The 144,179-nt window shown below is 47.0% G+C and overlaps 2 protein-coding genes across 2 annotated transcripts in view; one reads left to right on the forward strand and one right to left on the reverse strand.

The window, feature by feature from the left end:
• The first annotated feature begins 3,578 nt into the window (after positions 1 to 3,578).
• Positions 3,579 to 72,346, forward strand: ANKRD33B (ankyrin repeat domain 33B). Its single transcript, XM_004427123.3, has 4 exons — positions 3,579 to 4,337; positions 47,443 to 47,572; positions 63,306 to 63,446; positions 71,035 to 72,346. Exons 1-4 carry the CDS (start codon positions 3,984 to 3,986, stop codon positions 71,865 to 71,867), a joined length of 1,458 nt encoding a protein of 485 aa, XP_004427180.1. The 5' UTR covers positions 3,579 to 3,983; the 3' UTR covers positions 71,868 to 72,346.
• Positions 72,347 to 98,899: 26,553 nt separating this feature from the next.
• The window catches only part of DAP (death associated protein), a 66,340-nt gene continuing 21,060 nt past the window's right edge, over positions 98,900 to 144,179 (reverse strand). Inside the window, exons 3-4 of the mRNA XM_004427122.3 lie at positions 102,344 to 102,386; positions 98,900 to 100,909 (exon numbers count right to left, since the gene is read on the reverse strand). Of these exons, the coding sequence (XP_004427179.1) occupies positions 100,796 to 100,909; positions 102,344 to 102,386 (157 nt within the window). The 3' untranslated portion in view covers positions 98,900 to 100,795. The remainder of the gene's footprint in view (positions 100,910 to 102,343; positions 102,387 to 144,179) is intronic.

Below are 144,179 nucleotides of genomic sequence, written 5' to 3' on the forward strand. Positions count from 1 at the left end.
TGATATCGCAGTCTGTTCTTTACCCCAAGGGTCTGCGTTTCACATTGACCTCACGTGGGCTAGTTCTCTAGGCAAATAGGGCAACAAACTTGGAGAAGCAGCTACTGCAGAGCAGCTTATATCGTCAAGGCGAATGGATACTTTAATTTTCTTCTTTTTTTTTTTGGTGAGGAAGATCGGCCCTGAGCTAACAGCTGCCAATCCTCCTCTTTTTGCTGAGGAAGACCGGCCCTGGGCTAACATCCATGCCCATCTTTCTCCACTTTATATGGGATGCTGCCACAACACGGCTTGACAAGTGGTGCGTCGGTGCGTGCCAGGGATCCGAACCGGTGAACCCCGGGCTGCCCCAGCGGAGCGCACACACTTAACCACTTGGGCCACCAGGCAGGCCCCTACTTTAATTTTAATAATAGTGAAAGTTGATACTTGTTTGCTAAATTCCAGACAATGTGCAAAGGTTTAAGATCATTGTCCCATTCAATCCTCCATGGACCCCCTGGAGGTGGGACTTGGGTTATTTTATGAACAGTGGGATGGGCTTGAGTTTGCTCTACCATTAGGTCCCTCAGCCCCACTTTGCCTTCCAAACAAAGTTTGGGGGGGGGATGTTGCTACAGGTGCATTCAGTTTTTTTTTTTATAATTTTATTTATTTATTTTTTCCACCAAAGCCCCAGTAGATAGTTGTATGTCATAGCTGCACATCCTTCTAGTTGCTGTACGTGGGACGCGGCCTCAGCGTGCCTGGAGAAGTGCTGCGTCCCTGCGCGCCCGGGATCCGAACCCTGGGCCGCCAGCAGCAGAGCACGCGCACTTAACCGCTAAGCCAGGGGCCGGCCCAGGTGCATTCAGTTTTTAGTCTTTAAATACACTGCTTGTAATTTCGAAAGATCTTCCTGTTGTAGGTGTTACACTTACAGTTAGGTAGCCTGTTCCAGAAATATAAACTGAACTAGAGAATTTTTTATAATGGTCCAAAGACAAATTATTCAACTAAATCAACAAATTGTGTAATTGCTATATATATATAAAAAACAATTTTTATATATAAATATATATAATAATATATATAAATATATATATTTAAAACAAAAAAATCACAAATTAAAATAGTTAATTGAAACTGAACAGTCTTGGATAAAACACAATTTCTCAAAATGTTATTGATTTAAAAGTTTTCCTGGGCCGGCCCAGTGGCTTACCGGTTAAGTGCGGTGCTCTGCTACTGGCGGCCCTTGTTCGGATCCTGGTCGTGCACCATAGCACCGCTTCTCCGGCCATGCGGAGGCCCCGGGTCCCACATACAGCAACTAGAAGGATGTGCAGCTATGACATACAACTATCTACTGGGGCTTTGGGGGAAAAAAAAAAAAAGAGGAGGATTGGCATGGATGTTAGCTCAGGGCTGATCTTCCTCAAAAAAAATAAAAATAAAAATAAAAAAATAAAAGTTATCCTGAATGTGTTGGCAGTTTTGATGAACTGCTTTCTCCTCCCTATGTAGATTTTGTGCACATAATATATAATCATTGACTTTACTAAAAATACATATGCCTCATTTCTTTCAGCAACGTTGAGAATCTATTGTCTTTGCGGTACCAAGAGGTGCGTTTCTAAAAGAGGAAAATGGTCATTTTGGGTTTGGGGTCTGATCACCCACAAACGGCTGGTTCTTATTTGGAGCAGACGGTTCCAGAAGTTTATCTGTAAAGGGAAAACCATTCAAGTGCTATTTGGACCCAAATTTCTAAGGAAGGAAAGGAGGAAGTGGTGGCCTCTGAAGATAGAGCCTGCGTTCCGTCGTGACTGGGGATGAGGACCGAGGGGCTGCCCGACTCCAGAAAAGGGCGTGCAGGGCTGCGCTCCACCGCTGTCCCGGCCCGCGGGGTTCTTACTCTAACACCACACAGTGCCGCACCTGGCTGGGAGAGGAGGGCAGCAAACCAAACCCTGCTCCCCGGGGCACTTCAACTTGTAAATCCCCTGACTTCCTTTACAGACCTCTGGACACGCTAAAACAACCGTCAGCCTTGAAAGAGGGAAAATCCTGGTGGGAATTTATGTAAATGTGGCCAGACACAGAAGAAAGTAAAAAGCAAACCATGATTTGGGTTATTTTTGGCTTCGGAAAGAAAGCCCCGAGTACAGAAGGAAACCGGCGCGCTAAGTTCCTTTCTAGCTCAGGGCGCGCTCAGGCATGGCCGTGTCTTCACCAGAAATCACCGTTTTCTCGGCCCCCCACCCTCCCGGTCCCTGCGGCTCCCGCGTTCTGAGCCCACCTGGAGTTCGTCGGGGCCGACCGTGATCACCACGGCCGGTCCGGATCAGCGCGGCGTAATACCAGGGGCTCAAGTGGTCTCCTAGATCAAACCTCGCTCCAGTCCCCACCGCTCGCCCGGGATGTTTTTGACCGTGTTCCCCCACTGTGCCCCTCAATTAGCCCGCCCAGGTCTGGGGTCTCAAGCTTGTCCCCCAGTGGCTGCGTCCGCCCGGTTTGGTTCACCTTTGGGCACCGAGGGCCTCCCATGGGCTGGCACCTGGTGGTCACGCTGTCAAGAGCGGTGGAAAGAAAGGAAAAAGGAGGGAGAGCGGACGGGGGGGGGGGTCTCTGTGGACTCTGATTCTGCCCCTGGACCCACAACCTTCCTGCCAAAGATGCAAAACGCCGGACGCAGGCTCCGGGCCCTCACTACGGCGCCTCCACGCACAGCCTATTCCACGAGGATTTGGCCCACTGTGCATCCTCCTTCCCGAGGTCAGGGCTCCTCACGGCAAATCCTCGTTCGAGGAGAGGCCAAGCTCGGGCCAGGGGGGCGCTGTGACTCGGCCGCGGCGGTGGCCTGCGGCCCTGCTCTCTGCATTTGGCAGCCAGCCTCGGAGTCAGCGCCCGGTCGCGGCCTAGGTTAATCCGTCTCGACACCCCAGATCCAGGCACAGTGACATTGGCTAGGAGTGGGAGAGGAGGGAAACACTCACCGCTCTGGCCTGGAGCTGTCCCTTCCCACCCAAACGTTCCCCCCTGGGGCTCCTGGACTCCTCCCCACTGTCGCTCTTTTAGGAGTACCCTGCAAGCCACAGTTGGCCCGGGTTCTGCGTGACCTGGGGACTCTGGGTCCTCCCTTCTGGGCTGGGACTTCCCCGTGGCAGCCGGGAGCTCCCAGTTCAGAGGGGCACAGTCAGCAGCGCAGCGGGTCCCGGGTCCCTTCAGTGGACTCCACTTCCCCTGCATCCTCTTGTCCTCAGTGGCCGGTGCGCCCCGGGGATTCCCCGGTCTGGAAGCCGGGAGTGGGACTGGCCCCGGAGCCCAGACGCCCGGAGCGGAGAAAAAATAGTCTCGGTGCCTCCGCGGCGGAGAAACTCCCCCCGCCCCGGCCGCGAGGCCTGACGCCCTGGGCGGCGGCCAGCCTCGGGGGGTTGGATGTTCCCGACGCGGGAAACGGGCTCAGCCGCGGCGTCCCTCCACCCCCACCTTCGCCCTTATCCCGGGAGCCGGCGGAGGGGAGGGGCGGGGCGGCTGGCAGCAGGCGACACTGGTGTTCCGGTTCTTTAGTTATTGCTTCTGGTCCCGCCGCGAGTGCACTTCTCAGGTCCGGGGCAAAGCAGCCAGAGGCACTGCCCCCACGGTGCCGAGAAGCCCTTGCTTTGCTCTTAACTTTTGCCAGGAACGGGCGAGGGGCGGGGGACCCTGGAGCACGAGCCTCTCCACATGCGGCGGCCCCGCCCGCCTCCGGTCCTGGTCCCCGCCCGCACCCGTCCTCCGCGCTCGGAAAGCCCCCGTGGCTCCTCCCACCCCCGAGGGGCTTTCTCCAGCCTCCAGTGACTTTAGTCTTCTAGCGCACGCTCCTTTCCTCCGGTCTGGAGCGCGCCGAGCGCAGCTTTTCTGGGGCCGCAGGGGACAAGGGACGGTGACCTCCGAGCGCGCCCGGCAATCTCGTTTCTCGGCCTGCGCCCTGGCCCCCGGCCCGCGCCCCGGCCGCCAGCATGGTGTTGCTGGCCGGGCCCGGGCCGGAGGGCGGCGGGGCGCGCTGTGTGTCTCCGCAGCCGCCCTCCCCGCCCCGGGACACGGAGGTCGGGGAGGACCCCGCTGACTACGAGGAGTACGAAGACTTCTCGCGTCTTCCGGACACCCGCAGCATCGCTTCGGATGACTCGTTCTACCCTCCTGGAGGCGAGGAGGAGTACGGCGCCGTGAGCGCGGAAAGCGTCCCGGAGGGCGTCCCGGAGGCGGCGACCCTCCTGCGCGCCGCCTGCGCCAACGACGTGGGGCTGCTGAAGGCGCTGGTGCGGCGGGGGCCGAGCGCTGAGGAGGTGCAGGAGACCGACCGCAACGGCCGGGTAAGCCGGTGTCCCCTCAGGGTCTGGGTCCCCTCCGCCCTCCCTCTCATTCCCCGCGCCACCTGGATCCCGACTCTGTTCGGGTCCCGCGGTGCCTTTGCCGCTGTTAAGAGCGCCTTTTCCCGGCTCTCTGGGCGCGCGGCGGGTGTGGAGCCCTGAGTGGCCTGCCCATGCCCGGGCAAGTTTACCCTGCCCGAGGGCACCGCGCCGCGGGAGACGCCGCTGATCCCGCGTCCTCACCGCATCCCCTTCTTTTCCGCCCTCGGAGTCCTCTTGTCCCTGAAACCCCCCAGGGGCTCGCGCCCGGATCCAGGTTTGGAGCCACTCGCCGGGTCCTTCAACCCGGCCGCCCGCTGACCATTAACCTTCTCGCCTGCAGGGGAAACCCCTCCTGCCCTCCTCGGCCCTCGCGCCGCCACGGCCCTTTCCACGCCCGAACGTGGATGGGCACCCCTGGGCCACCCTGGTTCGGAGTTTCCTCCGGGACCGCCTGCTTACGCGCCCCGCCCCCCACGCCCCGCTGCGCCTCTTGACCCGCGTGGCGACCCGCCAGGTGATCCCCGACTAGGCTGTCTGCATGGTCACCGCCGCGAGCCAATGCCGCCCGCCCCCCACCCGCGAGGCAGGGCCTGGGGAGGGCAGCGGAGGGGCCGGCACCCGCCTGGTGGAGCAGGCTGGCATGGGGATGGGGAGACGCACGGGGTATCCATTAGTCATGTCAAGACTCAAACAGCAAGAAACCTTTAGAAAAGGAAAGAAAAGTTGGCTTGAGAAGGACTGGCTCGCCGAACACAACCCCCGAAGCACTGGGGGGAAACACAGCAGAGTGACCAGGCGGCCAAGTGACGCTTCTTCTGTGCCGGTGGACCAGCGGCAGCGGTCCCACCTGACTGTCGCGTTCCCTGGGTCCCGCGGGCTCTGCCGCCTCAGTCTAGCACAAATTAGGAATGCGCGTGGTTCTGCTCCGGAGCGCACAGCTGATAGGAAATATGTGCATTTACTTGGGGGCAGGCTGGTTTGTCCCTAACTGTGGTCTGCGCTGGGCTTAGGCGTGTGGGAGCCGGGAGCGTCCCTTTCTGCTCCCACACTTGTGCGTCTGACTTGACACGGCGTTTGGACTTGGGGAAGGGTCTGCGGTTGGTGTCATGTGTCAGGCAACGCTGGCCCGGAGGCCCCTAAGGCTGGGAGAGCTGAGGTGGGCCCTGGGGGCAGCGTCGCTCTACCCCTGTCCTCTCCGTGGGTGGGGCCAGCGATCCGGGCCGTTTTGGCGGCTCTACTTTCGCTTTTACTAAGGTGAATTTTCACACACGCCTGTTTATAGGACACCTCGCTTTCCTGAAGCAGGCAACGGCTTTAGAGGAAGCCCCTGAAGGATCGGGAAGAACACGGGTGGGGGGTCTCTCCTGTGCCCTGGGCGGCCCAGCGGTCTCCAGAGGGCTGGGTTGGGCACGGGCAGGGGCCTGGCTCGCCCAGCCCCCACTGGGCTCAGCTTTATGATGTTTTCTTTGGGGGCAAAAAATACAAGTTTGAAAACAGCTGCGTTGGAGCTGACTGAGAACAACGAAAACCATCCCCAGGGGGCTTGGGCCTGGCTGAGTTTCTGGGCCAGTTTTGAAAGCCCCTCCCTCAGCGCAGAGTTAGGGGAGGGCAATGGAACGGGGAGGCAGGCTCCAGCCCCTCAGCGCCTCTCTGTCTCAGTTTCCTCGGCGTCAAATAGGGCTAATGACAGCTTTGCCTCCTGGGGTTGTGAGCGTGAAAGGCCCTAACGCACACAGCCCTCTGACGCGGGCCTCATTTACCATCCTGGTCTCTCTCTCGCCTGCTGTCTCTCTGCTCCGAAGAGTGCGTCCTCCCGCTGTTGCTTTTTTTTTCTCTTCTGCCAGGCAAAGCTGTTTTTCTCTCTGCTTTCCCTCTTAATGACGGAGTCTCTCTTTGTTTCTCTGCTTTGAGTCTCCTCCCCTCTGCTCCGCACCAAATCGTGATGGAAAAATGGTACATGGTGGACGAGCTGCAGGACCCCTGGGCTCTTTTATCCTCTGATGGGAAGGAGCAAGCCCTGTGTCCTGTACTGTGAGCGGGGAAAGGCGGGAGTGCCTCTTCTGCCCAGCGGCTTCTGGATGCTGTTGATCAAACAGCCTCTGCCTTCCCGAAAAACTTCACTTCCTGTGGCAAGTGGAATAGTGAGTCATTGCACGAGTGTATATTGCAGACCTACTGTGTGCGAGGCACTGGTTAGGTGCGTGGGTGACTCGAAGATGAAACAGTCCCTGCCTTTGAGAGTCTTAACCTTTTAGTCCAGAAGAACTCAGAGAGTAAGAGTACTCGGTGCTTAGAGAGTAACAGTACCCAGTGCTTCGAGAGTAAGGGTACCGGTGCTTCCAGCCAGATGCAGGAGATGAGAAGGCACTAAAGAGATGGGGAGCAAGTGTCTTGAATGCGGAAGCTGGGACAATCTGGAAGCTGAATGAGGGGAGACTTTTGGAAGCAGTGGCTGGAGGATGTTCTAGTCAGGCAGATGGAGCCAAGGGGGTGGCAGCAGGGACAGGGTGGTTGGTGGTGGTGACGCGTGGAGAGGGGACAGTGTGGGAGCTGAAGCCGGAGAGGCCAACCTGGGCCGGGTGATGAGAGGCCGGCCCGGAGTAGCTGCCTAAGAAATAGGAAGTTGGGAAACAAACTGGTTTCAGCATGCCAGTGTCCAAACTTGGGGCTGTGGTGTGCGTTCCCTGATGGTCACATGACCCACTCACTGACTGCCTTCCGGTTCCTGTCGTAGTGCATTTTCTCAGGGAGGCCTTTCCTCCTACCTCTAAGCCCACAGCACCTGGAGCTGAGTCAGGGCAATCCAGGTGGCCAGGGCTTGAGAGCCAAAACTGTAAATAGGGTGGTCCTTTGAGAGAGCAAGTGACATTTGAGTAAAGATGGAGAGAAGATATTTGGGGAAGAGCACTCCAGAAAGAGGGAACAGCAAGTGCAAAGGCCCTGAGGCAGGAGCCCTTTGGGCCTGGTCTATAAGCCGATCTTGATTAGTGGCAGTAAAACCTTACAGAGAGCCCGAGAGCTTTCATGGAGTAGAGGGATAACTGCATTAACTACAGAATGAAGTCCTCGAGGGTACCGCCCGCAGCCAGCTTCCTAGAGGAAAAATGGCTCTAACGGCTTTTTCTGGGGTGTGTTTCACGAGCCGCTGATCTCTGGTCAGTTAAGACGGGAGCTCTGCTGAGCTGACAGATGTTTCCTTCGGTTTGAGTAACTAAGGATCGGTTGTGTTTTGTTTAAAAAAACGTGTTCTTTCCTGGCTCCTGAGATTGGGAGAATCTTGGCTGTGGCTCAGCACACAATTTTCTAAAATATTCTAAAATATTTATTACTCTAAAAAGACTGCATAATTTAATATGCAACATGTAAATATTTGTCAAATAATTCTCCAGTAACATTCAAAGTGTTCTCTCCCTGTCTTTTAGATTTATGGTGCTTTTGTTCCCTCTGACTTGGGGACAGTGAAAGCTGCCATCATTCTTTTTCTGAATTCTTCTCCTCCACTTATTATATGCCGAGGTTCACCTTTAGGGCCGTGATGGCTCTGGAGACAGCACTGAGACCAAAGGAAGTGTTTGTGCTGTTGTCATTGTTGCAGAACGGCGGTTTGAAATGTCAGACAGCTCTTGAACCAAATTAGGCCCAATTATGCTAAATTTAAAATATTGCACTCCTTTCTCTATGTAATGTTTCCCATGCGTGTTTAAATTCTAGGGCTTCTCGGCGAAATTTTCCAAAGGCCCCTCCACCCATTTGCTCTGTTGGCTCAGCAAAGCCCACCCCACACACCCAGCATGGGGGTGGGGGGTGTCTCCCTTTACCCTTGTGGGGCTTAAAGGTTTATAGATTTGTAGTGGGAACTGGGACCTTTATCTTGACATATACATGAGAAATTTTTTTTTTTCCTTTTTGTTGGATTTTTGAATGCCACAGAAAGATGTATAAACTTTGGAATCACTTTTCCCTAAAATGAGAGTTGAGTTGTTTGGAATTCACAGCCAGCCCCTCCTCCTTTACCAGGCCTCAGGGTTCAGGACCTGCACTGGGGCTGGTTAGTATAGAGAGTGAATGCTGGCCCCATCGGCACAGGGGGAGCCTGGCTTGCTGTTTGGGGGTGTCTGTTAGTGTGTTAGTTGCAGAGTCTAAAGCATGGGGAGGGGATGAGAAGGGAGAATGAGCAGGTTAGACTGGGAGCTGAGGGGCTGGAGCAGAGAAGTGGGTGAGCTGAAGTGGGCCTGGAAGACCTGGGCTTCCTCTTCCACTGACCAAGGCAGGGCCTGGGGTGCTCTGGGCCCAGCAACAGTAGAGACGCCCATGTGTTTTGTTTTTCTGTTTAAGGACTTAACTTTTTTTTAGAATAGTTTTAGGTTCACAGCAAAATTGAGAGGAAGGTACAGGGATTTCTCAGGTACCTCCTGCCCCACACCTGCCCAGCCTCCCCCATTGTCAACATCCCCCACCAGGGTGGTACATTTGTTATAACTGATGAACCTACAGTGACACGTCATAACCACCCAAAGTCCATAGTTTACATTAGGGTTCATCCTTGGTGTTGTACATTCTGTGGGTTTGGACAGAGGTATAATGACATGTATCCATCATTATCATATATAGAGTATCCCATGTGTTCTTGATATAAGTGTATCAGTTATTTATGGCCACAACAATGCTGCATAACAAATAACTGTGAAACCTCACAGGTGTATACAACAGTAAACATTCTGCTAAAGGTGGCTCAGCTCAGCTGATCTCGGCTGGAATTGCATTCAGCTGGGATCAGCTGCAGATGGCAGGGCCAAGAAAGTCTTGGTTGAGGGGACTGGCCTTTGCCCCTCTGTGTGGTCTCTCATCTTCCAGCAGGCAGGGCTAGGCTTGTTCTCCATGGCGGGGCAGGTTTCCAAGAGAGCAGGCAGAGCAAATAAGGTTCAGTGTCACTTCTGCAGAAGTAAGTTACAAGGCCAAGCCCAGATTTACCCTCTTAAGTGTGAATTTGCTTTTGTTTGTAAAGGATGTTATTCATTTACCCTAAGCATTTATTTGTTTATTTTAAATATGTTTTGATTGATGAAGATTTCAGATAGATACCCAAGTAGACGGTACCAAGAACCTCCACAGCCTTATCATCCAGGGTCAACAAGCATCAGCTCCCAGAGGCCTGTTTTAGTTTTGCTGGAAAGGGTTATATTTAATGTCGCTTTTTGTCTGTGTGGATGAAGGTTTCAGAAATTTAGAAGGACCATCGCCTGGGGATTTGGGAGTTGGAAGGGATTTTAGAGGTTATTGGGCCCCCTCATTGTGTAGTTGAAGAAAGTGGGGCTCAGAGGAGAGGGCATCTAGATGCATCAGGAGAGCTGGGTTCTAGAATGACCCCAAAGCTGCTCCTGATCCTCCTTTAACCACCCTGGGTCTCTCCAAGGGGCTTCTGATCTTTCCACCTTTGCCTCCTGGCTGCACGGGAGAAATGAGCCAGCTAGAAATTTGGTGAGGTGTTTGGGGTGATTTTGAACATCCAATTTCTTTTCCATCCTATACTTGTAAAGGAAGACTAAGGGAGATGTGTTATAAAAATCTAAAACAATAATAGTGTATATGAACTCTTAGAATATCATTTATTTGTCTAACATTCATATCAATATAATATGCAAGCTCTTATTCAAAACTATTTTGAAGGACAACTTCTGGTAGCTATGGCTACAATATAGGAAAAGCTATGGGTATTATTTAACTAATTGCAAGTTACTAAAATTCAAGCCCTCCTGTCAGACCTTTAGGTCAGTAACTCTTTAATGGTTATAGGATTATTCAGATTTTCTCTTTCTTCCTAAGTCCATTATGGTAACCTATTTTTCTAGGAAACTATCCTATTTTTTCTAAGTTTTAAAGGTTAATAGTATGAAGTTTTTATAGAATTCTCTCTCTCTCTCTTTTTTTTTTTTTTGTGAGGAAGATCAGCCCTGAGCTAACATCCATGCTAATCCTCCTCTTTTTGCTGAGGAAGACGGGCTCTGAGCTAACATCTATTGCCAATCCTCCTCCTTTTTTTTCCCCCAAAGCCCCAGTAGATAGTTGTATGTCATAGTTGCACATCCTTCTAGTTGCTGTATGTGGGACGCGGCCTCAGCATGGCCGGATAAGTGGTGCGTCAGGGCGCGCCCGGGATCCAAACCCAGGCCGCCGGTAGCAGAGCACGCGCACCCAACCGCTAAGCCATGGGGCCGACCCTAGAATTCTCTTTTTAATCTCTGCTGTAACTGTATTATATCCTGTTTTTCTATATTTTTGAATTTGTGCTGTTTCTCTTTTGTGACAAATATTGTCAAAAATATCTATTTAATTCTTTTCAGAGAATCAACTTTTGCTGTGGATCTGTTTTTTTCTTCACTATTTCCTCAATTTCTGCTTTTTATTTTAATATTTCCTTCCTTCAGGTTTATTATACCTATAATTTTCTCTCCAAGTATCACGTTTGCTTTTCCTACAAGTTTTGATGTGTAGTATTTTATTATTGTTCTGTTCTAATTTACATCATGATTTCCTCTCTTTGACCTTGAAGTTATTTAGAATTGTGTTTAAAAATTTTAAAAGATATTTTTAAGCTTTATTAAAATACTTTTTTTAACCTAATTAAAAGAATATGGTTTGTATGATACCTCTTTGAAATTTCGTGAGACTGGCTTACAGCCTATTGGGTCAGTAAAATTCTAGACTGTCTATAACCATGTGACATTCCATGATTTCTTCAAATTAAGTCAAAACATATTTTCATATGTAAAACAATATATAATTCTGTTTAATTAAAAGAAATAAGAAGGAAGTAGAGAAGTTATTAAAAAGATGTGAACAATGAAAACATGTTGCATTTGAGACTATTGGGAAGTAATTCTTCAACAGGCTGGTGGAATGTTGGTGTACGTGTGGCTTGTGTGTGTTCTTATGAGGTCAGATTTTAAGATGAAGTAGGATGTTAAGAATCCTTGATGTCATTTGGCGTGTGTGTACGTAAAAGAATTTGGAAGAGACTATTTTTAAATAGTGTTCCTGAATTTGAAGGACAGTTGAAGGTCGATTTTATTTATTTCTACTAAGTCAGAGACACGGAAATTAAGGTAGAGGTGAAATACCGGGTGACAGTTGGCTTGGTGGCAAATTGGCTTGGAAAGGTGGGATTTGAGAGCAATTCCAAAGTAGTGGAAAAACAAATGTGTGCTTCCGAAGGCATATTTATGTCAGCTCTGAATAATTCAGATCCCAAGTAGGCATGTGTTTGGATGGAGAATCAAGCATTTCTCTCTGGCTTCTGTTTCCGAGATTTAAGTGACTCTTGAAGTAGAGACCACACCTGGTAAGAGACATTCCAGCTGAGAGAGGCATAGGCAGGAGGTATGGGGTGAGGCCTGATGAAGAGGCAGGAGCCCTGCTCATGGGAGGTCCCAGGGAAGGGTGTTAATTAAATTTATAGTAGCACATTTTCAGAGACAAGGCAAGGCACATGAAGTTGGTTTAAAAATAAAGGAAGACTGGGGAACTAGGCTAAGTGAAAGAAGTCTATCACAAGATTATATGATGTATGATTCCATTGATGTAACATTCTTGAAATAATGCAGTTGTAGTGATGGAGAACAAATTAGAAGTTTCTGGGGTTAGGGCTTTGGGGAGAGGAGACGTCGGTGCTCTTCTACCTGGGTAGCAAGAGGGCGCCTTGTGGTCATGGCACAGCCCAGCATCTAGACATGGTGGTGGTTTCAGGGAGCTACACATGGGTTAAAATTGCATAGAACTGCACGCATGCGCCACCCCCCCCCAGACACACACACACACACATATGGGTGCTTGTATAACTGGTGACATCTGAATAAGCTCTGTGAATTGAGGCAATGTCAATTTCTTGGTGTTGCTCTTGTACCGTAATTATGCAAGAAAGATGTTGACACTGGGGAGGAAGGCAGAAAGGAACAACTTCCTGTGGGTCTATCACATTTCAAAGGCAAAAGTTTAATTAAAATGAAGGAAGGCAACCCTTAAAAGTGGTTAAGATGGTAAATTTTATGTTATGCATATTTTACTGCAATAAAAATAATTGGGAAAAAAAACAAAGGAAGGCATGCATTATCTTTTATCTGTAGCCTTACCACTATGAATAGTTCAAATTTTGGAAATTAAAGCAGGATCAGACAAGCTAATATGCGGGAATGGGACAAATTGGGAATCGTGTGTTTGAACCATTGCTACTAGAGTGTGTCCGTGGACAGGCAGCACCTGGGAGCTTTTCCAGTTGCAGGATCCCAGGCCCCTCCTTAGACCTTCTCGACCAGATTCTGCCCTTTAGGTAAGTCTTGAGGTGATTGGCATGTACACTTGTTTGAAGAGCTCTAGATCTTTTCTTAGAGTAGAAAACAAATTTGATGGCCAAAGATGGCAGGCTTAGGTTGGTTACATGATCCTGGACAAGTCACATGATCTTTTGATCCTCAGTTTCCTCTAGATCCTCATCTAGAAAATGAGGACGCTTATGATGAAGCATAGATGTTCTAAGCAGAATAAATTAGTAACATATATACAGCGAATGCCACATCACAGATACTCAGTAAAAGGAACTATTGTTTCTATGGGTGAATTAATCTCAAGATGGTTTTCCAGTACCGCTGTTCGAATTTTAGCCAAGAGTAAAGGTGGAAGCAAATGTTTAACCGAAGAGGAATAGTCAAGAAAATGGCACGTCTGCTTGGTGAGGATCCTTCTGTAACCATAAACATTTGTTAAGAGGATAGATCTCATATTAAGCATTCATACTACAATGAAAGTGGCACTTGGTGCCATGGGTGCAAATGAAGCCAGGTGGGGGGAGATGAGGAGGGAGCAGAGAGGGTGCTGGGGCCCCCTCTTGGGGGCACCTTTGATTATCAGTGGTTGGAGGCCGACATGCTGCCTCAGGAAATGGAATGGAAGCATCTGAGGCTTGGAGGGGAATGAGAAAGGTCCAGATATGTGAACGACAAGGAAGGAGAGCATTTCAAGGAGGGGAAGGATGGCCATTATGCCAGGATTCATCACAAGCCTTTTTCCTTTTCTTCAACATTTTCCGTGACTACAAGTTAGTGCAAAGAGCCCTGGAGTCGCAGCCCTGGTCCATCCTGGGGCCTTCGGGTCCTGACTCTGAGGCGATGTTCTGCTGTAAACAAGCAGCTGTGGTGGGTTCCCCAAATTTCCTTCCTTTTCTACTTCTTGGCATCGTCAAGCTAGGCATCCAAGGTGCCTGGCCCTCCGCACTCAGATCAGAAGGGCCAGTTTCCTATTGCTTCCTTCTAGACCTTCCAGCTTTTGTATTTGAAACATGAGGGGCAACAGTCGTGTGCTAAAAATAGCTGCGGTGACACAGCTCCCGGGTTGGTTTTGCGGGCACTGTGAATTTTTCTGTGGTGTTGGATGATGGGGGTTTCTAGGAAATGAATTCCGTTTACAGCGATGCCCGGCTATGGTTGGACTCAGGAGACTGTGCAGCCAGGTTGCTGCACCGTAGAGTCCTTTTGTTACTGGGAGACGTCTCTCTTTGCTGATTGTTACCCTTCAAAAGAGCCACACCTTCGGGGGACCTGTTTCACCTGCAGTAAAAGGGACATAAGAGGCACCGTGGAGCAGGGGAAGGAGCGATTCTGGTGCATCTTGTCACTTGCACATCCTCCTCTGTTGAAGGGCGGGCTGGAGCAGGCCACCACTGAGGTCCCCAGGCTCATCCTCCATGCGCTGTGATGGGTGGGGAGGCCGCTTTCAGCAGGTGAGTATCGGCCCCTCGGCCTGATTAACTCACTCTCGTCTGCTCAGGACTTTCCTGTTTTGGCCCCAAAGTCCCACAAACTGGGAAACCCCTCTGACCCCGCAAACTGGAAGAAGGCCACTCCTGGGTTGGGGCCACACAGAGAGTGTCACCTTAGAGGAACTGCTGACCACAGAAGTTCTCCTTTAGCAGTATCTGGAAACTCTCCTTTGGAGGAAAGCTGTTGTGTTAAATTATATAATCTGGGGGATTATCTACTGAGGGAAGCCTTTGCCTAAACTTTTGCTTAGACTAGGTTCTTTTATCACACGGGAGAGCTGTCACCCAGGTGGGACACAGGACAGATGTGTCTTCTTGAGGGGCTTTTGGGAGACAGGAGAGCCCTTGATCAGGGAGGGCCCATGGGGGGAAGGCCTGGAGTGGAGGGTTAAGTCTTCACTGCCATACATTAAAAGTAGAGTAAATACATTTCTCTAAAAATTCCAGTTACTTAAAATGCACCAGGGAATCTGTGGTGAATTTGTTTTTAATAGAAATAATCATTTAAAAATTTTCTTTGGTGTAAACAAATCCAAATCCATTGGGTATGTTTAGAATGAGACACAAGTGTATTGAGTTAATTTAAAAAAAAATCAAAATCTTATCTCGGGCCGGCCCCGTGGCTTAGCGGTTAAGTGCGTGTGCTCCGCTACTGGCGGCCCAGGTTCGGATCCCGGGCGCGCACCAACGCACCGCTTCTCCGGCCATGCTGAGGCCGCCTCCCACATACAGCAACTAGAAGGATGTGCAACTATGACATACAACTATCTACTGGGGCTTTGGGGGGGGCGGGAAAGGAGGAGGATTGGCAATAGATGTTAGCTCAGAGCCGCTCTTCCTCAGCAAAAAGAGGAGGATTAGCATGGATGTTAACTCAGGGCTGATCTTCCTCACAAATAAATAAATAAATAAATAAATAAAACTGTTTTAAAAAAATATCTCATTTGTTTAAGGCAGTGACTTACAATGATTCTACTAATAATTTCATTGGGTTCAGAGATACTTATACTATTAACTTATTAAAAAAAAATTTGTGATGTAAATTCAGTGGAGAGACCTTTGAAAATAATTGCATTTGTTTGTTTGCATCTGGCAGGTTCCATCTACCAGTTTGCAAATGGCTTGATTTCTTCTTCTTTTTTTTTTTTTATGTGAGGAAGGTCAGCCCTGAGCTAACATCCATGCTAATCCTCCTCTTTTTGCTGAGGAAGGCTGGCTCTGAGCTAACATCTATTGCCAATCCTCCTTGTTTTTTTTCCCCCCAAAGCCCCAGGAGATAGTTGTATGTCATAGCTGCACATCCTTCTAGTTGCTGTATGTGGGACGCAGCCTCAGCATGGCCGGAGAAGCGGTGCGTCGGTGCGCACCCGGGATCCGAACTTGGGCCGCCAGCAGCGGAGCGCGTGCACTTAATCGCTAAGCCACGGGCCGGCCCTTGATTTCAACATAAGAATTTGAGGATATACACGGAGGCTATGTTTCCTTATGAATAACATGGGTACTTTAGAAAAAAGTCTCTCTACAAAGGAAAAAGGATTTTTTTTTTTTAAAGGAATGGATATCCCTGAATGTTTGCTATTAAAACATGTCCTAGTCCGTTCGGGCTGCTTTCACAGAATACCACAGACTGGTGGCTTATAAACAACAGACATTTGTTTCTCATAGATCTGGAGGCTGAGAAGTCCAAGATCAAGGCGCTGACAGATTTGGTGTCTGGTGAGGACACATCCTGGATCATAGACAGCAGTCTTTTTGCTGTGTCCTCACGTGATGGAAGGAGTGAGGGAGCCCTCTGGCGCCCCTTTTATCAGGGCACTAAGCCTGTTCCTGCAGGCTCCACCCTCATGACCTAGTCACCTCCCAAAGCCCCACCTCCTGATACCATCACACTGGGAGTCACGATGTCAGCATATGAATTTTTGGGGAACACATTCATTCTATAGCAAAACACAGTGTCAAATACTGAAGGAATAATAAAAAAATATCTTTCCATGTAGGAGAGGTATGTATTTTTCCAATATTTGAGTAGAAGTACATGTGCATGACTTTCAACTCAAAAAATCCGAGGGTCTCTACCTGGAAAATTGGATGAGTTTACCCATAGATGATCTCCATCTCTAAAAATATAGAATTCTACTATTCTCTGATTTAAAAAAAAATGTTTAAATGAGTAAAATTAAATAGTCATAGGATGCCCAGGAATAGAAGAAAAATTTTAAAAAGAAAGCTAATTTAAGCCTTTAAAGTTCTAAGTGAGGGGAAATCCCCAATATGTAAAATAAAAGAAAGTAATTTGAAAGGGAAAGTGAAGAAAAATGAATGTTTGAAATACGGCTATATTGATGTATAATTCGTATACCATACAATTCACCCATTTAAAGTGAATTAAAAATCACACAACGGTTTTTAGTATATTCACAGATATGTGCAACCATCAGCACAATCAATTTCAGAACATTTTCATCACCTCAGAAAGAAACCTTGTAACTTTCAGCATCACCCCTCTATCCCCCAATACCCTCCAGCCCTCAGCAACCACTAATCTACTTTCTGTAACTATTTACGTTGTGTATAAAAGGATTTTGATGAAAGGAGAACTAGATCCTTGTAACTTTATGTCGACATACCTTGACAATTTACGCAATAAAAGAACACAACATTCCCTTCACCACAGGAAGTGCCCGCCACGTGTGAGACAATGTGACAAATGTCGGCTCTACCTGTGAGTCTCTTACCATAAATTTCCTGTAAATGACAAAGAATTAAGTATTTACAAAGTATGCCAAGCCCCTAGCTTGACCCATTTCACACTGAGCACTGGGCTGAGCTGTCCTCTTTTTCATCTCTGCTTGGTCTTGCTGACCTGGCGGCCCCTGTCCCGCAGCATCAGTGTCCGCTGGGAACTCATCCCGGACCTCTTGAATTGGAAACTCTGGTGGGGGGTCAGCACCCTGTTCAACAAACCCTCCAGGGGATTCTGAGGCTCATTTTTCTTTTTAAATTGGGCCCTCGTATTTCTTCTTGTTCCCACCTTAGCTGTCTCTGGGGGTGCTACCTTAGAGAAACAGGTGTGGGGTAGACCGCAAGACTCGGGTCTGCTTCCATTTGGGCGAGGGCAGCTGCCAGGTGTGGCAGAGGCGCCCATGGCCTTGGAGTCAGACTGTGAGATGCACCCATCAATGCTCCCCTCATCCCTACATCTTTGCTGACGGCTTCTCCATGCCAGGCCCCCTGCGGGAGACAAGAGGCCCGGAGAAGTACAAGCCCTGGGCTCTGTCCTCAAGGAACCGACAGATGGCAACACAGTCCGTTGGGCTTTGAGACGTCTTCCTATAACAAATGCTGTACTTCCTCTCTGGTCTCCCCCCTGTATCTTGCCACTTTCCAGTCGGTTCTGCTACCGTTTCTGGGTTTATTTTCTTATGTGTGGCTTTTATTACAACAGCACCATCTCCGGAAGCTCTTCCTGCAAGGCCCCCTCCAGCAGTGCTCGAAATGCCTGATTTTCCACAGCATCCTTTGTGTCACAGAAGCTGGGTGACTTGCTGTCCCCCTAGCCATGCACTGTGCCACCCCCATGCCATGGCAGATCCTTACTCTCCCTGGAACACACAGCCTTCTCTCTCTACTCCAAGGCAGTCTCAGCGTCGCCTTCCCCATGAACTTCGCCCAGGCCCCCTCACTGCATGGCTTCTCTCTGACTTTGGACTCTCATCACAATTTGCAACTCGTTTATGAAACCCCTTTCTCACTGCTTTGTTTTATGATGCTTGGTCAGTATTTTCTCTCTAAGTTTGCTAAGCTCCATGAGGGAAGGTCCTCAGCATCATTCAGTTTATGTCCTCCAGTCTAGCAGACTTGCACATAGTAGGTGGTTTGTACCTGCTTGTTCAATAAAATTGGGGTGCTGTGTCTGGCTGCCAGTTACATATCCTTGGTTTTGAAAATACTTAAAAATGCAATTTCAGGTCTTACGTTTAAGTCTTTAATCCAGTTTGACGTTGATTTTTGTGGGTGGTATAAGATAAGGATCCAATTTCGTTCTTTTGCATGTGGATATCTGGTTTTCCCAATACCATTAATTGAAGAGACTATCCTTTCTCCACTGTGCATTCTTGGTGCCCTTGTCGAAAATCAGTTGACCTTACATGCTTGGACTTCTTTCTGGGCTCTATTCTGTTCCATTGATCTTTTTTTGTGCCAGTACTATTCTGCTTTGATTACTGTAGCTTGTAATATAATTTGAAATCAGGAAGTATGATGCCTCTGGCTTTGTTCTTTCTCAAGATTGCTTTGGCTATTCAGGGTCTTTTGGGTTCTATACAAATTGTAGAATTGTTTTTTTCTATTTTTGTGAAAAATGCCATTGGAATTTTGATGGAGATTGCACTGAATCTGTAGATTGCTTTGGGTAGCATGGACATTTTAACAATATTCTTCCAATCCACGAACACAGTATATCTTTCCATTTATTTGTATTTTCTCCAATTTCTTTCATCAATGTTTTATACTTTTCAGTGTACAGATCTTTCACCTCCTTGGTTAAATTTGTTTCTAAGTATTTTATTACTTCTGATGCTATCATAAATGGGATTGTTTTCTTGATTTCCTTTTCAGATACATCTTGATTGGTGCGAAGAAATATAACTGAGTTTTGCATGTTGATTTTGTATCTTGCATGTTTACTGAAAACGTTTATTAGTTCTAACAGTTTTTGATGGAGTCTTGAGGGTTGTTTTCTCTATATAGGATCATCTCATCTGCAAACAGAGGTAATTTTGCTTCTTCCTTTCTGATTTGGATGCCTTTGTGTGTGTGTGTGTGTGTGTGTGTGTGAAGAAGACTGGCCCTGAACTAACATCTGTGCCCATCTTCCTCTATTCTGTATATGGGACGCCACCACAGCATAGCTTGATGAGTGGTGTGTAGGTCCGCGCCTGGGATCTGAACCTGCGAATCCCCAGCTGTTGAAGCAGAGCGTGTGAACTTAACCACAACGCCACTGGGCTGGCCCTATGGATACCTTTTATTTCTTTTTCTTGTCTGATTGCTCTGGCTAGGACTTGCAGTCCTATGTTGAATAGAAGCGGTGAGAGTGGGCATCCTTGTCTTGTACCAGATCTTAAAAGAAAAGCTTTCAGTTTTTCCCCATTGATGGTGATGTTGGCTGTGGGCTTTTTTCATAAATGGCCTTTATTGTGTTGAGGCTTCTCAACCTTGGCATTACTGATGTTTGGGGCCAGACAATTCTTTGTTGTGGGGATCTGTCCTGTGCGTTGTAGGATGTTGAGCAGCATCCCTGGCCTTTACCTGCCAGGCGCCAGTAGCCCCTCTCCCCCCAAGTTGTGACAACACAAATGTCTCCAGCCATTGACAATGTCCCCTCGGGGGGGCAGAATCACTCCCTGGTTGGCAATCACTGAAATAGAGAATAAGGGGAGCAACATTGTTTGAGTTGTGAACTTTTCACATGGAGAAATTCCTGAGGTCGTGGGAGGATCTGTAGTATTTGGCATGCCTGGTTGCTCCTTTCTGCGTCTTCCTCACCAAAAGTTTTGTCAGGTGTTTTTTACGTTAAAGAATTTACATAACTTTGGGGCCAGCCTGGTGGCGCAAGTGGTTAAGTGCGCGCGCTCTGCTGCGGCAGCCCGGGGTTCGCTGGTTCGGATCCCGGGTGTGCATCGACGCACTGCTAGTCAGGCCATGCTGTGTTGGTGTCCCATATAAAGTGGAGGAAGATGGGCATGGATGTTAGCCCAGGGCCAGTCTTCCTCAGCAAAAAGAGGAGGATTGGCAGATGTTAGCTCAGGGCCAATCTTCCTCACGAAAAAAAAAAAAGAATTTACATGACTTAGTAGAAAGATTGTATTTATCAGCTCCTCTGAGATTCTCCTAGTCCATAAAATCAGAAATCCCTACAATTAGAGTCCCAGCACTGCAAACACTTCCCAGTTTCTCAGCTGGAGTATTTGTTGTTGCTAGAATCTTAACATTTGACTCACAATAGGACAAGTTGTGCTTTTAAAAATGTAATACGAGGAGATTCGTCCCAAGAGGCATGAACAAGAGGCATGACGCATCCACTCCGCGTTTCACAGAGATGCCTTCATCCAGTGCCGGGAGGCGCATGCTCCCGGGAAATTTACCTGATAATGAAGCTAATGAAGAGCCAGTGATGACCCATATCATGCTCAGCAAGACTTCGTGATGCGCATTCTTCCAAGAAAACTGTGCATTCGGTTTTGATTTCATAAGGGATTTCTGTCAACTAATAACACTTCCAGCAAACGCTGCTGCAAGTCTTCCTTTAAAAAGAAATACCACAAAAAAGAATGTGCATAAGTATGCTTCTGGATTTTTGAAGTTGCCTTCTTTTCGGTTTAATGCATTCATTTATTCAGCAAATATTTATTGCATGAATGAACCCTGCTCCAGGCACTCTTCTAAGAAACAAAGACGGAAATTCCTACTCCCATGGAGCTCCTGTGCTTTGGGGGGAGAGAAACAATAAACAAGGTGATTAAGTGAAAGGTATAAAATCCTTGGCATATGAAGGAGTGCTGGGTGCTGAGGAGACAAGCAGGGCCTGGGTTGTGCAGGGCTGGGCTGATGCTGAAATTGTCCCTCCTCGTTGAGGCAAGAGCCTTTGAGTAGGGACTCAAAGGAAGTGAAAGTCTCGCTGTGGGGTTGTCTAGGGGAAGAGCAGTCCAGGATGGAGCAGCCCCGATGGAACAGCAAGAACAAAGGACTGGGAGGCGGGAGTGCCTGGAATGTTCTGGAACAGCCAGGAGGCCAGAGGGGCTGGAGCAGAGTGAAGTGAGGGAGCTGGCAGGAGAAGAGGTCAGAAGGGACTAGTGATATCATTTAGAAAGAGAAGGAAAGACTTGGGCAACCGGAGTTAGAGGAAGAAAAGACTCAGTTCTACTCAGAAGTGACAGTTTTAGTAATGTCTGGCTGAAATTTGGGGCTCTTTCAAGTGCACAGGGTGTTCAAGGCCAGAGTCTCTCAAGGACCGGTTGTGGTGAGCTCGTCTCTGATGTTGTACTTAATTGAATGAATGCCTTTTCAATATTCATGTAACCGAATCGCAGGTATTCCTTGGGTGCATATAGCCTTGGAAACTGAGGTCCCCAAATATGTCCTTGCCTTACAAATCTGTATTTGGGTTGCTCCTCCGGTGTCCTTAAACTTTGGCTTTTTAGGTCTGACTTCCAGTCTGGGTGGTCATTTCCGTTTGACACAGGAAGTTTTAGAACGTGATGATGTGAGTCTGTGGTGCATCAGGCTTCACTCTTGTGGAAGGAAACCCCAAGAGAAACCCCTAGAACTAGAAAGCTCTTCCTAGGGTGCTTGTGGCTTCCTCTGTCAGCCGCAGCCTGGCTGCCCAGAGGCCTGCCTGCCTAATAGGTGTGCTGGGCTATGGTGTTTGATGGGTTTCCACGTGGTGTTGAGGGTACCAAATGGCACATGCATGAAGCAGAGCTGTGGTTCTGGGTCAGAGATGGAGGACTGTACCTCTGAGCTTCTCTGATGGCCCCTCCTCTCCTTCCTCACCTGGAACAGATGCTCCCATCCATCCTCCCCCATCCCCAGATCTTCACTGACAGCTTCTCCATGCCAGGCCCTCTGTGGGAGATTGGAGGCCTGGAGAAGTGCAAGCCCGGGGCTCTGTCCTCAAGGAACCGACAGATGGCAACAGTCTGTGGAGACTCTGAATTCTGTGTTAACGTGGGTCTTGAGAGTTTTTTCCTCAGCTACGCTCCGTGCCAGGTTGAGTAGCATTTCTTTCTTCCATCATGTGGTAGTAAGAAATAATGCAGCCCTATATTAAGGAGAAAGAAAAGGCTGGCGTTGGTGCCATGGCCAGCGGCTCTTTACAGGGTTGGAAATCACTGTTTGCATCTGATGCACTGTGAAAATACAGTGTGTGTGGGGTCCCTGTAACTCAGCGTGTGTGTGTGTATGTGTGTGTGTGTGTGTGTGTGTGCGCGTGTGCGTGTGTGTACTACTTTCTTCTATTTTCCCTACAGTTCCTAACAACATTTAGGCCAACAGAATGGTTCTCATCTTCAGTCTTTTTATTCTTTTTTTTTGTGCATTACCTTAATGCATAATTTAGGAAATTGCTATTGGTCTCCTGTAGTCAGAGCAGACTCAAATGGAGAAGGATCTTTCCAGGGCAAATGTGGGCCTTTTCCAATCCATTTACATGTCTCGGGACATTACTCATTTGTTTCCCAGCTTTTAACTGAACAGCAGTGCAAATGTGGGCCTTTTGCAACACATTTACATGTACCCGGACATTATTCATGTGTTTCCTGACTCTCTATAGCAGTCTGTGCTTGGCTGAGAGGTTGGGAGAAGCTTTTGCTTGCTGAATTTCAAGGGGCAATGAAGTTGGGGTCCAAGAAGTTTTCATTGAGGCAATATGTTTCTGATTTTAGTGATTTGTGAAGATCCTTCTGGATAGAGGTTGATTTTCCCCGTGAAGGAGCACATCACCTTACCCCTTACTCTTTTACTCTGACATATAACAATAATATTTATTAGATATTTTTTCTGCTTCCAATAGAAATATTTAGGTGTAGAAAATGAAAAAAAAGAAAAAGAGAAAGAGAAAAGAGCAAAGTACAAAGAAGAAAATAAAAACAAGTGACCTACCAGTGCCTGGAGATAATGAAGTTAACATTTGATCTGACCTGTCAGTCTGTTTATCTCTTAGGTTTATCCTGTAAATACCATTTTGGACTCTGCTTTTTTCACTTATTAAGCTTACTCTGAGCTCATTTCTACATTAAAAGTACTTTAGAATCTTGATATTCAAAACCCATTTCTGCATACATCATCGTTTATTTAATTATTTGTTGGACATTTTGGTTGTTTCTGAAGTTTTGCTATATAAACAATGCTCTGGTGAATGATGTCTTAGTATATCTTTTATTGGTACTCAGAACATTCCCTTTTAGATCAAGTCTTAGAAGGTATATTATTGGGTTTAAGAGCACAAGCCTTTTGGGGCCGGCCGAGTGGCGCAAGCCGTTAAGTGTGCGCGCTCTGCTTTGTCGGCCCGGGGTTCACAGGTTCGGACCCCGGGCACGCACTGACGGACTGCTTGTCAAGCCATGCTGTGGCGGCGTCCCATATAAAGTGGAGGAAGATGGGCATGGATGTTAGCCCAGGGCCGGTCTTCTTCAGCAAAAAAGAGGAGGATTGGCAGATGTTAGCTCAGGGCCGATCTTCCTCACACACACACAAAAGAGCACGAGCCTTTTAAAGGTCATCTTGCTTTCTAGGAAAATTTTACTAATTTCTCCTTCCACCTGCAGCTATGAAGTTGCCTGTTTTGCTGTATCCTCATCGTACTGCTCACTAATTGTTACAAATATTGAAATGACTTTGTTGGTCTTTGAAACATTAAAAGTCATGCAAGCTTATTGTGAAATATTCAGGTAACATAGAAAGGTAAAATGCCAAAGATGAAAATCACAAATCTAGAGATAATTAAATTTTTAGGTATAAATTCAGAGTCATTTAATATAGTGTGATATATGTAGTCTGCTTTTTTCCATAGCAACTTATTGAGAACATCTTTCCATGTCAGCAAATACACATCATTATTTTTAATTACTGTAATATATTCTATTTTCTGGATATTTTCATTTATTTGACTTAGATGTCCTAGTGGACACTGAGGTTATTTCTAGTTTGTCATTTATGAGCAGTACAGTAATTTGCATATATCTTTGCACATTGATCGAATTGTTTTCCTAGGAAATTGTTGGGTCTTGAGTTTGGATCCGCGTGGTGGGTCCTGTTGTTTTCACAAATAATCCTGCCTCTGCCTAGAGCAGGAGTAGGCTTCTGTCTCCATAGCATCACACTTGGCCATGCCACTTGCTCTGGCAAAGTCAGTGTGAGAAGTGATTTGTGTAATTTTGGCCGTAAGTTTTAAGATCCAGCACCCCTCTGTGATGAGACTCACAATATTCCAGGTAGAGGCTTCTCCATCAACCTGACTCCTAGAGTTAAAACAACTTAGAGAAGAGCTGCAGCCCACCTGCAGTGGACATGATCGTGTGAGCAAGTAGATATTTGTCATAAGCCATTGAAATCTGGGGATTGCTTGTTACTGCTGCAAAACCTAACTTATCCTGACTGACATGGTACATAATAACAAATTGCCCTCTGGAAAGAGTGAACCTGCTTATGCTCACCAGCAAGATATGAGAGTGCCTTTCCTTCCATACTTTGCCAGTGCTAGTTATTTTCACTCTTTTTAATCTTTTCTAACTCACAGTAAAAAATGAGACCTCACTTTAATATGCATGTCTTAGATGATTAGTGAGGTTGAAACATGTTTCGTATAAGAAGTTTACTAGCCATTTAGATTTCTTCCTTCTTTGAGTTACTTCCTCATATCCTTTGCCCATTTTTTGGATTAGTCTGTCTTTTCTTCTTGAGTTCTAAGAATTTTTTAAATATGCTAAAGATATTCTTTGTCTAGCATATGTTCCACATTGTTTTTCCAGGTGGCATTTATTTTTTACATCTTGTTTGGGATTTGTAGAATGTCTTGAATTTATGGCTTGATATCTTTTCTCAGTTTGGGAAAATTCTCTGCTGCTATCTTGTCAAATATTGTTTTGTCCCATTCTCTTTTTCTTCCCATTCTGTGACACCAAATTCACATATATTAGACCTTTCCACCATGTTCCATGTGTCTCTTATGTTTTCTTTTTCTATCTTTTCCACTCTTTTTTTCCTGTCTGAGCATTTTTGGTTAACCCATCTTCCAGTTCACTAATTCTCTCTTTAGGTCCACTCTGCTTCTTAACTCCTTTTTAAATTCTTAATTTCAGTTATTATATATTTTATTTCTAAAATTTTTATTTGATTTTTCTTTATAGATTCCTGTTCTCTGCTAAAATTCCCCATTTGTCATTATTTTCTGTTAATATTAATTACAGCTATTGTAAAGTCTAATAACTCCAATCTCCATATCTCCTAGAGATGTTTTCTATTGTCTTTTTTCCTTTTGGTTCTGACTCCTGATATGTCAGGTAATTTTTTTTGAATGCTAGACATTGTGTATGAAAAACCAAACTAGCTCTATTTGGTGTTAGCTTCCTCCAGAAAGGATTTAATTTGCTTCTGGCAGACAGAGTGGGGCAGATGCTTGTAGTCTAGCTTGTATAGTCTAGCGTTACAAAGCCCTCTGGGCTTCCTACAGAAAACATAGCATGTTTAGCAGGCTTGTCCTCCATGGCAGGCTGTGAGCTCCAATGTTGTCTCCTTATCCCCTGAGATGGTGACAGACTCTGCCTAGCGCCTCTGATCTTGAGCTACTCCTCTCGGTTTGGTTTCTCAGCCTCTCAGCCTTATGAATCAGCAAATACCATGAGGGGAAAAGTAATGATAGTGGAAGCACATCTCAGGCTTTTACCTTCTTTCTGGGATATTGGGCCTGCAAGTTCTGGTTGTCTTGCATAAAAAAACATTATTCAGTCTTACGTGTTGTTCTCATTGGAAGAGTGGATCTGATTGAAGCTAGTTTCTGGTAGCTGAAAGTAAGAGTTCCTTTAGTTTGTCTTTTTACTTTGTGTATACTACTATTTTGATGAAAAGATGTAGCTTTTTGTATGGTCAGATTTATTTACCTTTTCCTTTATGGTTTCTGGCTTTGCTATCATGCTTCAAAATGCTTTTTTAAAGCCAAGTTTATACAGATAGTCATCTAAATTTTCTTCCAGTGTTTTATGGTTGTATATTTAATGATTCATTTTGGCATAAGACATGAGATAAAGAGCCAACCTTATTCTTTCCCATATGGCTAGGGGATTTGTCCAACCCCGTTAATTGAGTAATCCATCTTCTGTGAATATCTGAAATATAATCCTTTTTGTTAAGTACAGGGTGTCTCATTAATATTTTAATTTGCACAACTTTGCTTACTAGTGAGATTATATATATTTCACATATATTTATTGACTCTTTACTTTTCTTCTTTGATTTTTCTGTTCTTTATTCATTAAAAAAATTCTAGAGGCCAGCCGGGTGGCGTAGTGGTTAAGTGCGCATGTTCTGCTGTGGTGGCCCGGGGTTCAGATCCCGGGCGCTTACCAACGCCAGGCTTTTCAAGCCGTGCTGTGGCGGCGTTCCAAACATATGTGCCTGTTCCATAGGCACAGATGTTAGCCCAGGGCCAATCTTCCCAGCAAAATGAGGAGGATTGGCGACAGATGTTAGCTCAGGGCTAATCTTCCTCACAAAAAAAAAAAAAAAGAAAGAAAAGAAAAAAATAAAGAAATAAAAAATTGCACTGTACTGTTGGGGTATTTATGCTGATATTTAATATATTTCTGTTGATATTCGAATACTCCTGTGTATGTCATTGATTTTGGTTGCATCGGTCCTTTCCCAGGGATCTGAACCTGCGAACCCCAGGCTGCCGAAGTGGAGTGCGTGAACTTAACTGCTATGCCACCGGGCCGGCCCCTGGGTTGCTGTTTTTCAGTTTCCTTTTTTTTCAGTGAGGAAGATTGGCCCCGAGCTAACATCTGTTGCCAATCCTCCTCTTTTGCTTGAGGAAGATTGTCGCTGAGATAACATCTGTACCAATCTTCCTCTATTTTGTATGTGGGACGCTGCCATAGCATGGGTGTAGGTCCCTGCCCGGGATCCAAACCCGTGAACTCTGGGCCCCCAAAGCAGAGCGCGCGAACTTAACTGCTACGCCACCAGGCCAGCCCCTTTCAGTTTCCTTTAATTTTGCTTATGATTTTTGATGTAGATGAATATTATGCTTTCATGGAGTTAAGTACATGTATATTTTTATTTGTTATTTTATTCATTGTTTTTATGCTTTTGAAGCCCTTCCTTGTCTCATCATCAAGTAACTGATCCTAGTTTAGGATGTAATTATGTATGTACCCTTAATTTTTTAGTCCTTTTGAGTTGTATTTTGATATGTGGGGTGTGTGTATGTGTGTGTGTGTGTGTGTATGTGTGTGTGTGTGTATTTTTCCTGTTTAATAATTGACTTTTCCAACAATGTTGGTTAAATAATCCATCCATTTTCCAGATTGTTCCTTTAACACACATTGGCCTTTAAAGACAAGGGTCTTATTCTGGGCCATCTGCTTTATTTTTTCCCATTGATGTACTTTTTTATTCTTGTGAGTATTCTATGCCTCCTCCCCCCATTTTTGTGAAATTAGCACATTATTGTGATAGGACAGAGAACCTTGCAGCTGGACTTGTAGTGGACAGCAGCAGGTACTGACCCCAGACCTTCTCCTCTCCTGTCTGCTAACCAGAAGTGACCCCTTTAACCATTCCCACGTTCATTTCTTCTGAGGGTCACCTCCCTGATGATGTACAACTTGCTTCTAATGGGTGTCTTGATTATCCACTTGGGACAGTATCAATGACCCCCTGCAAAGACAGATGGAGTTTTTTTTTGCTGACATACACTACTTTTCCCCTCTTTCCTATCAGACACGCCCCCCCATAGTTTTTCATATTTATTGTTCTAACACCTTATTGTTTTGTGTCATTCTCAACCTATCAGTAGTGATGCTATTGGCTAGAAATGCCAGTGGGCACTCACCTGGGCCCATATGCCTGGTGGCAGCCCCCACAGACATTCCCCAACCAGAGCTGATGTTGTGGCTGGACAGGCCCTTGTGGTTCTTATTATGATTGCAGGATGCACCTCAGCAACAACCGTCAGGGAAGATGGTTTGAAGAAACAAGGTTTATTAATTATAGGTCCTGGAGGGTACATGGCATGCCCAGGGCCACAAAGCAAGGTCATGGGGAGAGAGAGAGAGAGAGAGCGCGTGCCAACCTGGGGTTCTGTCTTTATTGGGGTGAAAGGTGCGGTGCCTAGGGTTTCACAGGTTCACTCTTTCTTGGTGAATTTAAAACATAAGATGAGGCATTAAAGTGCAGAAGGGAAAAGCAGGAAGTCAGTCAATCGTCAGTTATCTGGGTCACCCAGGGCTTCCTAAGAGGGGAATTTCACGGGCGGGCGGCCTGGCTGTTTATCTAGTTGAATAGCTGGCAATCACTGTGTTTATTCCAGATGGATGCCTTTTAAGTGGATGTCTCAGCAATCAAAAGCTTACTGTCAGGCACTTACATTACAATCAAAAAAGCTAATTGTCAGGCACACATATATTTTATTTCTATCTGGATTTCTTTGCCATCAGTTCTTGTCACTATTTCTGGACTTCTCCATTAGAGAAGGACATTTCTAACCTTTTTGACTTTGCCTCCCCTCATCCACCTCTCATTTTGTCTTCATTACCTTCCCACTGACAAGATTAATAACCTTGTCTCTAATCTGTAACTGTGCTTATGTACATCTCGACTTTATCTGCCCTTTGATCCTAACATTTGAAAACAATAAACATTTATATGTTGCAACATTGTAACTATTGTCAGTTGAAGAATCAACCAGTGGGCTAGGACTGCCTTTCCTTTTCTAGGCAATAACACATTTTTAATTATTATGGCATATATTTACTCTATATTTTCTTTCCTTTTCTTTTTTTTGTAGAGCTTTAGCTATTAACTCATTATACTCTTAAAAAAAGGACCAGTCTTAACCTTTCTGGCTCCACCGTAGAAATTTGGACAGGTATAGGCTTTGCTTTGCTCTGGACATCATTTCAAATATTAAAACTTGGCAGACCAGGAAATCTCTGTTACCTTCCACTCAATTTTGCTGTGAACCTAAAACTGCTCTAAAAATACAGTCTATTTAAAAAAACAGCAACAATATTTTGCAGGGTGATGTTTGGAGTATTCGATCAACATCCACGCTGCTGATTTTGGAAAGACCAAGAGACATATGTAACTCTAAACAATAGACTTGAAGCCAGAATGAAGTAGAGGCAGTAGGAGAGCAGTGGTAGCTGTTCATCAGTCAGTGACTTAGAGGTGTAGTGTCTACCGTGGTACCGTCCGTCTGTGGCTAAATAACTCTTGGGAATGTAAAATTCTCCTTAATGGGGAATTAGAATGTTGGAGTACACGAGTGGACTGAAAGCTGACGGGCCCTGCTCAGAACCATATTTCAGAGAACTACAAGCTTAGGAGAGTGATGGTCCTCTCTGTTACTGGTGTGGGATGCTCTTTGATGGTATAAGGTGCCAGATGGTTTGTTTCCCTTGCATTTGCATTTAGCCACTTTGAAGGAACAGCATTTATTCTGTTCATTTCCCTAATCAGCCATATTTTTCTGTTTATTAAAAGTTGAGGTTACCGGTGGCAGGAGGAATAAAATAAAAGCTAGGCAAATTACTAGGCATTTTGAGTATTTTAGTTCACAGCACTGTTGAATCTTATTTTTGCAAATGCACGAAACAATGCCTACTACAACCACAACAGATGTCATTGACATGATGCCCACTGAGGCTGGGGACGGGGCAGGGGCCAGCCCCAGGCCTTTGCTCTGAGAGTAACTAGGAAGTTTCGGGAATGGACATTTTTAAGCCTGGAGACACATGCGTGTGGAGGATGGAGGGGAGTCAGGCGAGGAGGCAGGTGATCTGATGGTGACTTTTGCTGCCATTGCAGGTGAGTGAGGGCCAGACCCGAGGGTGGCATCCTGAGAAGGAGAGGAGGGAGGAGGTCAGGTGGAGGAGATGCTCAGAGGACACAGGGCGAGTGTGGTGCTGGAGTGTTGATGTGTGTTTCCTGGGGCTGTTGTTACAAATTGCCGCACGTTAGGCAGCTTAAACAACAGGAATCTATCCTCTCACAGTTCTGAAGACTAGAAATCCGAAATCAAGGTGACAGCAGGGTGGTGCTCCCTCTGAAGCCTCTAGAGCAGGATCCTTCCTCGCCTCTTCCAGCCTCTGGTGGCCCCAGGTGTTCTCGGTTTGTGGCTGCATAACTACAATCTCTGCCTCTGTCTTCACACGGCCTCCCCCTTCTTTGTGTCCGTGTCTCAAATCTCCAGGATGACCTCATCTCAAGATCCTTAATCTCGTTACATCTGCAAAGACTCTATTTCCAAATCAGGTCACATTCACAGGCACAGGGGTTAGGACTTGAGCATATCTTTTTGGGGGGACACAATTCAACCCACCACAGGCGGTTAGTGGGTAGGCAAGCGAGGAGGGTCATGACCCAGATGCCGGAGTGGAGGAGAGCCACCTTCTCAGAAGAGGGCTCTGAGGGGGAGGGTGTGCCAAGGGGAGGCCCTGAGCATCCTTCCAGGGATGAAACGAATCTTCAGAGTTTCATCATTGCCTGTGATGCCATCTTTCTGGGCTCATTGCTGCAACCCAACTGGACATTTTCTCCCATCTTTTCTAGTCTTCACCATCGGGATCACTCTGGAAATTTCTGTCCATTGTCCATTGTCCATTTTTTGCCTTCTTAATGAATGGGCAGGTGTGAACTGAAGGGGGAGGCTGTGAAACATGCCAGGGCAGGAGAGGCCCTTCCCCGAATTCTGTTACTTGGGATAAAAGAGAAACTGTATTCACGACTCATGGAAAAATTTGAAGAGATCTTGTCTTGCCTGTGCCTGGGGGATATGTTGTTTTTGGAATAAGCCAGGCAGACTGTTCCTGCCAGAAAAAAACAAACCAAAACAAAACAACAAAACCACTTAAATATGTACCAGTACCCTTTAAAATTAATTATGTATAAGTAATTAAAATGACTTTTTTTTTTTTTTTAAAGATTTTATTTATTTATTTTTTCCCCCCAAAGCCCCAGTAGATAGTTGTATGTCATAGCTGCACATCCTTCTAGTTGCTGTATGTGGGACTCGGCCTCAGGATGGACGGAGAAGTGGTGCCTCGGTGCGCGCCCGGGATCCGAACCCGGGCCACCAGCATCGGAGCGCGCGCACTTAACCACCAAGCCACGGGGCCGGCCTAAAGTGACTTTCTACTGTGAGCTTCTGATTCTAGTTGAATATATCTTGTGTGTATGTGTGATTCTGCTCTTAATTAGTTTTAGATTTCTGGACCTCCATGTGTTTACCAGGAGTACTGGATTTTCTTGCTGTGTTTCTCTCTTGTCCGATGACTGATACTTTCTTAGGGGCTCAAGTCAGAAGCCAATCACCTTTTCTTACCTCTCCCCCCACATCCACGTGTCTGTTTTCCTGCCTAATCTCTTCTGGGTTCACTTCCCTCGAAGCATCCCTGATTCCACCACCTTATTCAGGGGCATTGTCTCTACCCCGGCGACTGACAGAAGCCTTGTGATTGGTTCCACTTCTGCCCTGCTCTTCCCCCAGCACTATCAATGCCTTGTTGCTTTTTAACCATATTTTATGGTAATAGTAGTTTATTGAGGTGTAATTTACGTATTGTAAACTGCACAAATTCTAAATGAACAGCTGGTGATTTCTGACAAATTCATGCTCTTTTACAGTCAACCCCCAGCTTAAGATAGAGAGCATTTCCACCACCATAGTCAGTTTCCTCTGAACTCCTTTCTGCTCAATCCCCACCCATCAGAGGCAGCCACTGCTGATTCCCAACTCCGTGGATTAGTTTAGCCAGCAGTGGGACTTGGGTGGAATCACATAGCGTGTGCTCTGGTGTCTGACTTCTTTCATGAGACATAATGGTTTTGAGGTCTATTCATGTTGTGTGTATCACTAAGTTGCTTGCCCCCCCCCATTTTTAACAGCTTTATTGAGGTGTAATTCATATGCCATATAATTTTTTTAAGTATTTTTTATAATTTTATTTATTTATTTTTTCCCCCAAAGCCCCAGTAGATAGTTGTATGTCATAGCTGCACATCCTTCTAGTTGCTGTATGTGGGACGCGGCCTCAGCCTGGCCGGAGAAGCGGTGCGTTGGTGCGCGCCCGGGATCCGAACCTGGGCCGCCAGCAGTGGAGCGCATGCACTTAACCGCTAAGCCACGGGGCCATATGCCGTATAATTTGTCATATTTCGTTATGGCATATTTCATTATGAATTTTTTTAATGTGGCGAAATATATATAACATAGTATTTCCCATTTTAACCATTGTAACCAGCTTGCAATTCAGTGGCATGAATTACATTCACAAGGTTCTGCAACCGTCACTGTTACCTATTTCCAAAACTTTTTCATCACTCAAACAGAAATTCTTTAACCATTAAGCAAACACTCTCTATCCCCTCCTGCCCGTAGTTGCGGTAACCTCTAGTGTACTTTCCGTCTCTGAATTTGCCCATTTTAGAAATTTCACATAATGGAATCATACAGTATTTGTCCTTTTGTGTCTGACTTCTTCACTCAGCATAATGTCTTCAGGGTTCATCCATGTTGTAGCATGTATCAGAATTTCACTCCTTAATTTAAAGGAATAATATTCCATTGTATGGATAGACCACATTTTGTTTATCCATTCATCTGTTGATGGACACTGTTTCTGATCAACTGTTGATGGGTTGTATCTACCTTTTGGCTATTGTGAATAATGCTGCTATGAACATGGGTGTACAAATATCTGTTCAAGTCCCTGCTTTAAATTCCTTTGGGTACATACCTACTAGTGGAATTGCTAGATCATATGGTAATTCTATGTTTAGCTGTTTGGGGAACCATCAAACTGTTTTCCACAGTGGCTGCACCATTTTACATTCCCATCAACAGTGTCCAAGGGTTCCAGTTTCTCCACATCCTTGCCAACATGTAATTTTCTAGTTTTTTTCTTCTTTTTCTTATAATAATCATCCTAGTAGGTGTGAAGTGGTTTCTCATTGTGGATTAGATTTGCATTTCCTGCATGACTGATAATGTTGAGCATATTTTCATATGCTTATTGGCCATTTGCATGTCTTTGGCTAAGTTGTTTTTTATGCTATCATTACTTCATTGAGATACAACTTACACGTGATGAAATGCATAACTCTCAAGAGTCCTTCTCAGTGAATTTAGACAAATGAACATACACACATATATGTCACCCAGATCAAGATATATGATGTTTCCATTACCCTAGAAAGTTTTCTCATACCCCTTTCCAGTAATCCCTTTCACTATTTTTTGTCACCATAGATTAATTTTGCCTGTCCTTGGATTTCATTAAATGGAATCAAACAGCATATACTTTTTTGTGTTTGGCTTATTTCGTTAGATGTAATATGTTTGCGATCTATTGGTATTGTTGCATGTATCAAGATTTTGTTCTTTTTGTTGCTGAGTAGTATTCCTAAGTTTGAATATAGCAGAGTTTGCTTATTCAATCTCTTGATAATGAATATTTGGGTTGCTTGCAATTTTTGGCTGTTATGAACAAAGCTGCCCTAAACATTCTTGTACACATCCTTATGTGGATATAGACTTTTATGTATCTCGGGAATATTCCTGTGAGTGGAATTGCTGTGTTATAGGTAGGCATGTGCTGAGTTTCATTAGAAACTGCCAGTTTCCCAATATGGTTGTTCCATTTTACACTCCTACCTGCTGGGAACACGAGAGTTCCACACCCTCACCAGCATTTGCTATTGTCAGTCTTTTTAATTTTAGCCTTTCTGGTGGGTGTATGGTGGTATCTCAGTATGGGTTTAATTTGCATTTCCCTGATGACTAATGATATCAAGAGCCTTCACATTTGGAAAAGGTTATAATTTAAATTTTTGCATTAAAAAAATCAAATTAGAAGACATTACTGAACACCTGGGAGAACAGACATCCCGAAGCCCAGAATGTTACGTTGGAGCCATCTGCCCTGACAGCTATGAGTCAGACAGATGTCAGTTTCAATTACAGCTTCAATCACAAAGGAGTTGCCAAATCAGTTAAAAAAAAAGGCAGGGGTGGGGGCACACATTTAACGAATATTTTGAAAATAGAAAGAAGAAAATGGCAAGGCTCTCCCCTTCCACCTCATCTCCCACCTGAGAGGCAGGTTTTCAGAAGGAAAATCCAATCATGACGCATCCTGCTTAAGACCTTCAGTGATTCTCCACTAGCTTCAGTCACAATTCAGACTCCTTAGCCCTCCACAACAACCCTTCATGATCTCATGACCCGTCCCTTCATTGTGGGCAGCCGGGTGAATACTTGTAACTTCCCAGATTCCCCGTGGGAGAGTTCTCAGCTCCCAGCTTTTGCACATGCTTCTCTGACACTTGGAAGGCCGTCCCCATCCTCCCTGGCACCCTGGGCCTCCTGCCTTTGTTTGGCTAACAAGGCTCAGTCTTGTTGGTGCCAGCCCCTTCCCTCAGCCTGGACCAGTTTCCAGTCCTCTGTCCTCCCGTAGTCCCCTGGGGCAGCGCTCATCATCATTGTTTACTCCCCCGTCTCCTTCCCCAGACTGAATTTCCTAAGGGAAAGGACTGTCTGATTTCAAAGTTCATCTTTGTCTCAACACTCAGCCCAGGGACCTGTAGACCAGCAGTACCAGCTTGTCGGACAGTGGACGATCCTCATGGGTTGATGAAGAAAGTGTTCTGAAAGTGATGTGACCTCCTCCCCCAGGAGCCTGCTTTCCGTTGGATTTGTTTTGTTACACACATTGTAGGGCTAATATTCCTAAATCTGTAAGACAAATACAAACCACAAAATCCTGCATTCACCTTCTTCCTGTGACCACTCCATCCTTGCCTACTACAAGAATCTGCCCTTTGCCCCCGTGGGACCAGGGATTACTTAGTGAAGGATCAGGGAGCCTGGTGGCAGGTGAGACCAATTAGGTGGCATTTGAGGGGGTGTTGTAGGCACCTGGGCTGGGACTACGTAAGAATTTGATACATGTCTGACAGAGACTTGGCATGTAAAGAAAGTGGACATGCATCCCCATTAAAAGAAAAACCAGTCAAAATAAAAATTAACAGGAAAAGCAAGCTGGGCTGTGTTTCTGGCATCTCTGAAGGGGTGACTGAGAAGTCTGGACCCTGGGCTTGCAGGAGCAGTGGCAGCCATCATCACCATCCATCCGAGAGCCCCACCCTGCACACCGGTGCCCCTGACACTTTATATCCTATAGACCGGCTGGGGGCTTGTGAAAATGATTCACTAGGTCTGGGCTGGGGCCCAGGGTTCTGCATTCTTAACAGGCTCCCAGGAGATGCTGCTGCTGCTGGTCCGGGGACCCCACTTTGAGTGGCCAGGGTTGAACCTGAGCCAATCAGAACATAGCAAATAGGTTGTTTGGGGGAATGATTAGCCAGGTTATTTATTCTCCATCGATTGGATTGGATTGTACCAAATTATGCCCCATTCTGTGTGACACAAACCAGTCTTTGTGCATTGCAGACCCAATATTTGTGAAGAAATTGCCTTGAAAATAGTTGTAGAGTTTTATTCATCATGAGTAGAACACACTATCGTCTGAGTGCCCACAGCAGACCCGCTGGGTGGGAGCTTTGGAGTGAGAAACAATTGGCTGACTAAGCTAAACATCCAACAGGGTTTCAATTCTTTGAGTTCGATGTAATGGACAAGTAGGATTCCTTTCTTGAAACTTTATTTATTTGCAAGAAATTAAGCTGATCATAACCTGTAGATCCTGAAAGGTCTAATTCATTTTTCATTCATTGTTTGCTTGCTTGATTACAAATTTATTTCCCCTCTCCCCAACTCTTTCAAAAAAGGATAAGCAAAAGCTCCCTCTTTTTCTACTGTTTCCTCCCGACCTACGAACTTGTGGTCTACTGCTTATGCAGTCGAACATGCAGGAGACTAGGAAGCTTTATCAGAATTTTATCATCCTCAAAAATTTTTAATTTTCTGGTTATTAAATAGAAGTAAGTGTTTATTGTAGGAGAAAATGGGACTTTTTACTACAGAAGAGAAAAAGAAGTCCCCCAGAGTGTCATCATCCAGACTCAATCACTACTGAAACCTTGGTGCATTTTTCTAGTTTTTTTTTTTCAAGCATTGTTGATAATTTTACAGACCTGTTTATAAAAGTATATATTTTTTCATAATTTAAACCTTTCCTCATGACTAATATCCTTCACATACCTCATTTTTACTAATTTTGATAACATAAGATTATACGATAGAAAATTAACTTTTTTTCTAATTTCAAAAGGAGAACATTTTTGAAAAAAGGAAAAAAATAGCATTATTCTCACGTCTTCTGAGAATATAGTGAATCCTGATTTAAGCCCAGAGGGGAAATTTTCTTAGCTGGTTTGTGGCATTAATTATATATCTCTCTGTACCTAGCATAATATCTAGTAGATTTCAGTGGTTGGTTATTAATGAAATCTGAGTACATTTTATTTAATTCTGTATTTCGTTGTATAAACATTTATTCAGCCTTAATCCAAGGATCCACTTCTCAAGACAGAAACATCAATTGTCTGTTAACAGGTGTGGGCTTCAGAAGACTGTGAATGGATGTTGTTAGTAGTCTCTCATATGACTCGTTTGTGTTTGTATTGCTCACCTAATGCTGCATAGATCACCCCAAAATACAGTGGCTTAAAAGAACAATCAGCGTGTATTTTCTCTCACAGTTTCTGTGGCTCCGGAATTCAGGAGCAGCTGGGCGGGCAGTTCTGACTTGGTCTCTCCTGAGGCCGCCGACACACGGCGGCTGGGCTATGTGGTCTGAAGGCTTGAGGGGGCTGGAGGGGCCGCTTCTATGGTGGGAGGATAGGCCCCACGCTCCTTGCTGCTGTGGTTCACCCCCGCCGAGCTCTTTCTCACCTGGCAGAGTGGCTTCTGTTCCATTCGGGCTTCTGTATTTTGTTCCTTCAGTTCTTCTCTCTCTTTAAAGTTCTCTCTTGAGCTTTGTATATCCGTCCTAAAAATTCCGAGCTTAGCTTCAAAAAGATAAGTGATGGGGCCGCTTGGTGGTGTAGTGGTTAAGTTTGCACACTCCTCCTCGGCAGCCTGGGGTTCTTGGGTTCAGATCCCTGGTGCAGACTTTCACACCGCTTATCAAGCCATGCTGTGGCAGGCGTACCACATATAACGTAGAGGAAGATGGCATGGATGTTAGCTCAGGGCCAGTCTTCCTCAGCAAAAAGAGGAGGATTGGCAACAGATGTTAGCTCAGGGCTAATCTTCCTCAACAACAACAACAACAAACAATAAGTGAATAAACAGTGAGAGAATGAACACATTATTATTGACTGTCACTGCCTCAGGTCACCCGTTAGTTAACAGGTGTGGCTTCCTGTCACTGGATCCTTGCCAGATGACTATGTGACTACCATTGCCAGCACTGGGAAAATTAGACCAGCCTCTGAGATATATATAGACACTGGATTAGAAGAGAGACCATAGTTGAAGAAAGTAGTTTCCTAAAATGACTAATAATCTAAAATTATAAATCCAAACCAGAGGTTTTCAGTGTTAATAAAATTCACATTTTATGCAAAATTTAGTCTAAAGGGGAATCGTTTTGAATTAGGACAACTTTGAATTTATCTACTCCTAATCCAAAGGCTACTAGGTGAACCCTGCCTCTGAAAGAGTTTTCCTGGTATACTTTATACATTTTATCTTTAGTAATGTTTGTTTTATTTCTTTATTTAAAACAATTTATTAGGCATCTCTTTATTTGATGCAGAAAAGCATGAATAAAAATATAAACATCACCTATAACCCCATTGGCAAAATAACTTTATTTATATAATTAAAAAATGTGTGCGCCTTGAGAGCACATTGAAACAGATCGAAAATATATAATAAAACTTTAAAGCTTACTCTTTTACAGTACGTGTCTTGAAGGTGGCCAGTTAAATTTCTTGTGCCTCCTTTCAGAAAAATAAAGACTTTTTATGAACATAGCCATTGCAGGAGCCGTGCACACATTTAAAACTTCACACACAAAGAGGTCATATCATATACACTGTTCTGACCTGTGGTTATTATTATCTTTTATGTAATGCTATCCCACCAAGATCTTTCCACATCAGCACCAGCATTCCAACCTCATTCCTGTTGTGACATAGCGTTCCATAGCGAGTGTTTAATTAGCCAGTCACCTCTTGATGTACATTTGGGTTGTTTTCAGGCTTTTGCAGTTACAGATCTCTTGACATACTTTTGATGTCCCTAAAGTGAATTCCTTGGGGTGGAATTCTTTTTTTTTCCCCCGCACTGAGGAAGATTGGCTCTGAACTAACATCTGTTGCCAGTCTTCCTCTTTTTGCTGAGGAAGATTGGCCCTGAGCTAACACCTGTGCTAGTCTTCCTCGATTTTGTATGTGGGTTGCTGCCACAGGATGGCCACCGAGGACAGTGTAGGTCCGAGCCTGGGAACCGAACCCGGGCCACTGAAGTGGAGCACGCTGGAGTCAACCACTAGGCCACAGGGCCGGCCCCAAGGTGGAATTCTTGAGCCTGCTTTCGTTGTCTTTGCACTTGGCTGTTGCTTTCACATCTGTATTATTCACCCCAGATCTGGCCGCACCAGCCTAGAGTGATAATTACGACACTGTCTTCTTTGAGGTTTCCCTGGGACCTCAGGTAATTTCCTTACTTGATGTGGAAGTAAGATAAAAAGCTTGAGGCTCACGTTACCGTGTGTCTGTGCCTCAGTTTAGAGTCAGTTGAGTGCTGTGCGAGGTGGGAGATACTGACACATTCCAGGGGCGTTTCATTCATGCAACAAGTTCTTCTCGAGTGTCTTGTAGATGACAGGCACTGGGGAAACAAAGTGAAAAGGACGTGGTCCTTCTCCACTTGGAGCTCACCGTCTAGGGAGGAGCGGTGTGTGCAGGGCAGCCTACTGAGAACACCAGAAAATGGGTGTAAAGGGACTTGAACCAAGACTAGCAGGGGGATCAGACGTGAGCCAGGCAGACTAGGCAATGGGGGCTGTGGGGTGGGAGGAAAGGCCCTCCAGGTGGATGCCACTACACGTGCAAAGGCCTGGAGGCAGGGCAAACCGAGGCAGGGTAGTGGTGGGCTTCGGCGTGGGGGAGGACCCAGACGTGGAGACTGTGTGTGGCCACGTTAGGGGTGAGGAGCCACGGGCCGCAGTGTGCTCAGGCACTAAATGGTACCGTCTAGGACAGTGGTCCCAGGGTGGTGGACTGGCCTTGCGTGAACGTGTTTGGAATAGCTGGCATGACATAGTTACCAGATTTTTATTTTGTAAGCTAAGAAAGAAATTAAAAAGATAATCATAAACTCTGTCCCCGTCATTTTATAAATGAAAGTACATTTTGTGCTCAATCAAGTAGCAAAGACATAATCTTAAAATAAATGACAGTGCTTCCCAAGGAAAAAGTAAATAGAAGGCAACCTTTGACACATTTATAAATGTACACTACTGTACATGTCATATATAAATGTATATATAGAGAGGTTATACATATATATACACATATGTGTAGGTTATGTTTGGACAGGCTGTGTTTGCTGTGGTAGCAAACAACCCCAAATCTCAGGGGTGTAAAATAACAGAGGTTTGCTTCTTGCTTGTTCGTGCCCCTGTGGGTTGGCTGGAGGTGCAGTGGGCTCTGCTCTCCATGCCCTCACACGGAGACCCAGGCTGAGAGACAGTCCATCTCTGAGCTTTGAGGATAGTCAAAGGCAGAAAAAAAGAGAATGTGGCAGATCATGTGCTGTCTCTTAAAACTTCCGTTTGGAAGTGACACATGCCATTTCGCTTACATTTCATCACCCAAAGCAAATCAGATAGTCAAATCTGACTTCAAAAAGAGTGGGTGAATGCGATTCTGCCACGTGGTGGGGAGACGATGTGGAGCAGCCCCCGTGGCGACCACGACTGGATTGTCCTTGATTTTAAGTTTTGCTGTGTACCTTCCCCACCTCCTTCATGGACCATCACTCTTAACTTGCACGAGTATCTGTCCTATACGTGCCAGTGATGGGGTCAGAGAAAGAGAATGGAGAAAGTCTTTTCATCAAGAAGGATGTTTTTGAGGACCACTAAGGGTTACTTGGGACAACAAGACACACTAGATAATGAGCTTCCAACTACTTGTTTTTCTGCTCGACTCTCTGTGAGTTCATCTTATCATTTAGAGCTCGACATTTTGAGTAAACAACTCTCAACAGCAATTTCCTTTGCCCCTCTCTAGGAGATGCAGCAATTGGCCTATTCCTAGCAGTTTAAGCACAATTTAGGGCATCCTCTCGTGACCTGTTGTCTCGTTAATATTAAATTTTTAAATGTTGATTACACATTAAAATTGTAATATTTTGTACGTGTTGGGTTAAATAAAATATATTATTAAAATAAATTTTACCCATTTCTTTTTGCTGTTCTTAATGTGGCCAGCAGAAAATTTAAAATTAAATCTGTGGCTTACATTTGTGGCTCCCATTAAATTTTATTGGATAGTGCTGACCTCGAATATATAAAGAATTTAGACTGATCGATAAGGAAAAGAAACCGATAGGAAATGGGCCGAGGATGTAAATAAATCATTCACTGAAGAGGAAATATGGATGGCCAATCAACACATTGAAAGATCTTCAATCTGACGGGCGATTGAGGGAAAGCAAGTTAAAAACACAATAACAGTGTGTGCCCATTGATTGGAAAGTTAAAAGTCAGTGTTTAGTCACAGTATTGGATATGGGTGAGAATGGAGAGAACTGTAACTTTCATACACCGATGGCAGCGTTTTAAGTGGTTGCAACAACTTTGGAGAACATTTTGTCACAATTCTGCCCCCAGCTAGTCCACTTATAGGGGTAGTTCTCGCCGGGGGCGGGGGGGCCATTTTGCCCCCCAGGGGACATTTGGCAATGTCTGCAGACATTTTTGGTTGTCATAAATGGAGGATGAGAGATGCTACTGTCATTTAGTGAGTAGAGCCGGGGATCCAGCTGCACATCCCACACCAGGTGGGGCTGCCCCTCACAGTAAAGAGCTCTCGCCCCGAATGTGAATGGTGCTGAGATCGGGGACCCTGACTCAGGGACTCGGAATCTAAGCTCAGGGCCCGGGCCTATCAGGAGATGCAGATCAGGGTTTTATTTCAGTGCTCCATTTACAGTTGTGGGATTTGGAAATGACTTAAATGGCTATCAGCTGGGGGGGGGGGTCCGTGACTAGTGAGGGGCCCGTATGCTAAGATGCTACAGTAGTCACAATGTGCTTGCCTCATATTTGAGTAGATCTCCCGTCCAGCATTGAGTATAAATCAAGTTGCGGGCTCATATGTACATGCAAATACTATTTTTTGTAACTATTTCAAACACAAAATACTACTCTATCTTTAATGTCTTGTTATCATGCGCAGGTGATACAAACTCAAAAGCAAGATGAGGAAGGACACACACCCGTACCTATGGGTGGTCCCCTCTGGGGAGGAAGGGAATAAAAGGGGACGTCAACTCCTGGAATGTTGATTTCTTACAGAAGTTTGAAGCAATTATGACAAAACATTAGCTTTTGTTCATGTAGCCGGCGAGACATGGGTGTTTGTTATGTTACTTAACTTTTATTTTAATTTTCTCAATATTTGGCATTTTTTCGCAATAAACACTCATACACACATACTGAAGGGGGCTGCAGGAACGGCCTGAGCAGGAAAAGATTACCAGGGGCTGTGCAGGCTTCTGTTTGGTTCGCTGCGTCCCCCAGCGTGGAGCTGGGCCCAGCCCAAGCAGACCCTCGGTAAGCGTTTGTGGGAGGAGCCATACATGGATGCTCTGTGGGGCGTGTTACGGTGAGCGGCTTCTGAGAGGTGCCAGGGCCACACCCTCCAGTGGGATGACCTCTGGGGACCTGCCTGCTGGCCAGGTGGTCACCCCCACACCCCACCCCTTTGCACCAGACCTGGACATGCCCATGACCCTCCAGACTTCCAGCAACACATCACAGAAAGTAATCCAGCTCAAGATGCTGAAAACCACACCTAGGGAGCCTCATAAGTGTATGAATTTAAAAGAAAATGGATCTTATATAAATTGCATGCAAATGTGAATTCCTGGGGAGACCCTTCAGAGAGGAAGTCTGCTGCCTGGGCTTTGCGACTGCGTTCGTTCAACAACGTTAAGACTGACTTGGGAAGGGTTTGCCTTGAATGACACCCATTTCCTAGTTTAATGAGGAATTTAAGACTAGCAGTGGCGGTTGATGTGCGCACTTGGGCTTCTCTACAAGGCGCAGGTGTTGAGGAATCCCTACCCTACAGGTGTGCCCCCTCCTACGCTCACTCCATGTTGGACCCAGGGAAAGGACTCCTGCCTGTTGTGCGGGCTGCGAGCTTCATTACTCACCATTTTTCTATCATATGTTGAAATAATGAACTGGTGTTATGGGAAATTAGAATTATTAAGATTTTTATAGAATACCCCTGGGCCGGCCCCGTGGCTTAGCGGTTAAGTGCGCGCGCTCCGCTGCTGGCGGCCTGGGTTCGGATCCCGGGCGCGCACCGACGCACTGCTTCTCCGGCCATGCTGAGGCCGCGTCCCACATACAGCAACTAGAAGGATGTGCAACTATGACGTACAACAATCTACTGGGGCTTTGGAGGGAAAAAAATAAATAAATAAAATCTTTAAAAAAAAAAAAGTATTTATAGAATACCCCTTCCTTTGGAATCTCGTTGGGAGAGAAGATTAATTAGATGGTGAGGAGGTGATTTCAAAAGACTCGCAGCATGGAAAGTCCAAGTCAGTCTTGGCTCATAGGGTCTGTGTGCCCACATCACCGAGTGAGGCTGACCCAGGAAGCCGGTCCGTCACAGGGACCTCATCCCTCTATGTGCCATTGTATTCACTGTCACCAAATGGTATAACATTGTTATCCCAGATTCCCACCTCCACCGCCCAGTGGAATATTCTTTTCTTAGGCCCCTGATTTTAATTTGTATCATCTTAAAAGTCAATGAAGGAAAACTGTTGACATTTTGATTCTAGAAGGCCAGCCTAGTATCTCTTTTATCATGCTGGTCTGACGGACTTCAGGCTCACAAACAATCCTTCTCCTCCGATTATGGACTTGGCAGATCTTCTCCCATCGGTCCCCTGGCCTAATGAGCCATCCCAGTTGTAAACGTGCCTCAAGGGACTGGGAAACATTTCTCAGACGGAGTAAAACACCCGTCACACAAATCTGCAAAGCTTTTATGAGATATATCACACAAAAGCAACATTCACAAAGTGATAGTTTGGGTGAGAATTATTTAAATTCTGCAAGTTCAGGCAATGTTCCTGTAATTGTAGTTGCTGGATATTTTGGCCTTCCCGATGTGCAGGGTTGATGTCCGTAGGCGTATGTGCCAAGCTGGGGGTGGCGGCGGGCTGAGGGTGGACATTGCCTGCTGTCCACGTACCATCTGGGAAGAAACCGATTCCTGAAAATCCTATTCCTCATTCATTTATTGAACAAATACACATCAGCTCTGCATTGTTCTCAGCGCTGGGGATCAGTAGTAACCAACGTAGATCAAATTCCCGTCCTGGAAATTACTTTCTCGTCATGTTGCTGAATCATAGAAGAGATTATTCAAACTATGCCTAACACACTTTACCCGACAAATTATGCCCATGTTAGCAGTAATGCATGGCCACCTTTCAGAAACGTATCTTTAGAGGACCAGTGTTCCTAAATTCTTTCGTAAAGCTGCATAAACTTTTCCCCCTTCCTCTTGGTGCTATTATTATGGAGAAAGGTGTTTTTTGAAATGGATTTTCAAGTAACTGAATTTACTCTCTTGGTTCTGAACTTTAAAAAATTATGCTACGAATGATGGAATTTTTTCTCACTCTTGAACGTGGGTAATATCCCTTTTCTCCTGGACGATCAGGATAATTACTATATCTATTCTTGTACAGATGGCTGCAGAGTTTGGATGTGCTTCTTGTGTCTCAGGCTCTTCCCTTGGCTGTGTGCCAGCTCTCTTTTCTTCCGCTGACTGCCCCTCCTCCCCTCTTCACAGATGGTTCTTTTATTTAGCTGTTTACAATGGTTGTTATAAAACTGTATTTTCTAATGAGAATGTTATTAATGTAAACATCATGTTTGCTTTCTTGTTTTGCATTTTTCATCGTGTGTGTGTATATGTCTATCTAACTGTTTATATTTATAGATATCTATAGAGACACACAGACAGATTTATTTTAAGGAATTGGTTAACGCAACTGTAGAGGCTGGCAAGTCCAAAACTTGCAGGGTGGGCTGGCAGGCTAGAGACCCAGGGAAGAGTTATAGTTCAAGCCCAAAGGCAGTCTGCTGGCAGAATCTTTCTGGCTTGAGGGAGGTCAGTCTTTTTCTATTCAGGCCTTCAACTGATTGGATGAGGCCCACCCACAGCATGGAGGGTTATCTGCTTTACTCAATATCTACTGCTTTAATGTTAATCTCACCAAAGTACCCTCACCGAAACATCGGGAATAATGTTTGACCAACTATGTGGGTACACATAAAATTATCACACATAAAATTAACCACCACACACCCCCTCTTCCCCTTTTTTTCTACAAAGGATACTACTCTTAATATTTTGGTGTAATCCTTCTATATGTTTTCCATGCCTTTTTTGGTTGTTTTTCTGTGTGTGTATTGAGAGCTTTAATCCATTTAGATGATGATCAACTTGCTTCCCTCCTGCCCCATCCCTTTAATCTGTTAACATAATAAATAATGTTATTAGAATCCTGGTGTTAGATCATCCTTTCTTCCTGCAAGGAATGGGGTTTTGGTTTATTCATATTTTTTGATGTGAAAACCTTTACAATTTTTAAACAGAAACATCTCAACTTATTTTCTTCATGGCTCTGTGTGTAGACTTTGAGGGTCTAGAATTTCTAGCTGAGCTGCAAATGGAGGTTTCTACTTTTAGGTAGCTGACTTATTTTTTTCTTAGTCATATTACTTTATTCTCATGAATGCTTTGCTTGTAATTTAAGAAAGAAGCTACCTGTAGCTTCAGGGAAGCGTTGGCAAGTGTTCTGTCGACTCAGCAAGTGGACCGTATTTGCTTTTGTGACAAATCTTTTGTTCTGGTTTGTCTTGGGAGACAACGGTCAGAGATTGCCAAGGATTGTACCTCTCCTCCCACCTTCCTGTGGGGGGCTGCTCCAGCTACAACAGAGAGCGCATACTATAGTTAAACACTACTTTTACACGTGGAAATGTCAGACTTTTGGAACAGACCCATGGAAGGTAGGGGATAACAGTAATTGTTTTCAACAGAAATGTAAGTCTCTGTGTGGGAATGCTAGAATTACTACTTCTGTGTCTGATACCAGTTAACCGTGAGCCCTCAAATTTAGTAATCTATTTTTTTTTTCCGATAAGCTTCATTTCTGACCTAAGGTTATGCTAAGATTTCCCCGGCTGCTATCAGCAGAGGCCTGCTGCACATCGAGAAAGTCTTACCTTAAGTGGTCAGAGGAGCGTGAGAGGAACGGGAAGGGGCTGTGGTTCCAGAACAGACCCTTCAGTGGCTGGGAAGGAAGGAGTGGAGGTGAGGGAGATCCCTAAAGAGAGAGCTGAATCAAGAGCCTGGTACTTTGGGAGATCTGGAGAGCATCCCTCTGTTATCCACCGATGGAAATTCCTCCTTTTAACCCTGGTCCTTAAATGTAGGTTGGGTGGCAGGACTGGCAAAGTGGATGCTCTTGTGATGTTTCTGCAGGGCAGGTTTGCAATATGTGTCAAAAGATTTCAAAATAACTCTTTCCTTTAATCCAGAAATACTCCTTCTAAGAATGTCTCCTGAGGAAATAAGGAATGATATGCACAAAGCCTTAGCTTTAGGGGTTTTCATTGCAGGTTCTACTCATAATAGAGAAAAGTAGGGAACAATCTCAGTGTCCAAGAGTAGGGACTCCTTAAATAACTAGGATTCTGCCATATGTAGACTATGATACCCAACATCTGCTGGAAATGTTGACGCAGAAGTATTTTTATGGATGTGAAAAGATGTTGCTGATATATTTCTCAGTGAAATATATAGCAAATAATCCTATTTTTGTTTAAAGAAAAATGTCTTTGTGTGTGTGTGTGTGTGTGTGTGTGTGTGTGTGTTGGGGGGGGTCATGCCCGGACGTTTTGCCTGTGCAATCTCAAATGACAGGATGGGGTCCCCGCTCTTCTCTTCTACCACCAACTTGATTGAACTGATGAAAGTAAGCTGAGGTTCTGTTATTCCTCAGACCCAGCTGTATTTCAGACCCTTGGGGGTGTGCTGCAGATTTCCAAAGGGACAGAGCCTGTACCTCGGGGGCAGCAGATGGGAAAGCCTGCTAGGGCCCAGCACAGACCCAAGCATGCATCTGACACCCAAGGGGATTTTTAGTGATGTCCAGTTACTATGGCTTGTGAATACGTTAGGAGCCTCTGCATTGCAAGTGGCACAAAACCCAATTCAAATTAGCTTAAGCCACATCCCCCCTCAAAACAACCAAAAAACAATGGGTGTGGCGAGGGGTTATTGGCTCACATCATTGAAAAATCCAGAACCATTCAGGTCAGGTGGAGCTTGCTCCAGCTGCTCACACGGTGTCCCCAGGACTGCTTTCTCCGTCTCTCCACTCTGTCTTCCTCAGTGTGAGCTCCATCCTCAGGCTTTAGGTGGCCTCCTGGGCAGCATCACTCCCTTCCACCCCGAGGGCACAATGTCCACAGGAGCAAAGCTCCCGCCCTCCTCCCTTCTAACCACCCTGAGCCTGGGCGGCCCCCACAGGGCGCCTGCGCAAGCTCCTTGTCTCTCATTGGCCCCGTTAGGTCACATGCCTCTCCCCGACCAATCGCTGTGCCCAAGGGATGGGAGAGGTGATTGGCTTGGAACCTTGGAACCGGGATGAGGTCCCTCCCGCTGGGACTGCCTGGCTGTTGTGTGAAGCCACCGACTTTGTGTTACTTTGTTGTGGCAGCCGCAGGAAACGAATACAATTTCTGAGGCCCCAAAAAAGTGTTAAACTGAACTGGGAACCACAATGTGTTCAACCCACACATGCGCTTGTTCCGCTTTAAATTCCTGTCTCCTTCCCCGTGGTCCCAACTCCAGTGCCCGCTGTGAGACTGAGCCACACGCCCCTGGTCTCACCACCTCCCGTGCCCTCGTCTGCTTTCTGACACACTCCGTCACTTCCTTCTGTGTTGGGTCTATAGCTCGTGCGTTTCCCTGGTTGGAAGGCAAGGCCCATGAGGGTGGGGATCCTGGTGTTTGCCAAGCCCAGCGCCTCACTCGCAGTCCAAGCTCAATGAACATCTGAGAAGGCGCAGATGGCCGGCTCGCTGGAGACTGCCGCTAAGAATCGGGCCTCGAGGTCCTCCGCGTCCTCACCGCTGCTGGGGCAGCCCCCCGGGAGGGCAGTGGGTGCCCGGGGATCTGCAGTGGTGATGCTCGGGCTCTGCCCCTCTGACCCGCTTCCCTCTTCATTTCTAGACCGGCCTTATTGTCGCCTGCTACCATGGCTTTGTGGATACCGTGGTGGTCTTAGCAGAGTGCCCCCACGTTGACGTCAACTGGCAGGACAGCGAGGGGAACACGGCCCTCATCACGGCTGCGCAGGCAGGTAAGACCCGGCTTCTCTTTCCCTCCCGGAGCCGAGGCCCCACAGCAGCTTCCAGGAGGTGGGGGTGGGGGGGTGGGCTGTGCACGAACTCAGCTTGTGAGATGAATGTAGATTAATTGATCAGAATCTTGTTCTGCTACTAAGAGACACAAGAAAAGAGCTGATCAGAGCATGCACGTTCTCCTTGTGCATTTGGGACAGCGCAGAGTTTACCCGTTTTTACAGGACTCAGTATGGGGCAGATCTAGCTCTGAAACTGCCCGAAGTCTTTGAATATGAAGCTGCAACGGGAACCCAACCTGGTCATCACTTCCCCTAGAGCATCAAGCCCCATCCAGCACTCGGAGACTGGTCAACAGAAAGATGCTGGCGAGCTCACTGGTGGAAGAGACATGATCCTGTGTTAGTGGTAGTTGAAGTATAAAAGTAGACGTATTTGCAAGGTCACCTTGCACTTTAGATGGAAAGCAAAGCCAGGCGCTACTTGCTGAGAGCAACAAGTGGGACCATTAGTGAGAGAGCTGTAGAGATGTGTATCGGAGTAAGTGTCCTTCAGCCCAGGATGGTCGTCTCAGGCAGCTGTACTTATGCCAACCTTGCCAAGTGAATTGTGGCGCTCCTCTTCTAGAACTGTATTCACACATTTTTTGAGACAAACAGGAAAGCTGTGCTTATCACTTCAGAACCATACTTCACTTGTAACCATGGTGTTAACTGGGTTCGTAGCTGACCACTTTAGAAATTCTTGACTTCCGGGATTTTGTATATTGCATCATTCAGTTCTCAGTTGCAAGCCAAGAAGCTGCTTCCGGCTGAGTTAGGAAGAAAATTCGTTTGTTTATTAAAGGAATGTAGGGCACATGTCATTGTTGTTGAGTTGTTGAGAATCGGACTCAGGGCCAGGAAGCTGGAGAAAACGCCCCAAACCACACTGCATGTTCATTCTGAAAAGGGAACGCCTGCCGCTGCCACCAAAAATAGACCTCCCTGTCCCATCTTGCATCATAAGCCAGCATGGGTGACTCTGGTCCGGGCAGCTGAAGGAGCCTAGAAAAGCCAGCATCTGGCATTTCATCCCCCGTGACGGGAAGTAGTCTGTGCACACCACTTTTCCATCGACACATAAGGTAGACAACTCCCCAACTTAGAAAGCGCTCAGCGGCTGTGCTAACACATGTTCACCTCGTCACATTTCAGGGAGTGAAGCTTTGCCTCTGCAGAGACACTCCAGGCTTTGAAAGCCCAGGCGCCCCACTTCCCGATCAGCACAAGTGTAAAAGGATACTGTGAGGCGTTCAGTCATCGTGGGCTCATCACTCATTACCTCCCGCTGGCCAGGAACCGGGTCAGGGACCAGGGACGCTGAAGTGAAGGGCGGTTCTGCTCTTGAGTCATTCTCCAGCTGAATAGCTGTCTGGTGGAGCTCTGATGGAGGGTGCGTGGAGCAAGAGCACCCCGTCTAGCCTGGTGGGTTAGGACAGGGGTGGTGGAAGAAGGGGCCTTGAGCGGAGTGACAAAGAAGTCAGAGGCAGGCGGTTGCAGCTGATGTGTCACAAAGCCAGGGGGCCACGAGGGAGCTCGGCGTGTCTTAGGAGCAGCATAGGTTCGTGTGGCTGCAGGATTGTGGCCATCTTGGAGAGGCGAGAGGTGGCCCCAGGAGGAGGCAGGGACCAGATCATTGAGGGTCCAGATGCAATGCAAGGGAATGCATTTGAGTAGCGCGAGGCTGGGTGTGTGGTGACGGGGCCAGATGATCCCGGTGGGTCCAGAGGCGGCTTCGGAGAGCAGAGAAGGAGCAAGAGCTGCGAGACAGAGAGCTCAGGTCTCCGTGGTTGTGATGTGCGCGATGGAGGAGAGGTGGGGCCCGGGACGGCGTTCAGCCTTCTGTGTGGGGGATGACGGTAACTGCAAAGGGGCATATGTAAAAGGATAGGTGGAGAAACTTCGGCTCCATTTGGAGCTCAGGCCTTTGAAATGCTGAGACATCTAACTAAGTTAGAGGTCTCCAGGGCCGGTGGAGACTGTGGAGCCCTAAGCTCCAGTCCCTGCTGAGTGCAGATGGGGGCTCTCAGGAGTTCCTGGGGAGCAGGGCCATGGACACGGGCCAGAGCACGGACAGTAGGAGGATGTAGAGTAAGAGGAGATGTCTTTTCTGATTGATTTGCCAGAGCTCTTCGTGTTAGGAATATTAGCTGTAGTTTAATACCCATAAGGGACTTGAATTCTTGCCTATTTGAAAATGTTTTTATTTTCTATTCACACAGGAATAACAACTTGTCTTTTGCCTTTTTTTTTTCATTTAATGTTGCAGAGGAATAGTCTGAGTCCAGCCTGCCTCTTGTGTCTTTGTTGATACCCTGATATTTCTTAGACTTGGAAATATCTCCCACCCCATCATTGACATTGAAAACAAACAAACAAAAAACCCCCAAAGCCCTCACCATGGTATATCTCACTTCCTTCTCTCTGTGCTTGTTTGTCTTGGATTAGGTATATTTTTGCTTTAGGAGACATTTTTCTGCGATCTCTTTGCACACTGTGTCTGCCTTGTCTTGTTCTTCCCGGGATTCCTTCTGAGGTGTGGTTGAGGTCACCTGGTTTCACTTCATAACTTTCTCTCATTTTTTTCCTTTCCTCTCCTTTTACTCCGTGATCTGGGGTAATGCATCATATTCCCTCATTGATTTGTTTTTTTGCTGTTCGTTGGATTACATTTGCTTTTTTCTTCATGAGCATGCCTAGTGTCTTAGCCCATCCAGGCTGCTGTAACAAAATACCATAGACTGGGGGGCTTAGACAACAGATATTTATTCCTCACAGTTCTGGAGGCTGGAAGTCCAAGATCAAGGTGCCAGGCAATTTGGTCCCTGGTGAGAGCCCTCTTCCTGGCTTGTACCGGATCAGGGCCCCACCCTTACGACGTTGTTTAACCCTAACTCCCTCCATAAGGCCCTGTCTCCAAGTACGGTCACAGTGGGGGTTGGGGCTTCAACATGAATTTGGAGGGATAGAAAATTTATTGAGTATACTCATCTTCCTGCAGGGGCTGTGCTTGCCCTGAACTGGTGTGTTTTAAGTCAAAGATGACATAGTTCCTCGCAGGGTTAGAGAGAGGCCCAGCACAGGGAGAAGGAAAGGGTGCATGTGCTCTCTGGCCTCGGTGTGTGGCCTGGAGTGCAGAGGAGAAATTCAGGGCCAAGTGCAGTCACAGCAGCTGCCTCATCACTCTGCTGCATAGTTTCATCTCCAATTGCGTGTGGCGGGGCAGCAGCCTGTGTTAGCCAAGGGTGAGCGCCTCACCCTTGCCTGGTGTCGGCTGCCAAGCACGAGCTGGGAGTGAGGGCACCATGGGCTTCCTGCTTGGCCTCCTGGGGCCTTGGAAATGGCATGGGTGGGTCTCGGTGCATCCCTGCAGCCTGCCTTCTTCCCTGGCCCCGCCCTTCTCATTTTGGGGCATTCCTGGAGTTTCCCATGATCTATTTAAACAGATGTAATGCCTGATTCTCCCCTGCCACTTGCACCTGTCTCCACTCTCTCCAACAGAAATTCTTTACATTTCTGGCAAGTAGATGGTGTCCTTCTGTGGTTTCTAGCACCACTACTGGCTTCTCCCTATTCCTTCGGTTATGGGTGGGAAGCTGGGACAGGGGACAAGACTCCTGTGTTCACGGCCCCCCACTCTGACCTCAGGAGAGCTGGGGGTCCCCGGTGGAGCCTCTCCTCCAGCTAGACTTAGATTGTGGGGCAGTTGGCAGGCCTGGAATGGCTGGGATGTATTTAATTCTGTGGTTACCAGAGGCAAGGGTGTTGTGGGGAGTTGTCGGGCTGAGACCCAGACTGGGTGGTGCAGGGGGAGGTGGCAGACGTGGCGGCTGGCCTGGGTGCTTTCTCTACTTGGCCCTGTTGATGCTCTTGTAAGTTGACTGTAAAACATAATACACAGTCTTTGGAAGAAGAACACATAAGGAGTTAAACACATAGAGCAATTAAAATTAAGGGCAAAAATCCCTTAGCTCCTCAACCCCAGGCCTCTCTCATTTTACTTTCTACAGGTAACCGTTGTTAACAGTTTGATGCGTAGATGGGTTCTCTTCCATCTTCTTTTTTTAAAAAAATTGTAATGTTTTTTCTCGTCTTGTTTTTAAGTTTTCTCTTTTTCCTGGCTTCCGTGATCCTTAGCCTGTTACTGATCTGCTCAAGCTCTGTGTGCAGCGTCTCGGTCTCTGGGCCCACCCCCTTCCCTGCATGGCGCCTGCTCCTTTCTCTTGGTCTCTGACCCCGGGACACCCACCCCAGGCCTTCGGAGGGCTGCCTGGCTCTGCCCAGCGAGGCTTTAGGATTGCATTGTTTAGGAGAAGGAGAGGAGAGGAGGCGTATGGTTCTTGCGCTACTTTTTAAAAATCTGATTAAAAAGCATTTCCTAGTTTGCCTTCATTGCCTCCAAGCGAGGAAGCGATTTTTCCCTAATATGTTTCCGAAGGTGGAGGTGACTGGGACTCCTGGGGCTGCCCCTCTTCTGTGAGCACTGTGACCTTAGAGCATGGCCTTGTTCTCAACCTTGAGCTGAGTCAGATCTGGTTAAACACAAATTGCCAGGCTTGGCTCACAGTTTGGGATTGAGTGGGTTTGAGGTGGGGCCCGAGAATGTGCATTTCAGCGAGTTCCCAGGTGATGCTGATGCTGCTGGTGTGGGGACCCCACTTTGAGAACCAGGGCCTTAGATCTTCTCATTCCCAGTGGTGGCTGGGGGCGCCTCTCAGTGGGCATTAAAGGTGGGGGAGTCACGGACCCGGGTGAGATGCTATCAGAGGGACGCAGAGCCGTCATTAAATGAAAGTGAAAATAAAGGAAAAGAATTGAGGATCTGTTCTTGTCTTTCACGTGCTGTTTTACCAAAGAGTGGCTGTTGGCTTTTAGCTCATAGAATCTGGTGGTGTCCCATTTTAATCCAATTCCATAACCAGTTTTTTAATTCGATGATATCTTAATTCCAAAAGATGTCTAGTAATATGTACTTACAGTAAAAAGTCACTACAGAAGTATTATTTTTTTAAAAAAAGGCCCCTTCTCAGTCTCCCTAACACTCCCTCTCAGAAATTGACCAAATTCTAGTTACCCCCTCAGGCCTCACTCTCCTTTTCAAACACCCACGCGTGTGCACACACTTTTTATTTACATGAATAGGTTAATTCTACAGAGTGTGATTTTAATTTTTTGCTTCACAGATCTAAGAGATCTTTCTGTGTTGACCGACACACGGGAGATTGACCTCGTCCTTACAGCCACACGTTCCTGATTGTGACTGTGTGTAGGTGGCCACGTGCCCAGGTCCTATCACTGTGAGGCAGTTCAATAAACTACGGGTCATCCATTCTGTACAAGATCTTCCTTTAAAGCAAATATTTATTCAGCGGTTACTTCAAGTCCAAGGGCTGCTGAGTGCTGGTCTCCCATGGTGAGCAATAGTGCACATAATCACAGTTCCCCAACTTCAAGGCTAGTGCAGGCGGGGCTGTGAATCAGCCCATTACAAACAACGCTGTTGTGAAGTCATTTGTGTCGGGAGTGCATTTCTGGGGAGGGTGTCTAGACCTGGCTGGAAACAGCGGGTGTTTGCAGAGGGCTAGCTGGGGAGTAGATGAGAGGACTGTCAGGGGAGGCCAGAGCAGAGTTACAGGGCCGGGCGGGACCCTGGAGAGAGTCAGCCAGGCAGAGGCTGCCCCTCAGGAGCTGTAACCTGAGATGCTGAGCCCTCAACCCCTGAGGTGGGAGGTGGAAGGTGGGAGGGCAGGGTAAGTACCCCCCTCTCTCTCTTTCCACCCCGCCCCCCTGCTGAGCCACCCCAGAGACTTCAGGAGCAGAAACCTGGCAGGGGCGGTTTGTGGAGGTCAGCCTCCGGGCAGAGAAGGAAAGAAAAGCAACGCCTGGGTAGATTCTTAGAACTCGATGGCTTCAGCAAAGGGCATGCGAGTTTTAAATGTGCACATTTATGTAGCTGCTGCCACGTGGCCTTTAGGAAAAGCCCTACCAATTTATGATACTTTCCACCCAGTTCCCAAGGGTCTTCTTGCCAACCCTGGATAAGGTCACTGTTCAGTGTTTGCCAACCCAAAACAGACGTTTCTTACCGTTGGCAATTGTGTTTCCTTGGTTCTCTTTGGAGCCTAGTATCTGTTAGGATGTTTTTGGGTGCAGTTCACTGAGTACCCAGCAAAACCGGCTTTCACCACGAGGAAACTGCCTTCTCTCACAACACGACACAGGCGACGGTTGGAGGGGTGCTTCATCCAGCGCTCTGTGATGTCAGGACCTGGGGCCAGGTTCTCAGAAATGCTCTTGGCCTTTCCCTCATGGTCCCGAGATGGCCCTGGCCGCTCCAAGCACCATGGCTTCATGTTGCAACACACGGAGCCTTCAGGAAGGAGGAGCAAATCACTTTCTGTGCCCGTTCTCTAAGACAGAAAAGCATTTCCAGAAGTGTCTGGCAGAGTCTCTCGTTTGCATCTCACTGCGGGGGTTGTGTCACACGCCCATGCCAAAACAAGTCGCTGGCAAGGGCAGTGGAATGATCCCAGTTGACTTGGTCCAACCAACATTCGCCCCAGGAGAATCCGTGCAGTTAAGGAAAACTTTAAAGCAACCATATGCTTCTATTATTTGCTAGTGCAGCTGTGTTGGATGTCTGAGAGTTGGGAGTCCCGACTTTCTCCAGGACACAGCATTTGTGGGTATAAATTAGGATGCAAATGCCTTCATCTGCCTATCGGGTCCAACCTCCTTGGGTACTTAATGCATAATAAGAGTATAACCAAATCTGTATTAGGCCTTTACAATGGAGAGAATGTGTGAAAATAAATCCTCAAATAGTCGATAAATCTCATTTAGCCAGCAATTTCAATTTCTACCATCCCTTCCCTAACAAAAACAAAATATAAAATAAGTTAACCAAAGAAATGAATAACAAGTCCCAAGGATGGAGTTTTGTGCTTACTTTTTCCATGTCTTTGTTTCTCTTTAGCAGAATGGCAGGAGTATGGTGAAATGAGAAGATAGCGGGGTTCTTTTTGAACTGGTGATAATGTAAAGTTGGTTAGGTATAAGTAACCTCTGGTGCATCCTTGAAACTTGTTATTCCTTGAACTTATTTTGGAAATTCTGAAAGAAATGCACGGAGAGCCAGCCTGGCATTGTTTATGTCATTGGCTGCAGTGACAGAGTGGCAGTGAGGCTCCCAGGGGTGGCTGGGGGCCAGGCTGCCCATGTGAGGCCTGGTGCATGAACTGGATATGGAGAGGGTCCCACTTCAGATGAGAATGTATGACTTGGCCAGAAGCCAGCAATAAACACCTCTTCATTTTATTTGTCTTGTTATCACTACATACTATCATGATTTTAGTCTGACTTTGTTGTGATGTTTATGGTTTTTTGAAGTGTTTTCCTTTTTCTCGGTTTCTAGCTATTCCAAATAAGAAATTAGAACTTGGCAAGTCTCTGAGGTTTCCTCACTTTTCCTAAAAACTCCAGTTTCCAGAACCTCCTGACTGGCCACAGCAATGCCACCCCCTGCTCAAAAGCCCAGTGGCTCACCCAGCTCCTCAGTCAGAGCCTGCCTGCCCTGCAGACAGAGGGGAAGGGCTGTCTGCACTGCCCTCCCTCTGCTCCCTGATCCGCAGGGGGAGTCTGTTCTTTCTGGCAGCGCTGATGGGAAGTGACAATGCTAAAGTCAACAGTTCCCTCTACTGGCCTGGTTTGGAAAACTGCATTTTGCGTACCTGGCATCAAACCAGTCAAGTCTTTAGACAACCCAAATTCTGTAACATTTTTCCATTTTTAGAGCAGCATGGGTTTGTTGTCTGGTTCCTTTCTTTGAATAAAGGAGTAAACAAGATTCTGAGCACATAATTGGTACTCAATAAAATGTTGAATGAATCCGTAATTAGTAATTGTGGTGTCCGTGTAATCTTAGATAACATGATCATTAGCAACACTTTTGATAAGTGAACTTTTTCCAAGGGAGAAGTGGGAATCCTTCAGCCTTTTCATTTACTAAATCTTCATTGGGCTTGCAGTCAGTTGGAAGTTTTGGGCTTATGAGCAGGGTCATGAGGGCTCTGCAAGGCTGTGGGAATCCACAGCCACATGGGAATGTGGACCATGGGACATCATGGTTCAGGTGCCTAATCCAGCACTGGGGGACCAGAGAAGAGCTTCTACTGGAAGGGATGGCTCATGAGGTAGCTGGGTAAAAAGGGAAGGAAGAATGTTCCAGGCAGAGGGACTAGCATGTGCAGAGGCCACCAGGTTAGAGAAAGCACGGCACGTGGCTGAATTAAAAAGAGAGCTGTGTGATCGCAAAGTAGAGTGGAAGGACATTGGTGCAAGAGCTGAGGGTGAAGAGGGGATGTAAGGGAGGAAAAATAATTTTCCCTCTACCCCTCTGAGTTCTTGGATGAGACCCCTGTAATAAAAGAAAGATTAATAAGAGAAGAACAGGCATGTATAAACATATATACCTCGTGTATACATGGGAGATACCCAGGGAAAAATGAGTAACTCCAAGCGATGGCTTAGAACTCTGGCTTATGTGGCATCTTCAGCAAAGAACAATGAATATGTGGGGAGATGATAGGATAAAGGAAAGCAGCTTTAGGCTTCTAAGGATGGCAGACTGTGGGAAGGTAGGCTGTTGGTAGATAAAGTCTAGTTACTACGGTTTGTTATGCAAATTCCTCTGGTGCCAACAGGGTTTAAAGTTGTTTCTGGTGATAACCTTTTGTCCTTCCTGGAACAGAGGGGGGGAGGGATGCCTTTGAAAATTTAGGTCCTGCTTTTAGACAAACAGGGGAGGGCAAGGAGCTTTTCTTGTATGTGCTCTTCTCAGTTGCCTTCAGCTCAAAATAATCCTATGCCAAAGTGGCATATTGTGGGTGACTTATTCTGCTTCCCTTCATGGAGCTGGACCAAATGAAAAGGAGCTAGCTCATTAAAGAGTTGAGACTTCATCTAAAGAGCAGAAACCATGAAGAGTTTTAAGTAGTAGTTGTCTTGGTTAGAAGAGTTTCTTCTTGGAGTTATCATGCTGGTGGTGTGGAGAATGGATGGAGGGGCAGAAATGGGACCAGGGAGGACAGTTAGGAGAGGAAGTGTAGCCCAGGAGTGATGTGGTGGCCTGGACCAGTGAGCAGAAGTGGGGATGGAGAAACAAGGACAAGTTTGGAAGATGTTTAAGAGACGAGGTTGGCAGAATTCCATGATAACCTATGGGGAAAAGATGAGGGAGGGCTGAAGACAAAGCCTAGATTTCTGGCTTGGGCACCAGGTGACTGATGGTGTTCATCACTGAATAGGAATGTGGGAGAGAGGAGCAGGTTTGGAAGAAACATGTTTTGAGTTTAATGCGTTGAATTTAATTTGTCTGTTTAACACCCAAGATGAAATATCCAGTAGGCAGATATTTAGGTAAGAAACACAGGAAGAGAGAAAGAGCTAGAGATAAGCGATCTGGGGGTTTTAGGGAGTTAACTGGATCCATGAAAGTAGATAGGATCACCAAGGGAGAGTGTGCGATGAGAAGAGGGCTTAGTCATGATCTGAGGAATAGCACCGTTTCAGGAAGCAGAGAACAGGAGCTCGTAAAGAAAATTGAGGAGTGACCAGAGAGACAGGAGGAAAATTAGAAGCCTGATCTATCAGGATATCTGCAGAAAGAGAGTGTTTCAAATGGAAGAGACAAGTAGTAAATGCTGTGGAGATGTCAAGGAAGATGGGAACTACTAGAAACCATTGGATTTTGCTACAAGACGGTCATTGGGGCCAGTGGGAAGGCAGTTTCAGGAGAATCAGGGGACTGTAAGTAGCTAGAGTGAGAGTAGTTGATTCTGGATGTTTGACTGAAAAGGAGTCAAATGACTGAGGGTGGGAGGCTGGAATGCAAAGACAGGTCCACAGGGATTATTGTTAGTCATTGCAGTGGACTCCTCCAAGTTCATGTGTTGAATCCTAACCGCCAAGGTGATGGTATTAGGAGGTGGGGCCTTTGGGAAGTGATTAGGTCATGAGGGTGGAGCCTTCAAGAATGGGATTAGTGCCCTGATAAAAGAGACCCCAGAGAGCTCCCTCCCCCTTCTGCCATGTGAGGACACAGCGAGAAGATGGCCATCAAGCTAGCCTGGGAAAAAGTAGATGGGAACATCAAGCTAGCCAGGGCATGTTCTTCTTAGGGAGATAGCTGAGGCACAAGTGTGAGAGGGAGTCTAGCTGAGTAAGTGCATTTCAAGCTCCTGCTCGTGTCACACCTGCAAAGGCCCCATTGGCCAACATTCCTCTTGACAGAAGATCTGTGAAGTCACATGGCAAAGGGCAAGATGAAGAATTTGAGCCATTAATGCAATCTGATGGGAAAAGATTTGAAAGGAGGGAGAAGCTGAAGAGAAAGAGGAGGTAATTGATAGCACAAATATTCCATGGAAGTGGGCAGAGAAGGGCTTTAAAGCACTGGAGGGGGAGGAGAGATTGGCATCTTTAAATAGAAGAATCCCACTTCTTTTTCAATAGGGGGAAGGAGGAGAGACTGCTTGTGGATGTGGGGAAGTTTGTAGGGTGATGGAGGAAAGTTGGGGGTTCCCTTCTCGTGGTTTCTGTTCCCTCTGAAGGAGGAGGTTCATCATCTCCTGGGAGAGGGCTTTGCTGTGAAGTGGGTGACTTAAGACTGGGAAAGTTTAAAATTTCCCACATGGGCCTTGGAGGATAGTCAACCAGGGAACACAGAAGTGTTGTGGGGCCAGGTTGAGAATCCTGTCAAGCTTGGGTACCATTGGGGGATTTCCACCCCCATACACTCTCAGTGAAGATGTCATTAGCCATCCAAAGTAGATCCAGAAACCTGAGGCTGGGGTGGTATCAGGAGTCATCTTTGGCTTTTCTCTTTCTGCTATGTGGCTCAGCCAATCAACCAGCAGGGCCTGTCCATTCACTTCTTCAAGAGCACTCTGAGTCCACCACTTCTCTCCATGCTCCCGCCCTCCTGAGGGTCCGGCCACCATCTTCTGTCTGTTGCATGCCCACCACAGCCTCTGTGAGCTCCCCCGCACTGGGTAAGGCTTGGGCACAGTGTGGAGAGGATCCACACCCAGCAGCCTGCCGAATCATCATCCCTACCTTGCACCCCTGTGGAATGGCCCTATGCTAGATCCCTCTTTTATAAAATAAACTTTTGATTTTAGAATAGTTTAGACTAACAAGAAAACTGCAAAGGATTGTACAGAGAATTCCCATATACCCCACACCCAGTGACCCCTGTTGTTAGGATCTTACATTAGTATGATACATTTGATACAATGAATGAACCAATATTGATGCTTGATTATTATTAACTCAAGTCCATTCTTTACTCAGATTGCCTCGGATTTTCCCTAATGTTCTTTTTCTGTTCCAGGAGCCTATCTGGGTTCCCACATTACGTTTAGTTGTCATATCCCTTTAGCTTTTCTTGGCTGTGACAGTTTCTCAGACTTTCCTTGACAGTGTAGGGAGTACTGGTCAAGTGGTAGAATGTCCCTCAGTTTGGGTGTGTCTGATGTTTTCTCACGATGAGACTGGACTAATGGGTTTTGGGAGGGGATCACAGAGGAAAATGCCATTCCCATCACATCTTCTCAAGGGCACTGTTAAAGAAAAAAATACTCGATGATACTTGTTACAGGTGGTAAGGCAGACTTTATTAGGACCATCTTGATAGCTATAGGGACCACTGCAGTGGGATTTTACAGTGGGGGAGAGAGGTGGGCTCAACTCCCAATACAGCATGGGTACGTAGGAATTTATAGCCAAGGAGCAGGGTGGGGGTCAGTGGACAGAAATTACTAAGAGGAAACATTTACTAAGAGTAAAGGAGATTCTGGTTAAGATTACCTAACAAGATTCAGGCTGAAGGCAGGCCAGGGTGATCAGACATTTCCTGGGGGATGGTGGAGGATGCGGAACCAGATCAGATATCGAGGGTGGGGGGTTCTGGGTAAATTGACTCAGCAGCGTTCTTGTTAAAACTAGATTTTACAAGGAAGTGCACAGATAGGCCTAGGAGAAGGTTCAGGAGCCTGACTAAAGCTTGGTCAAGCAGAGAATCTTTGTCAGTGCATGCTTTCCATGTGACTTATCACTGTTGATGTTGACCTTGATCATCTGGCTGAGGTCGTGTTTGCCAGGTTTCTCTGCTGTAAAACCACTCTCCCCCTCCCTCCTCTCTATAGTCTACCCTGTGGATGGAAGTCTCTATGCACAGCCTACAAGTTCAGAAGTGGGTTGTTATGTTCCACCTCCTTGAGAGTGGACTGCCTGCGTCAATTATTCGGGATTTTTCTGCTGGGAGATTTGTCTATTCTGCTAGGCACTTTTTATACACGTTATCCCCGTAATTTTCAGAATTGTGAGGTTGATATTATCTCTCATTTTCCAGATGCAGAAACAGAGACTCAGCAAAGTTGACTCACCTTCCCAGGACCACCCAGATTTTAAGTGGCAGGCTGGGGACTTGAATTTGGATGTTCTCAGAGCCAGCTCTCTTAAGTACTAAGCTCCCCGTCTACGCTGTCGCTTAATCGCTCCACTGAAACTATTTCGTCCAGAATTCACTTTTTCCCTGGCTCGCTTGTGCCCTTCTCTTAGGCAGGGTAGGGCTCACTGGGGGTGGTGGGGTGGGGTTGGGGTCTCTATGGTGAGCCCACCCTTTAAAAGGGCTTCTTCTGGGGACTTCAGGAACCAAATCCTATTCCATAAGGTCTAAGTTGGATTGGGCTGAAACTAGATTTCAGTATGGTGCATGCTTGGGTTCTGTTATGCAAAGAAGGCTGTCTTCTATCTACCATCCATATCTATCTACCTATCTAACTTACTAAAGAAAAGGAAAGCTCCCTTTGGTCAGTTTTGTCATGGTTTTTAAGAAGAAAGGTTAGTAGCATACATTCTTAGAGGCATCGGGTCCATCCTTGATTTCCATTGAACACGGTCATCTGCATGATAAGAGAGATTATTCTGCCATCCTGGGAAAGTTGGTGGGGAGCCGGGAGTGATTTCATGAGTCATCGAAAGCACACGCTTGCAGTTGGAACGAGCTGGCTGCGTGTTGGTTTTTCTGGGCTCAGCATAATATGCAGAACCCATCTGTATAATGGGCTGTTTACTTTGTGGATTTCCAATTTTTCCTCTCCCCGCCTGTTCAGAGTGTTTAGGATATATATCAGTGCAAAGGCCATCCTGCTGAAAATTGCCACCGACACACTCTTGCACGTTTTTTAAAGAAATGGCTCTAAACGAATTGCAATTCCTTTTACCTTGACCCTAGCTAAATCTAACTGACAGAAGCCGTGCAGCGTTGAGCTGACAGACAGACCTAACGGAGATCAAAGGACCCTCTCTCCCCCACAGTTTAGGGCAATTAAGCTGCTTTGGGCCCCCGACAGCCAGCAGCATCCCCTCCCCTGGTCGCTGTAAATGACAATAGAGGGCAAAGGGCGAAAATGAGTCAAAAAGCCTTAGCTGCTGGTTGGAACTGGTGAGTCACAGAGCTGCACGTGGCAGACACATGTTTCCAGCCTGTTAACTCCACACATGGTCATATTAGTCAGCATTTCTCTCTCAGAAAGCTGCGTGGTTCACCTGTTAATTTTTGCCATGAGTTCAGGAGATGGGCTGAGGTCTGTGGTAAGCCGACAGCAATGCTTCTAGAAGAGTCTGCACTCTGATTTTTGAAGTTGGTGAGAAGGATTGACTGTTACTTGGGCAGCAGCCTGCAGTGTACAGGTGCCCCTCAAGGAAGGAAACTGGGTCCTGGCCCGGACGTCCGGACGTCCGTCTCCGTCGGGTGTGATGGGAGCACAGAGCCCCTGAGCGCCACCGCGGGAGGAGTTCACATTCAGCTTGTGGGGATTCTCCAGGCTGCTGTGCCGTGGGCCTCAGTTCACTCAGCCTCCTCGGTCTGCAGGGCGAGGCGGGCGGGGCGAGCCTCGGGAAGCACCTTGCTTCTCAAGGCTGCCCGCCCTCGGGCGCGTCTCCTCTGCCAAGTCCCAAATCTCAGCCAGTGCCCTTAGCGAAATCAGCCAGGGAAGGAGTCTCATGGGTCCTGGCTTCTCAGTGGGGCAGAGGCCTCCCCAGGGGGTGGGGGTGGTGCCCTGTTAATGACAGAGAGTGCACTGAAATGTTCTCGTGGCCCCATACCTGCAGCCCTAACAGTGGGGCTTCCAAAGGCACATGCGTGGGGTGGGGATGAACGGGGGGGATTTCAGAGAGCTGGATCCTCAGCGTATAAGGATGGAGACTGGGCACCCAGCACCTCCAACCAGGCCCAAGAGGGGCTCCTGCAGACCACTCACATTCTAGAGGCTATGTTAGCCATCATCAGCAGAGGCCAGGATGGAGATGGCAGCTAAGAGGTGGGTGAAGGTGAGGAGGAGAGGAAGCTGTCTTCCACCTTGGTGTCTTCCACCACTGGTCCTGAAACAGTGAAGTCTGAGCCTCTAGGATAGTGGTTCTCAACGGGGCAATTTTGCCTCCACAGGGGACATCTGGCAATGTCTGGACACATTTTTGGGTGTCATAATCTGGGTGGGAAGAGGGGTGTGGTTGCTCCTGGCATCTAGTGGGTAGATCCAGGGATGCTGCTAACCATCCTACAATGCACAGGACAGTTCTACAACAAAAGATAATCCGGCCCCAAAGAGTCAATAGTGCCAGAGTTGAGTCCCTCCTCTAGGGGACTGAAGTGAGGGGTGGGGGGGTGGTGTGTCATTTCACACAAGGATTTAAGACGTATGGCCAGTGGGCATCAGGCAGCGTGGATATTTGACCCAAGAGCCTCTCTTTGTGGCCCAGGCAGTTCCGTTTGAGGACTCTCCCGCTCCATAGTGGTTTTCTGTGGGTGAGCCTGGAGAATCCTGGGAATCTTGCTTTTTACTTGACGTTCTCCTTATTGACCCCTATCTAAGAGCATGTGGGCTTTTTGAGAGTCCCTCTGGGAATGAGCAGAAAATCAGGTCGTTTTTGGAAGTGCATGGTGGTAAAGGAGAGAAATCTATATTCTCTAATGAATATCCTTACCTGCTTGGCTTATAGCTGAGGTCTTGGTAGCAACACTTTCTCTGTTCCCCACCTGTGTGTGTGTGTGTGTGAGAGAGAAAGAAAGAGACAGACAGACAGACAGACACTTCTGAGGGGTAACAGAGGGTGCAGCGTGAAGTGGCATATCCTGTTGCTCGGATGATGACTTTCTCCTCCCTGAAGCTTGGGAGCGCTAGGAACTGCCCTGAGATGCATTTTCCGTTTTGCATCTGTTTGCATTGGTGTCTCCTGCTGGGAGCTGACAGCATCCAGGACCTTACCCCTGACCAGCCAGTGTCTGCATGAGGCTAGCTCAGCGTTCCCACATGCCACCCCCAGCATCATTGCTCCCCAAGCTTCCTCCTTAACAGTTTGACAGGATAGCAGCTCCCAAGTGAGTTGGCCAAAGGGAAGAAGTGAACCAGCGATAGCAATGCTGTGGCCAGGGAGCTGTCCAGTGTCTTCCTGTTTCCTGGACTCTGTGAGAATTATTTCCTGAGGTCTGAGAGGCAAACTCCCATGCCCTGCAGGCAGGCTGTCCCCAGAGGTCCACCATGTGACGTTTCTCTCTCTGGGAAGGCCTCACTGGAATGTGCACTCTTTGTGGAGAGGGGTCAATACATGTGTGCAATTCTTTTTGCAGGGCACGCCATCATCACCAACTACTTGTTGAACTATTTCCCTGGTCTTGACCTTGAAAGGAGGAACGCGTGGGGGCTCACGGCCCTGATGAAAGCCGCCATGCAGGGCCGCACGGAGTGCATCCGAGCCCTGATGCTCGCAGGTACGTCTCTGCCGTCCTGTGCGGTCCCAGGGGTCCCGGGAGATGCTGATATGTGTTGAAGAGATGAATCAATCCCATAGAGACAAAGCCTAGTGGATGCAATGAAGAATAGTTTCTTTGGGGTTATGGCTGTCATCATCCAAGGTGAAACATAGAAAAACAAAAGCAACACGCCTTCAGGGTGGAGTGGGAGGTCACGCAATGGTCACCCTGTAGGACACCTGTCCTTGTTCCCTGATGAGCCCTTCCCTCACCCCTTACCCTCCTCCTGCTCGTATGTATTCTTCTTCAGAAACATGTGTTCTGGTCTTGGCTCTGGGCGGCAAGCCTGCCCTATTGAAGGTGGGCACAGGGATGGCAGGGGCGGCCCAGGAGCCATCCTAGATCCCTGCTTGCTGGTGGTTGGATTTGCATGGTGACGTGGTGTTCAGCAGTGTCCTTTTCCTGTGAAGCATCACAGACTGGAAAGTTCTCAGGCTTTGGCTTTGGATCAGCAGGCCCTCACCTTTGCCCTTTATGATCTTGTCATCTTGGAGGAAGCACTTCCATCTCTGTGCCCACCTGTGAAATGGGAGTAGTGATTCTTTCCCACCTCTCTAAGGATGAACTATGACACCAACTTTGTCAACTCTCAAGGGCTGTACAAATTCAGTGACCTACTAAGCTAAATTCCACGTGATTATCTCTAGTTCTTTTCCTCACTAAAATAGAATCCGTGATCATCGTTAGCACAACCTTACTGGGTAATTTTGAGAATTAAATGAGAAAATGTATGTAAAACACATATCCAGCACAGAGGTGGCATCTAACGTCTCAATCAGTGTGAGATGCTGTTGTCACCATTATTTAATTTATTGTGTTTTTGTTCTTGGCGCTGGGTTCAGCCACTCCCGCTTGGGGCTACGAGTTCATGGAGAGGTGGCATTTCCCTCCCGTCTTAGTCTCCCGGGGACAGCATCAAAGCTCTTCCAGGCAGCAGCCCAGGCTGGTAGTTCTGTTTAGATAACTTGCTGCTCCGTTTTTTTTTTTTTAATAAACTTTTATTTTGGAATAATTTTGGATGTATGGAAAAGTGACAGAGACGGTACAGAGTGCCCACACAGCCCCTCCGCGTCTCCCCATGTTACCATCTTACTGAGAGGCCGACATTGTACGTCACTATTCACTAAACTCCAGACTTGATTCTGATTTCACCAGATCTTCCATTAATGTCCCCTTTCTGTTCCAGGGCCCCAGCCAGCTCCCACATTCAGTGTCACATGTCCCCAGCCTCCTCTGGTCCGTGACGGTTTCTCAGTCTTCACTCCTTGTTCCTGACTTCGCGGTCTCAATACTGGCCACTGTGCAGTGCCCCACAGTCTGAGCCTGTCTGTCGTCTTCCTTGTGATTAGAATAGGGTTATAGGATTCACAACTCTCTTTGGGTTTTTTTTTTTTTTCCTCCTGCTTTAACCGGAGTGTTTTAGGGGATGCTGTAAGAAAAAGAAATTCAGTAAGCGAAGGCAGTGGCTTTGAAGATGAAAACCTTCCTGGAAATAAAAAAGATCCTAATTAAAATTAATCCCATTGATTGTGCTTTTGACTCAGGGATAGTTTCATTTTTTGAAAGTGAGATATCAGTTTCAACAGAGTTTAGGCCCTGCCTGTCGTATGTCCATGAGAGATGGTTCCTCCTAATTAAAAAGTGGTTATGATGCTTTTGTTTTTGGGAAAAGCTTCATCTGCTTTTACTACTTCTGGATCTAGTTATAACTGAGTGTAGATCTTTAGTAATTTACTTTATCAACCAAAAATTTATGGTGTCAATCACATCAGTGCATTTTTCCTGATGAATTAATTTGAATTACAAACCCTTTTGTTTTTAGGTCAGTTGCTTTCCGATCACTGGAAAATGCATGGGTTTTGCTGTCATTCTTTCTTCCTGGGTCTGGTGGAGGTTTCAGGTTCAATGCTAACGTTGTCTTTCTTCTCCTTCAGTTATTTGGATAACAAATCTGGTATTAGGTTTTATATACTTTCCCTTTCCTGTTCCCTCCTCGCAAGCGGTGCCCCATCAATGTCTCGAGTAATCCACATCAGTGCAAACCTCTCATGTGTCCCTCCCTGAACTGTGTGTGGTTGGAGCAGAATAATGGCCGACAGAACCAGTTCGGAAGCCAGATGCCTTGGTTTCAAATCCCGGCTCCTCCACTCACCCTCTCTATACCTGGGGCCAGTCACCTGACGCCCCGGGCCTCAGTTTCCTCTTCTACAAATGAGGCAAAGGACAGTAGTTACTGCAGGAAGTCACGCTGGGGACTGAATGAGTTCACACGTGGGAAGCCCTCGGACGCATGCCTGGCGTGGAGGAAACCTTCAGTCAATGTTGGTTGTTATTCTTGTTATTGGTGAATTTATGTGTCTAATAATTGCTGAATGAATGAAAAACTATGGTATATTTTTCACTTTGAAAAATATCCTTGTGATGAGATACTTAAACTTTCTTATTGAGGGTAATAAGCATGTAACTTGGGGCTTCTTAATCTTGGCACTATTGACATTTGGGGCCAGATAATTCCTTGTGGTGGGGCTGTCCTGGGAATTGTAGGATGTTTAGCAGCATCCCTGACCTCTGCTCACTAGGTAACTGTAGCATCCCCCAAGTTTTGACAACCAAAAATCTCACCACACATGGCCAAACGTCCCCTTGGGGGGAAGTCACCTCTGTTGAGAACCACTGATATAACTAACGTGACTGAGAAATGATGGAAAAAGTGGAAAGAGAATCTTTTCCCTCTTACATGCATTCCTCCTTCCAGCTTGTTCTATATTCCTTCTTTTTTTTTGGTGAGGAAGATTAGCCCTGAGCTAACATCTGTTGCCAATCCTCCTCTTTTTGCTGAGGAAGATTGGCCCTGAGCTAGCATCTGTGCCCATCCTCCTCTATTTTATATATGGGATGCCTGCCACAGCATGGCTTGATAAGCGGTGTGTATACCCACGCCAGGGATCGGAACCTGTGAACCCCAGGCTGCCGAAGCGGAGCACATGAACTTAACCACTATGCCGCCGGGCCAGCCCCCACATTCCTTCTTAAAATAAAAATCTGACACTTTTTTCAGGGAGCTTTGGAGCTGCCCTCTAAGGCTTTGGTTGTTTAACTTCTTGAATATTTTCATTTTCTACCATTACTGCTAAGTTAGCCTACACTTGTTTTTCCCAGGAAGGTGAGTTTCATTTTCTTTCACAGTAGATGTAAAAAACATGTGATTGAATGTCTTCCCTGGGTTTGGTGGACACAATAAGGAAACTTGAGATATTTTAAAAATTTGCACAAATAATTTTTTCTTCTTATTTCCATTTAAATATAGCAGTGTTAAGAAAAATTAAAGCCTTTAAAGATATTAATGCCTGAGTATTTCTCTGGATTGACACTTCAACATACAGTGTGTTTACGTATAGCTGAGGAAGGTACCTTGACAGCTAATCTCAGACTGGTCGTCCTGTGATCATTTTAAAAGCAAAAGGCAGAAGCATTACTACATATTAATGGCTAGGGTGAAAATGTATATCTCCTTCTCATTTTTTCAAGTGTAGTGTTCTTCTGCACCTGCGTGTATTTCTGCACCTGAGTTGAATTTCCGAGTTGTGATCTCATTATATTCAATAGGAACCCTTTCCTTTTAAAAATGAGGAACCATTGAATTGGACTCCCCCCTACATTTGGGGGGGGGGACTATTGTCAACTGTTTACATTTTCCAATAGTTCACAACATACAGACACATGTCAGCTTTTATCTTACCTTGTCAGGCAGAACAAAATACTGTTAGAATTATCAGAACTTTGAATTTTAATAAATATATAACCAGGTTCTGAAAAGCTGATCTATTGACTCTTTGGGTTTTGGCTTCCCAGGGAATAATGTGAGCTCTGCTGATGGGAATCACAGTGGGGGCTGCAGAATCTTGTTCAGTCAATGGAATATTAATGCCCCAAAGTGACAGGTCTGTTTAAATAAGCGGCTTGGAGAAGCCGTATGGAGGACGTGATTTTCTCCCAGGAGAGACTGAGCTCGGGCGAGTCCGGCAGGCCCCAGACTTGCTGGGAGAGCACACACCACACCCAAAGTGTGGTGGAGTGGCTGCAGCATTTGGGAAGCAAAACAAGCAAACAGAAGCCACGACGCCTCCTGGGATTCCAGGCAACAGAGCAGACGTAAAGGAGCAGGAGGCTTGTTCAGTGGGGATCCGAGAGAAGAGGCGCTCCTGTTGGTGGTCAGATGGTCATTCTTGTCCTGGGCAAGCCCTGACTCAGTGCTTCTGGAAAGCCAAATGATATGATGTCACGACAGAAGCTTCTTTCTGTTTATAAGGAAAACACAGGAATTTCCTGTGACCTGAGAATTTGCCACGTTGGAATAGTTTCAAGGTATTAGGCAGGGAAAGGGCTAAAAATCATATCACCCAGAGCAGTGCTTAGCCTGGGTACCCACAAAAGCAAACCCTGAGCCAAGGACTTGGGGACAAGTAGTTTTTCTGGAAGGCGACCCTGGGAAGTCGTGTGGGGGATAGAGAAGTGACACGGGGAAGACAGGAAAGCTAATAAATGTGTAATGATAAGCTGATTACCCTTGTGGGCAACTGGGAGCCAGCCCGGCTGAGATCCTCTGCAAGACGGAGGACAAGATGTCTCAGAAATGCCTTGAGCGGGGCAGGGGCCAGCTCGAGGTAGGTGCTCTGACCTCCCCACTGCCCTCCCATCAGGAGCTCTTTCCTGTGATGCTGCATCCTGATTTATCATATTGATTATACGCCAAGTGCCCAAGATACAGGCCAGAGGTGGCACAGGAGGAGGCCTGCAAGGCCTGTTTCAGACAGGAGCAGTGTCACCAACCTCATCGGTCCCTTTTGTCAGGATGCAGCAGCCTTCTCTTTGGTGCTCATTGACCACCTGTAAGGAAGGCTGGGAAAATGGAGAATAGGATTGCAAGTCATATAGGTTAGACCAATAATTCTCTATGGGGTGGGGGAGGTGTGGCCCCCCAGGGACATTTTTGGTTGTCACAACTGGTGGAGTGCTACTGGTATCTAGTGGGCAGAGACTGGGGAAGCTGTTAAAAAGTCCTACAATGCACAGGACAGCCCCCACAACAAATAGTGATCTGGCCCAAAATGTCAATAGATCCAAGGTTGAGAAACCCTGGGTTAGACCAGTCATGATGCATTCCCTAGAACTGAGTACGTTGCTGCCTTGAATAAAATAGAGGATCTTGTATAGACAACTCATAGCACTCAACATGGCAGCAGATGGACCCACTGGCAGGAGCCTAACTCCTGTCTGCATGTCTGGAGCCCTGGACGAAACAACGCTGGGTAGGAGGTGAGGATGCCAATAGTCTCATGAGCAGGAGGTGGATACATTGCCCTTTTGGAAGTTCCCCATAGTCTCTGAAAGGTATAAAGTGTTCGTCATCATTACTTATCTTTCACGATAGAATTACTATGCCCAGGCCTTTAATATTACCCTTAATAGTAATTTCTTAAGGAAGTGAATCCCTGATTTATAACGTTACTCAGATTCTTGGGCTCTGTTACAGTCAGAATAGCCTTTGTTTTTTAGAGCGTTAGTATTTTCAAGATTGTTTTGAAAAGGTACCAGAGCAACAGGAAGATGTGTGCTAGACTGTGGACAGCTGTTCCTTTAGTTTGCCATTAGCATTTGAAAAATATCTCATTCAAGCAGTGTTCATTAAGATTTTAATTTTGCAGTTTGTTCCTTTTTAAGTGACATGCAATTAATTAAGGTTTAATGTGTCATCTATTTTTTGAAGTGACATTTTTACTGCCCCCTTTTCATTTTAGTCAGTTTATAAATTGTACTCTAGCTAATGAGTTCCATTCTAATTTCCAGTTCCAAATAATTACCACTCTTCTAATGTGGCTATTCGTTAACGTGTCACAGAATTAAGAGCATTACCAGGTGAACTCAGGTGAACTGGGTCTGCCTGGGCCTGGGGCCACTGGGGAGCCAGGGCAGGAAGCCATTGAGCCCCCTACTCTTCTCAGCTGAGCGTATATTGAGCAGCCACTGCATGTCAGACACCTGGGTCTGCGTGGGATATAAATACAGGCGCCTCTGCCGGGCCTGGTTCCTGGGGGAGCTCACACACTAGATAATTGCCCTACTTCTTCTCATTGCTTTGCCAGTGGAAATATGACTAATGGGACTTGAAATCCAGAATGATTTTTAACTGTTTGTGGGGCTGAGCAGGGACAAAGAGTAACTGAACAGCAATTCCTTATTAATTTCTATATTAGCAAGCTAAAATTTATGAACATTTCATCGAATTGAAGTTTAACTTTGCAATATTAGGAGGGGGCAGTGGGTGAGATGGGAGATTTATTAAGGAAGTGACTAGTGTGGGGAGACTGTGAGGATGTAGGAGTCGGGGTTCTCTAGAGAAACAGAACTAATAGGAGATATATATTGAGATTTATTTAAAGGAATTGGCTCACGTGATTTTGGGGGTTGGCAAGCCCAAAATCTGTAGGGCACGCCAGCTGGCTGGAAACTTGGGCAGCAGCTGATGCTGCAGTCTTGAGGCTGAATTCCTTCTCCGGGAATCCTCAGCCTTTGCTCTTAAGGCCTTCAACTGATTGGACGAAGCCCACCCACATTCTCAAGGGTCATCTCCTTTAACATCAAGTCAACTGATTGTGGATGCAAACCACATCTACAAAATACCTTCACAGCACACCTAGTTTAGTGTTTGATTAAATCCCTGGGTACTACAGACTGGCCATGTTGACACAGAGCACTGTCACAGAGGAAGAGGCCTGCCTTGCAGGGGGGGTGGCAAGTGCATGGGGCTCAGGACCCGGAGACTCAGGTCTGAGACCTTCTGTCTGTTCCCAGCTTCGAGGCCTCAGGCAGGTTCCTTGGCCACTGTGACCACCATCCACTCTGTAACAAACCTTTGTTAAATGTATGCCTCCTACTAGCCAGGATGGCTTGTGTTGAGGGAACAAAAACGAGTAAGATGTGGCCTCTGTCCTGGAGAAGCCCACAGTCTGGCAAAGATGACAGAGGCATGAGCAACTGACTACTCAGATGAGAAGTGAAGGACCACACATTCCCTGCAAAATAGGAACCATAGCAGCCCTCACAAGAGATCTGTGAGGAAAAGTGAGATGATAGATAAATGGGACACCACATGCTTTGCAAGTGACACTTACTGTTAGTATTTTTAGACCATTCTAGTAGCATCAGTCAAGGGTTTGCAAAGCACATTTGTGGTCTAGTCATCTCTCCGTTGCTGGAAAGCCATGAAATCTTATTTCTTTAAAAACTTCCACGATTTAGATGCTGCGTTCAGGTGGTTTTATTTAGGAAGGATAAGCCATTAAATGGAGCCCTAAAAGGTGGGGTGTGTTGTAATAGTAATGCAGTAGGAGATGGTCAGATGTGGGTTCATCCAGGTGGCACAGCTCAGGGGCAGGTTTTGGAAGTTTTTCCTTTGATCCGTTTCATTGTCTTTCGTTTTCTGCCGCTGGCAGGGAGAAGCTCTTCTTGCATCCTCCTGATCCTGTTTGTGTTTTGCGTTTTACAGGGGCAGATATCCATGCCAGGGACTCGCGCCGCGGGATGTCGCCCCAGGAGTGGGCCGCTTACACGGGACGGTTTGAGGCGGTTCGCCTCATCCAGAGGCTGCTGGACCGACCCTGCCCGGAGCAGTTCGCCGAAAAGTACAAGCCAGAGCTGCCGCTGGCCTCCGAGGCAGTTCTGAAGCCCGCGGGCTCCAAAAATTGCCTGCAGAGGCTCACCGACTTTGTGCGGTCCACGCTGACCTCCCGCTCGCGCCAGGGCCTGGAGGATGGAGGGGTCCTGGACCACATGGTCAGGATGACCACGAGCCTCTACAGCCCCGCCGTGGCCATTGCCTGCCAGACCGTGTGCCCCGAGAACCCCCCTTGTGTGGGGAAAAGGCGGCTGGCGGTGCAGGAAATCCTGGAGGCTCACGGGGACCCGGACACGCATACCCAGGAGAGGAACGAGCTGGAGGGCACCGAGCAGCAATTTCGGACCTCCCTCGCAGTGGGGGTCTCCAGAGAGGGGGCCCCGAGAGCCAGCCTCCCGTCTCTCCAGCTGCCGCGTGCCCCGCAGAAGGCCAGCCTCCTGCCCCTGCCGCTGCTGAGGCGGAGCAGCGTGCGGCCGGGCGTGGTCATCCCCAAGGTGCGCATCAGCAAGGCGCCCGCGCCCACCTTCCACCCGGAGCGGGCGGCTCCGAAGGGCAGCACCAAGGACAGCGCCCACCTGCAGCTCCCCAAGTGGCGGTACAAGGAGATCAAAGAGGAAAAGAGGAAGGCGGAAGAGGCGGAGAAGCAGCGGGTGGCAGAGGCGCAGAAGCACAGACGGGCGCGGCCCTGGAGGAAAAGGACGTGAGAGGGTCCGCAGCCCGGAAGGCGTGTCCCAAGAGGGGAAGCAGGATGCAGAGCCTGGACGGGATGCGCGCTGCCCGGGGCCCGGGAGGCTGCGGCGGGGAGGATGCGCCTCCCTCCTGCCCTCGTCCCCTTCCGCGCCGCACATCCCCGCGCTGACGGGCTGCTTCGGGGGCCCAGAAAGCGGTCCATATTTGTTCAGGCTGCCCCCAAGAGTGAATTGGGCATAGCACAAATAGATTTGCCTAAAACCAGTTCTAGCAATCAATACACTGAGTAGGCAGTTTGCTGAAAACACTACCTTTAGAACCTCAATTAAATTCTCAAGACCAATTTATCGAAGGGCATTTTCTGTATAATTTTGTATTTTTAATCATGATCAAATTTGCAGCATTTTATGGGGGATGGGGCTCTTTGTATTTAAGACGGTTGTAATACATTTATCTGAAGACACTTTGTTTAAAATACTGTTTCTAGCAATAATTATTTGTGATATCTCTATGATTTCATACAGAATTTGTAGACTTCTCCCCCTTTTTGCTGTTTATTTTGGTTTTTGCCTTTCCTTCTCATTTGTGGGTGCGCATGAACACTGTATGTTCTTAATAATTCCATGAAGTGATGCTGAATGTTTCTATTCGATGGAGGCATTTACTTTTACTGCAATATGATCAAGTGAGACAGAGAGGTCAGATTTTCTTGGATCTTATTTCTTAAGCTCTCTTATCCACACAGTAATAATAATGGAGAAAAACCTCTTGTTAAAGTATGAAATGGTGCATAGAGAAGCATGTACTTATTGCTAGAACTAAACTCATTTTAAGCAAAGGATTTTAGATAAACTGGATACAAAGTCTTTAACATAGTCAAAAATAGATATGAGAAAAAACCTATTTAATAAAATAGGCGTAAATCTAATTATTACTAGAAATACAAAATTAAGTTGTATGTGCTCTTAGATAAATTGAATTCATATATCCTTAAAATGTAGAAAAGATGCAAAAAGAATAGGGAGCCCAAAGTGATGCAAACTACTGAAATGGGGGGGGGAGTAATTTTCAGAGGAACAGGGATTAAAATTGAATATTAAACTTGTTTTAGGCAAATTCTCCTGGAGTAGGCTGGGCCGCTCCCTCCTCCAGACTCAATTCCAAAGATTTCCTGCTGTGGAATTACTTTTATTTTTCCTTGGATGACTGCCCCTGATGTTCAGTTCATCCTCATGCCGACTTTGTGGAACTTCCAAGATGCAAGGACGTCGGCAGAGCGCGTATGGAATTTGCCTTGGGCCCTGAGCTCTCCGCAGGAGTTTTCTGTCCGTACTTTTTATCTCCAAAGCACTGAGAAATTCTACTGAATCCCTGGCTGTCCAGGTTGTAGAGTATCTGTCACATATGCACTACCGAGAGCACTTTATTGAAATATTATCCTACTTGGAAGTCATAGATTTAGAGTATGACAGACTGATTTGGAAGCTCTTTATTATAACCCTGGATTCTCAGATCAGATCGTGCTCCCTGGCTATATGGTGATGGGCGCTTGGCTGTCTTATGATGTGGGCAGGGATGGCGCTGGCCTCTTGCTATTTCTCCCAACTCAGCATCATCGGGCATTGAGCAATCAGGGGTCTCACACCCACCTCTCCGGAAACCTCTTTAAACAGGCCATCAGGCTGCACCTAGACTGATGGGAGATAGCTGTGATGATAATACAGCTTTTAAAGTCAGACTTTAGTGAGTTCCTCCCTCATCCCGGAAAGACACCAGAATGGCATAGAGGTGTAGACCCACTTGGAGCATCACTGATATTCGTTGGCTGTGGGTCATCCTTGTGCCTAAGAGTTGGGATTGGCCAAGTCCCCTTGGATGAGATGAAGGCTGGTCCCCGAGGTGGAGAGAGACACCCCTCGTCTCCCTGACAGTCTGATCTGGCATCCTTTGCGATTGTTTTTCATGTTTATGTATTTTATTGCTTTGGATGGCTGTCTGCATTTTCTCGATGAGGGGTCACCCCCTGCTCCTCTCCTCCAGTGTCAGTTGGGGGTAGGGGCACTGAGGGACAGTGATCCCCTTCTGCTCTCCACATGTCCCCTCAGCTTTGTCACCACACTCGTTCCTGGCCGTCCCCTTCGCCTCCTCTCTTCTTCCTCGCTTGCCTTTTCTTCCTTTGTCTGTTTTCTTCTCCAGATTTGGCTAAATGCCTTGATCCTCCCTGCCACCACTCCTCTGAGGTCTAAAAAGAGCAGGAAAGCAAGGACATCATGAGAGGCAATGTGGCATCTCTGCTGAATTATCATGTCACGACCTCCAACACCAAAGGGTGAACGAACGGCAGATTTCGCCAGCTTCTCTGCATGTGGTTTAGAATTTTGGCACAGCCCCCTCCACCATCACCTTTTTGTTTAGGGAGGGAGACCTAGTTTGCTCTCCTGGCAGATGACAGCACTGCCCTGCTGTTCAGAGCCAGGAGGATCCGGTGTCTGCTGGCACCCTGATGTTTATTAACTGTAAATAGTGAATTTCAAGTTGACAGGTACCTTCTCAGGGATTTATATATAAATATAGTTAGGGGAAAAGTTGAAGTATATTTTAATACTTTTTAGCATTTGAGTGAATTATGATTAAACTAGACAGAAGAAATATTTCTAAGACAATGTCAGTGCTGCTGCTTTCCAGGGAGATGCCCAGGAATCATCCCTCAGTTGAGATATCCTGGTTATTGGGAACCTGGACTCTGGTGGCTGAAATGGCTTTGGGGTGGACGTGAAGTCACTTCAGAACCTCTCAGTTGCCTCTTGTGGATGTGAACTATTGTATTTAAAAAAAATTTCAACTTCTATGTAAGTTGTGGTGGCTGTGATAACACAGATGGGCCATTCATGGCTTTTACCTCTAGAACTGGTTACTCCCGATGTGATACTGTGAGACTGATGCAGTTTTTTCTACTTGCTTATGTGAGTCTGTCCACAGCCAGCCCGGCGCTAAGCTCACTGCTGCGAAGGGGGAGGGAAAAGCTGGGAGAAGTCGCCTGGAATGACCTCAGTGTTCAGAGGCCATACGCTTCCCATGTCTTTGGTTACACTAGAGAAAGGCAGCACATGACATTATGGACCTTTACTTTTTCTGAAGCTCCTCCCAACAGGCTCCTGCCAGCACTAGATACCTCAGGAATGTGAAGATGGGAGATTGCAATACCTTCGTCATCTCAACTTCGGGCACTCCTAAGACTTGAGGCTCATTCTTCGGAGAAGGATAGAGAGATTTCATGATGTCAGTTGGACAATGGGACTTGTGGGTGCAGAGGAGCCATTCCAGGCTGCCTCTGCCACTTCCTTCTGTGTCAGTGGGTGACTAGGTCTCTGGAAGTCCAGCTTCTGGGTGGAGACGAGGCTGTTATCTGTGAAACTGAATCCTATGAGGTGGGGCCAGACCCCGGTACTGAAATAGAGGCAAAGCCTGCTGTTCCCAGGGAAGAATCATGGGTACCAAGTTATTATGAAGAAAAGCATCCCTGAGAGGTAAATAAATGAGCCACAACTGAGAAGTGGGTATAATTTATCTCTTGCAGCCTCTGGCAAGAGCACTGTATTTTTTCCCCTTGTCCACACTACAGTAAAAGAGGAGACCATCTTTTCATAATTTACCTAAGTTTTCTCTGTGAAGTGAGTTACAGCCCTGATGCAAGTCAAGTGTTATTCTTTCCCCCCCAGGTTCACCTGGAGATTCATGCTTGCTCATTTTCCATTCTAATACAATACAGTTATTCCCCGTAGGGTTAAGATTTATCATGAACTATTGTTAGCTCTTAGTCACAATCAGTCTTTTATATGATGAAGTACTAGCACTTTTTCTTTTTTACAGTATTTGGGGAAATTCTAACATGCTCCCCAAGTATTCGCTCATGACCCTTTCTGTCCCATTGTGGGTGACTTTGGATCCTGCACCAAAGGCTGTGTTCAGGGCCCTGTTCCTGTGTGCCTGGTCCTCAGTTTCCCTGGCTGCAGGCTTGTGCCAGCGCTCTCAGCTGGGCTACTGCCTGGAGGACCAGGGTCTTCTAGGCAAGGAAAGGCAGAAGGTGGATCATAACCGACCCTTATGAAACAACAAGGTCACATTCATGACAACTGGAATTGGGTCAATAATCATTGCAGAGGGAGTGTTGATAGCCACAAAGAACTTACAACAAAGATGGTTCTTCCTAAAACGCTGATTGCTGACTTAGTAATTTCACACCTTTTGATGCATTTAGAACTTGTTTCATATGTCTGTGTAACTCTTGAGTCAGCTTCTCATTTCTGTGCCCTTGAATTCACATGTTTCTTCATTAACATTTAAAATAAGTAGCTAAAAAAAAATTCCTCTGGAGGTTGTTTTTTTGAAAGAAAAAAAAAAAAAACCCCACCACTACTTGGATGGATTTAACTAATTTTCAAGTGACTCAGTTGAATGCCGGGCTCTGCGGGCACAATTTCCGCACTCGGACCCAGCCTGGAATGAGGCTGATGTGAAAGGCGTGGCCCCGGCTCCGGCAGCCCTCAGCAGCAGCTGGGCCCGAGTGGAGAGTGTGTGATGAGGTGTGAGTCTGTGCACACACCCACACACAAATGAACTGAAAGGAGAGTGGGCTTTGTGCTCACAATGGTGACTGCGGCTGTGGCATTGGTGTGGCTCCGAGGGAATGTCAGGTGTGACCTGTTTCAATGGTGTGTCTTCAGGAGGACTGGACAGCCCAAGAGTGACTGGGAGCACTCTGTCCAGTGTGACACGTCACTCAGCTAGCATGTCATAACCCAGGTCATCTTATTGAAAGGTGGTGTTGGCCCAGGTGGCTGTATAGGAGCTCCTCGGCCAGGTCCTACAACTGAGGCTGCGTCGTCTCTCTGCCTTTGACGTGCATCCTGGGCATGGAGAGGCCTGAACCGGGAGAGGACCATCTGCTTGGAGACTCCATGTGGCTGCAGGGTGGGGGCTGAATCCCCTGAAATTTGGCACCAGGTTCACTACAGAATCAACATCTTATCCTGAAGAAGTGTTGGGATTTTCCTGAGTCTGCCTAAGTAGTGGAAACTCTAATCAAAGCTAACACAGTTTGGTTTTGGGAGAAATCATTTCATCAAAATGTGACAACTTTATACTGTTTTTAAAGAAAATGTGGGAGGGAAACAAAAGTGCAGCCGGCCATCCTTGCTAGAGCAGTGGCCTGTGTTGACCTGATGCTTTAAGAAGTTTTGGGAGTTTGTAGTGAAGCACTTTAACACCAGTTTTTGAGCAGAAGTTCTAGAAGCTGGTTTGGAACTGCACAGCCCTGTAGAACTTGATAAAAACCATAAAAAGATGTTATAAACTTGGAAATGTTACCAGCAACCCAAGACCCTTTGGGACATCCTAAGGAATTTGAATAATATACCCCATTCAAATGAATGGAAAAACCTAATTTCACTCAAAGTCTCTTCATTCAAATCGTTTCTCCTGGCGTACATCAGGTGTCCAAGTGTGTGTGTTAACAATGGCAACCTTATGACCTTATTGAACAGATTTCTGCACAGGTTTGCGCCAGGTTTCAAATTATGTCATCTTGATATAAGCTCTATTTTCTGAATGTAAAGCTATTTTCATTGTCATTTCTAAAAATCCAGTAGGTTTCTGGATATTGTAAAAATGTTGAATACAGATATAATTGTGTACATTTCATAGTGTTTTATTTTGAGGTGAGAGTTTTGTTACAGTTTATAAAAGATATTTTCCTATTTAGACCTCAGGGCTATTTTGGGACCTCCAAATAAATGTGACCCCCAGTAGCGTCAATTCTTGATATGCAAAAAGTTAATCATCTTTAAGTTAAATATGATAAATTATTCAACAGAAAGAATGTCTTTCCCTTTTAACTTCTAACAAATTCTGTATCTAATGTTTAAAAAGTATAGGAAAAAAGGTGTGGTAATGTAAAAATGTGAGGAAATTGTGGCTAAAGAATTAAAAATCACTCGTGAAATAAACATATTCTTGTGGTACAATAGTGTGATATTTGAATAAACCTAAGTGTGTATAAATTATAAAATGATACAATGAAATATGCCAGTACTCTTTTTTTTTTTGTGAGGAAGATCAGCCCTGAGCTAACATCTGTGCCCATCTTCTTCTACTTTATATGTGGGATGCCTGCCACAGCATGGCTTGAGTAGGGCCACGCCCTGGATCCGAACCTATGAACCCTGGGCCGCTGAAGCAGTGTGCGTGAACTTAACCACTATGACACCGGGCCGGCCCTTATACCAATATTTTTTTTTTTTAATTTTTTGTTTATTGCAGTGACATTGGTTTATAACATTGTATAAATTTCAGGTGTACATCATTATACTTCTATTTCTGCATAGATTACATCATGTTCACCACCCAAATACTAATTACAACCCACCACCACACACATGTGCCAAATTATCCCTTTCGCCCTCCACCCTCCCCCCTTCCCCTCTGGTAACCACCAATCCAATCTCTGTCTCTATGTGTTTGTTTATTGTTGTTATTATCTACTACTTAATGAAGGAAATCATACGGTATTTGACCTTCTCCCTCTGACTTATTTCACTTTGCATAATACCCTCAATGTCCATCCATGTTGTCACAAATGGCTGGATTTCATCGTTTCTTATGGCTGAGTAGTATTCCATTGTGTATATATACCACGTCTTTTTAATGTCACTTATTTTGACTGAAAGAGATGTGCACTGGGGCCGGCCCCGTGGCTTAGCGGTTAAGTGTCTGTGCTCCGCTACTGGCAGCCCGGGTTTGGATCCCGGGCGCGCACCGATGCACCGCTTCTCCAGCCATGCTGAGGCTGCGTCCCACATACAGCAACTAGAAGGATGTGCAACTATGACATACAACTATCTACTGGGGCTTTGGGGGAAAAAACAAAAAAAAAAAAAGGAGGATTGGCAATAGATGTTAGCTCAGAGCTGGTCTTCCTCAGCAAAAAGAGGAGGATTAGCATGGATGTTAGCTCAGGGCTGATCTTCCTCAAAAAAAAAAAAAAAAAAGGAGATGTGCACTCTCTTCTTCTGAGGCAGTTTTACTTTATTTTTCAAGGTAAGATTTTTAAGTTCATGACTAATCGTGAGTACTTTTGCATACATTAAAATAATCTCTGCAGTTCCCCTCTTCTCAGAAGGACCCACTGGTAGGCAGAGACCCTTCAGCTGTGCTTCCATGAACTTATGTACATATCTTGAGACAAAAATATAGTTTTGTTTTTATGTGCATTCTTTTACCTAAATGGTAGAATGTAAATGTTGTTCTTTAGTTTCTTTTCTTTACTTAAAACATGTCCTAAGACAGCTTTTTAAAGAATTTAAAAATTAATTTTATTTTCTTTTAACAACTAAAAGAGTAATGCACCAACACAGGAGAAATCATACACTATAAAAGGGTCTCAGATGACAAGTGACTTACCCTCCCCTGGGGCAGTCCCTCAGACCAGTTACTTGTGCCTCCTTAGAAATATGTTTTTAATGTTTGCTTCCCTTCATGTATTATACAAATGAGATCTCATTGTGCAATTTCTTTCACTCGCTATTTTGAGGAGAGTGTTTGTTAGTCCCTTCGCTCTTGTTGATTGCTGCGTAGTATTCCTCAGTTGAGGTGCACCATGCTTCACTTAACCGTTTCCTCCTGATGGGCTAGTGCAGTGTCTTCAGTTCTGACCACTCACAAGTAATGAAGAGCCTGGGACCCACCTATCTTTTTACACAAATGAAGGTTTCTCTAAGACAGGAGCGTAGAAGTGGGATTTGCCAGGCTGAAGGGAAGACACCTTTTAATTTCAATGGTCACTGCCATGTTGCCTTTTCCAAAGGCTGCTGAGTGCTCACCCACGGGCAGTAGACAGAAAGGGTCATTTTCCACCTGCAGTAACACACTTGCTGTGCAGCAGACTTTCTAATTTGTGCCAATCTGATGGTTAAACATTGTGTCTTGTTTTAATTTTCATTTCCTCAATTATTGCTGAGGTTAGGCAGCTTTCGTGTGTCTTCTGACCACTTTTACTTTCTGTTTTATAAATTTCTTATTTATATCTGTTTCTCATTTGTTTTTTTGTTTTACCTTTTGGCGTCATTTTTACTGATTTGTAGGAGTTTGCTGTAAATTTCGGATCATAGTTCTTTGACATGTATTATTTATTTTCTCCCGTTTTATCTCTGATCTTTAAGGTATCTTGTAGAAAAGTTTTAAATTATGATTTAGTTAAACTTGTCAAACTTTACTTTTTTCAATATTTGCATTTTGAGATTCTTTACGAAGGCCTTTCCTACCCCAAATCAACATTTTTTTTTCTTCTAATGATTTACAGGTACTTTGTTTTTTCTCTTTAGCTCAAAACAATCCCATTTTTACACAATTCATCCTTTAGGTTATTTTCGATGAGACTGAAAACAAACAGCTCCTATTTATTTGGGAAGTTCTACTCTGCAGTTAGGAAATCTGAAGTCTGATGCATTAAAAGTCACAATTCTACTCATTAAAAAAAAAATCATAACTATTGGGGCTGGCCCAGTGGCGTAGTGGTTGGGTTTGTGTGCTCCACTTTGGTGGCCTGGGGTTCATGGGTTCGGATCCTGGGCTCAGACCTACACACCGCTTGTCAAGCCATGCTGTGGCAGGCGTCCCACATGTAAAGTAGAGGAAGATGGGCACAGATGTTAGCCCAGGGCCAATCTTCCTCAGCAAAAAGAGGAGGACTGGCAACAGATGTTAGCTCAGGGCTAATCTTCCTCACCAAAAAAAAAAAAAAAAATCATAAAAGTACCTAAAAAGGAAGTCAAATTTTAAATAAAACTTTGTTCTAGGTCAAGATTGTTATTGGAGATTATTTGTACTTGCTGTTTGTGAAAGTGCAAATGATGTGTGTATGTGATGGGTGGAAATATTAGTAGATAGGAAGTTAGCATATAAGAGATAGCCCCTATTTAGAAAGTCTGAGGACTGGGCCATGGAAAGTGAAGTAGAGGAAGGAGGTCTAGTCTCCTTTATTCTCCCGACTGAAACTGCTTTGAGCAGCAGGAGCTCCAAGTTCCCTCCCATTGGAGCTAGGGGGGCATGTGGTGGGAGAGGCCTGAGGTGCATCCAGAGCCCATTCCCTGGGTGCTCCCCCATCTGCTGGCCTCTGGAGCAGCACCTGTCTTCACTGGGCAGTCGTGTGGTCAAGGACGTCACCCTTCCCAGGACAGTGTGCAGCCCCGGCCCCTCACTAAGGCCCTCCACATGGTCCCTGGCTCCCAGCAGGTTGCTCCTGAGTCTCCCTTGATGATGCTGGGCTGGTTTCCAGCCAAGGACATGAAAGGTGGCCGGAAAAATCCGGTCTGCTGACAAAACAGACTTTGATGTGCAAATTGCTTAGGCAAATTGTCAGCTCACCTGCAGCTCCCAATCCCAGGGGGTCTCTGCCCCTGCAACAGGGTCGTCAGATCATAGGTGGGGCAGGGGTCCTGGGCGGGGCCACCACCACTGCCCACCCTGAATCACCCATCTGGAGACTGGGTATCCTGCCTACTCTCATTACTACTCTCCTTTATGTTTTCTTGGCTAAAAAAATGTAAAATATGTAAATCAAACTCAAATCCACTTTGATAGTCAAAAGCGTTATTTAAAAAACAAAATCAAGAAGTCAGCTGCAAGGATGTGACTTCAACACTTTATTAGCTTTTATTGGAAAAAGAAGCTTTATTAGTGCCAGCAGCTTAGTTGAGAAGCTGGACCTGGGGGGGGCCCCTCTCTGGACCGCTAGAGACAGGAAGGTTCAGGGACATAGATTGTGGGGAGGAGTTGTCACCCTAGAGTGAAAAAGGCTGCAAAATGTGCTCACACCCTGGGCTAAGGAGCCACCCTATAACCTGGGCTAAATATGGCCTGTCTGTGTCCTGCAAGGGGTTCTTTCCTGGATTCCCTAGAGACAGCCCTGAGCCATCCCCCTGCCCCTTCACCCCTCCCCCGTCCCTGAGCTGCCCCCTGGGAAGGGAGCAGATTTATCTAACGGTCCTGAGTGATCACTGAAAGGTGCAGAAGTCCTGTCCTTCCTGACCAGACTCCTTGGAATGGGCGTCTTGAGAGCACGTCTCTCCTCCTTTGGTTCAAGTGCACGATGCCCCCTGCGGGTGAGACGTCATAGGTTGGGGGTGGGAAAGGTGACCTCCCCTCCCCCACTGCTGCGCAGGTGCTCAGCCTGAGCCTCTCACCCTGTCCTGAGCCCCAGCCTGTGTTTCCCTGACTACACTCTCGTTCTAGTCCCGGACTCAGGCCAGGTGGCCCTTGAGATACTGCGGCAACTCTTGAGTTCTCTCTGCCTGAGCCGGCAGATTAACCTCCGCAGACATAGGAACCTGTGGTTCTCAAAGGGCCAGGGATTCCTGGACCAGTCGCATCCACACCACCTGGAAAGTGGTCAGAAATACATGTTCTAAGGGCCCACTCGTGTTAGCTTCCTGTGATTGCTATAACAAATTACCCCAAACTTGGGTGGCTTCAAACAGCAGACACGTATTCCCTCACAGTTCTGGAGGCCAGAAGTTCGATATCATGGAGTCAGCAGGGCCCACTCCCTCTGAAGTCTCTAGGGGAGGATCCTTCCTTGGCCCTTCCAGCTTCTGGTGGTTGCCAGCAATCTTTGTCGTTCCTCGGCTTGTGGCAGCCTCTGTGTGCCTCCATCATCACACGGCGGTCTTCCCTCTGTGGGTCTGTGTCCACATTTCCCTCTTTTTATAAGGCCACCAGGCACTGGATTAGTGCCCACCTTAATCCAGTGTGGCCTTCTCTTAACTTAATTACATAGCCAAAGATCCTATTTCCAAATGAGGTCACATCACAGGTCCCTGGGATTAGGACTTCAACACATCTTTTTGGGGGACACAATTCAACCCGCAACACCACCCCAGACTACTGAGTCAGAGACACCAGGATCCTGGGAGCACATGCCTCCCTAAACTCTGCACCCTGCTGGGCCCCCTTCCAGACTCTCACTCTCCAGCTCTCCCACCTCGCTGGCCACTCTGTCCTTACCAGCCCCTCCTCCCCTGCCCGACCCCTGAAGGCTAGGAGCCAGTTCTGTGCTGCCTCTTCTCTGCACCCTGGCCTGGGCCATCTCAACAGCTCCATGGCTTTAAAAGACAGCTAGAGGCTACTGACTACCAATTTAGGTCTTCAGTTGTGACCTCGCTCTCAACCAGGGCCTACAGTCCCCAGTTCAAATCCAGCCACTGCCTGTTTCTATAAATCCAATTGTATTGGAGCACAGCTGTGCTCACTCATTGACGTATTGTCTGTGGTGGTTTTTACTTTCCGAGGGCACAGTTGAGTAGTTATGACAGAGGCTGTATGCCCATGAAGCCTAAAATATTCATCACCTGACCCTTTACAGAAAAAGCTTGCTTACCCCTGTCTAGGCCCCCATCACACAGGGCGTGGATATTTCCATTTGGGTGGAGTAGGCATCGCAGACCCAGCATGTGCCAAGGCAGCTCCTGATTTCTCCCTCGGCCTGTTTCCTCTTCAGCTTCCCCATTGCAGCGCATGGTCCCGTCATCCAGGTGCTCAAGCCAGCCGTGGCTTCATAACCCTGCCTTCTTCCATCTCTCATTCCCACCGGCCCACCTCCTACAAATCTGATTGCCTTCATTGTTTTGATGACCTCTTATTTATGCCACTGGGAGGGAGGGATTCTTGCCCTTGGGCTGGGGAGGGCTGAAGACACAATACCCAACACTGGACAATTGACCGACGGTGCTTTACTAGTCACGTGTCCGCACAGCCCAGCATAGGAGGACGCTGCACACCACGCAGGGCCACAGGGGGAACTGAGTGAACAAGCAGGGCTGTGGCAGGCAGGCTTTGTAGTATCAAGAGGGTGGGGTGACCCCTGGTTCCCACAGGAGGAGGTGAGGGGCTTGCTTGAATAATTGCACAGGCTGGCAGGGAACTGAAGCCATGACTCAGGGATGAGCAGGAACAGTGGCTGGTCCTGTAACAAGGAGACTCGTTTGGCTAGGGGACCTTATTCACAGGAGCAGAGCAGGAAGGGGAATGTGCTGTTTGGGCCATTCAAGGCCCCCTTGGTTTTACCAGATGTCAAGGGAGCACGTAACATCACATTTTAATTGCAGGACTGACACCATATTTATTTGCAAAATATACCTCCAATCCTTCACCTGTTCTCTGCTACCAGCCTCGTCTGAGCCACCATCCTGCCTTGCCTGACAACTGCAGTATTCCCTCATTCTGATTCTGTCCACCTGTAATCCATTCTTCCCCAAACAGGCAGAATCATTTTTTAAAAGTGTGAATCAGATCCCAATACTCTTCTGCTCAAAACTCTCCAGTAGTTTCCTTTTGTTCCTAGAAAAAAATCTACACTCCTCTTCCTGGCCTTTGAGGCCCATGTGGTCTAGTCCCCACCTGCCTTTCCATGTGTCCATGATACGCCAGATGAGAGAGCTCACGATCACCTCAGGGCCTCGGGATCTGTTCTTCCTTCTGCTGCACCACGCGGATCTCCCCAGGTCTTCTCCCTGCTCAGCTCTCAGCGATGCCACCTCCCCAGGTCCTTGCCTGGCCACCCAGCAAAAGTCCCACTCCCAGTCTTTCTGCACAGCATCACTCAGTCTTACTTCCTTCATGGATTTTCATTTTGTCCTGCCTGGCGTCACCTCCCAGGTACCGAAAGCTCCACGAGTGCAGAGGCCGTGTCTGTGGTTCACTCCCAGCATCTAGAACAGGGCTCGGCCTGTAGCCATTGCTCCACTAGTACTTGTGGACCGAGCACTAGGGGAGCCGGACACTGGCTTTCTGACCGGGGACTGAGGCCATGAGCAGAGTCCAGCTCCATCCTCTAAGAGGCAGCCTGGTGGAGTGAGGAGAGCACGGACCCTCGGTCAACTCTGCCCCTCTGGCTGCAGGGCCCTGGGCAAGTTCCCTATGCTTCTGTGTCCTCATTTTTAAAGTGGGGATTTTCCTGGTTTGTAGAATTTGCATAAACATTTAATTAAATGACATAGAAATTGTACCTAGATCTTTAACAAGGTTGACACAGAGTTGGCGGTCACTAAGAAGCTGTTTCCTTCCTTCCTCTGCCATGCTCCACACTAAATAATGGACCACCACAAAACCTAGGGACAATCACGGGGACGTCTGCTTTGGAGTTTAGGTCAGGCACCCAGGTAAGCAAGCGGAGCTCTACACACTGCCCGTTCCCTGTCCCATCTCCATGCCCACCCACTCGCTTCCCTGAGACCTTCTGGGCCACATCCACGGCCTGCTGGGCCTTTTTATCCTGAGACTGAAAGAATGATCACAGCTGGTACCTGCCCCGAATGCTCTCGGTGTCCCCCAGACGAAGCCCCCGCACCCCACAGAGGCAGGAGTAAGGAGAGAAGGCCTCACTTTGCTCTCCGTTCCAGGGGCCGGGGCAGCCTTGAGGGCTGGCCCGAGCCTCCAGCCACAGGTCACCCGGGGACTGTGGCAAACCTCCCCATTTGGGCTGTGCTGCCTTCTGAGCTGCCCTCTGCACATCTCTGGAGGTCATTCCTAGGGGCCGAGCTCTGTTCCTGGAGATGAGCAAGAGCTAGAGGTGGCCCGAAGCACGCCCGGGGCCCGGGGCCGCCATCAACCTCCTCACTTCAGCTCTTCTCATTGGCTATGGGGCGGTGGTGGCTGTCCTGCCCTGAAATGCCTCTGGGGACCTTGCTGATTAGGCCATGCTGATGAGGGCGCTGGTGTTTGACTAGGAGGATATTAAATGGCAATGGAAAGCAGTTAAACCAGCTTGGTGGCAACAGCAATGTGGAAAATACCCGGCTTTATTAGACTCTGCCTGGCTCTTCTCCCAGAAAAGCATACGGAGAAGAAGTCACTTGGCTTGCTTAAGTAAACCAAATGACAATATGCATATTCTAAGCTGTGTGGGGAAGGGTCTTTGCAGACAGACGGGTGTCTAGTCCCGGCTTCGCTACATGTTTTCTTTGTGATCCTGGCAGTGTTAGTCATTTCCTTGAAGGATGAATCCCTGAATGATTGCTGCACACCCTGCCCAGAGCAAGTCCTGGACAGAGAGATGCTGGGGCCCACTCTGAGCATAAACTCCGTGCTCATTGCCTTGATTGACAGTCCTCAGGGGTTCTCTGTCTCTTCTCTGCCTCCATGCCCTCCAAGTGAGTGGGAATGTCTCTCAAGAACCCCAGTGATTTTCAATGGAAGGCAGATTAGCACAACACAGCCTGCAGTGGGGATGAGGAGAGACATGTTTTCAAGGCCTTCTGAGTTTTAATATCTTCCATTAGGAAGTCTTCCCACAGGAGAATCAGGCCAGAGCCCTTCAGCCGCTGGCCCTGTGTGAGTCCCAGTTCTGGGGAGTTGTCTTGAACCATGCAAGGTCTTCGAGCAGGTGGAGAGGTGTCCCCAGTTCCTTGCCCCTAGGGCTGCACTGCAATCGTGTTCTGGTAGACTCTATGATCTGTGCTTGGCTTAGCTGCTGTGGTGTCCTCAGTGCCAGGAGCAGCATCCGACTGTCTGGGTCAAGATCTTTCCAACCAGGCTGAGAAGGAAGAAGGTAGCCCCTAGAAGTCCATCATTTCTCCACAGCGTCTAGAGTGGAGCCTGGCTCAGAGTCCCATCCTCAGGCTTCTGAGAGGAGGGGACCACTCTGAGGTGGACGGTAGACACTAACCTGCCCTCTGACCATCCAGCCACTTAGAACTGGGAGAAAAGAAGGCAAAGGGGAAAAGTGGGCCTCCCAGGAAGCAGGAGCCTTTACTCTCAGCCTTGTCACACTGAAAGTGTCATCCCCCAATGGTGCTGACCTCTGGCCCATGACAGCATCCTCAGGGTTAGACCTCAGGAAGGTGGAGCCTGGCGCTGCCCCTAGAAATTGGAGAATGCAACCAACAGACAAAGTGTTTAATTACTTTGAGCTTCTCTTTGCTCTACTCTAAGCAGATAAGAATTATACTGATTTCTTAAAGAAGTTATGGACACAGGATGCTTCAGGAAATCAGGGTGAGAAAAGCACACTGAGTGCCTCTCAGACACAGCCCATGACCCAGAGTTCCCCTGCATCCTTGACCAACTCAATAGTGCACAGGGGGTCTAATTTGGAACTCTGGCTAGACCAAGCACAGAGAGTGATGTCCTCCTGACCCTCAGGGGGCATCTGTTCCCCTGTGAGAAGGGCCTTGGCCACAAGCAGCTTCATAAAGAAATGGGGCTGAGGGGGCTCATGTGGCCATTAGGTGCCTGGATCCTTATCTCTGTCTCCCAAGAGGATTATGGGTGCACCTGGTACCCAGAGTTAGCCGAACTGTCAGGTAGGAGGGCTAGTTCCTAGCAGGGCACAGTTCCCAAGACTGCCCTCACTTCTGACACTGCAAGTTTGTGAGGTTCCCAAAACGACTTTCAGGTTCAATCCTTCTCTAAAAGGACTCACGGAACTTACTGAAAGCTACTTTACTCACATATTCCAGGGAAAGGACACAGATCAAAATCAGCCAAAGGAAGAGAGGTATGGGGCAGAGGGTTCTAAACATGACACTTCCATTGTCCTGAGGATGCATTACCTCCCACCATTGACGTGTGACAGTGCTCATGGAGTGTTACCAACCAGGGGAGCTCACTTGAGCTTCAGTGTCCAGAGTTTTTATTGGGGCTTCATTACATAGACATGATTGATTGATTGATTGATCACCCACAGGGTTGAACTCAGCCTCCAAGACAACTGACACTGTGTAACCCAAAGCCCCTATGGCTGTTCTTTCTGGTATGGCCAGCTCTCATCCCAAGACTACCAGGTATGGCTGGCCCCACCCTAAGATCCAGGGCCAGCCCTCGCCACCAACAAAGACACTCCTATCAGGTATGACATAGATTATCCATCAGAGTGAGGGCAATGGCAGACCTCTCTTTGGGCGAGGCCAAATTCTTTACAACACGCCTGGTTTCTGGGCTGAACTAGTAACAGATTCCACCATGCCCACTGATTTCCACGTAGCAATCCTTGACACTAGGCTGATCATATTCCAAGGCCATGCTGTGAGAACAGGTGCAGAAAAAATAGCAGAACTAGAAAGAGAATCAGGAGCCTGGCTGTCAAACCCAGTGATGCAGATCTTACTGAAGGTTTTTTTTTGTTTGACTTTTTGGTGAGGAAGATCAGCCCTGAGGTAACATCCATGCCAATCCTCCTCTTTTTGCTGAGGAAGACTGGCCCTGGGCTAACATCCATGCCCATCTTCCTCCATTTTATGTGGGACGCTGCCACAGCATGGCCTGACAAGCGGTGCATCAGTGCGTGCCTGGGATCCGAATCTGGGCCGCCAGCAGCAGAGTGCGCACACTTAATTGCTATGCCATGGGGATGGCCCCTTCCTGAAGGTTTTGGAGAAGGTGGAGGGTGGGTCAATCACATCAGGCATCATCGGGACAACTTCACCAACTCTCCCCAATTGGGCATCTGTGCTCCCCTCGGGGGCCTCATCCTTGCCCTGTAAGTCTATGGACGGTCTCTCCTCCCTCCTTCCCCTCACATGGCCTTGAAGATTCCCTCAATTGTCCAGAACTCGTATTCCGACTTAGCAAAATCGAACCTGGTAGTCGGCAGAACAGGCCATTTACTGTTGCTCTGGTGTGCTCCTCTTGGAAAGTGGCCTCTAATTTTCTGACCTCATGGTTCCACAGAGCATGAAAGACATTGAGGAGCAATGTCTCCTCCTTTGTTCAAGAGAAACACTCCTGCTTGGCCATTGTGAGCACATGTATCGAGTAGATTTAAGTTCAGCTGCATCTAAGAGAAAACTGAACAATGATCATTGTCGTTGTCATTGCTATCATTATCGTCATCATCATCATCGTCGTCATCATCATCATCATCATAGCTTACACGTATAAAAGCTTACTATGCATACTATGTGCCAGGCACATAGCAACCCTGTACCATAGAGACTATTATTATCCTCATTTTACAGACGGGGAAACTGAGATACAGATAGGTCAGGTGACCTATTGAAGGTCTCAATGCTAGTAAGTGGAGGTGCTGAGTTATACCACAGGGTGTCCAGCTCCAAAGTTTGTGCTCTTAACTTTTCTGTTATGACCAAAAAATAATGGCTTAAATATTTAAGCCATTATTGTGTTTCTCTAAGCAAAGTCCAGAGAGGCAGGCTGGGGCTGACACGGTGGTACCATTATCATCAGGGATCCAGGCTCTGTCTATCTTTCTGCTCTGTCATCCTTGGCAGGGGCTTCCAGTTCCTCAGTTAACTCATGATCTAAACTGCCTGCTGGAGTACAAGCCCTCACACCCGCTTTCCAGGCAGGAGGAAGAGATGAGGGGCAAAAATGGGCAAATCTTCTGGGTGAGCCAGCTCCCTTTAAGACACCATACACTTGTATCCTATTCACCAGAACTTAGTCATGTGGCCACACTTAGCTGTCAGGCTGAAAAATGGAGTTGTAGAACTGGGCTTTTTGCCTGCACATTTATAATGGGGCTCCATTCCAAAGACGAAGGGAGGAAGGGACACTGGGGAGAAACTGGCATCCCTCCAGCAAAGCAAAAGAAAACTAGTCTCTTATTTGTACCTTTTGCTCTCAGTCATCTCCTGGGGGACAAGAGGGAGGAGGCCCAATCTTCTCCATCTGATTTTTTGGAGACCCTTGCCATTCTAGACCTGCTTTCCCCATAAGACTTTCCCTTACAGTTACCTGCTCCAGTCCCACTGGAGATCAGCACCTGGATTATGTGCATAGGAGGGTCCTATTTGACGCTGAAGGAGACAGGGTCTAGAGCTTAGAGTCAGATTTCTATGCAGTGAAAGTTAAAGCTAGTCTTTTAAGATTTTCTCTCTTTCGTGATCTGGCCCAATGAAGACCTTCAAGAGGAATGGGTTTCAAACTTCTCCTAAGGTTACCCATCTTGGGAACAGGACCTAGACATCTCTGAGGCTCCCGTCTAGATGTTTGACAACCAGAAGATCTCTCTGTTCTTCCAACTCTTGGGGCCCTACTGCTGCCTGTAATGACTTCTTCTGGTTGACAGGAGCCACATAGGCAGTGGAACATCTGAGCTCTTCTATGGGGGGACAGAGGACACCAGAGATATCCTGGGTGGTCAGAGGATAAAAATGGGAATTAGGTGGGTGAGGGATAAATCAGGTGCGGAAATGACAGTGGAATGGTGGAAAGCATAGAACTTGGTGTAAGATCCATCTTAGCTTTGTGAATAAAGTAAGTTATTTTACCACACAAGTCTCAGTTTCTTCATCTGTATAATAGTGATAATAACAAAGTCTACCAAGTAGAGCTGCTGTGAGTGCCTGGCACATAGTAAGTGCTCAATAAATGTGAGGAGGAGGATGATAATGGTGGTGATGGTGGTAATGATGAAGATGATGATGATGATGGTAATGTTGATGATGATGGTGATAGTAATGGTGATGGTGGTGGTGGTGGTAATGATGGTGGTGGTGGTGATGGTGATGATGGAGGTGGTGGTGGTGGTGGTCGTAATAATGGTGGTGATGGTAATGATGATGACAGTGGTGATGATGATGATGGTAGTGATGATGATGAAGATAATGATGATTGTGATTTAGGCCCAGAATCTTCTCTTGTGAGAAATCTATTTGATTGCCTTTGTGATTCATGAGAAATGGTGTATATCTGGTTCAAAGTTTACATAGTTTAAATAAAGTATTAATTAACAAATGGCCATTTATCATTGTCTGGTTATGTCCAGCTTGTCTAAGTGTCCTTGTAGAAAATACTTGTTTATCAAACTAATGCAGGTTCTCTTTCTTAGACATTGCAGCAGTTTTGTCCCTGCAAAGTAACAATCTTTTGGTTTTATTTCCTAGGATAAGTGTTTTTGGGGATTCTTTTGATACGTTAAGAGCTTCTATGAGGATAGTTAACCTAGTAAGTTGAAAAAATTAGTGTTAAGGCAGGAGAAGCTATGAAACCCAAACAATAAATATATGAGGGACCTCATGAATTATTTTAACTGGCAGGATGGGTTTAGCATCATCTTAGGGCTGTTAAATATCTATGGTGTGACATACGTAATTTGAGGGGGTTTCCTCATTATGCTTTATGGAAATCTGATTTACGGTTACCCCAAACACTATTTCTTAGGTTTTATTTTTGTGGTTTTTTTTGGTTATTGTTGTTTTTGTCCAGAGATCCTTTCTACTTCTAAAATCTGCCTTCTTAGGCCCAGTTTCCTCTTGTCTGAGAGGTCGCACTTGTAGGATGTGCGTTTCTCCCACCGGTACCGTTAGGTGAGGATGGAGGGTGATCCACAGGGCTCTAGTTTCCAGTTTGCAGATATATTGAGAAGACCCAGGAACCACAAACACTTTAAGAGCCTCATATGATACAACACCTGACGTTTGTGAATTTGGGTAACTGGAATTAGCAAGTGTCTTAACCTAACTGAGCGTGTGGCTCATTTACACCAGTGACTTCTGCAGTCACACAGGGCTTCCTAGTTTAGTGACGGCACCCTGACAGGCAGTGCTTTCAGAAGTGACTAAACCTGAAAGTTTCTAGCCAACTGACGTACAGAGGCAGCGGCACTGTTGGCACCGAAAGTAGAGAATTTTGTGATAAAGCCTGTGACTTTTGCAAACTTTTGTTCCATCTTGTGCTCTGAAACTTTTTTTTTTAATTCCCTCCTTTTTTTTTTTTTTCCTGCAGGGAAAGATTTGCCCTGAGCTAACATCTGTTGCCAATCTTCCTCTTTTTTTCCCCCTCCCCGAAGCCCCAGTACATGGTTGTATATCCTAGTTGTAAGTCCTTCTAGTTCTTCTATGTGAACCACTGCCACTGCATGGCACTGACAGATGAGTGGTGTGGTTCCCCAACCAGGAAGTGAACCTGGGCTGCTGTAGTGTTGAGGGCTGTACTTTAACCACTAGGCCATCACGGCTGGCTCTGAAATTTGTTTCTTATATACCTTGTGATGTAACCTAGTTGTACCTGTTCCAGCTAAAAGTAGAACCAACTCACTGAGCATCTTCCGTATCTGAGGGGTACAGAGGACGTGAGCGAGTTAATCTAGATCATGCGAATTATGGGTGAGCTCCAGGGGTAAGAAATGGCCACGTTCCGCAAGAGTTCACAGCTACCCTTAGTCCTCCTTCTGTGATAGAAACAAGGATTTGTGGAGGGGCTGTGGGGGTGTAGGCGGGGGGACTGTGCTAGGAGACAGGGATACAAGACGAGGCAGAGGCCTTGGCCTGAAGGAGATCTTTATCCACGCAAGTGTCTTTCCCCGCACATCATGCTGAGCTGTGTGCTCTGCAGAGAGAGGCTCATTTTCCTCTTCCATGGCACTGCTCTGCCACGCCTACTGATAACTCCGAGGTCAATCAGCCTGACACACACGTCTATTTTGGAAAACAGTCTGCAGTCATTTAGGAAGAGGTTTCTAGACCTTCTTTTTGAGAATATTTGAGCAGCTGAGCCAAAAGCCTGTGTGTTTGTCCTGTCTGTCCCGGGTGAGTATGCTGGGGAAGCCGCGGAGGGACACTTATCTCGGCTCTTCTTTGTATTGGTGACTGAGGAAACAACCACGGATGCTGTAGAACCGCTGCGCACTCTCCCTGAAGGCAAAGGCTCGCTTTATCTAAGATTTTCCATCGCCTCCAGGACAAATCTGCATCACAGCAATTTGCTGTTTTCTGCTCCAGGGACTGAAAAGCACACACAAGCTTGAGCTTCTTTAGCTGCTGCCACCAAATGTGCCCTTGTCATTGAAACACATATGCTATGCTTTTCAAGATTCCAGGATGAGGGGAATTTGCCTGTAATTGCTTAGTTGCATTATTATGAGTCATGGACTTCTAGAACAGGACCATAGGGTTTCCCAACCTTGGCACTGCTGACATTTTGGTCTGGATAATGCTCTATTGTGGCGGCTGTCCTGTGCCTTGCAGGATTTTAGCAGCATCCCTGGTCTCTACCCACCAGATGCTACCTACCAGCATCCCTCCATCCCCAGTCGTGACAACCAAAGACGTCTTCAGACATCGCCAAATATTCTCCGGGGATAACATCACCCCCAGGTGGAAACCACGGCCCAGAGATAATGAAGATCGTTATTAGCACTCTAAGCACACTCCATGTTCTCAGTACATCTCTATTTAAAGAAGGACGCAAGCCGGTTTCTGGTAATTTGCACAGAAACTGAGCCCGTGTGCTACAAAGCGGTGGACCCTTTCTTTTAGGTGACCCTCGGCAGCACAGAATGACAATGCCGAAATGTAATCAAAAAGCTCGTTCAGGGCTTCTGGGTAGAGTCCCAAATCCTACAGATTGTATCAGTTCATTATATCCGATCATGTTGGGTCTTTTCCAGTTGACAAATTGGATTTTTTTTTGAAAGCGTGGCAGTTGGATTTATAATAATATTTAGGATTAAAGGGGAGGATGAGGGAAAAATTATTTTCTCTTATCATGAATGCCCTTAAATTGAATGTTAGCAAGTCTGTTTGGAAGAGCAAGTTAAATGTTAGACAGAATGTTGTGAAGATGTGCAGATGCCTCAATGTGTCGAAGTAAAAACAGACCCCAGATGCTTTGAGGACCTCAAGAAAAATGAGCTGCAATGAACTCGTGTGATGGTTCATTTTATGTTAACTTGGCTGGGCCATGGTGCCCAGATATTTGGTAAAACATTATTCTGGGTGTTTCTGTGAGGGTGTTTTTGGTTGATATTTTTGTTTAAATCAGTGGACTTTGAGTGAAGCACAGTGCCCTCCAGAATGTGGGTTCCCTACTTGGTGGTGACACAGCACAGGGCTCTGAGTTCCATGGGCGGTGGTTGGATGAGGCGGTGGCACAGGAAGACAATGTGCTCCTCTCCATGACCTCTCAAGTCTTGAGCCAATCCAATAGCACCTGTGAAAGTCATGAGGGGATTTCTCGGTGAAACCATTCCAGGGGCTGAGTTTTGCGCTGGGGCGACATGAGCCCCAACAGAGACCTCGGGGCACAGCATGCAGGAAAAAGCGAGGCTTGTTGTCTTCTGAGACACACGGCCCCAAGGGTCCTCAGGATCCTGAGTTCTGCCCATCCCTGCTCCACCGATCACTAACCTGGCCTCCTGCCTCCTCTCTACTTCCCTGCTGTTGTTCCTGAACAGTCTTGATTGGCATTGATCCAACATTCCTTTCCGGAATCTTCTCTCCTTGCCAACTGTAAATCTCTGCACCCTACCAGCGCCACTTGCCCATGTTGGAAGCTTGTTCTATTGATACTTGTTCTATTATTAGCCAGGAAGTTAATATACGTGATTTCTTTTCATCCTTACAAAACTCTTGCCTACACAATGGCCTGATTTGATGGGTGGAGAACTGAGGTCCAGAGATGCTAGTTGAGGAACTTCTCACCCCAGGAGGGGTGAGGCTGGAACCTGCAGGTGTGAGCCAGGCCCAGTGCAATATCCCCCACCCCATGCCCTTCCTCCATCCCCCTCACCACCTGACCCACCAGGCAGGTTTGGGTGTTTGCTCAAGACCCTGCCCTCCTTACAGCTTACTGCACAGGACAGCCTAGTCCCCACCCACCCTCCCTTTTCACAGGGTGGCAGCTACGCAGAGCTTCTTGACCCTGTGGGGGTCTGAGATCAGCATTTGCCTCAGCACAGTCCTTTCTCTGTGGTTCGTGCCTTCTGCTTAAACGCACCCTTCCCCTATTTAAACCGCGGTCACGTAGTAACTCACGGAATTCCCTGCTTCCCCTCGGATTTCAGCATTGAGTCATAATCCTTGGGGTTTCAGCATCCAAACTGACCCCTCCAGGCCTTCTCCTTCCCCGGACCTTCCTCACTTGGATCTTTGCCATCCCGCTGACTGGCTCCCCTGAATTCCTCTGACTCCAGTCCCTCTGGCCGCCCAAGGAGCCTCAAGGTGCCCCCTCCATCTGCCCTTCTGGACTAGCAGGCAAGCGTGGTTTGGTAATTGGGTTTGTTTGGTAATTGAACTTACAGCTCCGTAGTAAAACTGCCTGCATTCAAGTCCCAACTCTTCAAGCCTCAGTTTCCTTGTCCTGTAAATGGGTGTGATGACGCAGTGATCCACCTCCTGGGGTTGGGGGGAGGATTCTGGTAGATAGTGCACGGAGAGCACTTGGCACAGTAACAAATGTCTGGCACACGACATACTCGGGGTGAGTTGGCCGTTACTGTTCCCTGGGTGGACCCCCTGCTCGTCTGGCTCAGTGTGTTGTAGGGAGCGCCCTGGATCCTGTTCCACGTCCTTGCACTGGGCCACGTTGCCAATCTCCGTGCTTGAGCGCAGGCCAGCCTCTACTCTCTGCATTTCCTCCTGATTATGGCTGGAGGAACGCCTATGACGGGGTGGATCAATTCCACTACAGACCCATCTACTCTCTCTCCCCCTTATCTCAACTCATTCTTTCTGTGGCTCAGCAACCATTTTAATCACCTTTAATTGGCCCCGTGTATCAAACACCCCCATCTTGTCACTGCCGTATTCTGTGGACGACCCTTTCTCAGGCTTTACTGAAAGCTGAGTCCGTGTGTCTGCAGTGAGAGCTGCAGCTGTCCTCCTGACCACAACATGATCATCCTGGGTCTACATCTACTTCTGCTCCATCCCTCCCATCTCCTTCCCAAGGGTGAGCTTCCTGCTCTGGCCCTTGATCTCACCATTCCTGCACTCCAGCACCTTTGCCATCAGTTAACATGTCTTCCCTTTCTTAGGCCCTCAGTCACTTTGGGCTTTTCTCTGCAGCTTGTTCAAGTCTCCGTTTAGCTCATGCTAAAAAAAAAAAACCTTTCTTCTTCAAACCTACTTTCCCCTTCAAGCTAGGGTTTTCCCAAGCTTGTCCATTCCAATTCCTGTGAAATCTGGCTTCTGTCTCTCCACTTATCAGAAACCCCTGGTCTTAGGTCACCAAGAGATGGAATCCAGTCATGTCCTGATGTAGCTCCCTGATTGTCGGCCTCTGTGTCCCGTCTGCAGAACTCTCCAGAATCCATGACCATGTGCCCTCTGGCTTGCCTCTCTTCCTCTGCCCGGCACCTCTGTGCTCTTGTCTTCAGTGTATCCCCCAAGGGCCTGGTCTCCACACTGTCTCCCTCACCAAGCCCCAGCTGTCATTGTCACCCCAGCAGGTGGATCCAGGTGGCCCAGCAGCCCTGGCACCTCTCCACACTTGGTCTCACCTTCTCAAAGCCCTGCTCAGCGGCTCTGCTTGGAGGCCATGTGGGACATCAGCCTCGGCCCTGCCTGGTCTCACGCCTCCCACACTAATTCTCCCTCCCTCCACGCTCATTTTCCTTGGCACCTTCTGCATCACGCTGGCCGCCCAGGCTTGACATCGCAGCAGCATCTCCACCCTCTTGCCTTTTGCATCCAAACCACATTCTTGATCTTATCTTGGTGGCAGCTCATCTCGTGTGGGTTTCTGTTCTTGAGTCCTATGACCAGAGTGGAGTGAGACCCGATGCTGCGGAGAGGATGGCTCTGGAGTTAGAATGATCTGGATGCAAGCCTCAGCTCTGTCACTCGCTAACACTGATTTAAAAAAAACAACTTTATCGACATATAATTCCCACACCACACAATTCACCCATTTAAAGTGTAAATTTTTTCCATGGTTTTCAGCATATTCACAGATATGTGCAAGCATCTCCTAGTTGATTTTAGAATATTTTCATCATCTCAGAAAGAAACCCTGTTCCCTGTAGTTATCAACCCCTTATCCCCTCTGTCCCCACCAGCCCTGAGCAGCCACTGTCTATATATCTCCCTATTCTGGACATCTCATATGCATGGAATCACAGAATACGTGGTCTTTTGTGGCTGCTTTCTTTCACTGATCATAATGTTTTCAAGGTTCACCCATGTTGTACCTTGTGTCAGTGCTTCATTCCTTTTCATGGCTGAACAATGTTCCATGGTACAGATATACTACATTTCGTTTATCCATTCTTCAGTTGATGGACATTTGGGTTGTTTCCACCTTTTGGCTATTACAAATAATGCTGCTATGGACATTTGTGTACATGTTTTTGTATAGACACGTTTTCATTTCTCTTGCATATATATATATACCTAGGAATAGAATTCCTGGGTCATATGATAATCTGTGTTTAATTGTTTGAGGAGCTGCCTGTCTTCCCAAAGGGCTGCACTATTGTATATTCCCAGTAGTGCCATATGAGGGTTCTGAGTTCTCCACATCCTCCCCAACACTTGCTATTATTTGACTTTTTGATTCTAGCCATCTTACTGGGTGTGACGTGGTATCACATTGTGGTTTTGATTTGCATTTCTCTGGTGACTAACGATGTCGAGCATCTTTTCCTGTGCTTACTGCCCATTTGCTTATCTTCCTCGGACAAATGTTTGCTGACAGAGACTTGTGACACTGGGACTGAGCTTCCGTCTTTCCATCTGTAAAATGGGACAATCCCTGCTGATGGAATATTCCCATCCCAAGAAAGGGGATCTAGAAACACTGTGACTCTGAACTGAGGACACATGCAGCTGAGAGGTGAGTCTCAGAAGCTACTGGAACCGGGGGCAGACAGCCCCCTGTGGCCCGGAGCCGCCTGCCACTTTGCACCTCTCTCCACTTGCACATGCACCCGCTTACCTCCCAGCCTCCTGTGGACGGCCTCTCGCTGCTCTGCAGCCAGCCATGCTGCTATGAAATCTCCAGCGGGTGCAGCGTTCTCACAGCCAAGTTTATTCAGAAAAGCAATTTACCAGATGAACAGTTAGTTATTCAAATGTGTGAGCTGGGAGTGAGGCTTCTGGCTTTTCAACATACGGTTGATGTCCTGGGCTGAAGAGTGTCCCCTGAAAGATATGCTCAAGTCCTAATCCCCAGCATGTGTGAATGTGACCTTATATGGAAATAGGGTCTTTGCAGATGTAACCCATTCAGATGAGATCACACTGGATTAGGATGAGCACTAATCCACTGACCGGTGTCCTTAGAGGAGGAGAGAAGTATGGACAGACACAAACACAGGCAGGATATCCCTGTGACACAGGGGCAGAGACTGGACTCATGCTGCAACAAGCCAAAGAACCCCAAGCATGGCCAGCAGCATCAGGCGCTGACAGAGCAGGGACGGTCACCCCTGGGGGCTCCTGCGGGAGTGAGGCCCACCCAGTCCTTGACTGCAAACTTCCAGTCTCCAGAACTGTGAAGTAAGACATTTCCACGGGCAGCAAAAGGAAACGAATACAGGTGACAATGATGTTAATAATAACACAGAAAGCCCTTGGGGGCAATTCTGTCTGTTCTCTGTCGTGTTTTGCATTTCTGTCCTCTAACATTTATTTACTGAGAACGACTCTCCGCCCTATGATACTAAATGAGTAAGACCCTCACTCCATCCTCAAGTCAGTAAGGGAGACAGACACGTGAATACAAACAGCAGCATCGAGAGGAGACACTAAGGGCTAAGGACCGGCCAGGGCTGGAGGTGCAGACTGGTGGAAACTACCACATCCGGGCTCAGGGCCACAGGCTGCACCCCAGTCCTCACCGGACCAGTGAGGCGCTGGTGGGAAAACCTCGGGGTCCCTCCCAGCTCCGATTTGTGATCTCATTCTGGAACTTGAGGTTTAATAGTTGTGATTATTTTCTCTTAAGGTTTAGAGGAGAACTTTGGATGAAGGTGAACATGTCTTGTTCGTCAAAAGCTGCTCACAGCCCTCCTGGGCTTTCTATTACTAATTCCTTCTTAAGTCTGTCCCCAAAGGGCCTGCCTAGCACAGGGCCAGCTGCTGGGCCCAAGCAGGATGTTTTAATCAACTGTATTAAGACTTTCCATTTTACGACATTTTAAAGTAGATGATTAGACTTGAGGTGCCAGGTGTCTGACAGTTCGACTTTGTGTCTGGAAACAATTTGTGAAAATACCCATCATGTATGCACGCTCCTATTTCTGTTGAAACCATCTGACAGCGCTAGTCAAACGTAAAAGAAACATCTCTGAAATAAAAGAAAAAACAAACCATGAGAAGAAATGCAGGAGCTTTATTATAATCATTATTACTTTTGAAGTTAACAATTGATCAACTCATTCAGAAAAACATTTTGCTTCCAATGAGCTAAAGCCCACAGATACAGGCCAGACGTAGCTAAAAGTACATGAAAAATGCACCTTGGGAAACAGTACGGTGCCCCTGGCTGCAGAACTGGAAAGTATCAAGGATGCATCTGAATTTCCGTAGTGGAGGGGGCGATGGTCTGCATGGGCCTGCCCTAGAGCTGCCTGCTCTGAGCGTCCCTTCCTAGATGCCGGCTCCAGGAGGCGGGCTGGGAGGAAGCTGCTTGCTCAGTGGACCCACGGCAGCACTGCCCACCCAGTCTGCATCGCCAAAAGCCAGTCTCAGTTTATACCAACATCTCAGAGGTTAAGAACATATGACAACCCGGGGCCTTGCGGGTTAGACCCTGGCTTCCGCAAGTCAGTGAGATGGAAACCAAATGTTGCCTTTAGAATGCGAAGCAGCATGGTGTTTCTCCCTTAGGGAAGGGCCAGAGGTGGGTCTGCCTAGGTCTGCATCACTCTTACCAGTGGGCAGACGGGCATCTGATAACGGCATCAGAAAGGCTGGTGGTGGACATGCTGCTCCCAGCACCACCACTGACCTGCAGCTAATGTCACTACAGCAAGCAGGACGGTCGGGGCACGTCCTCTCCAAAAGCATCTGCTCTGGAAGATTTTAACATCTGAGTCCACGAGCCCTCTGGCTCTTCAGAAAAGCAGGCACTTTATAGCGTGAGCCAGCGAGCAGCCTAGGGCGCCTCTGGGCAGGAAGCGTGTACAGAAAGTGGAGGACAATCTGACGTGCCCGAGTGGACACGGGCCTGACGGGCCCAGGCAAATATGCTCTCGGGCAGAGGAATGCTGGACAGTTTGACTGATTGACAAACAGGTTTTCTTAGCTCAAATGGAATGTGGTGTTTCTACCTTTCCCCAGGGAGACAAAGGGCAGATTTTCATCTGGTCTCTCCACGCATTCAATGCTCTTGCTCTGGTGTTCCTGAATTAGCTATAAGTCTATCCCTCCACCTGGTCAGTGATCACTTCTAGAACTCAAAGGCAGCTCTAGCGGTGATTACTGAAAAAATGCAGGCTGGCCTCAGTTTTCCCGGTGGAGGCTGTCTGGATGGTGAGGCAGGGTGGGACTTGGGACCCACACTGAGAGAGCTCATTCAGGAAGTACTCCCTTCGGGCAAACTACCTACATTCTACTTTTTCAGCAAGATGACTCCTGGAGCAGAAGAGCCGTTTCAGAGATGCAGCTTTCCTTCGGCTCTCCTGGGAGTGCTGGTGTCGCCCTGGACGGCGGTCCCTCGTCACACCAGGAGGGAAATTGAGTGTTGCTGTCTGTTTCAAGTCTCCCCTGCTCTGCCTTTTGAACCTGCCACTGTAATTAGCACCCTCACTTCTTACTCCCCCCAGGTGTTAAGATTTTATTGTCCTGTTACTAAAAAGCATGAAATGATTGAGCCTTTCCCCCACCCTAATCTCATCTTCCCACATTTGTGCCCTCTGGGTTTTAAGACCACAGGTAGAGACTTGGGTGATGGCTGAAATGGAACTAAAGCTAAACTTTGAACAACTTCCTTTTACTCAGGGCGTGGCCAGTTCTGCTAATGGCACTTTTGGGGCACAATGATCCTCAAACGACACCAGCCAGGACTCCCAGGAAATAAGGTTTGGGGTCTGATCAGTTTCTAGTTTTAGATATGGAAATTTAAGGCAAAGGAAGGGGTGCTTTGCTTTGTCTTAGACTTCCCAGTGGAGCAGGATTCTGAAGACAAAGCCAGTTCTCTTTACTGGGGAAATACCAAAGGTTGGGGAACCGAGGCACGGCTGGTGAGGATGCTGGGTCCTCGCGGGTCACTTGCGAGGCTGCTGGATGTGCTGGGTTCTCGGGGACGAATGCTTGTCTATGGAGGCGTGGGGCTTCTGGTGAGCCACCTGGGCGGCCGCTGGGGGGAAATCCTTGTCGCCCTGTCAGGAGACACAGAAGGCACTGGCCCATCAACATGGAACAGCTGGGTATGTGCATGAGCAAGGCCCCAACCCAGAGTCCACCAGGGTGCAGGATGGCATGGGGAGCCTGCCAACAGGTAGAAGCCTGTCTCCTGGGGCTGTAGGGGTCCTGAAGCTCTGGGGAGCAGAAGCGAGCACTGAGGCCACGTACTATCCAGAAGGTGAGGATGCTCGCTGTCTCTGCCCCCATGAGATCAGTCACCATACGACTCACTGGGAACTAAGTGTGTTGGTGGCTTTCTTCTGCTAGAACTGTTCTTGTGATCTTTTGAATTGGGGGCAAGACAGAACCTAATCCAGGGTCTTCAGTTCAGATTTGCCACCACGGCTGTGAGGGGGGTCAGGGGCACCAGTCGGGAAGGAAACGCACAGGGCAGGGCTGAAAGCTGTGAGATAGAGTTGGATTCACCCCACTGAGTCTTGGAGAAGGTACCCGGCTGTTTTTCAGGGAGGAACTGCCTTCTTGTGCCAACAGGGCATGTGTGAGGGGGGCTGGGATCCGGCCCCCCTGGGCAGCCTAGAGCCATAGCATGCTCTGGCCGAGCCAACTGGCATGGGGTGACCTTGGACCTGTGTCGGTATTTCATTTTCTCACACGTAGTAGATGTTCCACCCATCTATCCCAGGGTCTCTGGATGGCTGTGGGAGCTGTCCCCAATATGTCATTTTCTTATACATCAAGTGCTAAGGGCTCGAACGTACTGTGAGCCACAGAACTATGGACTAGTGTGCCATCCCCAAAGCGGGAGCTTGCTGGGGGAGGTCTGTAGTTAAAACAAAATGTCGGGTCTCACCAGAAGAGGGGGGTCCCGAAACACAAAGGGTGTGAGATGAGTTTAGTCCAGGGGTTGGCAGATGCTTTCTGTAATAGGCCAGACAGTAAATATTTTAGGCTTTGTGGGTCCTACTCTCGGCCTCAACTGTTTAGCTCTGACACTGTTTCATGAAAGCAGCCACAGATGATACACCCGTAAATGGGCGTGGCTTCATGCCACAAAAACTTTATCTGTGGACTGAAATTTGAATTTCACATCATCTTCACATGTCATGACATACAATTCTTATTTTGATTTTTTCAGCCATTTAAAAGTGTAAAAACATTCTCCGCTCACAGGTCACCCAGAAACACTTGGCCGGTGGGTGGCTGGGCGACCCCTGGCCGAGTCTAAGAGAAGGGGGTCAGGTGAGGCGGGAGGAGAGAAGGCAGCTCCAGCTCTCGCGTGCGTCCCACATTGACATGATTTCATACATGCCTAAGGACAGAAGCACGCTCCATGGACACGGGACAACTCAGAGCCACCAGACCCCAGACTGGATGAACGGGGTTTAACAAAGACAGGAGGAATCGAGAGACCGCGTGCTGAGGCCCGGAGGTGACGGAACGGCTCTTACCCGGGCGATAACACCAGAGATGAACACGGTCGGTTTGGGCGGACTGGAAGACAAGAAGGGAAAAGACTGGTTAACAGAACAACTCACACGAGGGGGATGCGGCAGGCACCGCGAATGTGGACGAGGCTGGTTTCCGGGCGTGTAACAAACTGACCCTGAGGAGGAGGGGGGAAGCGGGAGCACACCTCTTCCTCTGTGTTACTGGGTGCAGGACACTGTGGAGCCCCCTTCTCCTGAGGCGACTTCCGCAAGAGCAAGAGAGGACAACAGACTGTAGCAAACAGCAGGCGAGTTACCGAAATGCACTTTCTTTTTGTTTTCATTTTTGGTTCATCCCCTCACTGCAACTGTGGGCAAGCCCAGTAGTTTTGGTTTCAAGAGGATACGGACATGGGCGTTTCTCTGAAGGAAGAAAGAAGCAGGGTCACACTGGATGAACGCGGAGACTGCAACCAAGGAGCTTCCCCGTCTGCTGGGCTGAGGGCTCCTCCTTCCAGAGTCCCCCCGGAGACCATGGCTTCCAGCAGCTTCTACCGGGGGAGATCCCAGAGCCAATGCAAAGCTCCTGGCCCCTATGGGACCCCGAGTCTTAAAAATGAAAGGCCCTTGTGAAGCTATTGCCCTTGTTTAACATCTTAAATCATACTGAGCTCGCCCACACTGTCACCAACACGGACAGGATGGAATACAGACCAAAGAATTCCATGTTCATTGTTGAAAAGCAGACAAGCCAAAGCACGTTAAAATCACCTGTAATTCTACCACCTGGAGATAAGCACTGTTAACATGTTGGATATCCTTCCAGTCTTTCTTTCTATGGATAGACAGACACATTTGTTGCTAAATTTTTTTTTCTTACAAAAAGAGTCACATTGTTTTGTAATCTTCTTTCTGCACTTAGGATAAGGTGAGCATACTTCCATGTTATTATATGCTTTACTATGCATTTTTTTATTGGCTGCATGCGTCAGTTTAAAACCATCAGAACACAGTTCCAGGTAGTACACAGGGGTGCACACCTCTGAAACACCTCGACCAGAGGTAAGGAGACCCGGGAGCGACAGGTGAATGCAAGGCCAGCCCGGCGAGGAGAGCTGTCCCGTGTCCATGGAGCAGCAGGGGCAGCTCGAGGAGGTGGACAGTTCTGCTTAAGGCCGATCTCGCCGATAGACAGAGCGGAATCCATCCCTCGAGCCGCCCAGCCCGCCTCGCACCGGCTCTGCTGCTCTGCTCCACTGCTGGGGGACCTTTGAAGGAAACCACGTGTCTTGTCTTGTTTTGCTGCAGGCAAAAGTCCCAGTATTCGCAGTTCACTGTTGACATCCCAAAGAGTTAGCAAGAACACCTGAAATTCCCCTAGGTAATTTCTGTTACTCCATGAGATTAAGATACTGCCAGTCTTGGGGGTCGGCCCGGTGGCGCAAGCGGTTAAGTGCGCGCGCTCCACTGCAGCGGCCAGGGGTTCCCCAGTTCGGATCCCGGGCGCACACTGACGCACTGCTTGGCAGGCCATGCTGTGGTGGCATCCCATATAAAGTGGAGGAGGATGGGCACGGATGTTAGCCCAGGGCCAGTCTTCCTCAGCAAAAAGAGGAGGATTGGCAGATGTTAGCTCAGGGCCAATCTTCCTCACAAAAAAAAAAAAAAAAGATCCTTCCCGTCTTACTAAAGCAGCACAGAAACGACCCCCCATGACTTTGGGTTTACTTAGCTTTTGTTGTGTGGTTAACTAGGTTGGATTTTTTTCCTTTTATTACAAATGTGATTTGGCTACAGGTTCTACAGCCAGCCAGAGATGAGTGAGTTCAGCTCAAGTGTCAGTCCCCTACATAGTATGACTGGATTCGTTTGGAATCCTGTTCCGAGACTGCTCCACACTCATAGGCTCGGCCTCCAGGGTATTCACCACCAAGCGTTTTCCATCCAAAGCATGGGAACCACGTTCTGGATTCTAACATACTATAAATGTTTTGGAAAAGAATATGGAAATGGCAGCACAAAAGTTTCTTAAGTTTTGAATGTTCCCTTAAAATGCAGGAAGCGCCTGAAGTTGAGATGGTTCCATTCTGATAACTAATTATGCAGTATCACCTTCCAATAAGGCATGGCCATCTTCTTGTAGCAAGAGTGCGCCATTACTTCAATCCTCTCCACTTTGTATTGGTTGTGTAACCTAAGCCAAGGCTCTGAAAGGCAGAAATAGAGACAGCTCTCTGCGAGCAAGATCTTGATGAGAAAGTCACCCACAGTGAGTGAATCTATCAGAATAAATATACGATACGGGAGATTAGCTCCCTCACCCCAAAGTGCGCCCCAAAAGATGGCCAAGGAAGCTTGGGCCATTTCATACATGTATATAAATATATATTCTCTCTCTCTATATATGTATATTTGTATGATGTATACATTCATTGTTGAAAAGCAGACAAGCAAAAAAAAGTTAAAATCACTTGTAATTCTATATTACTATGTGTATAAAACACACAAACATACACATTTACACACGGAACTGCACTATCAGAAAATTGCAACTGAATCAGTAGATCACTCTTCTTCCTAACCCCCAGTCTTACAGAGGCATTTACACCCTGACACGTCATTACTTAAGCTGTTGAGTTGTAACGCTGGTTGGATTCCGCTCATAAAGGGAGAGCGTATCAATGACCAGCAGGTTGGCCTCAGAGTAAAGAAATATGCTTCTGATAACAGTTGAGGTGATGGGTGGAGGTGAGCGGGGTGCTGGCTTGCTTTGTGAGCCAGATGTTTAGGGTATGTATGTTCTGTACAAAGTGGCTCTTTAGGTTTGAGGTGGGGGGATTTTTGAAACATTATACCTGGAATTCATAAACCACTTCTGGGTTAGGGGTGAGAAGAGGGAACAGCCGACAAAGTTTCTAAAGCAGTGGCTTCCCAAGGGGATGCATATACCCCAGGTGGACACTTTGCAAACAAATATGGAAATAGTAAATACTAAAAATTATAGAAGTCAGTATTAAAATTTTATATTAACATAAATATTTAAAAAATTAAGTTAATACTAAACAATTAAGAATTAAGAGTTCAAGCATCCCCTTTTCAAATCTTTGCTTTTGGTATATGTCTTAAAACGTATTCTGCTTCTTATCAGTGCATACTCATATGACACATTTATTGATGGGCAGCAGCCAAGACACAGCACGTGCAGCTCTAACACCGAGGGGCCCACTGGGGTCTTCAGGGAGCTGCGCAGGGGCTGGGGACGGTGTGGCAAGAAGACACTGTGGCCAGACCAACCTGTGTCCTGGCCACTGAAGCCTCCATTCCTTCTGCTGGGTGTGGTGTTTGCCCCGTCAAAGGGACTCGGGATAGAAAGGGTGTGAACTTGCCCTTGTGTGCACCCCCAGAGGGCTGAATCTGGCCAGAGGAGCAGGGGCAGTGAGCTGGCTTCAGTCACATAAGACTTTTGGGACAACCAAAGCCATGCACATTCCGTCCAATTAACCTGGGGCAAGGAGGTGGGGGGCCAGATCTCAAAACTTCATCCCGCATCTATGGGTACTGATAAGAAAGAAAGAAAAAGCCCTGCAGATCCAGCACGTTTGAGGGGAGGGTCTTGCTTTTAGATTGCACTTTTTTAAAATAAAACAACATTTAAGAATTGTGCTGCACATGCAGTCTTATCTAGCCTGGAGAGGAGACTCGGGCTGCGTTAGCTCTGGGCAGCTCCAGTTACACAATCCTTCTGAAGACAGAGTGTAAACTCTCCCTTTCCTTCCAGGTTTGCTTTAAAACCCCAGCTAGCTCAGCAAACAACTAATTTTTTTAAAAATGTGTATTTATTGGGGCTGGCCCGGTGGCATAGTGGTTAAGTTCGTGCGCTCCGCTGCGGCGGCCCGGGGTTCGCCGGCCTGGATCCCGGGCGTGGACATAGGCACCGCTCATCAAGCCATGCTGTGGCGGTGTCCCATATAAAGTAGAGGCAGATGGGCATGGATGTTAGCCCAGGGCCAATCTTCCTCAGCAAAAAGAGGAGGATTGGCAACGGATGTTACCTCAGGGCTAATCTTCCTCACACACACACAGAAAATTTTGTTTTATTTACCATTTTAGCAATTGTTAATTGTACAGTTCAGTGGCATTAAGTATATTCATAACATTATGCTACCATCACCACTATCCATTTCCAGAACTTTTTCATCATCCTCAACACAAACTCTGTACCTATGAAACAATAACTCCCCATTCCCTCCTCTCCAGCTCCTGGTAACTGCCGTACATTCTGTCCTATGAATTGAACTACTCTAGGTCCTTCATATAAGTGGAGTCACACAATATTTGTCCTTTTGTGTCTGGCTTATTTCACTCAGCATAATGTTCATCTATGTTGCAGCAGGTATCAGCATTTTCTTCCTTTTTAAGGCTGAATAATATTCCTTGTATGGCTAGACCACATTTTGTTTATTCATTCATCTGCTGATGGACCTTTTGGCTGTTGTGATTAACGATACTATGAACACGGGTGTACAAGTAGCTGTTCGAGTACCTGCTTTCAATTATTTCACGTACACGCTCAGAAGGAGAACTGCTGGGTCCTATGGTAATTCTGTGTTTAACGTTCTGAGGAACTGCCAAACCATTTTCCCCGGCAGTGTCACCATGGTGCATTCCCACCAACAGTGCACAAGGGTTCCAGTTTTTCCACGTCCTCTCCAACACTTGTTATTTTCTGTTTTTTTTGGTAGTAACCATCCTAATGGGTATGAAGTGGTATCTCATTGTGGTTTCGATTTAGCAACCAATTTTAAGAATCAGCTTCCTTGCAGCAAGGAATAATAAATATCAATGGGAAGTGATCCTTCATTCAAGGTCTTTATAACATAAAATTCCCTCCAAAACGGTCATCTTCTCTTCTCTACAACTGAAAAGGCCGTAATCGACCGTCAGGACATAGGGCAGCACCTGTGAAAAGGCGGCAGAAGCTGGCCTCTGGCCTCCTGTCTAACAGCAGCCTCTGCTTCACGGGGCTCCGACCGTGGCAGAGCGTGTGTGCTGGGCAGGCTGTCCTCAGGCTTGGCCAAAGGGCCCTGAGCTCATTGCCTTTTTCCATCTACAATTCATAGCATCTTAAATTGGCCAATGACTCTTTACTACATTTATACAGTCAAAAATTCTCTAAACTCCTTGAGATATGGTAGCTTAAACAGAAATTTACAAACAAGAAACCCCGATAAAGAGTCTGCTTGCAAAGCTGTGTTTGCTAAAACACACACATTTTAAATTCCATTCGGGTTCCATACAAAGCATAACCTACATTTCCAAGATTCTATAAGCTGTGATATCGGCTTTGAGGACTTATTTAATCTGATGAAAATCATTCTGACAGATGTTGTTTTGAGGAAGCAACATTACTTTCTCTCAGGAAACAGAGACAGTGAAAAATATCATTCCTGTCCTCCCCACATCCTCAGGCCTTTCGAGGTTTTTAAAATCACACATTTAATTTAAAGGAACTGCAAGCAAGGCAGAATTATCAGGGATTAGAGCTGTAATACCTCCTATACATCAGCAGAAAGTCTGCAGCCTCATCACACCTGCCCTACACAGCCGCTGAATGTTCACAGAGAACACATTTCCAGTCTTCTCCTGGTAAGGACCACATCAAAGGCTTAACAAGGGTCATTTGTGCCAAATGAAAGTTTCCTATTATTTATTTTATAAATTTCCTTGATGAATAAGGTGTATACCTTATTGGCATTCCAAACAGGCAAGATAAAATGCCATAAATGCTTAGTGAATGTGGGACCCCATGGAATGCAAACTCAGGACTGAGTTTGATAGTCCCATTTTTAAATCAAACTCCCCAGCCCTGAGGAAACACTTCGTATTTTTAAAACTCCCCTGAACTCTAAAACAGTAATTACTGAAATAAATTTCAATATATTTTAATTAACTCATATCCAAAGCACTACTAGTCTAACGTGTAATCAACAGAAAAATGACTCAGATTACATTGTTTGTTTGGGCCCTAAGACTTGATGACCTGGAGAGAGGGCACAGGTCCTGGGTGATGGGACATTTTCTGCCCAGCTCAAAGAGATGAAAACCGACCACCTCGTGCATTGTGGCTGGATGCGAGCCTAACAGTGGAGGCCTGGGCCAGCTTCCCTCCTATGTGGAATGCCAACACAGCCCATGCACAGCTCATGCCTTCGTGCCTCTGCAGACAAGGGGCTCGTGGGCCCTCAGGCGGCCTCTGTGATGTCTCCCAGGTGATGCGGTCTCTGGTTCCCTGCACTTTGCCCAGTGGCCCCTTCCCAAGTCTGGGCCTCTTCCGTGGGACAGACCTTCAACGTTTGAGGAAGGCCACCACTGGCCTCTGGGACACCCTTTCCCAGGCTAAAGGGCACGAACGCAAACTCCTCCACTATCTCGGTTGGTTTCCAGTGTGCTTTCTACAGTTTTGCACAGGACTGCAGCAGACACCCCAGATGTGCCCGCGCAGCCCAGACCTCTGCAGGACACATACGTTCCCCGTTCAGCCTGGGGAGGTGCTTCTGGGCTCCCTGGCAAGGACTGACCTGCCAGCAGTCCTCCCAGGACTGCGACGTAAGGCAATGTCGTGGCAGTGATCTGCACCTGCAGCCCTGCACCTGCCCTGCTCTCCCAGCTGGTTGTTTGGGCTCCTTTCCCTTCTTCCCTGAACCCCCAGGGAGTGCCAGCTGCCCCCTCAGCCAAGAGTAGGCTTCTAGGAAGTGAGGGATTCAACGCTGCCCGCCGGGTCAGCCTGTGCCTTCCCAAGCCTCCGGACGGGGCTTAGGGCCACTTAGTTATCGGGGAGGAGCATCTGAGGATGGGGAGACACACATAGCAATCAGGAAGACAGGGAATCCAGTCACATCACCTATCCCATTCAGAGCAGTCAAAATGGCAGCAAAGGCAGTACCGGAAAGTTCTAGTGAACAGAATCATTTTCATGTCGGCAGTTTTGATCCGGGTTCAAGGAAGGCCACTAAGTCGTCCTCTGCAAATACTTTCTCCTCTTCATGAAAACGCACTCTGAAAACATCAGCAGGCAGCTCTCATACAGAAGATGGGGATGCACAACCTCCACTGTGCTGTTTGTTCTTTATTTTCCCGAAAGGATGGGAATGATCCTAGATGATAATAGCTACTATTCACTGATCACTTCTGGTGGGCCAGGCCCTGAGGCAAGTACTTTACACAGAACTGTGTATCTAACCCTCTCAACCCTATGGAGTGGGAACTACTATCTCCTTTTACAGATGAGGGAACGGTGAATCAGAGAGGTTCAGGAATGTCCCTGAAGGTCGCAGAGTAGGTAAATGCTCAAAGTCAGACTAGGAACAAAAGCTGGCCAGGGCACTAGCCTGACGCCCTCATTTTAGGGCTGAGAAGAGGGTCATGTAGTGGCCTCCATTTTTGGGTTCTGGCTCCCGTATGATTTAGAGATGCAGATTTTTTTCTTTTTTTGTGAAGAAGATCAGCCCTGAGCTAACATCCATGCCAATCGTCCTCTTTTTGCTGAAGAAGACTGGCCCTGAGCTAACATCCGTGCTGATCTTCCTCCACTTTATATGGGATGCTGCCACAGTATGGCCTGACAAGCGGTGCGTCAGTGCGCGCCCAGGACCTGAACCTGGGCCGCCAGCAGCGGAGTGCGCGCACTTACCCGCTACGCCACGAGGCCGGTCCCGAGATGCAGATTTTTAAAGTAAGTAATCTAAATGTAATCAGAGTCCCTTATCCAACCGGACAGTACAATATATTCAAGTCTGCCTAAACATTTACTTTCTGACTTGATAATGGATTTTATAGAGTCTATTTTATGGATGGAAGAATGGCAGTTGGGAGAGGCTGAAACTTGTTCATGGTCCCAGAGGCAGAGCCTGGAGGGTGCGGGTCTCAGAGCTCTCAGCTCCGTGCCTTCTATTGGGTTGTTGGTCCCACCATCGCACACATCTCGGCTCCCGGGCTTCAGGAACAAAGCCCAGTCAAGGTTTCAAATTATCCATCAAGTCAAAACACAGTCTGTATGGTCCAAGGAGGTGGCCAGGAGGAAAGGCGGCAGATGGATGCCAGCCGCACACCGGCTCTCACGTCAGTCCGTGTTCGAGTCTTGGCTCTGCCAATGACCGGGGGGTGGGCTGGTGTCTGACCTGTCGAGGTGTAGCTTCCTCATCTGTAAAATGGGATAGCAGCGGGCCCTCCCTCACTAGTTGACTGTACAGACACATGCTGCTTAGCACACAGCAAACCCTCCATGAATGTCAGGTGTTGGGATGACGACACATCCCTGCTCCCTTCCAGGCACCAGCCCCACGCTCCCACACCTAGTCCAGTTCTGTGATCTTCAGAGCCCCCAGCCTTGTAGAATGACCCCACTTATCAGGGACAAAGGGCTTCAGAGGTAAGCAAAAAAAGGTCTGTGAACAACAAAACAGATGCCACCAAATCGAGGGACCTGATGTGAAGGAAAACTCCCTGGGCTCTCAATCTGATTTCTATCTTGACGTGATCTGAATGGTCTGCTTGTTCACTTTCCCAGCCCACTGAAGACAAGAAGAAACGCACAGCAGTGAGGAGGCCGGCTGAGCTTCCAGAGCGTGCTCTGAGGGGACAGGCTCGGCACTGAGACCACCAGCTTCTTCTCCACGCACAGCCCCTGTCACTGCACAGGAGGCAAGGATGGAAGGAATCCTAGCTGGGGCACTGGCAGTGCTCAGCAGTAGCACTGCGCCATCCAGAAAAGGCTACATCGAAACTCGGGAGGCAGTCACCATGTGACACTCCCCCTCTTCCTGGTAAGAAAGCATGTGAGTGCTGAGACAGGGACTTCCCCCTCAAAATCACCCTGAAAGTCAAAGTGGCCTGGTGACTCAGGGAGTGTTGCTCTCAAAACACTCAGGTCCAGAAAGCTGTGTCAGAGGCTCCACTGCATTTTCCAAGAAGTAGCTAACTGTTCCGTGAGAAGGCGCCTCTCCTGAGGCCAAATGACAGAAGCGCCCCGTTTAACCTGTGACATCCTCACAAGGGGTGCATCAGCTCCCAGACCCCACAGCCTTTCAAGGTATCTGTGCACAGCCAAAAGGGGAGGGGGAGGCACGATGGTCCCCCAATCCAGCCCCACTAATGTAAACAGTGACACCGCACCCCATCACTGAGGGGCTGATGGTGATTCTGAGCCACCCAGGAGTGACATCACCCCCACACCTCAGCTGTGCTGCCCGAGCCCTCCGACAGACAGCCGGGGAGAGGGGGCAGCTCCCTCGGGGACTCCCGTCAGCATGGGAGTCGGGGTGCTGAGGTGTGGAATTACAAATGGCGACCAGCACCAGGAAGAAACGAACAGGGTGCTCTGCCAGAACACACTTGGGGGGGGTTACTTCACAGAGGGGAGTCAATGCAGACCCCAGAAAGCTAAAGTTTAAGCTGAGGTCCATGTGTGTGTGTGATGGGAAGGACATGATGCTAGAGCACAGTGAGCAGAAGGAAGAGGCATGATTTAATTTTTATCAGAGCGAAGGGAACGAGGTCTGGGGGGCCCTGTGCCCTTACACTGATGGTGGTGGGTGATTTGGGGTGCAGCCCAGCTCGCACGATGATACCTGGGAAAAGCAGTCTTCTTGTCGACCCTCCCTGTGAAAGGATAGAGCCCAAAGGCAATCTATAAGCAGATTCTGCTGCTATATTCTGACTCTGATCTAGACCTGTGGCTTTGTGTTTTCACGGAGCTTACAGAAAAATATATTCCCACCTGGGGTGATTTTAAATACATTTGCTAGTAGATAGATTGAAAACAAATCCTTTCTAGCCATTTTAGTTCTTGAAATATCTTTCTGGCTTGGTGTTAATTTATTTGGGTTATTAATTTTCTAGACACCAAAATAATAATTAGCATGGCTGGTGACCAGAGGGAAACATCGCACTTGACTGCACACTGACATTTCTTTGTAACGTCATTCTTCAAAGTCGACAGTCAAGGTTGTGCCCTCCTCCACCTTGATTTCAGGATCCGGGAGCACTCCCACAAGATGGCACTGCTGGTCCTTTTAGCTGCTGGCTCTCGAGGCCAGCCAAGCTCTGGCCCACTCCGCCAGGCTCAGGATACCTGACAGCTGAAGTCCACTGTGGGCAGGGAGGGGCTGCTGGCACTTTGGGACGAGTGCGTCTCTTTCTCCCTAAGAACAGGTGTTGTCCAGTGAGTCTGACTAAAGGTAAATAAGACAATTCAAGTGCTTTAAATAAAATTCTAAATCCAAGAGAAAATAATCTGGAACCCAATTCCTTTTAGATTTGGTATATGGAGTTTGTAATATCTTTTTTAAAAGGCATGAGCGAATGTACTCTCTTATGGGAGAATGTTTGAGCTCATGTTCAAACTGGTCATGTAACACTTCACCTTCAAGGAGAGGACTCAGGGTTGGTGTCAGCAAGGGTGTTCTCTCGTGTTCTTATTCAGACCTCCTGACCCGAGGGTGCTGTGACTTTAGGACAAAACCTTAGCCCGGCCTGTTCTCAGCCTGTCCTAGACACAAGCGGGGGTCAAAGTCCCCACGTGGGAGAAAGCTCTTCTTTGGGGCTTCCAAAAGACTTTTCTCTAGATAACATTCCACCCACAGATATTTGACTAATTGTTGATCCAGATGTCAACACTTCACCCACCTGCTCCTTTAGAGAAGGCTGACACCCCAGGTACTGAGTGTGTAGGGCAAGTACGGCTTATACGTAAACAATGTGTCACACAGAAACTCAGAACATACACTGACAGCTACCTTAACAGGGCCTGGGAATCTTCATTTTCCCTCTAGACACACAATTCTAGAAAGCTACTCTAAGCTTAGCACTCTTTACACACAGGACGATCTCATCATATGACTGATGGCTTTCCCTTCTCCTTCTTTCCTCTGCTCTCTCCTTACTCTCCCTCCTTCCCTGGATGCAAAGAAGATGAGATAAATACAGTAAGTATTCTAGTTATTAGCTTGCATCTTATGGATCTCCTGGGCCAGAGAATCTCTGCATTCATCACAACACAGAGCAGTCACCACACCTGCTGAGAGACACCCGGGCCATGCTTCCTGACAGGGTGTGGGTGAGCCAGGGTGCTGGGCATCTGCATGTCTAGAAAACCCACCTCATTCTGCCTCTGCCTCTACAGAGCTCAGAGAAGATTCGGAAGCACAGAGGAAAGTGTGCAATGCAGAGTTTGAGGACCTGGGCTTTGGAGACAAATGGCTCTGGGTTCAAATCTCAGTTCAGATGAGCAGCCTGTCTGAGGCTCAGTGTCCATCCGTAAAATGGGAATAATCCCTATTTCATAGAACAGTTGGGAGTTTAAATGAAATACTGCATACCCTGTGTTTAGAACACTGCCTCCACTGACAAAATCATTTAGTGGTAATAAATATTGAATTAATTTCTTACATAAAGACAGTCTAGAAGTTGCTATTTTGTCTTCTAAACTGTAATTTAAGAATTTTTTTCTTTTTTTTTTAAAGACTAGAGAATTCTAGGGTTCCTTAGAGCTTCTTTGAAGAATGCCAGCATGTCCACCTGAAGTTTTCTCGTTCCTTGTTCTAAGCACCTTACTTACCCTGGGACAGGATTCAAGGGCATTACAGAGAGAAAATGATCTCCCAGTGCCAAAGAATTTGAAGCCCTGCCCATCTGCTCCCAGCATCCTGTGTTATTTAAACAGTGTAGGGCAAGAAAATTGACTGCTTCCTGTATGTCGCTAAATGTTCCAGGGAAGATATCTTTGAGGAAGAATGTAGATTATCATTAAAGGCAAGTGCTAAGTTTAAAATTAAAAAAAAAAATTCTGTGTGTTTTACCATGTGGCAATGTAGCAGAGCTGGGGGCAGGGGAAGCCTGCCTGTTGGTAAGCACCAAAGCCACAGTGTTGGAAGATGGGGACTGTAGGTGGGCCGCTTCTAAATGTGCTAAATCAGGCAATATTTGGCAATATTCGGGAAGCCTCCTAGGTACTGCCTAGGAAGTGCCTGTGTCCTGGCTTGCATTACACAGTCAGCTCGTCACAACAGGGAAATGCTCCATTCTCTGTAGGGCCTGCAAACACTGTATAATTATCAGACAATCTGTGTCACTATCATATATGTATTAAAAGTTCTAAATGTTACCGCATTTCAGTAAGTAACATTTACACTTAAAACTACAGTCGTCCCTACTTTTCCTTGGTTTCAGTTACCCTCGGGAAGCAAAACCCAGATAAGGAGGAAAGCAAAACCTCGGAACGTCTCCCCTGAGAATAAGGGGGACCACTGTATGCCATCTTTGATTCTGGACACATTTGTTTTAGCGTCATTCTTTGAATTTCAAGTACAGGGAAGTGCCAGTGAATAGTTAATGCTGATTAGACAGGTGCTAAAAATCAGAGTATTTATTGTCTCTATCTTGAAATCAGATCTAGTCTGCTGTCTTCAGGGTCAAAGGTCATGTTTTACAAGGGTGTGATTTTCTGGAGGAGGGTGTCCACAGTTCAAAGTATGAAGTATGTATTTTCTACAGCACAGCTATCATGGCTTTAAAAAGAAAAGTGAGCGTGTAAGTGGAAAAAATCTGACAAGACAACTGCTAATAGAAATCCTAGTAGAGGGCCGGCCCCATGGCTTAGTGGTTAAGTGTGCGCGCTCCGCCACTGGCGACCCGGGTTCGGATCCCGGGCGCGCACCGACGCACCGCTTCTCTGGCCATGCTGAGGCCGCGTCCCACATACAGCAACTAGAAGGATGTGCAGCTGTGACATACAACTATCTACTGGGGCTTTGGGGGAAAAATAAATAAATAAAAATTTAAAAAAAAAAAAAAAAAAAGAAATCCTAGTAGAAAGAAGTACAAGTTGATATTAAATCAAATACAGACACCAAAACACTCCTCTGGTCTAGGTCTACTTCCATCTCCGGAAGTACAGAGGGCCCACCTTAAACGGGACCAGCTGTCCCTCGGATGTTTTCAGAGAACACAGAGCAGAGATGCCAGCTTTTACCTCCTCTCAAGATGCTTCCAGCCAGGTCTCTCTTGGCAACAGGGGCTCTGCATCTAGCAGAAGTTGAAACACGGCCTGGGAGGACTGAACGTAGTTTCAAGTCCATGGGATGATGGACAAGAGATTTTGGGTTTCTCTGTTGCTGGATTCACCAGTAATTATATCCTAATCCACCCTCCAAACTCCTGGCAGGGAGGGATTGGTGAGCTGATAGCAGCAGTTGCTCCCCAGGCGGCCAGGCGGCATGATAAGCCGTCCTCAGTGGTCTCGGATTTGCAAATGCAGCCGCTGCCTGATTGAAAACGCTGGCTCTGTGGACCCTCCTTAGATCACACCATGCCCTTGTGCCTTTTCCGTAATTAACAGAAAAAGAGGAGAAAAGTCAAGTACATAAAAAACTAAACCCACTGCCAATTCTGCTTACTTTTTCAAACCAGGTAGTGAGTTAGCATGACTTCCAATTAATCCAAGAGCCCCGCCCTCAACCACATGTTTAGAGCAAGCACTTCGGAATATCCTAATAGCAGGGGAGCACAACAGGAGCGACTGTGGTATACACAAACATCAAAGTCACACACCCTGAGCACTGATTAAAGTCCTCATTCACTCCCTGATGTTGAATAGTCACGATGCTCTGATCTTCTCTGGTGACCAGGTCACCTACTGGGTAAATTAATATTCAGGGCCCTAAGGTTTACTTGTGGTTTATTTGTTTATTAGTCGGTTTCATTCATTTGTTCACTCAACAGGTATATACATATAGTGTCTACCAAGTACAAGCAAGCCTCAAAATCAGGAAGCATTTGCTTTACATTTGGAGCGCCTCCTGTCTCCTGCCTGTTCAGTGGCTGGAGGGACACTGGCCCCGCTCCTCATCACCTTCCTCCTCTCCACCAGCCAGCGTTTGAAGCTCACCCACTGTGCAGGGCTCTGGGACAGGTGCTGGGGTGAAGATGAAAGAAACCAGAAAGCTGGTCCCAGAGGGCCCCTCGAATGTCAGCAAGAGGCCAACGGGGCAGGCCTGTGAGGTTTACCAGAAACTAAAGTGGAGAACAGGCCATCGTGATTTTCCAGAAATAGGCTCTCCCTTTTTCAATGGGACCAGTCTCTGTGGCAACCACAAGAAAACCGAGCATGTCCTGATCAACAGGAGGAACTCCCACTCGGCTGATCTTCCATCAGGGATGCGATTTCCCCCAGGGCTGCTCCTGATGACGTGTGGGGAACCAGAGAATCTCTACGACCTTGCCAAGGAAGGATTCCAAGTGAAGAAGAGAAGAGCAGGCACACAGAGAGCGAGCATCCACCACGTGCTGCACTGCGGCCCACACCCAGAGCGCTCATCTCCACTCCTCCTTCCTTCTGGGTGTCTGCTTCCTCAGGGCCCTCTCCTTTGCTTTCCATGGGGACAGCCAGATAATCTGCTTTCGCCTCCAATGAAGCACTCAATGTGTCTTGTCACCAAAAAGAGAGGAGACAGACAACTGAATGGTAAGGCAGTTTCACGGGGCTGGAAGAGAACAGGCATTCTAATTGACAGCCAGGTGGCCATGGCACTTGAGTTGGACTCTTTGAACCTGAGTTTCCTCATCTGAAATAAGGAGCTAATTACCCCCTCCGGAGCTCACAGGACATCGGGCGAGATCAAGTGAGCTCTGTGACTTAAGCCCGCAGCACACACAAGGAGAGACTCGGGGAGAGAACTGTTAGGAGGTTAGCGTGTGAACTGAAGCGGGTCCATCTAGGCCACGTTACAGTGCGGAGGGAGGACTGCAAGATGGTTCTCATGTGAAAATTAGAGCAGAGAAGCGCATCCTTGCGTCTGGAAGATGGCTCCAATCTGTAACCTGAGGCGATGCTCGAGGATCTTGCCAGGGCTTTGGGGAAAGAACAGAACAAGCAGTGACCTGGAGTTTCCCTACCAAATGGAGCTGCACCTGGAGAGACAGTACCATGGCCACAGTCACAAAGAGGATGAGCAGGATGAGACATCCTGTGCTGAGCTCTCAGCAGCCTGGACGTGACACACTTCAAGGGATATTAGGGCTAAATGTAAACTTAATGTTTAAGAAATCAAAGGAGAACCTACACTTTACAATCCTCACTTTGAGATGGCATGCATGAACAGACCACACCAGAACCTTCCTTCTTTCACCGTAGTTGGGCAAGCAAATCTGCATCTAAGGCCCATCTGTTCCAAGGGAGCGACAGAAAGTGTAGGAATAGCATGGCCACATTTCAGGGGAGGATAAGAACTTCCACAGTTAATGACAGCAGTGAATCACCACACAAAGGTAAACGCTTTAGAATGCAAGCTAAGGTGGGGGAAAGGAGGAGTTGGGGCCTTTTTCTCTTTTTCCTTTAACACCTGCTGGCCCTGCAGGAAGGGGAGTTTTGTCAGGGTTAGGAGAGGAGGACATTTCAGTTAAGAGCAGGTCTGGCTGGGAGCTCGACTTGGCCCAGCTGAGATCCAGGGCAGCACGGATGACTGGGGCACGGTAAGTCCACACATGTGGATCCCTGCACACCACCACCGTGCCCGTGCACTGAATAAATATTTACTGAGCAACCACTGTGCCAGCCACAGGGCTGGGTACTGGAGACCCGGCGTGACCGACACAGATGGGGCTGGCCCTCCCAGAGCCTAACTGCGTGAGGGTGGTGGGCTGCAGGGTGCGTTGGGACTCAAGACAGACTTGCCCTACTTGCAAATGGACTTAGGACCTTTGTTCCTCTGGGTCCCATGTGATAGGTAAATAACACTATTGTTTTGCATTTTGTTATCCAAAACTAGAACGCACTGCCTGACAAACAGAAGTTCTTGTGCGGATAATGGGAGAGAATATTGGAAAGTGGAACTATTCCAGAAAACCTGGGCCATGTGGCCCCTGGAGCAGCATGGTATAAATTGCCTGTGTTTGCACTGTTCCAGAGCCTCGGCTAATACATCCAAGGATCAAGCTGTCACCCTGGAAACCAGAGGGAAGGACCCTAAAGTACAGTGACACCCAGGAGGAAACCTGGAAAGCTGTGGGGCACAGAGTCTGGTTGGGCAAGCGAGTGCACAGTTGAGACCTGAAGCATCCATCGGCCACGAGGCTTTCCCAAGGAAACAAGGAGTGCAGTATTTCAAAGGAGATCCACGAATGAAGATGGAATGGGAGTATTACCTCGAGGTAAGTGCTATCATGGACAAAGAGCCCCAGACAAAGACGAGTTCTTCTTAAGCTCAAGAGGCAGTTTGTTGCTTCTCTTTGGCATTTGCCTCAAAAAGGTCCTGATCTGAATATAATTCCCCCTCCCCCCAGCATCTTTATGGTTCAGTAACAGAGCTGTGAGAGAGTCCTAAAACGATTATCGGTGCCTTAGGTATATTTTCTGCACTGCCATCTTCAAAAAGGATTGCAATGGCAGATGGCATTATATTTGTATTCCTATCCTTTTCTGGAAAAAAAAAAAAAAGCAGCCAACCTCCTGCTGCCTCCTCCCTGACCAGTTACCCTAGGATGGTCGTGGGCCCCCGACTCCCCGGGACAGTCCGTGTTAGGCCTGGGTTCCGGTGTAATTACTAACAGCGCCTCCTTTCACTCTCAAAAGCATGTCAGTCTGAACACGTTGCTCGGTCCCTCCAAGCTGAGACACAGAATTCTAGAATGATCCTCAGCTTTACTGGGGCTCTTAGTTTCGTCAAGCGGGGAAGAAATGCTGGTATCCCCTCTGCCCGTATGACTTTGATACTCGAGCCAGCTGGTAAACACCAGCTCAAAGGCGGCGCCTGTGTTGTCTTTCCCCCGCCCTCCGGCCAGAACTGGTTCTCTCCCAGCTGTGTTCCCACAAGAACTTCTCACCCATCACGAGGCAGTGTAGGCTCTTGCACACCCAGCTCCCCTCCAAGGTCAAGGACAACAGCTGAATTTGTTGTGTCCCCAGCACCTGCATAGTGCCTGGTGCACATTGAGGCTCAACAAACACCATCAGCACGTGAGTGTCGCTGCTGCAGCCTGTAGCAGTGGCAGGGAGTGAATGAACCTGGGTGATTAACCGGGGCTGTTTATGACTCATGTCTTAGGAATGCACGTAACTCCTTGTGCACAGAGAGCCGCAGAGGCTTGCAAAGGAGCGATTAGAGATATGTGGATTTATTTGTGTTACCTACCAATCTGGCTGGACCAGATCTGCTGGCGATGGGGAGATAACCTGGAATTCCCAAGCAAATGGGCTCTTCTTCCAGCGTATGCCAGACTACTCTTGAAGACTAGTCAACAGTTTTTCTCCCTATTAAGAGGGCTCAGGCTAACAGGTACTTCTTGAGATCATCTCAAGTAAAACTTGAGAATGGTAACGGAACGGAGTTGAATCCTAAATGAGGAGGATAGATGCTGGAGGCAGAAGAAGGAAGGGGTGTGTGCCTTATTAAGACCACTTTCAAGAGTCTGAATTAACATTTAACAGGAAAAAACCCCATCAACCTTCTCTATGGCAATTCCTGGCAGCTGCCAACAAGGGCTGGATTTTTTTGCCGGACTCTTGTATTCCCTAAAAATTTTAGTATCTCCCTAAAAGTCTGGAATGGTTCAGAAAGAAGAAGTGACCAGACTGAGGCCCGGACTCAAAGTCACACTTCTTTATAAATTGTGACTTGGCTCACGACGAAAAACCCAACTCAAAGCAAAAGGGACCATTAAGTCCAAAGTATTTTCTCAGGGGCTTGGAGAAGATAAAGATGTGTGGCTACCATTCTTACCCTCAAAAGGAGCAGTCTATCATGCTTTGCCTCCTCAACTGGATTCTCAAATACCTGAAGGATCCGGGTCTTCAATTTGAAACTTTCTTCTTACCTATGGCCATCTCCTGATTAGGGGGATTGGTCATCGGCAAATAAGTATTAAAAACATGCCCTGCTTCCGCTGACTTCCATTTGTCACCCAGCACCTATGAGAGCGAAGTGAAAGACTGTGCAAGGAATGATTCACTTTGGGGCAGCAGGCCACACCTTACAAAGGAGAGTGCTCCAAAAGCTGGGTGGTCTCTTGTTTGGATGTAGAAGGATTTTTTCCCCTTAGAAACAATGTTAATGATGCTCAGGTCCTTATATACTGTCTCATAATCCATGTGACCCAAGTGCAGGACATTAAATGCCAGTGTCCCCAGTCTCAGGGCTGAGAGATGACAGTGGCTGGCTGGCATCTGAGATGCGGCAGCTCTGGGGCCCAGGCAGGGGCAGGGAAGTGCTGGCCTCCAGATGGGCTGGTCAATTTGCTGTGTATCAGGTACTTCACACTTAGGAACAGTTATGTAGGATTCTATTTTATAATTCCAGAAGCATTACCGAAGGAGTAGCCCAGTGAAGTTCGCTCTAAAAAGACTCTTTTCCCTAACAATTAAAAGAAATATACCAAAGAATCCATAAGGGATGAGTAAGTTATTAAACTATTAAGTAGTTGCTGTAAATATGCGGTGTTAATTCAGTAATTCATAATGGACTGGTACAACAAGATTTCTAAGGGTCACACAATACTGCTGGCTTTTGGCGGTAGCTAGCGTCCTGGGGCACATGCCAACTGCTTCTTTACCTGGCAGGCTGGGTGCAGGGTACCATGGACCCTTCTCCCTGGCTGACTCCCCAAGGAGCCGTGGTGGAGGAGAGAGCAGGGACCTGGGTGTGATGTGCTTCCACCTCCCCACTGCCTGGAGGGGCCAGGCACTGGCTTGTCTCTGGCTTCAAGAGGGAAGCAACAGGAGGGAGAGAGGGAGGGGTCCCAGAGCACGATGAGGCTTCTCATCAGGTGCCATGACAGTGATGAGCATTCACAGGGGTGCTGCAACATCTCATCTGAACCCAGGAACAGGGCAGCTTGCTCCTCAAACCCTTGGGCCAGCGTGGCTGACATTCATCTTCACAGGTGCCTTTGTGCCTCAGAGTTTCCATTACAGCCCCTGCTCTCATATCCAGAACCCTTGGGGCCAGATAGGTTTCAGAATTCAGATTTTTTTCAAATTTTATAAAGGTGACACATTACATATATCATGTATAATGAACACCCCCGGAGGGGTCTGGGGCAGCACGCCATATTCAAACCCATTAATATCTTCTACAGCAAAACGTATGGATATTTCACTACGTGGGATAAATAAGGACTATAAATAGCCTCACATCAGTTCAATTTTTGCCACCGTAAGAGTTTTAGTGTGAAAATATGAAAACCTTTGCAGTTTTCTGAGCCCTCTGGACTGTGCGTTTTGCTTGCCCTGGGGACACTTGGGCACTTTCCACTTACTGCCTCCTACATAGCTCTGGCTACCGCTCCACCGCTCCCTCCACCACCAAGAGAGAGAAGTGGATTTGGAATAAACAAGCCAGTATAGCTGTCAACGGGTAGAAGGAATCTCAGGCATTACTCTGGGATTACATGGAGAAGCTGCGGTCAGCTCTACACATTTATCTACACAGAGTAAAATTTGATTTATACATTTAAGTAAGAGCTTTGGCAAGGCAGAATAAAATAACTGCACCTGGGGAATTTGTCCCAAATTGTCAGCCCCCCAGCCTTTTCTGGGTTGAGAGAACTGTGGACTAATAACCCTGTCTTACGTATGCGGGCCTTCGCTCGTTTCAGAGCCCGTGTTCCAGCGACCTTCACTGCGAGGTGCGGGGCAGGCAGCACACAGGTCGCACTGGCCTCCTTTTATACAGGTGAGGAAGCCGCTTAGTGACAGAGGAGACCGTGTTGTCTGTGGTCACGGGGCTGGGAGGAAGCGCAGCCAGGACAAGAACCGGGGTCCTCCAATTCTCTGGCAAGCTCTGTTCTCCTTACCCCTGTCGCATGCACAACTCTCAGGACTGTGGCCCAAAACATGTTCCACCCAACTCTACTCCTGCAACGTGATTTCAGTAACCTTGGTCAGCTAAGTTTTGGAAACACTGCTTCTTGCACCCTCCTCTCGGGGATTTAAATGCCCCTTAGTGTATGAGGGCCCTGAGACGTCTTAAGGAAACCAGATTAACTTCATTTAACTCATGTTTCCTAAGTGCATTTGAATCGACATTCTCTGGGACACTGACTAAAGGCAGTTTCAATTGTGTTCCAGATTTTATGCCGAGTGTTAAGCGGCTTATCCACTTGGAAAGCGTTTTACCTCGAAGGCTGAAGGAGAAACCACAAAGATTTATCGGGAGACCCACGTCTAGGGAATCCATTTTTCCAGCCACCACCTCCAGTTACCTCCAGGCCACGTGCTGTTGGGGTCACTGGATGGACACTGAGCTCCCTCCACTGCTGTCCATGAGTGAGGCTGTGTATCTGACTCACAGACTCTCAGCCAGTGAGCCAGAGTCTGGCTCGCCTAGGGCACCCCCACCTAGGGCCAAATACCCTCATCGGCATGCACCACCTGTGCAAAACCTGGTGGATGGGGCATTTTCAGTGGAGAAAGGAGAACTCAACTCTGGCGCAAGACTCTTTCTGCCCTCCTCCAATTTTCCCTTCCAACTCGGTATGACCGTTCACGAGCAAGGTGATGGTGGGAGAGCAGCAGATTTAAAGGTAAGCTGAAGTCATACCTTTGAGCTCTGATTTTCCTCTGGAATTATTTGACATATCTACGTGTTGGGAAATTCTAGAAATTATGAAATCCTTAGTCAGATGGGAGATCTGGACAGAGTGTCTTTGGTGGAACATGAGTTCCATGAGCCATAACAAAGTGACATTCATTTGGGCAATTACTGCCCGAAATCGTGTGAGATCCCTGGAAACAAAGCATTTCTCAGACACGCGTTACTAGGTGGGATGAGAAAGTGGCCACAGTAATCTCCCAACTCTGCACCGGGGAGTCTGAGCTTGGCTCAGCATCATCACTTACATCAAACTGTGCAACACTGAAAAGATGCCCTAGGACTCAAGAGGCAGGTTGCAGCGCCTGGGGGCAGACTGACCACCAGCCTCCTGTCAGTCCTTCTCTGTTGGGTGCACCCTATAGCGAGAGCAGGTACAGGTGTCCTCCTAAACACACCGTGCCTCAAATAGTCTATAACAACCAGAGCTATCCACCTACAGTGTTAGGGTTATTTACAGTTCTCAGTTTTTGACTGTAAAATGATGGAGATAAAGAGTAACAATGGACATACTACTACTAACAGCTAACAGTTTTCTTATTCTGTGCCAGGAACTATTCTAGGTGCTGCAGACACATTAACTTGCACAATCTTCACCATAGCCTGATCAGGTAAGTACTATTATCAATCACAATTTACAGATGAGGTCACTGAGGCACAGAGAGGTTTAGTAAGCTGCCCAAGGCTACACAGCTACTAAGAAGGGGAGTCAGGATCCAAACCCACAAGCCTGGGCTCCTAATGGCAGCCGGTGCTTTTCAAAGTCCAAACCTCAAAATACTTTAAGGCCTTTTGTGGCGCAATTTTGTGGATTTACCCAATGTTGCTTGGTTTATAACAAAATCAGTCAGAGACAGACAGACAGATAGACTTGTTAAGACTAACTCTCTTTACTATCCAATGACCAGGCAGTTGAGAAACGTTTCCCTAGGAGGAATTTCTTGTAACAGTTTATGAGACAAAAATGATGATGGGATTTTATTAAGGACACACTTTTACTAACTTAACAACAGTACCTAGGGTCATGAAATGCTTATCCAAATTTAATACATAAATCGTACCTAACTAAGAGGTCGACAGACGTGTGCACGTAAAGCCCACAGTGCAGGTCAGGGGAAAGCAGGGAAGGCTCTGACCTCTGGGAGGTCAGTGCACCAGGAAACCCCGATGCGCACAGAGTATTTTGGTCCTTCTACAGAAACAATGCAAATCACCACGTCTTCCCCTAATCATGTAACCCCAGCCAAGTGACTTCTCCTTTCTTGATCTGGGTTCGCACAACGGTAAGACGAAAGGGGGGCATGCTAAGTTCAAAACCCACACGGAAAAGTCAGAGGGGATCGGCCTTAAAGAGAAGCCAGCGATCTGCATCCGAGGCAGTTGGCCAGTCTGCATGTGTCTCAGGCAGCCGTGGCCCCAAGGTGAATCAAGTAAGGAGAAGTTAATTGAAGGCCTACATTTAGGCACAGGGCTGTTACAGGGAAGGACAAGGTACTACAGGAGTGCAGGGGGATTTGGTTTGGAGGACCAGTGAGGTTCCGGCTGAGCAAGGATGACATCTGTCCCGCGGAGGTTCTGAAACAGATGAGCAGTAGCACCAGTGGGGTGGGGGCCGGAGAGAATGGACCAGGGTGGTTTCTGTCTTTTCTCAACAGCAGCACACTGGGTTATATCTGAATAATGGAAAGTTTCATATCCAAAATGCTTAACAATATGGCACTGGCACTGATCAAAGGGGGGCAAGCTAGTGGCATAATGCACTGGCGGCACCAGCTCAGCTCACAGGGCAGTTTTCTCTTAGAATAAATTCTCCACCAACTGCACCAGTTTGCTGCCTCACCCCTGTGCCCTCACTACCCCCGAGGGGCTCCAACTTTTATTCAGTCCTAAGAGCTGGGCACTACCCTGAGGAGCTGAACCGTCCTCTAACAGTGCAAAGGAATTCCTTTGCATGATAGAAACTTGAGCATTGCTGAAACTCCACGTAGCAGGCAGGTTGTAAAGAGTGCAGCTGCCAGAGCACAGAAGTGACCTGGGGGCACATAAGGCCAAATCCTAGCTTCAAGGAGGAAAAGTTTAACCTTAAGTTATTAATTCTTCTCTACTCTGGAACTGCTTAAAGTGTTTTCTATCAAATGGCTTTCCCACATTTTGACCATGACCCACTATAAAGACTTGGGTCATCTGACACCGGGACCCAGCGCAGGCACACAGATGCACACAGACACCGAAAAGAGACAGTTCCGACGCTTACAGCCTGGGATACACTCGAGTGTATTTTCTGCTTGATCCTATTCCATTTAAAAAAATGCTGGTCTCCACCTACTGAACCAATTTCATGACCCACCATTGGGCCACAACCTAGTTGAAAAGACACAGTTTCCTCTGAGGAAGTGTAATAAACGACAAACTTTCCTGAGCTGCCGTTTTTCTTTGTAACCATAAACGATGCGTGAACAGTCACTGGAGGGTTATGCAGGTAAAGTCCCACTACAGGCCAGTTACAGGAACGGGGTTTGGAGACAGACAGCTACAGTTCTGAGCACGATAAAATGTCCTCAGACCAGATCCACAGGGCACCAGAGGGCGGCTTGTGTCTGTTACCAGGTGAATGAGTTTTCTAATAGAGTAAAACCTTATTTAGTCAGATTTCACTAATTTGAAGTTTATGTTCATTAGAGAAAGGTTGGACAAATAGGTAACATAAACAAGATGGTAGGAAGAATATTGAAACCCCAATAAGGTTTTGGGAACAAACTCAAAACATCCTACAATGAAAATTTATAAACAAATGTTGATGTTTATTACAAATAATTCTTACTTATGCATTAAATCATGTCTCCTGTGAGGAACTTTCCTGGCAACACTCTAATTAGGCAAGTCTGAGTTACAGTATGATCATAAAAGTAACAATACCACATTTCTTTGTAAATATTTTATACTTTGGATTTTTAAAAAGTATATCACACATTCACTAGAATTAATACAAACTGGTGACGGTCTACTGCATGAGTTTACACTTTATAAATGTTTTTATGTTTGCTATTCAGAATATGTACACACATTCCTATAAAAAGCCAGGCACTTGGGATAGCAGATAACGAATACAAGCCCAATTCCACACGACCCTACACAGTTAAGACAGTGTAACTGCTGCTCAGGGAACAAGACCCAAACAGCATATACTCGCAGGGAGGAACAAGGTAAATATGTGATGTGCTGAAGAAGTCCCACCACCCGAGAGGGCTGTAAAAGGTTTCACACCCCACCCCATTGCCCAGATGTGATGATAAACTTCCCAGTGCTCTGAGCAGAGGGCTGCTTCACGGTCAAACGGGTGTGACAAATGTCGGGTTACACGGGGTTGTGTGGCCTTCTCTGGGGCAGGGCCTCCCTGGCCCATCGTAGGCTAAGGTGCACTGGGAATTGCCAAGACGGGACCACAGGAGGATGCTTGCTGACTTCTCTGACCACGGGATTCTTTTTATCAGAGAGGACTTTATAGGACTGGCATGCTAGGAAGCAGGCTTTGAAAAACGCTACACAAGGAACGCTCCCACATGTCACAACAGCATTGAAAATGTGACTAATGTAAAATAAGCTGACATTTAGCTACTTGTAACATGTCCCAGGTGAGGCCCTCAAAAGGGAAGAGTGGTTGTGTTCAACAAAATTTATCAATGTTTTCTTCAGGGCTGTGGTTCAAAGTGTGGTCCCTGCACAGTAGCATCAATTCTCCTGGGAGCTGGTCGGAAACGCACACTCTCAGGCCCCACCCCAATCAGAAACTCAGGGGGGCTGGGCGAGCAATCTGTGTTTTACCCACTGCAGGTGATGTTGACGTGGCTCAGGGCTGAGAATCAGGCCGTGCTCCAAGGTCGCAGCGCTCACGGGAGAGGGGCAGCCCCGGGAGGTCCAGTCACCTCCACTTTCAGCAACAAATTAGGGAAAATTCCCTACCGTGTGCCGAGGCAATTAAGACAGACAAGGAAACAGTTTTTACTCTGCATTAACACATACATGCATGCACACGCACATACACATGATGTAACAACCATCCCCCTCCCCTCCCATAACCCTTCTAGAACAATTCAGTCCTAAGGCCTTAGGTGGAGCAGAGCAAGCTGGTATTTCCTGAGTGCCGGCTGTTGGCCAGCAGAAGGCTCAACCAGGCTTTCTCACATTAAGTCCTCTGAACAAGGTATTATGAGATATTACGAAACAAGATATTATGAAACTGAGGCTCAGGGCGTCGCAGGTATGTGGCCTAAGCTACACAGCGGCTCTGGCAGAATGGGATTCAACCCCCACCCTCTCATCCTGCGCTCACCTCATAGTACCGCGATGCCTCCAGGAAACATGTCACCACAGCCACAACACTGACAGAATGTTGAGCATCACGGAGGTCTGCGGGTCTGCTGGGGGTTCAGAGGCGACGGGGGTTCTCAGAGAGATCAGGTTGACTTTAACATCAGGTCTCGAAGTCTAGTGGGGGTGGGGATGCTCGGGAGGGCACGGAGGAGGAAGGGAAGCACGGACCACAACCTAGCAATGGGTGCAGTGGGACAGTGTAGAGCGTGAGGAATGTGGCCAGAGAAGGCGCGTCTGGTGATGCTGAGGAATTTGCACTGTCTTCTGCAGGTGATGGGGAGCAATCATGTTGGGAATGTTCTTCAGCCCCCTGCAGAGTTCTGAGCCTGGCCCGGTCAGAGACATGGGCAGACCGCGCTCTCCTCCCAGGCCTGGGGCGTGGCTCCGGGGAAAATGCCCAGGTTCCCAGCTTAGAACCCGGGCTCAGCTACCTCTGTGCATTGACTCAACCTGTCCCAGCCGGGTCCCTCCCAGGGGAAGGCGCACAGCCACTGACGGGGCTGCCTGCCCGCAGCGTGTGTCTAGGGCTCTCAGGGCTGGCCCTGTGCTCAGCGCTTCACTCCGCGTCTAGTTGAGAGCCCAGCACACTGCGAGTATTCTAAGGAGGAGAGAGAGAAATTTTAAAACCACAACTTCAACACAGTGTGGCTTTAAGGAGTTCCATAGAGAGTTCCAGAGAAGCCCAGGAAACGGGTGCCCTACCCCAGGCGGGGAAGCCCAGGCCCAAGCAAGGGCGCAAGGATGAGTAGGAATCAGCCAGGTGAAGAGGTGGGCTTCTGGCCTCTGTAGTCGGTCTGCAGAGCACTCCTCTGTCTGGCACCTGGGATGGAAGAATGCGCACGTGTGGCCAAGGCCTGGGTGTCCTCAGGGAGCTCACACCCTGCTGGGGGCTCAGACAGTGAGTGTGGAGCAGAGAGGTGAGCTAAAGATGAGCAGTCATCTCAGGAAGTGGCAAGTGAACTGCAGAGCCCTGCCGTGAAATGTGGAGAGAGTCGAGTTGGCCAGGTTGTGTGACTTTTCTCTGGAAACATCCAGACTCTTGCTTTTGGGCACAAAGAGTCCTGTTGGCACAGGACTGAAGGTACATGCAGCGTGGTGTGTGTGTGTTCATGCTGGTGGGGCTACAAGACTCCCCCCATCTCAGGCTTTAAGGTGCAGGGTGGGGCAAATGGAATTTAGTTAGTCTTGGACATCCAAATAGAGATGCCCAGCAGGTGGTTGGCAATACCAGCCTGAACCGGGGGAAGTAGTGAGGGCTGGAGATATGGATATGGGGTTATCTGCAGATGCACGGTATGAAAAACTGAGTGGACATGAGATTACCCTGGGAATATGTTGAGCGAGGAAAGAAGAGACAGGAAAAATGTAAGGTAACTAATAAAATAACAATTGAGGGCTTTAATTTAAACCTGAGTGAACGTAGAACTTAACCCCGTGATATATTTGAAGCTGTCAAACATGACATAAATCCTGCCATGGGGCACACGCTTCCAGGTTTTGGAATGAGGAGAGAGTGAAGGATTATACCCTTCTGCACACTGTAAGGGAAAGCTAAGGGCAAGCAGAAATAGGGATTAGCATGGCCAAAAATAACGTGCAGCTCCCAGTTGGCTGCACGGATGGCCTCCCACCCAGTTTGGACCTGAAACTTTTCCCTTCCTTAGAAACAACTGGAATTTCACCTCCCAAGCCAAAGCCCCGTGTCTGTAACTGCCCCCTACTGAAGGCCAGCCGTGGACTGGGCAACCAGGGAAAGGGCTGGTCTGATTGGATGCATAATTACCTTGGTTTGAGAAAGGAACAGTGTTTACCAGACTCTCCTAATAAAATCCTCCCAAATTGTGCTCTGGGGGACATACCTGGCCCTCCTGAGTGTTCGCATTCTGCGAGAGCTGTGTCTGACATTTAAAATCCTCTGAACCCCTACAGTGCTTTCTCTTCCATTTCACTCATTCGGTGCTTCTCGCTGTCCTGCCCTGTAAGTGCGTATGCCCCGTCTTCCTCATTAGACCATAACCAGCTCATTCAGGGCAAGGTCCCTGTTTACATCCTTCTCGAACAGTCCTCTGAGTAAGTCCTCAAGGACTGGCTAGACATTGGTTTGATTAAACCGAGTTTGGGACTCAACACTAAGTTAAACTTTATTTTCCTTCTAAAAATGATTTGAATGTCTACCATTTGCAAGCACTGCAGGGGTGTAAAGTGATGTAGCACACGCTGCTTCCTCAAAAAGGAGATGGTCTCGGCAGAAACACAGCATATAGGCAGCCCAGGAAGGACTCAGGTAACAACGGTGTGCTAAGTGTGGGGCTGTTATGGGCTGAATGTCTCCCCCAAATTCATATGTTAAAGTTCTAACCCCCAGTACCTCAGAATGAGATCTTATTCGGAGACAGGATCTTTAAAGAGGTCATTAAGTTAAAATGAGATCACTGGGGGGGCCCTAATCCAGTATGACTGGTGTCTGTATAAGAAGGGAGAATTTGGACACAGACACACACAGAGGGAAGGCCATGTGAAGACACAGGGAGAAGACAGCCATCTACACGCCAAGGAGAGAGGTCTCAGAAGAAACCAACCCTGTTGACACCTTGATCTTGAACTTTCAGCCTCTGGAACTGTGAGGAAATATATTTCCGTTGTTTAAACTGCCCAGCATGTGGCACTTTGCTACAGCAGCCTTAGTAAACCGATTCAGAGGCACAGACAGCTGCATGTGTAGAAAGAATTCAGATGGGAGAAGTCTCCATGGGCTGCAGGAGTGAGGGAAGCCTTTGTGAAAAAGGAGCTTATGCAGGGCCTTGAGGACCAGTACAACTCACGTAAGTTGAGAGAACCTTCTAGATGTGAGGAGCGGCAGTGCAAAGGTGTGCGGAAGGAAGGGGCATTGTGTGTTCTGATAAATGAGTAGACATGGCCTGCTCAGGCCCTGGATTCATGGAAAAAGGTGGGTCGTGAGGTCTGCAAGAAGTTGGAAGAAGTGAGACTGGGTAGGGCCTTAAATTACAGGTTACAAAGAGTAGGAGCCCATGAGACCAACACGACACTTGAGAGAGTTGTGCACCAGGCCTAGGCAAGTGGGTGGATCTATAATGAGTCTTGAAGGCTTGGTTGGGAAAGCCCTTAGCTCTCCCAGTGATCAATAGCCGCCATTCATAAAGTGCCTTCTCTTGTACAAAGTTGGTATCTTTTCACCCTGTGAGAGGTTATTATTTTTACCCTCATTTTACACCAAGAAGCCCGGGCTCTAAAGAATTTAAGTTTTTTCTGCAATCACACAGGCAGCAGGTCACAAAGCTGGGAGTGAAACCCAAGTTTTCTGTCCCAAACTCTGTGCTCCCTGCACCCCATCCCACTGCAGAGGTGAGGGGAAGCCAGACACCCTAAGGTGTTGTCCCTCTAGACAGCAGGCAGGTTTGGTGTGTTCTGGAGAGGAGCAGAGTGGGGCGAGCGATTCAGAAGGTAGCCCCCGTTGAGGTGATGACCAAGGTAGGAAGACATGCAGTTTCTCTAATGACAGTGAATGGACAGAGTAGAGGGGTCTGAGGGCTGAGCATCATAGGACATGGAAAATCACATCAGTCTGCCCCTGCGTGTTCTTGTTACATTTGAAAATGAAAAGGGTAGTAGGACCGGCAGCAATGCAGACCTACAGTCCAATCACTTATACAAAGCCGTGGGTTCCTTCCCCATTGAATGTACACATGGGGTTTAGAACCATGAGAATCATGCCGAAATCCAGACCTTTGGAAAGGTGTCTGATGTGATGGAAAATTGGAGTAAACCTGACACACAAGTTTAGACATAGATCTTCCTCAACTTATGATGAGGTTACATCCTGATAAACCCATTGTAAGTTGAAAATATCGTTAAGTTGAAAGTGCATTTAATATACCAAACCTACCGAACATCCCAGCTTAGCCTCACCTCCCTTAAACGTGCTTGGAACACTTACATTAGCCTACAGTTGGGCAAACTCATCTCACACAAAGCCTAATAAAGGGTAGAATATCTCATGTAATTGATTGAATACTGTACTGAAAGTGACAGACAGAATGGTTGGGTGGGCACAGGATGGCTGTCAGTGTATTGGCTGTTCACCCTCATGATCACGGGGCTGACTTGGAGCCACGGCTCACTACGGCTGCTCAGCATCACCAGAGAGGATCGGACCACATATTGCTAGCCCGGGAAAAGATCAAAAGTCAGAATTCAAAGTACGATTTCTACTGAACATATATTGCTTTTACCCCATGGTCAAGTTGAAAAATCGTAAGTTGGACCATCATAAATCGGGACTGTCTGTATGTTTTGATGTAATACGGCTCTAAGAGGAACAGGTTGAGGATCTTAATCAAAGGGGCCAAAAAACAGAAATCAGGGCATCCATGAACTAGGCCAGCAGAAAACAAACTAACCAACCTTTTATCTTTATTTTCATTAACATCTAACTGAGATTTACAAACCACAGCTGTCTTAGCAGTACCATAACTTTCGCACCACTTGACCAATATTGCAGATATCCCGAAATACCCTTTACATTCATCACTACTTCAAAGTGAGAGCAGTGATTAGACCTGTCATGAAATCTTGTTACTAAATCCTTAAAGAAATAAATATATCATAATTTAAAATATTATTTTGATAAGTGCATTTCATACTTCTCATGGCAAGAAAACCTGTAATATGAGTAAACAAAATCAGGAAAAATAGAAAAAATGCAAAAGGATTTGAAAAACCGAGGAAACACAGATTTGCAGATATGCAGACGTAGGCTCTCCTATTGGGAGGTCAGGGATTTCCCATGTAGGTACTCCCTAGGGTTGAGCCTCAAATGCGGCTGTAAGCTTCCCTGCACCCACAGTGAAGGGAGTTACGTGGACAGCTGCTGAGCTGCTATTTTTGGAGGAGAGAGAAGGAAGGCCCCAAACAGCAAATGCTGCAGAGGTTAAAGACACTGTAGCCTGATGTCCGGGTTTGCTCCTTAGGAGGATGTTGCTGCATCTAAACCATAGAGTATTCGTGAACTACTGGGCATGGCTCTAAATAACAGCAGGAGTAACTTCCCAGGCCATGCAATGCTAACGCTCCACTCCCCTCCAGGCGACACTCAGGTAGCTGAGTCTAACAGCTGTGCCCTGCTCCATTCTCCCCACGGGACATCCAATAGAAGCCTACCCGTCTGTGGGTTCCCACAGCAACATCTTCTGACCTGGAGAAACTCACGCAACTGGCAGTTGTTTGCCTGCCTTGTGGGCCATTTAACAGGCAGTTCCTGAGGACCCGGCCAAGGTGCTTATAAAATAGTGCTGGGTCACTTCTAGGTATATAGCACCCCTTGAAAGCAACTGTCAAGCGTTCATCTGGGGGAGGAGGAGAAGCAAAAGAAAAAGGCTAAGAATCAACACAACTGTTGGGAACTGAGTGGGTTAATGAAGGTTTCTAGGCAAGCAGGGCCAGTTTTCCGATGTCGTGGAAAGAAACAGGGCAGGCTGCTGAAGGAAGGGAAGCTCTCCTGTCTTGTCCATCATTCTCGCCCCCAGCCGTGGAAACTCACCATGGAAGACTCCTTAAGAGGGAGACTGCACCGCAGTATTTATCACTTTCCTTACATGTCAGCTTGTCACATGTAACAATTAATTTGATGATCCCAAATTGGACCTGACATGAATCCTCTTGATGATACAGCATGCCTGGATTCAGCATGGATGAACATCGGCTTTAATTTCTCCAGCAGAGGATGCGACGATCAACCCGGGGTCGCTTTCATTAGTTTCCATAGCACTCAACCCCGAGCCCACCTCACAGAGACACTGCCCCTTCCACTGACAGCTGTGGCCAATCTGAGGAAGCGTAGTGTCCCAGGGTTGCTTACTGATCATTTATAATTTTCAGATGCAAATGGGATGTGAGGGGGAGAAACAGAAATTGAGTGCCATTCAATGGAGAATCAGTGTGAAAACGAGGCTGGATAAGCTCTGAAACTATGTCAGCAGGGAAATAAAATTTTACTAAGACAAATTGTGATTTATAATGAACTTTTCAGAAACACGTCAATTGTGCCAAGTAAACTCCCTTTGAAGCCTGGCCATCTGGGGGTAGTAAGAAGAAATCTTTTCTCCTCTATCCCTCCGCCCCTCCCACAAGCAGCTGCTGACTCTAAACCTGGTTCCTGCTGCATGTGGGTCAGCTTGCTGGCTGCCATACCCCACCAGCCCAAACGCCATGAGGATGGACTGGTCACCCTGAGGAAAGCATCTGGGGGAAATGTCGACCTCTAAATGATGATGCTTAGCCACAGACAGTGACACCCTGCCCACACCCACCCCCCAGTGACTGCCACTCAGGCTGATTCTTGAAATTACTATTCGCTACCACCTTTTAAGGACGCAGTTAGGAAGGAGCCCACAGAACCGAGTATCAATCACAGAAGCTGCATAGCAAGACATTCAGTGTTCGATGTACCGAAAAATCCTCTTTACACGTCTTTATGCTTCTCGCCACTGCAGCCGCAAAGTCCTGGCCATTAGAAGGGACAGCCATCCTTCAGAGCCATGTCCCTTGATGAAATGTCGATGCCAAAGAAATATAGATAGATATGCCTTACATAGACCTGTCCCCTTGCCTCCCTCTTGCTGTCATAGTCTCCTCTATAAAGAGTAGCAGTTAAAAAAAAAGCTAAACATTTAGTCCATTTAAAACAGTATTTTTCATAAACTCTTAAGCTGATAGAAGAGGAAAGATATGCATTAAGAGCCCAGCAGACCAAAAAAAATTAGTGGAAATTAATTCAATCCCCCTTCCATACATATATGTATCTCCTATCCTATAACATAATTTGAGTTGCACAAGATCACTGAGCTAGCTAGAGGTACAGCTGGCCCAACTCAAGTCTCTTAACTGGGTCCTTCTATTTCATCCTGATGCCTCGTAAGAACAACTCAATGGCTACAGAACCTTGGAAATAACATTAGCTCCTCTGGGTCATCCTAAAGACTATTGTTAAGCCCGTTTGTTTGGGACAGTTGGGAAGAAATAAGAGATGAAGAATGGAGGCACATATAGGAATGATCATTGTAAGAATACCCAGGCAAGAGATAAAACAAAGCAGTTCTTGAGCATTTTTAGTAAAGAAAAAGACAGCATGCTACAGTCACTAATTAGCACATAGCACTTTACAAGGAGAGATTATATTGCAGGCTCCAGGCCAGATATTAAAGCAAAAGAATAAATGTGTGAAACCAAGCTCCCGCCTCATTAAAAATCTTGGTCTGAGTTGGCTATACATTTTATTATATGTCATTATCTTCATCCTAATCATAACGCTGAGTCGTGACGCCTTCGGTGTTGACAGAACTCCTAAGGGTATATGAAAAGGAGACTTGTCCATCTTGCTCTGCGTCTTACAGGGACTGTGCATTGTCTGAGTGTGTTTGCCGGCGTCCATTTGGAAGATTATTGAAGCAAATACCAAAATACAAATGGTGCATTGTTTGGGTGCAGAAAAACATGTATAGCACGAAAGTAAACCCAAGAGATTTGTTCAACGAGCCAAAGAGCACAGATAGTTCATTTCTTTGCACTATTCTAAAAATGTCATACAATAATTTTTAGTAAAACCTTGTCAAAAGATTTAAAAGCACAGCATCTTCAACACTGTTTAAGCCTGAAATGACTCATAATCACCTACCCAGGAAGTACTCTACATCCAAAGGAATGTGACGAACTCAGTGAGGACTGAGCATCTCCCCTAGTTTCTTGAGAACCGACTTACGTTTTCTTATCTCTTCCAGAACCTAGCAAAGTTCCAGCCACTTAACAGGAACTCCATACATAGGTGACTGCTATTAATTCATGATGTGCTTTTACTTCTCTTCAAAGCTCACAGATAATGATTTTTCCTCATTCTGTTTTCACCATAAAAGTCCCGTAGGAGAAATAGACTCATCTACAAATCCCATGCTACAGATGAGGAGACAGGCCCCGAAGGTTAGTGCCATACCTGGGCCCACCCAGGAGCCCAGGCCAGGACTTGGGGAGCCCTGTTCCATCCCCCAGCTCAGGACTTTCCCGGTGCAAGCCGCTATATGCACATTTCAGGCAGACATGGAAGGCTGACTCTTGGGGACTATGCATACCTAAATTCCTTGATTTTATAGTCATAAATGTGGTCTAGGATGAAAAAGAAAGCTAAGAAGACCAGCAGACAAACTAACAGACAAAAGGTTCAGCCTGAGTTGGGTCAAACTCAAGCTTTCAGGGGAAACACTTCTCCTTTCCAGTTCCCCCTGCTCCTCTAAGGGACGCGGACTCACTGATTCAGAGAGAGGAGCCCCACGTGCTCACCCCCAGGCCTGAGTTTTCAATCCCTCTCATCCAGACATGAGAGCCAGGTGGGCACAAAGTCACAGCCCAGAAGATGCCCAGGGGTAGAATTCCCTCCTCCTCCCAGAAGGCGAGGTGGGGCTTCAATAGACCCTTGCTGACCTGAGCCTCCTTCTCTCCCATTTAGGCTCCCCTCAGACCCAACAAAGGCATTTCTTGCAGAAATCCACCCTGTAGGCTCAGCCTTGCCAAAGCTGGGAAGGGTTTGCATTTGTTTCTATCTGTAATCACATTTGGAACCTCTGGCAAAATGACAACAAACTCTTCCGTTCTTTAACAGTGCTTGTTTTGCGCCCATGTGGCACCACCCTTCCCATTTCAGACCTTATTTTTTTTTTTTCCACTTAAAGTCATAACGAATTTAGTATTCCGTGAGTCATCGGTTTTACCCTGACGCCAGCTTCCTCTTATTAGTACTTTTCTGGTCTGATTTCCTTTTTTTGCAGCTGACTTTGGAAATCTCGAATCTATGGCTTCTGAAATCAAGGTGGACCCAGTCTTTGTGTCCTGTGTCTCCCACACACTGGGCTGGGCGGTTCCCAAGTGGATGGTCATTTTTCTGCTCTGTGGCTCCTGCCATAGAGATCTCAAGACTGTTGGAGCAGCGGCTGCCATTACTCAGGCCGATGGAGTGAGGATGCCCTCGTGGAGCCCGCGCCAACTCAGAGCTACTCCAACACTGTGCCTTGCAAAACTGGAAAGCTGAGTGGACAACTAGGGTAGAAGGGACATCACAGAAACTCTTCCATCTTAAATGAGCTTTTGGATGGAAACCAGCATGTAGTGATACAATCTTAGTGCTGAAAATATGTCTCTGAATTTTAAAGTTCAAAGTAGAATTTTAGGCTCTCTTTTCCATAATTTCTCCCCAACTTTTGGGGAAAAGAGGGCCGGTTGGCAGAATTCAAACAGTGGGCAGCAGAGTGGCAAGAGTCTTTGGGATCAGAGACATCTGGATTCAGTTCCTACTTCTGACAGCTCCCATCGGAATGACCTTGGGCACATCACTAGCCTTTCTCAGCAGATTTCCTCATCCGCAAAATGAGGGGCCACCACCTCCCGTGTAGGTGGTGAAGACAAAGTGGGGTAAGTATATAAAGCACCTGCTCCAACAGTGGCTTGTATTTGTCATTATTTGGCTATCAGACTTTCTGAATGATGCTGAATTGCTTGTTTGATAGCAGGGACGATCTTCTAAACTTCTCATTCCCCAAGGCCCAATTAAGATGAGACAATCATAAAGTAAACACGCTGAGAGACAATACTTTCAACACAGATTAAAGTCTCATGGAAAAACTGTTCAATCCTGCCCAACGGACTGTTCTCACTTACACTGTCTCCCTCCTCCCCAGGGGGCACTTATAAATATGGTGATCAGTCAGGAAGTTATAATTACTTACTGACGGCTAAAGGGCAAATTATTCATATTTAATGAATATTTAATTTCCTACCTTTTACATAGTGTCTATACATTTCTAAAAAATATATAGACTATTAGCATTACAGAGACTGGGATGGAGCCTCACTACTCAAAGAGTGGTGGGAACAAGCAGCACCACACCCCCTGGGAGCCTTGAGAAATGCGGAACCTCAGGCCCCACCCAAGACCTGCTGGTGCAGAACCTGCATTTTGACAAGATTCCCAGGTGATCTGCAAGCACATACAAATTTGAGAGGCTCTGCCCACGCCTAGGTCACCGATGGTAAAGATGCTGGCCCGGGACTCAGGAGACCAGGACTCTCCTGATTGCTGCCCAGCCTCTGCTACCTCAGCTTAGCCGAGCACCACTGGGCAAGTCACACCACCGTCCACGCTTCCTCCCTCCATCCACCCTGTTAAATCAGAAACTGTGAAGGGTCTGAGGTTTTACCCTACTTGCCAGCTAACCAGTTAGCCTGCCACAGTGTATGTGTGCGTATGTGCGTGTGCGCACGCAGACAAGACCTCTGTGACAAACCCACAGCTAACGTCATACTCAGCAGTGAAAGGTTGAAAGGTTTTCCACTAAATCAGGAACCAGACAAGGCTGCCCACTCTCAAAACTCCTATTCCACACAGTACTGGAGGGCCTAGCCAGAGCAATTTGGCAAGAAAAAAAATAACAGGCATCTAAATTGGGAAGGAAGAAGTAAAACTGTCTCTGTTTATAGGTGAAATGATCTTAGGAAATCCTAAAGGTTCCACCAAAAAGCTATTAGAACTGATAAATAAATTCAGTAAAGATGCAGGATACAAAATTCACATATAGAAATCAGTTACACTTCTATATATTAACAAACTATCTGAAAAAGAAATGAAAAAACCATTCCCATTTACAATAGCATCCAAAATAATAAAATACTTAGGAATAAATTTAATTAAGGAAGTGAAAGATCTGTACATTGAAAACTATAAAACATTGATGAAAGAAATTGAAGATGCAAATAAACAGAAAGATATCCTGTGTTCATAGATCAAAAGAATTAACATTGTAAAAATGTCCATACTACCCAAAGTGATCCACAGATTCAGTGCAATCCCTATCAAAATTCCAATGACATTTTTTCACAGAAATAGAAAAAACAATCCTAAAATTGCCTGAAGATACGAGTTTTTGGTCATAATCCACAGCACTGGGCAAGGGCACTGTGTGGTGCCTAGGAGCAGCTTTGGAGAGTTATACCTCCACATGGAGCCCTTCCACCAAAGTGTGAGTGAAGAGAAGAGGAGAGATGTGGAGAGGAAGAGGCAGGGCAGAGGTCCAGCCCAGCCTCCCTCTAGCAACAGCAACATCACTTTCTCTGCCTTTTTTGAAATGCCCATTTACGCCATTCTCTGACCAGTATAGTCTCCCCATATTTGTGCTTATCAAAATTCTGTATGTGCTTCTAGGTTCAAAGAGTATCAACTTTTCCATGTTAATTGAACAGCAGTTTAATTAACAACATTCATGGTGTTAATTGTCCTAGTTTTTCTCTCAACCCACAGAACTTAAGCAGGATATCAACAACCCTTTCTCCACAAAGAGTATAGGTTTCAAAACTGTGAGAACCATTCCATCATGTCTGCTTTCTACTGAATCCTTGTGGAGCAAAAGTTAACCTTAGCAAGAGAGGTCAGGCTATTGTGTAGGTAGGAATGCTAAATAAATGGAATGAATTAGTACTCCTATAATCAAACTTAAACTTAGACCCAACGCCATCTTCAAACATAGGCACCTACATCTGAACTTGCATATTCCTACTCTATCATCTTAGCTTCCCTCCCTCCATTTTCTCACCACCCATGACACCCCCAAAAGAGAAAACAGCAATTACTTCTCTAAAGGTAGTTAGACTGGCCGAAGATGCTCTAAATTTCATTATCATCACACTGAAAGAACCTGCTACAGAGGAACACTTAATAGATGTCACTTATAATCTTCACTCAGCCAGTTTTAATCTTTAGTCCTGATTTATATAAATTCAAAGTTATCCAGAATAAAAACTTGTAGTGGCAGTCCAACTTTTCTGACAAATTCTTGGAATACCACAGACACACTTTTGTCTGGTGCTGGGCAGTCGTCCCCTGCAAGGCTCTGCTCTGTAGGACAGTAGGGAGGCTGCAGCCAACCACCTTTCAACCAGGACACCAAACAACCCCATAATGACTGTGCCTTATTTGCAAAATCCTTAGCCTCAGGCTTGACCACAGTTCTTGAAGCCACTTCCATAAAGATCCTATTCTCGCTTCTCCTTAGCAGAAAACCCATCTTTCCGGGGACCCCATGTCAACGGTGGAGCAGAAGCCCTCGGTTATCCTGGCCATCAGCAGCAGCATGACTAAGTGAGCTTAAGCACACTCGTGGGCTCAGGACACGGTCTGCGCAGCTGTGTCCTGTGACAGCAGCATCAGCATTCATCTTCACTTCCTCTTTCCCTCCTGTGAATGCCTCGGGCCAACTCATTCTGAGAGGGCCTCTGCTGCGTTACTGGTGGTTAAGAACCTTCAGTTGGGCTGTCCTCCCTATGCGGTTTTCCTCGGAGGTGAAATCTCCCTGCCGTGTTTTTCTTCGCAGCATTGCTGACGCTACTTGCCGCAGCATACATTCGATTGTCTGTGTGCGTATCATCTGGCGCCCCCAGTGGAATGGAAGCTCTGTGAGAAGAGGGATTTTGTTTTGTTCTCTAACGAGTCCTCACTGTGGAGCAGGGTGCCTGGCACATGGTAGGCGCTTACAGATCCCGGGTGAATGAATGAATGGCCACCAGCAAGGAGGTGGAATACTTGGATGTGTGTGCCTGGGAAATCAGTTAAGGGCTGCCGTTTAAAAAAATTATTGGGGCACAAAAACTCTTTGTCCCATAAAAATATACTAGAAGAATGGGGGACAGTGCAAGTCTAGTAACTTAACCTCTTTGGTTAGTTCTGATGGTGCCTGTAGGGACTAACCTTTAAGAAGATTTGGGCTTACTCACAAATCCCTCAGTTTTTCATTCTTAATATGTATGGCCACTCTTTATGTCCACTTCTAGGTTCAAACATGCAAGCTCTGGGGATGAGTCTGGCTTTAAGATGGGGCTCTAGAGAGCCCTTGGGAGGGGAATCTTTCTGTGCTGTTGGCTGGGGGCCAACTCAGACCCAGGGCCCAGGTTCTGACCTCTTGCTGCCAGCCTCGTTGGCCTGGGATCCTGAGCCCTGTGCTGTGGTTCCTGAACCTTGTTCTCCAGGCTCTTGACCAAGGTTCTCACCTCTGGCTCTGCTGCCCTCCCTGGACTTCACTCCTCTTCTGTGTAGACCTGGGGCACCTGTTTGTCCCCATGGCTCTGGGAGACCTCACTGGACTGGCCTGCACCTGGCTCACATGGCCTTGGGTACCGGTGCCTGACTTCCCAACATCCACACTGCTGCAAACCCTACATCTGAGATGATCTCAGTAATGTTTGCGTTAGTGACAGTCATGTCACCCAATTCTGGCCAATGAGTTTGCTAGAGGGCTTCTGGCAAAGCTTTTCTTGCTCCTAAAAAGATTTAAGAAGAGATGTCCATTTCTTCCCCTGGACACCACACATCTGGATAGGAAGGCTGGAGCTGCTGTGGCCAACCCACTGCCCACCTGTGGAGGAAGCTACTCCAGGAGGAAGGCAGAGCTACAAGCCATGCAGGGAGGTGGACCTAGAAGAGTGTGAAGGGCCCACTTGGCCTGCAGCCAACCCTGCCCCGGGGCCTTCTTCTCAGGAGATGGTACGTGTCCTCACTGCCTGTGCCAGTCTGAGCTGGGATGTGCTGCTGTTTACGGTGGAAAGCTTCCAATGAATGCCTCTTTCTCTACCTCCTCTGAGGTGTCCTGCTGTCCCCCCAGTACTGCAGCCCTGGTCTCCAGAGCCATGTCACCAGACTGCACTTCCACATTCCCAGCAAAGAAAATGTGGGGGTTTGATTACAGCCCTGATTCTCAACCTTTCATGCATGAGGGCTTCTTTTTTAAATTGAGGTAACATTCACATATCATAAAATTCAGCATTTTAACCATTTTAAAGTACAATCCAGTGGCACTTTTAATACACTATGTTACGCCACCATCACCCCCATCAATTTCAGAACATTTTCATTATCCCAAAAAGAAAGCCCATATGCAGTAAGCAGTTGCTTCCTATCCTCCCCTCCTTTCCCCAGCCGCTGGCAACCAGGAATCTGCTTTCCATCTCTTTGGATTTCCTAATTCTGGACATTTCATATAAATGGAATCATACACCATGTGGCCCTTTGTGTCTGGCTTCTTTCACTCAGCATGATGTTTTCAAGATTCATCTAACGTTGTAACATGTGTCAGCACTTTATTCTTTTTATGGCCGAATAATATTCTACTGTATGGATATAGCATGTTGTGTTTATCCATTCATCAATTGGTGGACATTTGGGTTGTTTCCACTTTTTGACTATTGTGAATAATGATGCGACGAACATTCACGTACAAGTTTTTGTTTGCACACCTGCTTTCAACTCTCTTGGGTATACACCTAGGAGCAGAACTGCTGGGTCATGTGGTAATGCCACGTTTAACTTTTTGAGTAGCCACCAAACTGGTTTCCACGGCAGTGAGGTCTTCTTTTTTTGTTTGTTTCTTTTAAAAAACTTTTTTTTATTGTGGTAAAAAACATATATCATAAAATTGACCATCTGAACCATGTTTAAGTGTACAGCTCAGTAGTGTTAAGTATATTTTACATTGCTGTAAAACAGATCTCCAGAACCTTTTCATCTTGCAGAACGGAAATTCTATGCCCATTAAACAATCCCCTTTTGCCCCCTCCCCTCTGCCCCTGGCAACTAGCATTGTACTTTCTATCTCTATGAATTTGACTACTTTGGATACCTCATATAAACAGAACCATACAGTTTTGTCTTTTCATGTCTGGCTTATTTCACTTAGTGTAATGTCCTTCAAGTTCAACTACATTGTAGCATGTGACAGGATTTCCTTCCTTTTTAAGGCTGCATAGTATTCCACTGTATAGATATATTGCATTTTGTTTATCCATTCATTTGTTGATGGATACTTGGGCTGCTGCCACCTCTTAGATACTGTTAATAATGCTGCTATGAACATGGGTGTGCAAATATCTCTTCGAAACCTTGCTTTCAATTCTTCTGGACATACACCCAGAAGTGGGCAAGGGCTTCTTTTTAACATAAAAAACTTAGTGGATCTCTACCCAATAGATGTTTTGCTTTTGGCATCTAGACCCTTCTAAATCTTTAGTAAAATCTGACACCTTACCTCTCCAGGTGCTCCACCTGGGAGCACCTGGATTAGCTGACCTCTCAGGTCGTGTCTACCTCTAAATCTGATGCTTCTGTGAGAAGTTCTTGATTATAACACCATCCTCATGACTCTAGTCTGCATTAGTTTTCCATTATTGACTATAGCCCTGCCTTAGAGGATGTACACAATCTGAAACCAAAGTAAATATCCTGCCTAGGGAGAACTGAGGGCCCAACAGAACATGCCCACAGGGATAAAGAATTTTCTTCCTCCACACTGACCTCACCTTATTCTCCCGCTGGAAAATAAGAAGCAATCCAGTTAATAAGTTAATTAACTGTTTTACCTTTAAAGAATCAAAGTCTAAGCTAATTATTACTGATTCACCAAGTATTTTCTGAGCGCTATGCGTTCTGAGACAGTTGATGTCAACGGAGTTTACTTAAACAGAGGGTTTAAAAATTTCAGGCACAGTAATTGTAATGGAATAAACTCAATAAAGGGCTCTTGTTCCTATGCAGTTATTCTTATTCGTAGCATTATTCTATGAAGTTATTATTACAGATTCCATTCTATAAAATCCAACCACTGGACAGTTGATTTAAATTCAGTTCATATGTTTATGTAATAAGAAAACACTCCTGATAAATAGTACAACCCTCTGAGTAACACCATAAAAACAAGAGGCATCCATTCCGAGAGGCTGACTCCAGTGCATATGCACAGAGCAGTGTCTGGACGGGAAAACTGATAGCTCCATTTCCTTTCTTTCCTCCCTCCACCTGATAAAAGGAGCTCTCCCTGTGTGGAGGGGAGCGTGGCCGTCTCGTAAGGAGCCTGGAGGCCAGTGGAGGGCGAGGGAGCAGGAACGGGGTGCTCAGAAGCTAATCAATCACACCTGGTTTCTGCATCCATTATGGAACCAGATGTTGTGCAAACACTGCCTCCCATTCAATTATCAGCAGCACCAGGCACTGGAGGAAAGCTGGGCCTTCAGCACTTTCCTTCTCATCCCCAAACTGAAGGAGTCCAGCCAGGCTCCCATGACATATGGATGCCCATATGCTCCGTCCCTCTACAGAGAGCGAGCCTTTGATTCACTACCTGCCCAACTCGAGCCTTTCTCTGGTGCCTATCTATGTGGAAGGAGAACTCAAAGACTGAGGTCCTGACCACGCTAATGCCCACGGCTTTCAGGACACAAAGTGTCCAGGTCACATATCATGCTCCGTTTCCTGGGCAATTCTGGGCAAAACTTATGAAAATGCACAGAGTTGCATTCCTATTGATCATCCTAACATACACATAGCCATGGGTTTTGGAAGAAATGTTTAATTTATACTACATACAACAGGAAAACTGGTATTGGAGCCACCACTAATCAATCAATGACGAAGGCAGTTCTTTGTGCTTAAGAGGGCCTCAATGTAGTCGGGAAAAGGAGATAAACATTTACATTTATTTTTTATCTTAAACAAACAAACAAATTAAGCCTTACCACTAATTACTATGTGGACTGTTTTGCTTGTCTGCAGGCAGACCGTCTGTCACCGCCCTCATGGTCCTTAGGGCTCTGGAGGAAGGAGCGGGGTCCCCACCCACAGGTCCCTCTGTGCCTTCCGTTGCTTCTGGCATCTTGCAACATGTATAGGGCACTGTCTGGTTAATGGGGTAATGAAGTAAATTCTCTAGTTTTACCCTTGATATATCCCAAGCACCTACAACTGTGTTCAAATG

The sequence above is a fragment of the Ceratotherium simum genome, chromosome 18, assembly GCF_057802395.1.
Source record: "Ceratotherium simum simum isolate JZ-2026a chromosome 18, ASM5780239v1, whole genome shotgun sequence".
NCBI lineage: Eukaryota > Metazoa > Chordata > Mammalia > Perissodactyla > Rhinocerotidae > Ceratotherium > Ceratotherium simum.

What these genes read in the sequence shown, in the direction of transcription:
- ANKRD33B (XM_004427123.3), top strand. Translation starts at nt 3,984, where the DNA reads ATGGTGTTGCTGGCCGGGCCCGGGCCGGAGGGCGGCGGGGCGCGCTGT. An exon ending in CATCACGGCTGCGCAGGCAG is followed by an intron (nt 47,573 to 63,305) that starts GTAAGACCCGGC and finishes TTCTTTTTGCAG; the next exon opens with GGCACGCCATCATCACCAAC. An exon ending in CCGAGCCCTGATGCTCGCAG is followed by an intron (nt 63,447 to 71,034) that starts GTACGTCTCTGC and finishes TGCGTTTTACAG; the next exon opens with GGGCAGATATCCATGCCAGG.